At 51.6% G+C, this 140,884-nt stretch overlaps 2 protein-coding genes and 1 long non-coding RNA gene across 11 annotated transcripts; 1 reads left to right on the plus strand and 2 right to left on the minus strand.

Moving 5' to 3' along the window:
• Nucleotides 1-7,209: 7,209 nt before the first annotated feature.
• Nucleotides 7,210-11,342, minus strand: RPS14 (ribosomal protein S14). Of its 2 annotated transcripts, none has more exons than XM_010991165.3 (5): nt 11,190-11,342; nt 10,155-10,305; nt 9,518-9,679; nt 8,252-8,328; nt 7,210-7,327 (listed from the first exon to the last, which is right to left on the minus strand). In XM_010991165.3, exons 2-5 carry the CDS (start codon nt 10,301-10,303, stop codon nt 7,260-7,262), a joined length of 456 nt encoding a protein of 151 aa, XP_010989467.1. In that variant the 5' UTR covers nt 10,304-10,305; nt 11,190-11,342; the 3' UTR covers nt 7,210-7,259. The 2 variants fall into 2 exon arrangements, with proteins under 2 accessions (XP_010989467.1, XP_031305209.1); XM_031449349.2 differs by lacking the exon at nt 11,190-11,342 and adding an exon at nt 10,989-11,125.
• Nucleotides 11,343-30,410: 19,068 nt separating this feature from the next.
• Nucleotides 30,411-41,083, minus strand: LOC105098478 (uncharacterized). 2 transcript variants are annotated; one of them, XR_010380399.1, is made up of 3 exons: nt 40,940-41,083; nt 31,959-32,106; nt 30,411-31,112 (listed from the first exon to the last, which is right to left on the minus strand). It is a non-coding gene; the product is annotated as an uncharacterized LOC105098478 (long non-coding RNA). The 2 variants fall into 2 exon arrangements; XR_838008.3 differs by having other exon boundaries at nt 31,891-32,106.
• NDST1 (N-deacetylase and N-sulfotransferase 1) lies at nt 39,135-100,121 on the plus strand. 7 transcript variants are annotated; one of them, XM_031449352.2, is made up of 15 exons: nt 39,135-39,353; nt 67,155-68,051; nt 73,766-74,260; nt 77,148-77,235; nt 78,418-78,572; nt 79,243-79,428; nt 81,018-81,146; nt 81,952-82,134; nt 83,129-83,225; nt 84,450-84,573; nt 86,516-86,690; nt 89,055-89,225; nt 89,894-90,003; nt 91,579-91,681; nt 95,095-100,121. In XM_031449352.2, exons 2-15 carry the CDS (start codon nt 67,539-67,541, stop codon nt 95,212-95,214), a joined length of 2,649 nt encoding a protein of 882 aa, XP_031305212.1. In that variant the 5' UTR covers nt 39,135-39,353; nt 67,155-67,538; the 3' UTR covers nt 95,215-100,121. The 7 variants fall into 7 exon arrangements, with proteins under 7 accessions (XP_031305212.1, XP_031305210.1, XP_031305211.1 ...); XM_031449350.2 differs by having other exon boundaries at nt 39,135-39,331; XM_031449351.2 differs by lacking the exon at nt 39,135-39,353 and adding an exon at nt 39,639-39,778.
• Nucleotides 100,122-140,884: the final 40,763 nt, after the last annotated feature.

The following is a 140,884-nucleotide window of genomic DNA, read 5'->3' on the forward strand; positions in this document are numbered from 1 at the left end:
GTAGACATCAAGTAGATGGTTGAAGATACCAGACTGAAACTTAAAAAAAGAGTGAACATATACATTTGTAAGTTGTTAACCTGCAGACAATATTTTAAACCATGGAACCAGAACTCAGCTCTGGGGACCCTCAATCTATGGAGATCCGATGCGGAGCAACGCTGAGCAGTACAGAGTAGTCAGGGAGCAGAAGGAAAATGGGGAGAGGGTGTGATCACAGATCCCAATAACAGAGTGAAGGAGTGTCAGCTGTGTCAAATACTAATGAGAGGACAAGGAAGACAACCGCTGAGAAATGCCCGCTGGACCTGGCCACATGGAGGTCATGAGAGATCTTGACAAGAGCAGGTCTGAGAATTGGGTTGTGAGGTGACCAGGAGGGAAGAAGTGAAGCCAGCATGGAAGGGAGAGCAGAGAGGTGGGGGCAGCCCCTGGAGGATGCAGGTCACGGTGTTCCAGTATGTTTGTCCAGGTGGGAAATACTCAGGAGGAAGGGACTGATAACGCTGAGGAGGAGGGGTTCTGCACAGCGAGTCCCTGGTGCTTCCACAGGGCTGCTCCTCTGTAGCTGAGGGGCTCTGCTGCCCAGCCTCCTCCCCAGGCAGGAGTGGTCCTAGACTGCCTCTCCTCTAAGGCAGCCAAACCTGCTCCCTGCCACTTCTTTTCCTGCTCCCCAGCTCTCCGACCTTCCTACTCAGCCTGGCAGCTTATTTCCCAAATGCTGCCACCAACAGCCCTGTCTGTCCAAAGTATTTGAGGAAAAAGTAAGACTTTTTCAAGGCCTTGGCTCCTGACTTTTTCGACTTGGTGGAGCTCTGTCTCAGCTCTTCAATTGAGTGTAAATTATTTCAAGTGTTTTCTCATTGTACTGTCACAATGGCCCCGTGAGTCTCAGGGAGATTAAAAGAGATGTACAAATACTAGCTAAGTGCCAACAAGTGGCAAACCCAGGATTTGAACCCAGGTCCTAGCTATCTGCAGAGGCCATTCTCTTAATTACCATGCCTGACTGCCCCCAACAGACCCCTCACTCACTGTGACCAGTCTTAGTGAAGGCCATGCCTCCTGTAGCCCCTATTTCCAAGGAGATGAATTCCTTCCCAATCTTTGCTTCGTGTGGGCAATTTCTACCTCCATTACTCTCCAGACCAGCTTAGTATCAGTTCACTAGTTCTGTCCTACTCAGGAATGATCCTTTTTGAGCATTTCCTCACATCCCTGGGCATCTGCTTAGATGCCTCCAGAGACAGAGCTCACTACCTCCATGAGCAACTGTTCTAGGCAGTAGAATAGTGTGGCAATCCAGAGTGTGGACTTCAGTTGGTTGAATCTCAACTCTGCTTCCTACTAGCATCCTATGCCTCAGTTTCCTCAGCTGTAAAATGGTATTAATAGTAGTATCTACTTCCTAGTATCATTATCAGGACTAAATAAGATGCTGCCTTAAGTTGCTTGGTAAGTGCTTAAGATTTAGCTACTGACACTATCATCATTGTAATTTTTCTGGAGGTAGAGCTACAACTTGCTCCCTATAACCTCCACCCTTTGGGCCTAGCCCTGCCCCAGGGAATTCCACCCTCTTCTGCACTCCTTGCAGGTCATTCCTTTTGTCCTGCATTTCTCAATTTGCATTTTTCCCTGATGCCAGATTTCTTTTTTTTTTGCAAGCTCAGTTTGTTCATCACACTAACATGATTTTCCTAAGATCATGACTTCCCCCTGGTTGTTTGCCAGGCACCTCAGTGTTGCCAAACATGTAGCTCGGGGGTGGGACAATGGTAGCTTCGATGCCTCTCGCCTCCTGCCCTCACAGGCCCGCTTGTTTGTTCCCAGGCTTTCGCATTTCCTGGATTTGGATTCTCTGTCAGTGGGCCTCACTGAATGCATATCCTAAGCATCTACCATCCGGGAAGGATTATGTCAAGATGAAGAGCCCAGACTCTGGAGCCAGACAGAGCCAAGTTGAAACCCAGACTCTTCTGCTTACTTGCTATGTGATCTGGGCCAAGAAGCTTCCCTGCATCTCAGTTTCTTTATCTGCAAAATTAGACTAATAATAATCTTGCCTATTTCATAAGGTGCTACCAGGACTGACTAAGATAATGTGTATAAAACATTTGGTATAGTGCCTACCTCAATAAATGTTTGCCATTAATATTCTAGTGCCGTGCTGTCTAACAAGGCAGCCACTGGCCACATGTGGCACATGAAACCTTAAAATGTGGCTAGGCTGATTTGAGATGTGCTGTAACTGTAAAATACACGTTAGATTTCAAAAACTTAGTACAAAAAGAAAAATTTTCCCCCCAGTGAGGGAAAGAGAAATGGTATATTTGGTTTGGGGGCATGTGATTTTTCAGTCGCCGCACCCGTCTCCTAGAATGTACTTGAGCTGTCAGGGCTCCTGAGACATTACAGAAATCCAGTCTCCTATCTGTGAAGATGGGGTAACTGAGGCCCGTAAGAAATGGGATATATCTAGGGTCACAGAAGTTAATGGTGGCAGAACCCAGACCCCCCCCCCCCCAGCTTGTGGCTTCCTGTCAGTATATTGCCACCTGATGGCCACCTCTGTATGACTGCTACGAGCTCCAGAGCCAGGGGACTCCCTTCAGGAGCAGCACTCTGCTGCCATCTACTTCCTAAGCCTCTGCAGAGACGCAGACAGGGAGGGTCTTCCTCTTTCTACTCAACCCAATTGCGATGAGCTCCAGCCTGCCAGGGGGAAGGCAGCATAGTGACTGAGGAGGGCACAAAGTGTGGCTGGTTACAGACAAGTGCAGGTTTGAATCTCTGCTCTGCCCCTTTCTAGCTATGTGCCCCTGGACAAGTCACTTAACTTCTCTGGCCCTCAGTTTCCCCATATGTAAAATGTGGATAATAACAGTACTTATTTTAAAGCAACGGAACAAGGTAATACCTGCAATTTAAGTCAACATTTACAGCACCACGACTTAACGCACTGTTCCTGGTGTCAGGATACAGCAGTGACCTAAACAGACAAGTCCAGTGGTTCTCCAAGTGTGGTCTCCAGGCTACCAGCACCAGCACTACCTGGGAACTGGTTAGAAATACAAATCTTCAGGCAGGCCTCCATCCCACATCTCCTGAATCTGACGCACGCTGAAGGCTGACAACTGTTGGACTTGGAGACACAGACCTATACATCAGGTGGGGTTAACTGCTATGAATGTGGCAGGTAAATAGCCTGAGAATGATGGCCAGAGGTGGGGCAGGGGGCAGAAACATTAATTGATCTGTGATGATCAAGGAAGGACTATCTGATAAGGTCAGACAGATCTTCCAGCAAAGATCTGAAAGCAAGCATCTAGAGAAAAGGGAATGTCCCCTTAAGATATTTACTGTATAAAATAAGTCCTAGGGCTATAGTATACAGCATGGTGTCTATACTTAGGAACTGTAATCTTTATTCTAATCAACCAAACATCCAGCTAAAAATTGAGACTGCTATTTACAACAGAAGATGAAGCATGTTGGGGAACAACTGTCTCTGTCACACTAAGCTTCTAATGTAACTAGTCTTTGGGGGTCTGGCTTACACTTGTATGCCCCCGATCATGGGGAGATCACTCTCTCAGAAGCAGTTTTATTCCCTTAGCAGCCCTCTTAGAAAACTCTTCTTTACCTGAGGCTTAGATCTCTCTCTCTACAACTCCTACCCACTGGCACCTTAGGACTACGTGCAACAAGACTGCCTGCTCCCTCTTTCAAGATAGAACTTTACCTACTTGAAGTCCCTTATACATCTTCTCTTTAGACAATCTAAGGTCAACAACGCTCCCCTGAGGCCACGTTTTGGGAAAGGTTTTCCAGATCCTGTATTAAGAGGCTGAGGATGCCCATGAAAGTATTCTCCTGGGCGGAGAGCCATGACACCATCACCTAGGTCAATGAAGCTAACTGGAAGCAGAAACAACAGGCAAGATCTCAAATGTAGACGGTTTTCTCCCAAGACTTGCTTTTGTTTCCACTAAGAGACTAGGGAACATTCCTACCTGGGACATTAAGCCTGATATCTGAACAATATGAAGGTCAAGTTTAGTTCCCTAACCTTGGGGCTGAGAAGCCTTAGCTTAACCTCCTGGCACTGATTCTGTATTTGCCCTGAGGGCCACTCCAGCTTTCTCTGCCTGTAACTCTCTGCTCCCTAGTTCCATTTCATCTTGATTTCCTTTTTCTCATTTCTTTAACGACCCCTGCGGATTTCCTTTACTTCCTTGGATCCCAGGAATACATGTTTGTTTTAATGTATCCAGGAGCTAGAAAAGCCCTTCAACTATTTAATTGACTAAACTACAGAAGGTAGAAGCCCATTCATCTGTTCTCTTCATGATTCATCAAACACATCTTTATTGAGCCCCTCCTTGTGCAGACTGGGCTGGGTGCTGGGCTGGCAGACACTGAACGAGACATTCTGTCTCTCCCAAAGATTAGTGGGGAAACAGGCTGTTAGAATAGAGGGAGACCAGTGGTACCACGGGGAGAATCGGGGTGCTGTGGGAATTGGGTGGAGAAGCACCTTGAGGGGCATCCAGGAAGATAACTTTGAGAGAGTGCTGAAAAACAGATTCCAACAGGTGAGCGGAAAGTGGTGAGGGAATAGGGGAGAGGAGATACTGAAGGAGCCAAGCTGGGATGGGGAAGCATGGGCAAAAGACTGAAGTCACCAAGAACTGGAAAAGTGAAAGGAACTAGGTTTGGCTTGGGCAGTGAGAGGGTGAAGGTTATGGAAGAGTCAGATAAAACACTGGAGAATCAAGATTAGATTTTAGACTTTAGAGGGGTTGGGGTAAATGAGCATGGGAGTGACATAATCCAATTAATTTTAGATCACACAGCTGCAGTGTGGCTTAGGGATAAACAGGGGCCAGAAAAATAGGGAGACTTGTTAGGAGAGAGGCTGCTTCAGGAACTCAGGTCAGAGAAAGGAGCCAGGAGAGGCAGGGACCATCTCTAGGGCACTGGTTGAGGATGCACTTACAGCTTGGCTCGCCTGCCAAGGTTGGGCTTCCATGGTCTGCGGTCTCAGGCGGGCAACAGTTCATCTAGTTCTGCCCTGTCCACCTCAGTGGCCAATAGGTTGCTACACTCCAACCTAAACTGCACAAATTAGCTCTCCTTGCAACTTGCAAACAAAACCTTGAACTGCTTTCAAAGACCTGGCTGATTGCAAACCTGGTTACCAGGAAACAGCAGGACAAGTTGCAAAGTCCCATCACAGGAAATAAAAAGAATGCTCTAGCAAGCGCCAGGATTTTTCTACCAGGATTCCAGCCAGTTGTCATTCATGCTGCTTGGCAGAACTGAACAGGCATAATAATAGCAGCAGCTTCTTCAGTGCCAGGCACTAACTATGCTCAACGCTTTAATCTTATTTAATTCTTGTGATATCCTATGAGGCTGCCATTATTACAGCAATTTTCACCAAATGGCTGAGGTTAACTTGCCTAAGGTTAGAGTCCAAACTCTAGTTAGGTACCACATCCTTAAAAAATAGACAGCAGGAAAGCACCCTCATTTTCACCCCAATAAGTTTATTTTGGAATACTTTGAGATTTACCAAAAAGTTACAAAGGGAGGGCATTTCTGTATACCACCCATCCCATTTCCTCTAATATTAATATCTTACATTTGTCAAAACTAAGGAACACATGTACATTACTAATTGGATTCCAGATTCAGATGTTACGTTTTTGCACTAATGCCCTTTCTGGTCCAGGATGCATTGCACTGTTATCACATCCCTCCTTCAGCTCCTCTGGTCTTAGGTCCTTGCTTTTCATATCTCCTAAATTCAAATGCTGATATGCTGTAGAATATCCTCTAATTGGATGGGTTTTCAGAAATATCAGAGGTTCTTCTCACCTTATGTCAGAGAACTGTCAACATGACCTATCACAAGTGACAGGAACCTTATGGCTAAGGTAGCATGTGACAGTTCTCTCCAGAGCCAAGTTAGCATTTTCCCTCTTCCATATTCTTTTCACATTCTATTTCATTCTTGGGAAAACTGAGTAAGGTTAGCCCTTACTCAAGGGGAGGGAAAATTAAGTTCCACTTTTTGGAAGGGGGAGAGTCTACTTACACTATTTAGAACCTTTTATAAGGATGATTTGTGTATTGTTCATTTATTAAAATCACTTAGATCAGCACAGATTCATTTTATATGTCAGGTGGTAATCACATTTTTAAGATGAAGCAAGAGATTGATAAAAAAGGACCTGTCTATCATCACAGGGTAGTTGGCAGGAGCCATGGTTAGACCCACCTCTTCAGGACTCTTCCAAGTGGGAAGAGTTGTGAAGTACACGGTCTGTGTATCCAGGAAGTGGAATGTCATTCAGTAATAAAAAGGAATGAGGTGTTGAAACATGCTATGTGAAGACCATGAAGCATTATGCTTGCCTCTCAGCACAGCAGTCACCACCACAGGGCCTTAGCTAATTCTTAGCAGAACACTCAGTACCATCTGGTGCCACTGGGTCCTCGGAGCTGGATGCAAGCTTCCGGAAAGCAAAAACTTTTCTTTTCCATCACAGATGAAAATAGGGCTCGGTGTGTGTTTGTGGGGTGACTGAATCTTTATGTACTTTATGTACTCATGTGGAACAACCTCCAAGATCTGCCAAGTGAGAAAAAGCAAGATGCAATAGAGCGCGCTCCCAATTTTGCACAGAAGGTATGGGGGGTGAGTATACACCCACATGTGTTTATATATGGCTCATGTCTGGAAGGCTCTTCTGCTCAGGCTACACTTGGCTCAACAGTTTCCACTCCACTCTGGCTCTTTAAGAATTGGTCCATTTTTGGAACCAACACCTATTCTTTCAAAACAAGGTCTCCAAGGCCTTGGTCTGCTTTAGATGACTGAGGTAACTTAATGCTACCACCACTAGCAGTGTAGGAAAGATCCAACTGCAGCATCAGTTTCTCACCCCTCCTTAGGCTCCTCCTAGGAGACCAGTTCACAGAACATACAGCACTGAATGAGGAGTACCTCTTGCGTTCCTGTTTGACAGGTTACATACATTCTCTGAAGCAATGTAATCTATTAAATGACTGCTGGTTTATCAATGCACTCATGACCTCAAGTCAGTCCCACACCCTGGCTAAATGTAGACAGGAGGAATCAAATGCCCCCAAGGGATGGCCCCTACACAAAAGAGAGAAGACTGGAGTCAAAAGAGCTTACATGAAGGCAATTTATTAACAGAAAACCATAATTTGAGAAGTCCTGTTCACAGACGGCGACCGCGGCGACCCCCCTTCCTGCGGGTGCTGTCGGAGGGAATGGGGGTGACGTCCTCTGTGGGGAGGAAGAGAAAACATCATTGCTTGGAGCTGGATGCAAAAGGGGTCCAGGCTTCCCAAGGTCTATCAGATCAGCAGTGGATCCTGCTGCTTTGCAAGGAATCCTCAGGATATAACAGATGGATGTGGAGCTGCGCCATCTGCTGCTTCCTCAAAATTTCTGATATGGTTTGAACTCACTTTCCTGAAGGGGAAACTGAGGCTGAGCGGGTAGGCAACTTGAATAGGATGTCAGAGGCGGGTGACAAATCCAGGTTTCTGACATCTAGGCCACTAATTTTGGTGGAAAAAAATTCTCCCAGCGTAACTGAAGAATCTCTCCTTTTTAATAGGTAAAGGTTAAAAATGTTCTGAAATGAAAAACTGTTGAGAGGACTGGAGCACTGGACTGAGGAATCAGCATACAATGTCACCAAAACAAAAGCAAGGGCTGTAAGCAGCCAGATCTCAGACAAGAGGGTTCAGATGCTACACAAACATAGGGAATTGCTGTGATTCTCAACCACGGGGGCTGCTGCCCCCTCCACAGATTTTTGTCTGTCACAGTGATTGGCCTCCCTACTGATACTTAGTAGTCAAGGACCACACAGGAGACAGCCCCCACAAAATGCCAACAGTATCCCCCCTTGAGAACACCAGAAAAGGACAACTCATCTCCTGTTAGTTCCACCAGCAACCACTGGGCAGAGGTTCAGAAATGAGAAGGTGTTGTCCCAATGCAGGAAGACATTCACATCAAGGTGACAGGGGTGTTCAGGAAGTTTGTCACACAGCACCTCTTGCAGCCCCCACTAACAAACCTAACTGCCAACAGTCACCAGACCAGGCCTTGTAACCTCTGCGGAGACCACATGCTTTCTGGTCTGACCAGTGAGTGCTTCAAAACAAATCCAAGCATGAGCCAAAGAGGGGAACTCACCAATACGCCCAATCTTCATTCCTGAGCGGGCGAGGGCTCTAAGGGCTGACTGCGCTCCTGGTCCAGGGGTCTTGGTCCTAGGAAACAAATTATCTAAATTATTAAAATCCTTTGGCCAAGTCTTTGGGTATTCTAAGATTCCACAACCCTCTAGTTCAGAGGTCTGCAAATTTTCTGCAAAGGGCCAGGCAGTAAATATTCCAGGCTTAGTGCGTCACTTACAGTTTTCCCTCATGGGTCAGAGCCTGTACCCTGTTGCTGACAGCCTGTTTGCCTCTTCTAGTCACCTGCTGTGATTCTTTGATGAACTGCCCATTTTCATCCTCCCAAGACCAAGACGCTATCATCTCTCCACTGGACCACTTTAACAACTTCCTATGTGGTCTGTTTCCAACACAGCAGTCATCTTAAACCCTAATCTCATCAGGTCATTACTATTAAAAAGTTTTTATGCCCTTCACCACCCACCAAAGACCAAATCCTTACCAGGTTCTTCAAGACCCAGCAAGCCCTCACCCGCATCTCTCTCTGACCACACTTCAAGCCATTCTTTCCCACAAATGTGCCAAGCTCATTCCCACCCCAAGACCTTTTCCTTCCAGTTGTCTCTGCCTGGAATACTCTCCCTTGTCCTTTCTTCTCAGGACCAACTCCTGACACAACATTGAGGCCTCAGTTTAAACTTTATCACCAACCTGTCTGTCACCTCACTTTTGCTTCCCAACACTTGCCACAAACAGAAACCACACGCTCCCCTGTTCTATATTGTTTAGTCTGACTCTCCACCAGCCTAAGAGCCACACAGGAGGATGGAAACTATATCTTCCTTCCCCCATCACTCTCTTCTAGTACCTGGAGCACAGTGCCTAGTGAGTGCTCAAGTAACACGGTAAGTTGAGGCAGGGGAGGGAGCAAGGAAGGGTGCAGGAACCAATTACAGGCAGACGTCATTTTATTGAGCTTCACAAACTGTATTTTCTGTAACAAAATTAAGGTTTCTGGCAACACTCCATTGTCAGATGACAGAACTTTTTAAAGCAATGAAGTATTTCTAAACTAAGGTATGTACATATAGCTTTCCTTTTTTAAGACATAAACCTATTGCACACTCAAAAGGCTACAGTACAGTGTAAAACATAACATTTATATGCACTGAGAAACCAAAAAAATTCATGTAACCCACTTTACTGAGATATCTGCCAAGCCTCAAATTCAGGTACTCTGGTGCCCAAGCCCAGTGATCTCACCACCCAGTCCCAGCCTTACCTATTGCCTCCTGTGGCCCGGAGTTTGATGTGGAGGGCAGTGATGCCCAGCTCTTTGCACCTCTGGGCTACATCCTGGGCGGCCAACATGGCAGCATATGGAGAGGACTCATCTCGGTCAGCCTTCACCTTCATCCCACCAGTTACACGGCAGATGGTTTCCCTGAGGACAAAAGCACAGGGTCCTTTCTTACCCAATGAGGATTCAGAGTATGTACCACATCCTAATGGGTAAGGAGCACCACAGCTCAGGTATGGTAGAGGATGAAGGACAATTTGAACATGCATCTTGGTCTGACAAGACTACCATGAGCTCTGCCCTGACGGGAGTTCAAAGAATTAAACTCTGTACCAACCCTTCATTTAATTCTTCCCATTACTCCAGGGAACAGGCACTACTAACCCTCATTTTACATATGAGGAAACCAAAACTTGGGCACCAAATGTATTTCCTTTCCTCTTGTAACTTCAGTGCCTAGAAACTTAACAGCATCTGTGGACTAAACCACCAAGCACATTTCCTCAACTGAATATTCTTTTAAATTCTTTCAAGAGATCCCCTTAAATTGACACTCAGTTTCAGGATCGTTTCTAACCCGAGCTTTTGCTAGTTGGTTTCTGCCCACCCAGGTACTCACTTGCCAGAAAGATCGGTAACATGGACAAAAGTGTCATTGAAGGATGCAAAGATGTGGCACACACCAAATACATTTTCTCCTTCAGCCACCTGAGGGCCGAGGCTGATGACCTGTTCTTCCTTCTTTTCTTTCCCCTTGCGAGGTGCCATTTCTTAAGGAAAGGAAAAAGAACCCCAGTGTTAAGGACAAGAACCCCTTTTTCCAAGTATTACAAGAAAACCCCAAGCTTTTCTTCTCTAGGAGAACTTACTCTGGGAAAGGTGCGCGGGACACACCTGAGCATTCGCTCTCCTGCCCCAAGCCTCCCAAAGCCATGTACACTTCAGCAACCAGGATTCCTAGGTGTCTCTTAGTGGAAGTTAAGCCTCCTCAGCACCTCCCAACCCACCCTGGCAAGACTTCTGAGTGCCCCCCATCGCTGCCTTCAGGGGGAATAGGCTCACAGCAGGTACTCAACACTGACGTGCAGCCCCTACCCTAATTTCTGGCTTCCAGAGGCCTTCCTTGAGCGCCCAGAATTTGCAACGTGCCTGACTTAGCACTCAGATTTAAGAAGCATCCAACAAACGGCAGTTTTCCTTGCATTTCCTTTCTGAATCCACATTACATCCCTGTGGGACCCATGCGACAGTTATTCCTATTTCCCAGACTCGAGAACAAACTATAGAAATCAGGAGCCCAGCCTGCAACCGCACCGGAAGGAGCTGGCGGAGTAGAGGTGGGAGCCCACATCAGACTAAGACCCCCGCTCTTTCCCAACCACGCTGTGCTGCCGCTTAAATTCGGCTGTGGTCGTAGCGAGGCCTATGCCTTTGAGGTTAGACCCGAACTCACCCCAACTTTATATGCCTCCCTGAAGCAAGACCGCCGGCTCCCCAGACAGGGCGCGAACTAGAGTCTCGGTCGGCCGGCCGTGCTCCTCTCGCCTGGTACCTGACTTGGCTTCCGCAGAAAGACCCCAGCTCCGCGACCACTGCCCCGCTAAGCCCCCGTGCCGCAGGATGCCACTCGATTGTCCTCGCCCAGACCTCCTACCTGATGGTCTTCTCCAGACTCCACCACCGGAAAGAGAGAGTGGAAGAGGGAGGGGTCACGGGTCACGTCCTGCCCCCGGAAGTGTACGTGTGAGGTCACGGGGTGAGGCCGGCTCCCGGAAGACACCGCCTTTAGTGTTTGGAAGGAGATTAGATACCCTGGAGAAGACGATTTACTTAAAGGAGCGCCTAAGGGGCTTGGTGTTGCGGCCAGCGGGTCTGCCTCTAAGAAGGCACTAAGGAGCCACAGCCAGTGGCAAGCCTGTGTTCTAAGATGGCGGCGGCCGCGGCTAGAAGAACTTCCGCCCCCCTGACCCTGGGCCTGCTCAGCCTGGAAGCGACAGCGCATCTCGTGGCGCGGAGGTGAACAACAACAACAAAACTGCGGTGCTGTAGACTTTCACCTATTGTGTATTCGGCAAAATAAGAATAAGTTATTTAATACTTAGCATTATATGCTAGCCTGGACTAAGCGATTTATATGCATTGCCTCATTTAACCCTCACCAAATTATCATATAGATGCTGTTTTGACTTTTTAAAGAAAGGGATTTTTAACTGAGATTGCACATCTGTGCACAATTTGCAATTCTGACTTCAAAGCCTATGTTTAATAGCTAATCCCGTATATCCCTCTAATAACAATATTTAAGGACCTTGACGGACTGGAAGACTGTATAGATAGAGAAGAGCCAAGAAATAGACTATGTATTGTGTATATGTGTGTGTGTGTGTGTGTGTATGTGCATATATACATATACACCTATACATATAAAGCCCACATAATGAACTATATAGTTACATACATATATAATTTTTTAATAAAATGAGCAATTATGCAAAATAGCCTATAACCCTTTGTGCACTGTGATTGATGCCACTGAACAACTGCAGCTCAATTTAGGCAGGATTTTTTTTTAATGTAGTGCTCCCTTTCCCCTTTACAAAAAGTAATTACTTACAGAAAACCCATAAAAGAGAAACAGGCAGAAAGGAGAACAAAAAATAAAAAAGAAATGACAGTCTTACTCACCACTATTAACTCCTTGGTGTATGTTCTTTCCAAACATCATATACATTTAGAAGAGCCACTTACTTTTTTTTTAAATTTATTTAAAGAAAAAAACCTTACAATATTTTTCCTTGATGGTTTAAAAAAATCCATGCTTATTATGAACAATCCTCACAATACGGAAGGGTATGTAGCAAAAAGTAAAAATCATCTCTAAATTCTTTCTTCTGTAGATACCACTATTATCAAATTGGAGCATTATTCCAGAAATGACTTTCTATACTTATATCTGTACCTATATTTTTAGTATATAATATTCAATCTTATGTAAATGAAATTGTATTCTATATGCTATTTGGTAACTTTATTTTTCCACTCAATGTTGTGGACATCCTCCCGTAACAACTAATAGAACTCTACAACATTTTAAAACAGATATCTAAAATTTCATTTATTATTTTGAATATTAAAGCATTCACACAAATAAAAAATTAGTTATCAAAAAGTAGGTAAAAACAAAACACCCTACTCCTCTCACCTCTGTCCCCAGCAACGCAATCCTCTTCCTTGCAAGCAACTTGGAATGCCTATATTGCACTATTTTTTTGTTACTACATGATATTTCTCTGTATATTGGTATCATTGTTTATTTAACCAGTTCTCTGTTGTTGAACATGTAGGGTATTTCTGGAATTTTCAAATATAAAGAGGACACTTTTCAAATTATCAAGAGCATACTTTTTTTTTTACTTGATAAACTTTTTATTTTAGCGTTTATATCCCTCTCCCAGGCTGCCTATTCTCTCTCCCCTGCCCAACTCCAGAGGCAGCCTGACCCCATGTTGTGCTTTGGCTGGGGAAGTGGGGTAGAATTGTACCTTTAGGGCTTTTAAACCTACATCAGAACTGGGGCCAACACTTCACACCACCAGCTGGGTCTGGCCAGGATATGGCACTGGGCACTAACCCTAACACCCCTGAGACCCAGAGCCTATGGACAAGAGCTGCCATCCTCACCCCCCACCACTCAGGACTTGGTGAAGAGAGGGATGGGAAGCGTACCAAGACCCCCAGAGGCACCTGCAGGAGAGCAGGGCTTGCCAGGGAGAAGGCAAAGAGCCAGGTGAGATTCTTGAAGTGACTTTGTCTCCATCCAAGGCTCTATGTCCTCTCATTGTGGGTAGTGCCAACTATCCCCCTCCCCCACTGGCCAAGCCTGGAACCAGGGCACCCTATCCATTCCCACTAGCCAACAAGAAACAAAAGCAGTGAAAACACCAAGACTTACTGCTAGGGAAAAAAAAAACCCTAAGTATTAAAATTAAATTAAAACTGAAGCCCCAGTCAACTGAGCCAGTAGTGAGCTGATGATTGCAGACACACAGACAGCCCCCCATTTTTTCCCAAGTCTGGGGGTCTCCAAAGACAGCAGGAAGGGGCCAAGGGCCCAGTCTGTTACCAAGAGGAAACCTCTGGGGAAATAAAGATTGGGGTGGAGGTGTCCTCAGGGGGTCCCCATTTAGGGGCGCTGAGGACTGTAAACATGACCAACTTGAGGGCCAGGAGTGCCCCAGCCTCCTGAGATTCTCCCTGGATGAAGAATGGCCACTGCGGTGAGTGAAAACAGTGAAGTAGCAGTTGTCTAGAAGCAAAGTGAGACCTGGTCTCCCTGTGGGAACATTGTGGGTAAGAGAAGGACTGAGTTTGTGAGCTCAGAGAAGGGCTGCGATAGGAAGAAAGAGGGTTCTGGAAACCAAACATGGCTTCGCAGCTGCTTTTTTGCCCTTATCAGATTGGCACCTGGGCCCTTTCTGGGCTGAGTCAGCTATGGCCTCTCCTCCCTGGGGGAACCTGCTGGAAAGTCAGCTCAGGCCACAGCTGCCCAGCCCAGGGCTGGACAAGGTCAAGTGAGCTCCTGAGAGGCCCTGCCCCAGGCCAGGGGTCGAAAAGCTGGCTCCAGGAGAAGACAGAAGGATGTGTGGTTAAGGAGTGTTGGGAGAGCGTGAGAGCTGCCAAGAGAACACAGAAGTGGCCCAAGGCCAGAGGGCCACCACTGTCCCAGGAGCACACCTCAAGGCCTGGCTGAGGCCCCGGGGTAAAGTCCTGCGTCAGCCCCACTCCAGAAGCCCTGGGGACCAGGCGATCTCACCGTACTGGTCACGCATGAAGACCCACGCCTGTGCCACCTCCTGCACCTGCAGCCTCTGGAGGCAGGCAGGGGCCCAAGCAAGACAGCTCCCCTGGAGGGCCAAGCATAACGAGATCAGGCCCAGCTGTGTTGTGGCAGAGCCCAGACTCCTCTGTCCACATGAGGACCAGTCTTGAGTCGCCCCAGCTGAGGTCTATTGCCAGTAACAGGCTTATGCTGGTCGATAGGGACCAAGCGACTAAGGCATGCCCAGGGCTGGGTTTGTGGCTACGCTTCCCTGGAAACCAGCCCTCTGGCTGCTTAAGGCTCATCCAGAGCCTGGATTCTCTTGAGAATCAGGCACGATGGCCCCCTCAAGCCTGGGGTTTCTCCGAGTTACAGAGGTCCTAAAAGAGCTTGAGTCCCTGAAAGCAGGCCCAGCAGGGGCCTCAGGGCTGACCCTAAGCAAGATTTCCCTCATGACCAGGTCCCCTAATGTTCCAGGGGTGCGCTTGTCAGCAGGGTCTGGGGCTGAGGTGACGCGAGATCCAGGACCCCTGGTGACTTCAGGTCTGGCCTTGACCGATTTCCCTCAGGAGGGGCCTGCCTCCTGAGCGACTGGCTCCACAGCGCCCTGACCTCCTGTCCGTACCACTCGTGCCGCTGGGCGAAGTTCTGAAGCCCGTTGGGTGCAGAGGCACGGCGGCGGGGCGGCCGCGGCCCGGGCCAGGGCCGGGGGGTGGCGCCCGCGGGGGCGGCGTGGCGGGGCCGAGCGCCGCGCGCACAGCCGCCAGCTGCTGCTCCAGGTCGCGCACCGCGGGCCGCAGTCCAGGCCGTCGAAGCTGGCCCGCGACAGCGCCTTCAGCCCAGCCCTCCATGGCTGCCTGGCTCTCGGCTGCCGGCACGTAGGTGCGGGCCCGGGCCCCGGCGAAGCGCACGGCGAAGGCGAACTCCTCGGCCGCCCCCACCGTGTGCACGGCGCAGCCCTCCAGGATGGTGACGCCCACGGGCTAGCGGCCAGCCGCGTCCTCCAGGCAGGAGAGCATGTCACCGCAGCACGGACCAGCAGCGACGGTAGGCCGCGAGCCCGCCGCGCGTCTTGCCCGGGAGGCCCGCGTGGTCGGCTGGGCCGTCGCGGGCGGGCGGCGTGGAAGGCCGGGCTGCGCTCCTTCAGCTTCCTGGCTGAAGGACGCCGCTCTGGGGCCTGCGGGGGCCGGGGACCTCTCAGGCCGCTGCTCACCTCCCCGCCCTCTGCCCAGCTCCGCTTTTGGCTGCTCTTCTCTGGGTTCGAGTGTCAGCTCTGTAGTGTCCAGGCTGTGTGACCCCGAGCAAGCTTTAAGCGTCTCTGGGCCCCTGTTTCCACAGCTGGGTCATTTTTGCCTGCTCTAGCAGGGCAAGGGTTCTCTGTCTGAATTCCAGTGCCTAGCATGTAGTTGGTGCTCAAATACCTAGAGGCGCGGCCTAGGGTGACGGGCGGCCGCAGGACAGGAGGTGCCCAGCCGGTGGGGGGCAGTCGGGGACCAGATCAGTGGCAGTGGCGGCAATGGGGCTTTGTCTCTGGACGACCAAGCCAGTGCAATGGCAGGAGAGGGCAGATTCCTTGGAAGGTGGCGGCGGCAGTCGGACCTATCAAATACACACTTATACTGTTCTTTCCTCCAGGGTTAATTGCCAGATATCAAAAGGAATATGTATTTTAAGTTTTGATATTTGTTGCTAAACTGCCTCCCAGGAAGGTGGTAATTTCTACTTCTGCTGAACTGAGTAAATAAATATATTTCCTTGCTGTATTGTATTTTTCCCATAATTAGTAAGGTCAGACGACTCTTTATGGATTTTTTTTTTTGAGCATTTGCATCTCTTCTGAGAATGGTCTGTTTATATTCTTTGAAAGAGGAATTTTTTCGTTCCTGAGTAGTGAGTTCCCCAGTAGAGGAGGTATGTTAGCAGAGACTGGAGTATTGTGGAGTGATTTCCTGCTTTGGATAAGAGCTGTATTAAACAGACCTCTAAGCCTCAGTGAGGGAGTGCTTGGTGAAGGGAGCACTGCTTGATCTTATGCCTGAAGGCAGTCCAGACAATCACCTCAGGAGACATTTTCCATAGGGAAGTCCCAGAAACCATCTAGTCTTCATCCCCAAAACCATACAAGTCACTGCTTTCAAATTCCACTGTGATTTTTTTTAAAATCAACATGTTTATTATTTCGACAAAGAGTTATTAGTTGTGGGTCCTTGGGCAAAAATTGTAAGCTCTGTGGGCTTTAGTTTTCTATCTGTTAAATGGGATAATAACAATATTTTAAAGAATCGTATATTGAAACATATCTGTATTGGGCACTTAGTGCCAAGCTCTTACAATAATGATGTCATTTAAGCTAAGACTTGAAAACAGAGTAGGAATTAGCTATACCAAGGCAGGTATAGTGGTCTGGGCAGGGAGTACGTACATGCAAAGGTCCTGGCGTGGGAAGGTACTTGGAGAGTTCAAGGAATTAAAAACACATGGCCAATACAGCTGGGGTGTTGCGTGTGAGGGAAGAGAGAAGGGAGATCAGGCTGGAGAAATGGTGGGAGTTGCTTTCTGCTCTTAACTCCCTGCTGCCTCGTCTGTTTTTCCCATCCCACCCCACCCCACGCATTGTCAATACTGTGAACACAGGGAATATGTCTACCATCACCTCTCACAGTTGATTCAATCATTCAGTAAGTACTTACTGATCGCCTAGTATGTATCTGGCACTTTTCTAGATACTTGGGATACATCAATGACCGAACCAGATAAAGACCCCTAGTATCTTGGAGTTTACCTTCTGGCAAGAAGGGCAGGAACAATACCTAAGAAAATTTTCTATTATGTTAGAAGGTGATCAGTACTATGAAAGATAAACAAGTCCAGCAAGATAAAGGATATCAAGGGTCTGAAGGAAGGGGTGGGGCAGGTGCAGAATTAAATAGAGAGGATAAGAGAGCCTTGTTGAGGAGAGATTTGAGCAGGTGTGAAGGAGGAGATTGAGCAAGCCATGCCAATATCTAAGGGAAGATTATTACTGGCAGTGGGAACAGCATGTGCGAAGGCCCAAAGGTGGAAGCACCATGGCCATATTCTAGGAAGGGCAAGGAGGCCAGTGTGGCTGGAGTGGAATGAGTGAGGGGAGACTGGTGGGCGACAAGATGTAATGATGAGAACTCATGGGTGCTGGGGGCAGATTATATAGGCTTTTAGGTCAGTGTCAGGACTTCGGCTTTTACTCCAAGTGGAGCCACTGGAGGATTTTGGGCAGAGGAGTGAAAGACTCTGACTTACGGTTTAATAAGATCACTGTAGATGGTCTGTGGAGAATAGTCTCTCAGTGGGGGTGGGCGTGAGAGGTGAAGGTGGAAACAGGGGTCACCGTTAAGAGGCAAAAGATATTGGTAGCTGAGACCAAGGTGGCATTAGATGGGGATAGAAAGAAGTGTTCAAAATTTGGTCACATTTTGAAAGTAGATCCAACAGGATTTCCTGGAAGATTAGACATGAGACATGAGAGAAAGGGCTGTCAAAGATGATCCTAGCATTTCAGGCTGGAGCACCTGGAAGGACAGAGCTGCCGTCTGCGTGGGGATGGGGAGGCTAATGGTGCAACAGATTTTGGGGGAAAATTAGGTGTTAGTCTCAGGCCTGAGTTTGAGATGTTTCTTCTATATCTAAGTGGAGATGTGACATCTTGGGGGAGATAGGTGAGTCTGGAATTGAGGAGAGGATCTGGGCTGGAGGCGTCAATTTGGGAGTCTTCAGCACCTAGATGGTATTTAAAATAACGAGGCTGCTTGTGACCACTGAGGGGCTGAGTGTCGCTGGAGCAGAGATCCGAGGACTGAGCTTCAAAGCATGGGGATAAGGGCAGGAGAGAGCCGAGGAAAAAGAAGCAGGGAACAGTAAGACAGGAGGAAAACCAAGAGAGGGGGCATCCAGGAAGCCAGGGAGGAAAGGGAATCAAGGAGAAGGGAGCAGGCAGCTGTGTCCACGCGCTGAGAGGTTGCGTAAGGTGAGGGCTGAGAATGATCACTGATGGAGCAACTTGGAGGCCGCTGGGGACCTTGACAAGGGCAGTTCCATTGTGTGTGTGTGATGGGAGTGGATGGGATGTGCAAAGGCTTGAATGGGATAGATTTAAGGAAGAAAGAAAGAGAGCTATAGACCTCGTTTGAGTTTTGCTGTGAAAGTGTACAAAAGGGCAAAGAATAAGGACATAGGATCAAGTAGTTCTTTTCTTTCTTCTGTTTTAAGCTTGCATCAGAACAGATATTTGTACACCAATGGGAGTGGTCTAGTAGAGAGGGAAAACTTGATAATGGAGCCGTGACCTTGAGTAGAAAGAGGTGACCACCTCAAGTACACAGATGGAGGGACCAGCTTTAGGGAGGAGCGTGGTTAGTACATTGGTGCAGAAGGCGAGAAGGAAGACACTGGAGGGTAAGCGCCCGTGGGAGTGGGAGCTTGAGAATGTTCTCAGCAGGGAGGTAGAAGCAAGCAGCTGTGTGGCTGGGGTGAAGGGATATTGAGGATTGGAGGCAGGAAAAGCTTTGAAATAGTCACTAAAGTCTAGGGGAATAGAGGGTGATTCCTGGGCATCATCCCCTCGAGGTTTTCTCCAGCCATGTTCAGCTGCATGGATGCAGGAATGGAGTAGGTGGAGCGTTGGATTTAACCAGGGTTATGGATTTGCCCAGAGAAGACAACTTGAGAGGGGTGCAGGGGATTTGAGGGTGAAAGCATAGGAATGATTATCACCACTGAGCATGGCAGTGAAGCTGGGATAAGCGGGGTAGTGAAAGCGTCAAGCGGGTGACGGTCAGCATAAAGGTGGCGAAGCAACGGGTTCGAGGTCCCAGTGGAGCAAGGCATGGTTGAAGTCAAGGTGTATGCTGATACTTTGAGCTGGTGGTCAGGGATTTGGGGGTGTTAGACTAAGAGTGGTGTGGGGAGGCGTTTCAGACCATGGGAGTGACTAGCTGAGATGACCTGGGGGACAAGATCATTACGAACAGGTCAGGGGACCAGAGGCCAGGGTGACGGCAGCATTGTCTATGTGAATATTGAAATAACCAAGAACTGCAATTGAGAGTGACATTGAGTCCAGGGTCAAGCCCTCAAAGATGAGAGGGTGTGACCTGGGGGCTGGTAGAAGTCTGCACCAAGGTGGGGTCATGGGTGCTGCAGTGTGGAGACAAAATTCAAAATGAGCATCCTTTAGCAGGGAGGGAATGAAATTGGCCTGAGACAAATGAGCAGGGAGGACAACATGCCTGGGATTTCTCCCTCTCCCTCCCTCTTTTATTCTCATGTCCAGGGGCTGTGGAAGAGGAAGGAGAAGACCCTGGGATGCCTGCAGGGGAATGCAGTCTCCTCAGGCGAGAGCAGGTTTCCCCAGACAAGAGGGGCGCATTGAGAGAAAAGACTGGGATAGAGGAGATTCCGCTCCAGGTGTTCTGGAATTCCCGAGGGCAGCAGCGGAAGTCCTTGAGGTGTTGAGCAGGAGTCTGACAGAGGACTGAGGAGGGGCTGCCAGGACCCACAGAGACCAGAGTGCTGGAGAAGGGAGGCCCTGGGTGTGGGGTGGCAGGGGAGAGGCAGCGTGACATCAGTGACAACACTGTCGTTGCTCTGTGAATAATGGTAGCAACACAGCCCTTACTTTGAATGCTTACCCGACATGCCAGACCCTGTCCCAAGCGAGTTACATGTATCATCTCACTGAATCCTCCCCGTAACCCTAGGAGGCAGAAATTTTTATCCCCTATATTTTACAACTAAGGAAACAAGTAGTCAACAGCCATCAGGGATGGTGCCACGATCTGAGCCCAGACAGTGACTCCAGAGTCCCAATACTTTTAATCTCGAATCCAGGCATTTTCTAAATATCTGTTGAATGGATGAAAGAAAAACAGGGAATTGGCCTTGAGAACCCCAACCCTTCTCCTGGACCCTCAAGCCCAGCCTGGAAGGCCCTGTACTTCCCATTCTTAGCAACAATTCATACTTCAATTTTCCCATGGGCTTTATGCCCTCCTCCCTTTGGAGGGAAGTTTTACAAAAGAGAACAAGGGGAGGGTGGGGAGAAGAAGTTGTGGTCCAGAGAGGGTGAGTCAGTTCACCAGAGAAACACAACCAGGAAACTGCAGCCTAGTGGGTGCTGGGGCTTGGAGATGGGGCCCAGCCAAAAGTCTCACCCTGCATCCTTTCTGGAAACCCTCAGTTTCGTCCTCCACAGGCTGGGACCTACCTGCTTCTGATTTGTTACAGAATCACCTGCAGTCTGACCGTATGGCCCCTGGACCCTCTCAGCACTTAGCATGCATTACAGGGACTGCTGTCAATGTTTTTGTCTAATGGGGAGTAGGAGCCAGAAATATGGAGTGTGTGAAGCGGGCTTAGCAACAGGGGGTTAAGGAGCCTGTGGGGCAACGGAGGGCAGCTCTAGCTTGGTCAGGGTCCTCTGGGCAGGTGCCATTTAGTTAGAGATGCAGAGTGGGAGTAGGGGTCAGTCAGGTCGGGGGAAGAGGGTGGGGAGGATTCTCAGGCAGAGATAACAGCTTGTGGGAAGGTCTTGAGCCAAAGGAAAACTTAGATTACTCAGGATCTCTTGTGGGGATCTTCTGTGTGACTGGAGGGGAGGGAAGGGAGGGAGGGCAGCTCAAAGACTGGGGGTGGGCCCCTGGGGGCTCAGGGTTAGGACTTTATGCCTTTGGGGAGAGGCTGAGGGCCTTGATGGGCAGCCCTTCTGTTTGCTCCCAGGCCCAGCTGTGCGGAGTGGGGACAGTCCGAGTGAGGACGGTCAGGGCAGGGCCCCAGGGAGCTGCCTCACCCACCCTGAGAGGAAAGGAGGGCTGGAATGCCGGATCTCACCCGAGTGTCCGCTAGATGGCGTCTGATCTCCACGCTCCGCAGGAAAGGCCAGGCCTTGGCTGGGGCTGGTACACTGGGGTGCTGAGGGCCGCAGAGTTAGTAAGAGGCTCTGTAGTTTCTGAGCCCAGAAGTGGGTTGAGGAGTGTAAGTGTGAAGGTGTGTGTGTGTAAATCTGCACTTCAGTCAGGCCATCGACCTTGGACGTGGTTGAGAAGTGGCCTTGGTGTACATTCTCCCTTACTATCTCATCACACCCCCAGGAGCCCAGATTACTATCCTCATTTTCCAGACTGGGAAACTGGGGCGGGAGAAGGTTAGGGACATCCCCAAGGTCATTCTGCTGATTCAGAGTGGAGTAAGTGGACAGAGATCGCCACCAAGCCTTCTAGAGCAGATTCGGGCCCCTGAGCACTTTGCCACATGGCAGCATCTGCTTGTGAAGGACTGACCTGCTCTGAGTCACCCCGGAGGGAAGAATAGCACCCAATGGGTTGGTGGTACCAGGATACAGGTCCCGGGCATTTATCCGTTTAGCACGTTTGTTGAGCGCCCACTGTGTGCCTGGCACTGTCCTAGGCACTGGTGAGCAAGAAAGCAGTAGTAGCGTAGACGTGAAGGCACAGTCCAGTTGGGGAGACAGCCAGACATTGTACCCATAAACCGGCCAACGACTGTATCGTTACAGATTGTGATCGGTGCTGAGAAGGAAACAGGCAGGTTGGAGAAGATCGCAGAGTGGGCTTGCTCTCAGAGAGAACAGGGACAGGACTGTGAGGAAGAGACCAGAGGGTGAGGAGGTGCAGCCATGAGGAGGGCAGGAGGCATGGCACTGGGGCAGAGGGGACAGCTAGTGGAAAAGCTGCCAAGGGGGAGAAGAGCTGAGGGACTGCATGGAGGTGGGGACGGGCGAGAAGGGAAAGGGGTGAGATCACGCAGGAGGCCAGGGGCCTGGGGTGCCCTGGCAAGGAGTGTGTTTTACAGTCTACATACTGAGAGAAGGCTGAAGAGCTTTAAGCAGGGTGCACCATGCTGTGATTTGTGTATTTAAAAGTCCACTCTGATCTTTTTTGGAGAATCAGGTGAAGATTGTTGTACAGGTGAGAGATGATGGTGGCTTGGAGCATGGTGGCAGCTGTGAAGGTGGAGGACAACAGCCAGATTTGAGAGATACTTTGGAAGTAGAATCGATAGGCTTTTCAGATGGATTGGTTGCAGGGGTGAGGATGATTCCAGGTTCCAGGCTTGAGCAATGAGTGGGCAGTGGGGCCATTTCCTAAGATGGGAGAGCCTGGGAAGGTCATGACTGGGGTAGAAGATGGGAACCAAGCTCAGGCCCTGTTACTTTTAATTTTTAAAAATTGAAGTACAATTGACTTACGATGTGTTAGCTTCTGATTTAGTTATGCATTTACATATACACACATATATTCTTTTTCATTATAGATTATTACAAGATTTGAATCTAGTTCCCTGTGCTCTACAGTAGGACCTTCCTGTTTACCTATTCTGTATATAGTGGTTTGTATCTGCTCATCCTAATTTATCCTTCCCCCAGCGTTTCCCCTTTGGTAACCATAGTGGTTTTCTGTGTCTGTGAGTCTGTTTCTGTTTTGTAAATAAGTTCATCTGTGTCCCTTTTTTTTAGATTCCACATATAAGTGACATCATATGTTATTTGTCTTTTTTGGTCTGACTTACTTCACTTTATATGATAATCTCTAGGTCCATCTATGTTGCTGCAAGTGGCAGTATTTCATTCTTTTCTGGCTGAGTAGTAGTCCATTGTGTATATTTACTACATCTTCTTTATCCAGTCATCTGTCGATGGACATTTAGGTTGCCTCCTTGTCTTGGCTGTTGTAAGTAGTGCTGCTATGAACATTGGGAGTGCATGTACCTTTCTGAATTGGAGTTTTCTCTGGATATATGCCCAGAGTGGGATTGCTGGACCATACGGTAAATCTATTTTTAGTTTTTTAAGGAATTTCTATACTGTTTCTCACAGTGGCTGCACCAACTTATATTCCCACTAACAGTGTAGGTGGATTCCTTTTTCCCCACACCGTCTCCAGCATTTATTTTATTTTATTTTATTTTTTAATTGAAGTATAGTCAGTTTACAATGTTGTGTCAATTTCTGGTGTGCAGCATAATAGTTTAGTCATACATTTACGTACATATATTCATTTTCATATTCTTTTCCATTATAGTTTACTATAAGATATGAATATAGTTCCCCATGCTATACAGTATAAACTTGTTTGTTTATCTATTTTATATATAGTAGTTAGTATCTGCAGATCCCAAACTCTCAGTTTATCCCTTTCTACCCCTTTCCACCTTGGTAACCATAAGTTTGCCCTCCATGTCTGTGAGTCTGTTTCTGCCCTGTAAACAAGTTCAGCTGTCTTTTTGTTAGAGTCTACATATGAGTGGTATCATATGGTATTTTTCTTTCTCTTTCTGGCTTACTTCACTTTGTATGACAAACTCCAGGTCCCTCTATGTTGCTGCAAATGGCATTATTTTATTCTTTGTTATGGCTGAATAGTATTCCATTGTATAAATATACCACAACTTCCTTATCCAGTCATCTGTTGATGGACATTTAGGTTGCTTCCATGACTTGGCTATTGTAAATAGTGCTTCTATGAGCATTGTGGTGCATGTGTCTTTTTGAATTAGAGTTCCTTCTGGATATATGCTCAGGAGTGGGATTGCTGGATCATATGGTAAGCCTATTTTTAGTTTTTTGAGGAATCTCCATACTGTTTTCCATAACGGCTGCACCAAACTACCTTCCCACCAGCAGTGTAGGAGGGTTCCCTTTTCTCCACAGCCTCTCCAGTATTTATTGTTTGTGGACTTCTCAACGATGGCCATTCTGCCTGGTGTGAGGTAATACCTCATTGTGGTTTTGATTTGCATTTCTCTGATAATTAGCGATCTCGAGCATCTTTTCATGTGCCTATTGGTCAAGCCCTGTTATTTTTGAAGCCACTCATGTGACATCCTAGTAGAGAGATGGGACAGGCAGTTGAGGCACTTTGGAAAGGTCAGGGCTGCTGAGGTAATTTCAGGAGCCTTTCAATAGTACTTATGTCAAGGGATTGGGTAAGCTCACACAGCTCACCATCCAGGCAGCTCAATAACGAGGTAGTGAGGGTCCCATCACTGCAGGTGTGCGGGAATCCTGGCTGACGTTAGTCATGACTGCTGGAGAGGGGAGGCCCCTTTGAAGGAAGTGGAACAAAATGGCCCCTGAGGATATGAGAGACCAGGACTCTGGTGGCCCTGAAGGAGCTGGTCAAGCTGACTCTGCCTCTTTGTCTGCCGAGATCTTCCTTCCCAGTGGCACTTCCCCCACTGCCATCTGGCAGGGCTCAGAGATACAGACCCTGGGGAGGGGTTGGAGGAGGCAGCCTCTGGGATGGGGCTGTAATTTCAGCTGGGGGCAGGGGTCCTGGGTTTCAGTGCCACCTGGTGTGAGGTTCCTTTCTGGCCCCTCCCCCATTAGTCTCTCTGCTGACAGCCCCACCCCCCTCAACTGCTGCTACCGAGCCTCCCTCGAAGGAGGGCCAGGCCCAGGTTGCAGCTAGCTACATGTGGCGTTCCCACCTGGAAAGACATTGAGTCAGGTGGCCCAGCCTCCCGGGGGAGGAGGGGGAGGGGGTAATTGGAAGGGACTGCCAAGTTTAATTAGTGGTTGTGAAGCCCTGGAACCTGCATCTGAGAGGCCCCCAGACTTTCATCTTCAGAACTTCCCCACCAGCCTGGATGAAAGGGCCGGGGAGGGGCCAGGTATTAATAGTAATTATTAGTTTCGCTAATAAAGAGGAGAAACGGGATGATCAGCAAGCCTGGCTTGTTCTTCCCTCTTTGTCTACCTTTTCTCTCCTTCTTCTGGCTCTGTTTCCTTTCTCTTTCCTCTTTTCCTTCTTTGCCCCCTCTCCTCCCTCCCTCCATCTTTTTCTCTTTCTCTCCAGGCCTTACCTCTTCCATCTGTCCTTGTTTCAAGGCCTCAGGATCCGCCTGCCCCTCTGGGTCTCATTAGCTCTCTGTGTTGGGATGTCTGGGGCACAAGGACATTCAGAGAGCATCTCTGTGCTTGTCTGGGGTGCAGAGGGAGGGTGGGAGGCAGTGTAGCAGGGAGAGGGGGGTAAGTGGGTGTCTGTGTCCATTCATTCATTCATTCATTCACTGTTTTACCAATAGTTATTGAACATCTATTGTGTGCAAAGCTCTGGATTGGGCCTCTGTACTGGGGTGAACAGAACAGTGCTGTTCAGGACAGACATGACCCTGCCCTGGGGGGCAGCATTCTACTGGGGAAGATGGATAATAAACAGTAAACTGCCAAGTACACACGAGGTCACAGATTGATGCGCACTAGGAAGGGACAACTGGCAGATATGATGAAGAGCTAAGTGGGTGGCCACTTGAGACTGGGGGTGAGGGAGGCTTCCCCAAGGAGGTGGCATCTGGGCTGAGAGCTGAATAACGAGGAGTTCCGAGAGAATGACTGAAAGAAGGGCTCATAGTGGGGAGAACAGCCTTTGTAAAAGCCCTGAGGTGGAGAAGATTGTGGACCATGTGAGGGTGTGAAAGGAGGATAAGGTGGCAGGAGGGGAGACAGAGGGGGAGAGGCCAAGGTGAGCCAGGGCAGGAGGGCACAGGGGTAGGCCCCCTGTGTGCTCCACCCGGGCCCTGCAGCTGGTTGGATGCTCTGCTGTCACTGTCTTGGGATTCTTAATTTTTTAATAAGGAGGGTTCTGCATTTCCGTTTTGCACTGGGCCCCATCAGTTATGTAGCTGTCCCTGCTTGGGGAGGTCAGCAAAAGGAGCAAATGTCTGTGCATATAAATACAAAGGCCGGTAGGCTGGTGTTTTGTAAATGAATGAAGGGAAAAAGGAATCTGTGTGCATGTGCGCACTCATCTGTGAGGCTGTCACAGGGCCACGTAGGCCTAGACCGGGTGCGCTGTCCACACACAGCTGTGGCCCCAGCACACCCCAGAGTCCCGCAGTGCCTGTGATGTTTCCCAGGGCCCAGTGCTGGAGAGGCTCCCGGGGGCTGTGTGCACCAGGCCAGAAGCAGCACCATAAACAGGGGATGGGGAGGCCAGGCCCGGCGCAGGCCCTATTTTGGGAAGTAAGGTGACTCTTCTACCCCAGGTGGAGGCAGCCCTGTCCTGACTGTAAGACCTGAGACCTGGGGCCAGACAGACTTAAGTTCAAATTGCCTCCACACTCTGACTAGTAGATGCAAATAGCTGGACTCGGGGCAGCTGATTTGCTTTTCTGAGCCTGTTTGCTCATCTGTAAAATGGGGATCACTACTTCTTAGAACTTCTGAGAGGATTAAATGAGGTACACAGAGGAAAGCTCTTGGCAGAGTCAGAACTAGGGAAATATTTGCAATAATAATAATAATAGTTATTATAATCACATAAGTCACTCTCTGGAGACTTGGGTAAACATTTGCTTCTGTCCCTAAATGTCTGCATAGTCATGACCATGTCTCTTAATCCTCCTGGGCCTCAGTTTCCTCTTGTGTTAAATTGGGGTGATAGCAAGGTAACACCTCTAACCAGGTGGTCAGGATGATCCGCGCGATTGCTGTGGAGCTTCCTTGAAAACTGATGTGCCTAGATGAGTTGTAAGCACCTTCCTGACCCTCACCTCCCCCATCATGGGGCAGGGTTTCTCCAGTTCTGCACCCCTACTCGCACCCCCAGAGAGAAAACCACCCTTTAGTTCTTAGCAGCACATAGAACCAGCCCCTGCCTTCCCAGCCCTGAGTTGTTGCCCTCCCACTGGGAAGTCTGCCTGGGAGTGAACCTTAAGGTCAAGGTCTGAGGCTGGGCAAGGAAGAGGAAGGTCCACAAGCTGGGGCAGGGAGGGGAGGATGAGCTGAGGGAAAACAAAGGAGCTGGAGCCTGAGTCCCCAATGGCCTTGCTTCCTGCCTCCCTCTGGGCAGGAAGCAGCCGGAAAGCTGTGAGAATTAGTCTCTGACAAAGGGCCCGGGTGGCAGTTTCGGAGTTGGTAGAGCCTCGACTTCATCTCCCATGTACATCCCCAAAGGCTGATTTGCAGGATCCTCCAAAATTCATGGGAAGCCCTGAGCGGGACCAGCCTGGGAAGGGGAGCCCCCTTACCAACAGGAGTCCTGGCCAGAGGAGCCCGGAAAGGGGAGAGCTCAAGGGTCCTCGGCCATGCGCAAGTGCAGACCATGGGCTCTGCGGGCAGGAAGGCTGGGTCCACATCTAGGTGCTGTGGCTGAATAGCAATGTGACCTCAGGGCTACCTAGCCTCTGTGTGCCTCAGTTTCCTCATCTGGAAGATGGGGATAATAGTCACACGTTCTCAGAGTGTTGCTGGGAGAACTAAGAGCATAAGGTTCTTAGCAAGGCCTGATACATAGTGAGTGCTTTAGAAAGCTTAGTTATTATTACAGACTTAAAAGTGAGGCTACCCAGTGAGCTGTGACGGAGTCTGTCAGATCTCCTGATGGACTGGTTCAAAGCATTCCCTGATATGTTCCTGTATTCTTGGCTGGCAACAATCACTCATTCACTTGTTTATTCAAAAAATATTTAGGGAGCATTTTTATGGCAGCAAAGTGTGGCAGATGAGGGGCCCCCAGAACTCATCGGTTCTTGGAAGGGCATTCAGGGGAGAACTAACTGTGGGCTTAGTTTGTGTGCACTCAGATCCCCACCATCCTGGAGATGACTGTTAGCCAGTTAACAGGGGAGGGAGCGCAGGTGAAGTCACGGACGCAGGATCACACAGCTCCTAAAGTAGCAGTCCTGGAACTCAACCTGGGCCCCCCTCACTCCAAAGCTGATGCCTTTCCAAATCTAGATTCCAGGCCCACCACCATGTGGCACCCCCAACCCCCGCCTCCGCACCTCCACTCTGGCAGAGCCAGGTCTCTAGAGGCCGCAGATCTGGCTGTTTTCGGTGACCCTCTGTAGCAGGATTTTTCTCATTTCCTCCCTGGTTCTCCTGACCATGCAGAACAACCTTGGGGCTTTCCCCAGAGGGGAAACCCAGCCTGGAAGCAACCCAGCCCGGGACACGTGGCTGCGGGTGACTGCTGGTGTTTGTCTCCTTAGCTGCAGAGCGTCTGGGTGCCTGGAAGTGCAGCAAGGTGGGGGAGCTCCCTGGATGGGTGCTGAGCCAGTGATTCCCCAGAGGACTAGACCAGCCTCCCTCTGGCTCTGTAGCCTAAGACAGATCATAGCCCCACTTTGGGCCTCAGTTTCCCCGGTGAAAAGTGGAAGGGTAACAGAGGTCCAGGACCAGGGCTTCTGTGTGGCCTTTGTGTTGGAAGTTTATGTACTGATGGCAAGTTCTCCCTCCCACCTTTCCTCTTGGGCTCTTGTGAGGATAAGTGGGACTGTGGCTACAAAAGGACTTTTTTTAAAGTTTTTTTTTTTTTAATGGAGGTACTGGAGAATGAACCCAGGACACTGCGCATGCTAAGCTTGTACTCTACCACTGAGCTATACCCACTTCCCTCAAGGACATTGAAATGGAGAACAAAAATGAATGACTGGATGCAGAAGCTGATCACTGTCGACTGAGACCCTCTCCACCCAGCTCCAGCTTCTGCCTCCCCCAAACTCCTGCCTGTGCCCCAAGTTCCCATCCTCCAGACCCTCTGAAGGGCCCGTGGGCCTGGGGCAGGAGGAGCCTGGGTAAGAGTCTGGTTAGAACCAGGATGTCTCTGGGCTTGGCATAGGCATCTCAAAGCCAAGAAGTCACCCACTTGGATACAACCCCTTGTATCCAGCAGCCTCCCAGACACCCTGCCATGCCAAATTTGTGCCTTGACTTTCCCCACAGGCAGAGATGGGACAGTGAGTTTGAAAATAGGAAGAGGAGACCTGTGGCTAACCAAGAGACATCCTTCTGGCAGATCACAACACTCGCCTTATGCCTGGGTTGGGAAATCCCTTCTGCTCCTGGGCCTCAGTTTCCCCATCTGCATTGTTCAAGGCATACATTACAGGACATGAGAGAGCCTTCTGAGGTTCAGTGTTGGGTTTCTGACTTCTGCCCTCCTCAGACCTCCAGGCCCTAGCTTAGAGCAGACGGAGACCAGTTCCACCCTCAGGGGCTTCCATCTGGGGTCTGAACCACACTCCCCGGCTCCATCTGCTGCAGCAGCCCCCAGATTCTCTCTGAAGTGGACAGAAACCAAGGGTGGGAGGCAAGGGCACGCCCCCTCCCCAGGAGGACTCAAAGGCTGGAGTCTCACTTCCAGGCTTGTGCGCTTGGATGGAGCGATGAGCTGGAGGGATGGCGGGTGAGGCAGCTCCACATGGAGAGGCAGCACCCTGGGCTCAACGGGTGTACCGACCCCCTCTTCCACCTGCTGGGCTAGATGGTGGGGGCAGCTGAGGGGAGGGCTCCTGGCTCCCCCCTCCCCCCACCCCACCCAGGGGCTCTGCAGGGGCCTGGATCTCTTTCCACACAAAAGACCTGTGGGGGAGAAGCCTTATCCACAGCCAGAGCTGGGGCAACATTCTAATCTGGTGGAATCACAGTTGGAGCATTACAGAACCTTAGTACACTGCAGAATTCTAGAATCTCAGACGCACAGCATCCCAAAATTTTAGAAAAGTGAGTCATAGATTTTAGGTTTCTGAACTGTGCTGTCCAACACTGTAGCTAGCCACTGGCCACGTGTGGTTATTGAGCCCTTGAAATGTGACGAGTCTGAATTGAGAGGAGCTGTGTGTATAAAATACACAGCGGATTTCGAAGACTTTGTACAGAAGAAAGAATTTTAAACATCTCATTAATAATTTATTTACATTAAATACATGTCAGAATGATAACATTTTGGGTATACTGGGTTAAATACAATGTATTGCTAAAATACATTGTTGTTTCTTTTTACTTTTTAAATGTGGCTACTAGAAAATTTGAAATTTCGTGTGCATTGTTTCAGAATTTTAAAGAGACAGAATGTTAGAGCGAGATTTCCAGATCTTTATATCTTTAGTTGACTCTGAGTCTTAGACACTAACTCTCAGAGCTGAGAAGAATCTAAGAATCCTAGTCCTTCTCCCCGCAACGCAGGGATCCTCTAGCCCTTCCTGACCAGCACTGACCAGCCTCCGCCCACCCCTCCCCCCCCCCCCCCCCCCCCCCCGTGCAGAACACACTGCCACCGAGGCTGCTGGGCTTTGGGGATGATTAGAGTCCCTGGGTGTCAGGGTCAGGGGGGAAATCTTCTTCCTGCAGCTACTTCCACCCTCATGGTTGGTACCCAGAGCACCTTCCGGGGCTTCCCAGGACAGGTCTGCATACTTCTCCCCATGACAGATGTGTAGTCTGGATCCTGTCCTGCCCTCCCCTCCTGGTTGCAGGGCCTACCTTGATACCTGTTCCTACAGGGGGGCTTCAGGAACCCTCCCAGCAGGGACCCTCAGCTCCAGATGAACTTCTCTGCTTTCCCGTCCCTCAGCAGAACTGTTGCTGGGACCCCAGTGATGGAGTGAGGGTCCCCCAGCCTCTCCAAATTTGTGTTCTGTTTGCCTATCTGGGTAACTGGCCTGTACCTTATGGGCTCTAGGCCCTGCCCTGCTCTCAGCTCCGGGAAGATATGTGATGGGTGACTACAGGTGCTAGGATGTGGGGTGACACAGGAATCAGGAGGTTGATTTAGGGTGCCTCAAATCTGCCTGGAAAATGCTTCTTTCAGTTTTAAGAGACTGTGGGGAGGAAGAAGGAAGAGGCTTTCCCACTAACAGAGTCAAGAGTCCCAAGGCAGTGAGTCCTAAATGGCAATGACTCACTCAGGGAGCCCTAGCAATTCAGAAGAGGAAGATCAGAGGTCACTCGGGGAAGGCGTCCTGGAGGAGGTCAGACTAGAGCTGGAATTGAAGGAAAGGGAGTGCTGGTTAGAGTCACAAAGAGGTGGAGGTGAGGATATTCTGGGCAGAAGGGATGCTGTGCACACATGGCCTGTACCCAGGCCTGGAGGGTCCCAGGCTTCCTAGAGTAGAGGGATCAGAGGGTGGTAGGGCCTGGAGGGTGGGTCAGCTGGCTAAGGGCAGCCTGGGAGTTAGCCTCCAGGGAGGGAAGTGTATGTACAATAGAGGGGAACCCCAATGAGCTGTAGGGGAGTGTTGGGTAAAGTAGCAGTAACAACTATAGCTATGCCAGGCACGGTGCTAAGTGGCTTCTTAATATTTCATTTAATCTCCTCAATAACCCTATGATGTAACTACTATTATCCCCATTCTACAAGTAAACAGTTGAAGCCAAATTAAGTGACAGTAAGTGAGGGCTGACCTTGGATTTCGACACAGGATAGTCCAACTGCAAAGCTCTTAAGCACGGATGGAGGGTGTATTGGGGAAAGGGAGGTGGGTGGGGTGAGTGGTGTGTGCAGCGTATGAGTGAATGAGTGGGACCATGTTGTGTGTGAATGCAGGGTGGGGGTTATTCCTGCAATTTCCCTCCTGCTTCCCTCCCCCAACCCCAGCTCCATCTCAGGACAGACTCAGCCCAGACGGCTCTGTGTGAAGAGTGGGCCTTGGAATGAAAAGAATTTCCATGCCTGTTGGAGCAAATAACCCTAGACAAGAGTCTGACCACCATGCCAGTTTCAGAGCCAACTTTCCACTGGGGTCAACACTCCCCTCTTACCCCCTACATGCTGGCCTGTCTCCAAGGGCCCAGGAATGGTGTCTAGACTTGACCTTGGGAGTTCTTGCCTTGATGGTGCCACTTCCTTCTCAGCTTCTGATGCGCACACAGCTGGGCAATGGGGAAGGGTCCACGGGCAGGGGCCTTTGCAGGTTTGCTATGTCACTGGTGATGGGGCAGGCCCCTGATCCTCTCTGAGCCTCAGTTTCTCCATTTCTGCAAGGAGGCAGATTGGATTAGTTCAGGAATCATAAACTAAGACAACAAGGTAGCCCTGGAGGAGCATGCAAACAATGAAGGTGGGCCCGGTTTGTGTGTGTGTGTGTGTGTGTGTGTTTGTAAGGAGTGTGGGGACCCAGGAAGACTGGACAGCAACTTCCAGACCGGGTGACCAAGCCCATCCTCCCTGCTTCACTTGGTGGGGGCACTGGGATTCTGAGTCTCAGTTTCTTTAACTAGGAAGTGGGAGTTGTGACACCCACCCAATACCCCATGGGAGTGGTGAGAATAAACTGAAATAATTGATGGAAAGCTTGAGAAGTCCCCTCCCCTCTTTGATGAATGTAATCTTTTGTTCCAAGTGATGTTAAAAGTATTTAGCTCGAAGTTCATACAACTCAATATGGAAAAAACAAACAACCCAATTAAAAAATGAGCAGAAGACCTAAATAGACATTTCTCCAGCGAAGACATACGGGTGGCCAACAGACACATGAAAAGATGCTCAACATCGCCAGTTATTAGAGAAATGCAAATCAAAACCACGATGAGGTATCACCTCACTCCAGTCAGAATGGCCATCATCAAAAAATCTGCAAATATTATAAATGCTAGAGAGGGTGTACAGAAAAGGGAACCTTTGTACACTGTTGGTGGGAATGTAAGTTGGTGCAGTCACTATAGAAAACAGTATTGAGGTTCCTTAAAAAACTAAAAATAGAGCTACCATATGATCCAGCAAACTCACTCCTGGTATGTATCTGGAAAAAATGAAAACTGTAATTCAAAAAGATAATATACACTCCAATGTTCATAGCATCACTATTTACAATAGCCAAGCCGTGGGGAGCAATTTAAGTGTCCTTCAGCAGATGAATGGATAAAGATGTGGTTTATGTGTACAATGGAATATTACTCAGCCATAAAAAAGAATGAAATATTGCCATTTGCAGCAACATGGATGGACCTAGAAAATATTACACTTAGTGACATTAAGTCAGACAAAGAAAGACAAATACTATATGATACCAGTTATATGTGGAATCTAAAAAAAGTAATACAGATGAATCTATATACAAAACAGAAACAGACTCACAGGCATAGAAAACAAACTCATGGTTACCAAAGGAGAGAGGGCTGGAGGGAGGGACACATTCATAATATGGGAATAACAGATACAAACTACTATACATAAAATATATAAACAACAGGTTCACTGTATAGCACAGGGAATTATATTCAATATCTTGTAATAACTTATAGTGGAATATAATCTGAAAATATATAATATATAAAATATATTATATTATATATAAAATATATAATCTGAAAATAAAACTGGGGACTGAATCACTTTGCTGTACACCTGAAACTAACACAATATTGTAAATCAACTATACTTCAGTTTAAAAAAATTAGCTTCTGGTGATCAAATTTAGAGAACTGAAGAATGGGGAGGCCAGATAGTGGGGGAGTGGATGAGAGATGGCCTGGGGGTGAAGGCACAGGCAGCGCAGAGCCCCTCTAGGGAGGTTTGGGAAAGAACCTTTGTGCCTCTGCCCTTGGCTTCTGCCCCAGATTAGCGGGCTGGGACTGGATTCTGGACCCTGTCTTGCCCTCAGAGGACTTTGAGCCTATTGCTGTAATGTCATTTAGAGACCACATGTGCTTGTGAGTGTTTTTCTTTTGCCAGGTTGTAACTGGTGCATCACAATGAACCCAGTAAAAAGGGAAATTAACCGATTTACATTTGTTTGCAGAAGCCATTATCTTCTCTGTGTGAGGATTCTGAAGATCTTTCACCCTCCATCCATGTTCTCTTCGTCAAGTTGAACCCTCCGGGGACTTGGAAGAAGGCGGGCGGGTGGTCTGAAATTTTGTTTAGCTGCAGCCCTGCCCTTGGGCCGGCTGGGGGGATCTCCCACAGGTTGGCCAAACCTCCATTTTCTCATCTTACATGGGGGTGAAAAATCTCCGCTGTGAAAACCTGTCAGGACTGCTGGGGAGTCCCCAGGAATTGGTTTACAGAGTGGGAAAATGCTTTATAAAACACAGGAAGAGTGCTGTGTGCGAAAGGGATTGTGCAGCTGAGTCCTTGGCCCAGACGGCTCCGGGGAGTGAGGGATGGGCTGGGGAAGGCGTGACACACATCCTTGGGATCTGCCTGAAACAGGAAACCTGGCCCCAGAGTTGGGACTGCTTTGGAACACAGCTGCGAGTGCTCTTCAAAGAGCAGCAGTGTAGATGAAGGTGGGGGTATGGCGGGGAAGGGTGGGGAGGGAGCCCTGTGGGTGTGAGGGAACGGGGCGTGGAACTCAGGCGGTCTTACATAGTCTGGGGACTCGTTGCCCCTGGGCACTGGGAGGTGGGGTAAACCGTGGCAAGAACTTAGCCTTTGAGTTGGGTGGACCTGGATTTGAAACCTCCTCTGCCACTCCTGTCTGGGTGACCTTGGGGAAGTTGCTTCACCTCTCTGAGGTGCAGCTGTCTCGGCTGCAGAGTAAATGGAAAGCAGGTAGCATGACCAGAGTAAGAGATTAATTGCTTTTAATTGCTCTTATCCCCCGCCTCAGTCTTTGGTAGCTTTCCAGAACAATCTGTATCCATTGTCCGTCTGAAGCATGGGTTGCCTGCCCATTTCAGACTTTCCCCCTTCATTTGTTGAACATATATCAAGCTCTGCCAGGGAGCAGATAGTCTCTGTCCTTGAAGAACTCTGTGTGTATGTGTGTGTGCGTGAGAAAGGAGAGGAAACTGTTACACCATGTGGTCAATGCTATAATTACGGTGACCATGTTCTCCAAACCACAAATCAGATCACATGGTCTGACAGAGGCTATTTTCTGCCTCCACTGAAGTCCAAACATGAAATCACATGTAGTTACACATTCATCGAATCACCTTTTACTTTTTTAAAGAAGCAAATGACATGGAATTTGGATTCTTTGTGACACATCCCGCTGTAGTCCCAGAAAATCACTCAAGCCATGACCAAGTCCCATACAGAGCCCTGGCAGGAGCAGGAAGGCTTCCCGGGTGAGGTGCTGCTTACCTGGGGCCTTGAAGGCTGAATAGGAGGTCTTCAGGCAGGGAAAGAGCGGGTGGCCTTAGTGCGTTTGGAACAGGACCTACCCTTCCTACTCTATAGACGACCCTGCCGGGAACTGGGGACGCTGGCTAAAGTAGGCAACAGTGTCTGTTTTTAGTTACTTTTCACTTTCATGTTCCAAAGACTTCCTGGGAAACAGAATTGTTACAGGCCAGTATCACAGCATGGTTACATTGCATCATATCTTCTGATGCATTTACTTGTCTGTCTCTGCAGTAGGCTACACATTCCTGGAGGACAGGGGCCACATCTGTCCTGACCATCTCTGTGTCTGTCTACTTCCTCTCCCCCACCAGGATGGTGTGAGGAAGACTATAGGAGAGGTACTAATCAATGTCAAATGAATAAAGGAATGAAGTGCCATGGATGGGCATTTTGTAGGGAGACAGTGTTCTGTGTTTTGTGATGAATCCATTGACTTTCATTTTATATGTTTAGTTAGCAAATATGTACTGGTTGCCTGCCCTGTGCCTGGCACTGTGTGGGGCTCCGGGACTCAGCTGTGTCTGTGACCAATACAGTCCTGTCCACACACAGCATACAGTCTAGAGAGGCAGCTGACAAATAACTATAAGCGTGATGAAGAGAGATTGTGACATGTAGACCAGGAAGTGGTCTGGGTCAGGGGCACAGGGGAAGCTCGAGGAGAAAATGAAATTCAACCTGATGCCCAAAGGATCACAAATAATCATTTTGCTAACACTTTAATAATGCTTATCATATGATAGACACCACTCTGAGGTGGTGTTTAACTCATTTAATTCATTTAACTCATTTAATTCTCACAATGCCCCTATGAAGTACAGGCTATTATTATCCTAGTTTAGAGATGAACACAGAGGTTGAAAAACTGGCCCACGGTCACACAACTTCTCAGCGGCAGAACTGGCATTCAGACCCAGGCAATCCACAATTTTAATGGGGAATTAGGTAAAGGGGAAAGTGGTGCAAACCATTTCAAGACAAGAGATAGGCTGGACAAAAAGGTGGAGAATTTATCCTGAGAGCAATGGGAAGCCATTGGTGGTTTTAAGTAAGAAATGAGCTTTTTGAGGTTGTATGAGAGGAGACAGAGTGGGAGGGAGGGAGAGCAGTTAAGGGGCTGTTAACATGGGCCAAAGCAAAGACAAGATGGTGGCTTGGACTAGGGTGGTAGTGATGAAGAGGAAGGAATGGGATTGGGTTAGAGAAGAAAAAACCGGAGGCAGAACCAATAGAACTGGCCCATGAATGCAATGCGGGGACAAGGAGCTGGTGTCAGATTTCTAGGCTAGGCATATGAATTGAACACACAGGAGGAGGGGGAGAAGCAGGTTTGGGTGGAAGACAATGAGTTCAGCCTTTGACTTACAGAATTGGATAAAGCGAACCTTGGGGCACCCAAGCAGCATGCCAAGTGGGCAGTGGCGGGGGACACAAGCTGAGGGGGAGGTGTGGGCAGGGGGGGTTGCCAGCACAGAGAAGGTCCCCAAAGCTCTGGGAGATGTGGGTGGGTCCTGAGGGGATGGAGGAGCAGGGCATCTTGACAGCCTTCCTCAGAACCTCCCAGGGTATGGTTAGAAATGCAGGTCCTCAGCTTCACCTAGACCCATGGAGGCCGGTTCCCTGCGTAGGGCCTGGGCCTCGCATTTTACAGGCTTTCTGGATGACAGTGAGCTGGAGGGCCTTGGACCCAACATGGTGAACAGCAACTCTGAAGACTTGAAAAAAGCAGAAAGAGCTGTCAGTGACGGGGAGTTACCCCAGCTCACAGCTGCCCCTTAAAGGCTTTGGATCTGCATCTCGATTGGTGAGATGCTGGCTCTCACTCAGCTTGGGAAGGAGGACTGGCCTCTGTTCCCCTCGACCCTCCCACAGCAGGGCTTTTACTACCTCACCTGCTTACAGCCTTCTCACTCCACCTGGCCCTCGGATGTCCCTTCCATTGGGCCCCTCATAGAAGGTCACCCATAATCCGCTCCTAACCCACCTCTCCAGTTTTCTTGCTCATTCTTTCCTTCCTGCTTCCTCCACCCCTTCCCGCCCCACCCCCAGTCCCCCATGCAACACTCAGCTTTTCCTGAATGCTTTCCATGCGGCTGTAACAGGTTGTTCCTTGTACTGGGAATGTCCATTCCCCTCACCGCCCCCCCATCCTGCCCTGTCCCTTGAGATCCTGCCTCCTCCTCCCGAAGTTCCCTTGTTCTGCTCCCCTCTTATTGTGGGCCAGAGCACTTGCCCTGGGTGTCCCCAACAGGCCCACAATTCAGCCTCCAGACACAGGGAGGGACATGCAGATCATCTCCAAACATACCCAGACACTTCTTGAGAGTGCAGACCTAGGTCTGTGGGAGGTCAAAAGGGCATGAAGGAGACCCTGGAGCTCTGATGGGCAGAGGAGACAGAATGGAAAGTGTGGAATGAGGCTGAGCAGAGGCTGCCCTGGACGCTTCTGCACACCCTGGGAAAGAGCAGCCTGTGTGAGCCCATCTCCAGCCTGTCCCAGGCACTGGCATGGGTTGGCTCCTCCCAGGCCTCACCTGTGCGGCAGTCGAGGCTGCCTTCTCATTGTCTGACTCCTCACTGCTCTCTGAGTCCTCCTGTACCTCTTTCAACCCTGTACCTCTGTTACCAAGAGCACAAGGCCTAGCACAGAGAAGATGCTCACAGGATCTCATGTGAATGGAAATGGTCTCCCAAGCAGCAATTAGCATGAGTAAGAGTCTAGGGACTTGTTTAACCTGCCTAAGACCCAGACAATATTCAAGGACTTGGAATGAGTCTGTCCTACCCTCATGTGTCAAGTTTGGCTTCTCTATCCCCCTTGGCTCTGCTCTGGTTACTCTTTGTTTGTTTGTTTTTTAAACTTTGCTCCTACAGTTAGATAATCTTGAGCTTCGGCCCCGGGGTGCTTGCTGCACGCCCCGCTGGCCGCCTGGGCCTTCTGAGCAGGCAAGTCCTTAGGAAACTAACAATCCACTGTTTTCCAAATTTGCTCCAGCCTCACCCCAGGCCCAGAGTCAGGATCTCTAGGGGTGGGGCCTGGTGATCTACATCATTAGCAAGCTCCTTATGGCTCACTAATCAACCAATCAACTAATGACCCAGTGCCTCATTTTACAGGCTGGCTCATGGATGGCAAAACGCTCCACCTGGAACAGTCAGATCTGCGTGCAGGCTGGGGCTCTCAGCCACTTAAGAGACTCCCAGAAATCATTTCTTCTCCCTGGGCCTCGTTTTCCTCATCTGTTTAATGAGGATGACCACTGTACTCTTGCCTAATTTGCGGGGTCCTTGAGATGGTTGAAATAACACTGGGGGTGGGAAACAGGCTCAGCGGGAGGAGAGATTTGCACCTCTTCATCTGCCTGTTATGTGCTAGGCACTGGGGATTCAGCTGGGAACAACTTGTTGGGGGAGATGGCATTCTAGTAAACAATGAAACCAGTAAATGAACCAGATAATCATGGTAAAGGAAATAAAGGGGTTTTCGAGAGTCAGGGCAAAGGGTGAGGGGTGCCAGGAAGGCCTGCCCAGGAGGAGTCACGGCAGCAGACTTGGCTGTTGAGGAGCCCGCTGAAGAGGCCTGGACTGCTGTCATAAGCCCAGTGGCGGTAGAGCCAGGAGGCCCCCTCAGGCCGGCCAGGGTGCTCCCAGAGACCTCAGTGGCGCGGCGGCGCGAGTCTTTGTCTCCCTGGTTCCCTCTGAAGCCTCTTAGACCCCCAGCGCTGTTCCCTCTTTGACCCCGAAGAACTTGTTGGCTTCCCCGGGGCTTTGTTTCCCCGGGGTCACCACCTCCGGGACTCCAGGCAGCCGCCCCGGGCCCTCGTGGGTCCCACATCTGACACCCCCCCTCCGGCCCCCGCCCCCTACCCGCTCCGAGACTGGGGTCAAAGGCAGCCCGCGTCACGTGGTCGCCGAGCAGCACCGAATCGGCCGGGAGAGCCGAGGGAGAATCCGGGTGGAAGCCGAGAAATCCAGCCCCGATAGCAGCGCCCGGTCCCGCCCCGGCCCCCGCCCCGGGGTGCTAGCCGAACGCCCGCCGGCCGCCTGGGCCTCCCGAGCAGATCTACGGCCGGCACCCACGCTCCATCACGAGATCGAACCCCGCTTCCACCGCAGCGATTCGGGGAGGTAGGCGCCGGAGCAGGAGGGGGTAAGGAGAGATGGGCTGGGGGCCCCTCGGCGCGCGGGTTCGCCCTTCTGTGCTCCGCGGGCCCGCGGTGGGCGAGGCGGAGCGCCCCAACTTCCAGCCTTCGGGGAGACCCCCGCCGCCTGCCGCGGGATGGGGGGGGTGGCTGCGCGCTGCCCCAGAGCAGTGCCGGGGGCCGGGACTGGGGGCTGGGCACCGGGAGGGAGGGGGAGGGAGGAGGAGAGCGAGCGAGCGAGCGGGAGGCGGGGCGGGCGGCGGCAGCGGCGGCTGCGGCTTGGAGCGGGGGTGGGAGAGGCGGGAGGCGGCCGCGAAGGGGTTAACCTCGGCCCCGGCCAGTGCCCAGCGGCGCACGCACGCCCGGGGGGACCCAGGCGTCCGGCGGCTCGCCGGGAGCGCCCCCTCCCCGGGTGGCGCTCCAGCCGTGGCAGGTAAGAGGCTGGGAGGGCCGAGGCCGGCCAGTCCCCTGTTGCCGAGCCGGCGGGGCCCGAGCCGGGCGTGCAGGCCGCACGGGGCCCAATCGGCCGCCGGCGCAAGTTTGGTGCGGGCGGGCGCCGGGCGGGCCGGGAGAATCTGCCCGGCCCCGCGCACGGGGGTGGGAGGACAAAGGGGTGGGGGACCGCGCGGGGGCCGGGGGCAGGCCGGGGTGCCGGCGAGGGCAGCGCGGCAGCTGTAGGTCACGGATAATGTCACTCACGAGGAATGCCCCCTCCCCCTCCCCTACTCCCGAACAGGGGAAACTTTTGTCTGGCGAGGGAGGGGGTTAGAGGCCGTGTCCCCGCTTCGGGAAGAGTAAGGCAGCCGGACCGGTTTTCTCTGGGCTGTGATCGGCCCGGTCTCTAACTCCCCTCCTCCCTCAGGTTCTCGGAGCAACGATCCCCGGCTTTGAACGCTGATCTTTAACACTTTGGGAAGGGGTAAGGAGGGGGCGTATGTGGACGCGTGGGCCCTAGGAGAGACTGAGAAACTGGGGACTGACCTCCTGGTTCTTTCCCAGATTCAGGCACCCGGGTCAGCTAGGAGCCATGCTAGACCCAGGAGTTACAGAGCCCCACCATCACGCCCTTGTGCTGTACTCTTGCCCCCAAGGCATTCGGAGTAGCCTGGGGCATTATTGTCCCTGATCTGAGGTTCAGACTGACCTGGGTGTCTGTCAGCTCTGTAACTTTGGGATCGGCCCTTACCTTCCCCTAGCCTCAGTTTCCTTGCCTGTAAAATGGGCAATTTATAGTATCTGCCAGAATATGGATGAAACGAGAACCCGTGGTACCTTAGTTAATTGTGGCAAGTTTATATTCAACAAGTATTTGTTGAATGTTTACTATGTGCCAGGCCCTGGGCTAATTGCTTTACATACATTATCTCATTTAATTCTCCTACATTACTATTAGCAACATTTTACAGAGAGGGATACTGAGGCACAGAATCCTAAAGGTCACACAGGTGTGAAGAAGTAGAACTTGGATTTGACTCCCCTCCCCCAGCCTGAGTCTCAACTACAGGGCTCTATAAGGTCTTGCTGCGACTGAGTTCATGGCATCATTTTCCATAGAAATTATGAGGTCACCAGCCCCTCTTCCCTTGACTCTTACCCCCAAGTGATGCTTCTTCTGCCTGGTACTGGTGCGGACTGAGGTCTTGTGCCCTGGCTCTTGTTACTGCTGGGCCTGGAGCTCCCTGATGGTCCAAGTTCTGTTGCTGTCTAGGTCTGCGACAGGAGCGCTCTCCCAGTGCGAGTGGTGCAGGGAGGAGCTCTCCCTGGCTCCTGCTGGGGACAGCTGGTGACTTTGTCAACAGGCTTCTCTCCAGCACCCAGGGGACCGCAGAGCCTTTCAACTCCATTCAGACCAGGTCACTTTCAGATCAGCAAGGGGCAGAGGTAGGACCAGAAGTGGAGCCCTTGGGGCGATGGGAGACATAAGGCCAAGGGATTCATATTCCTGATGTCCTCTTATCTGACTCATCTGCAGGGTCCTCATTGCTAAAGTAATGGGCTGACCTAGGTGCTGCAGCACCAAGGGTCCTTGAGGACAGTAATGAAGGGTGGACTGTGAGCCGCTGTCCTGATTGCAGAATCCTCATGGAAAATGTATGGGTGTATGGGTTTCTGTGCCTAGGGCACACTGTAGGCCCTCAGTAAGTAGTCCAGGAGTGAATGAGTGGTGGCCCAGACTTTCATTTGCCTTAGTGCCCTGTACTGGCCCAGTCTTTTGGTGGAGGTATTATCTCATGATTGTGAATCAGGCTCTGAGTGGGGATCCTGAGTAATTTCTTAAAAAATGGAGAGCAAATTTCTAGTTAGCAAATGACATCTTAAAACAATGGAATGGGAACAGATAATGAAAGACATTTTCAGGAGAGGAAAGTTTGTGCATTATTACTATTCTGACTGCTCCGAGGACTACTCCGGCACTGCGTCTGGGATTTGCAGTGTCTGTAGGCTTTTCCTGGGCCCTGAGAATAGGGGGCCCTCCTGGGCTGACAGTTTACTGTCAGCTTTTAGAAACAAGAGTGGAAATTCCACTACTTAGCTGGACTTTGAGGGGACTCAGAAATGTGGGGCATTGAGTGGAGGGGCTGAAAGGAGTCCTAAGGGATGGGATGACCCTTGGCATGTGGTCGTATTCTCCTGGTCTTTATGATCAGAGCAAGAGAATCAACAGGTGAAGGGAGGGGGAGCCAGCAAGTATGAAAAGATGGAGAGTGAGTCTCCTATCACAAGGGGGTATGCAAAGAGCAGTATTACAGTCACAAGTTGAGGATGTGGTTAAGAGTATGAAATCATAGACTGGGGGTTGACCTAGGGGCCAACTGAGAAACTCTGCATGTGAAAAACTTAGAAATGGACTCTGGTCTCAGCAGCCCAGAGCTCCCTCTGCCCTGAGCTTTGGACCTGCTTGACCTGTCTTTCATACTTTGGGGTCAAAGCCAGGCCTGCAAGTCCCTAGAGACTGGGCAGACTTCTGCTGGCTTGGAATTTGGTTTTGGGTATGGCTTGAAATATCTGGACTGTTTACAGGACTTGGACATTCTTTACTTGAAATGGAACGTTAGGGTAATTTGTTAAATATGTATGGAAAATCTCTGTGGATGAGGGTGAAGGGGAAATGAAATGGGGTGAAGTGCTGCTGGTTTCTGACTGGAGAGGCTGCTAATCTGATGGGGGAGGGAAGGCGAGGATCAAGTGATGGCGAAGAGGCAGGATGTGATCAGTGATAGATGGGCTTTGGAAGGTCAGTGGAGGGGAAAAGCTCCTCTGGTTGTTAATGTCGGCAGGGCTTCCTGAGGGAGGAAGTGTTTGTGAGGGTGCAGGCAGTGGGAAGGGGGGCAGTGGGAGGCGAGATCGGGTGGTGGGGAGCTTGCAGTACCCTGCTCAGGAGTTTGGATTTTATTCTGTGGCTGGTGGAGAGGACAGAGGGTTGTCAGCAGCTGATTGAGTCGATGCTTGTTACTCTGTCTTGTGCCAGGCTCCTTACAGTCGCTCCATTGAAATCTCACAATACTTCTGTAAACTAGCTGCTGTTGCTGGTCACCCCCTGCCCCACCACACTGTCACATGGGGAAGTGGAAGCTCAGAGGGGTGAGTCACTTGCAGAACTGGGTTCGAACCCAGGCTCGAAGTGTTTCTGCCCTATTGTGCTGCTCCTCTTGGGTCATTTGGCCAGAGATGGTGGTAAGACTGATAGGGTTGAGACCAGCTCAGAGACGATGCTAATTGTGGTCCAGCAGAAATTTGACCAAAGTCTGACTCAGGGCATGGGACTGAGAGGGAAGAAGAGAGAGGCTACCAGACTTTGTAGGTGCCTTGGGGATGGGGTCATCACAGATAATCTAAGGCTTGGGGACGGACCCTTAAGTGGCAGTTTCACTACTTTCAGTTCCCTGCAGGGCTCTCTTTGGGCAGAGGCCATAGTCTTGTCCTGTGTGGCTCTGAAGGGCAGAGGTAGCACCAAGGGTGACAGAGAAGCTAACAGGAGAATAAGCTGCCCAGGGAGGCAGCAAGGTCCCCGTTGCCGAACGTATGCAAAGAGGCGGGAGGGTTGGAGAGGGTGCTGAAGGCAGGTACTGGAGGGCCAGGCCTGGGTGACCTCTTTCAGTTCCCTTTTTGCCTGAGAATCTCAGCTTTTGGGGTAGTGCTTGGCCCACTTCTATTCTGTTTCTCTCAAAGCTTTTCAGAGCTGCCCCCTCCTGTGCATCTCCAGAAGTTCCCCATATGTGCCCTGCCTACAGTGCTCTGCCTGGGAGAACCCTTGCTCCATGGAAAACACTCAGCCCCACTGACCTTTGAGAGACTCTCAGAATGTCTGAATCGGGTTTCACAGAGGACTGGAACCTTCCCGCTTTCCTTTCTGTGAAACGGATTCAGTCTCTCTTTCCTCAAACCTGAGGAAGTAAGGCTGAATCATGAATCAGGCTCAATCATCAGGAGTTGGAGGAAAGGGCTAGTGTGTTTGAAAGTGAGGAGTGGGAGGGTTGGGGTGCATCAGGTCGTGGAGGGGTGAGGGGTAGCCCCCTCCTTCCCCTCATTAGAGGTTAAAAGCAAGGTCTCCTGGCCTTAGGGGGCTCCTGCTGGTGGCATTGTCACAAAGCTCTGCCCATCAGCTTCAGCTTGGAGGTTTGGAGCTTGGTGGAAGGGGTGAATGTGGATGTCTTGGACTGTGTGGCCTCATGGCTAAAGCCAGTCTGTCACCAAAGGAGTCACAGAGGGCTCTGAAGCTCTTATCTAGATGAAGATGCGTTTGTGTCAAGTTGTCTCCTGGAGCTTTTTATTCTTGTCTGTTTTACTTTTTGATACAGATTGGATTGCAAATGAACATTTATTTGTTTGAGGGCAAGATGTGGGAGATGACCTGCGATGTGACCTCAGTGCCCCACCTCCTAATCCCCCTCCACCCTCAAACAGAACCTGCCTCTTTTCCCTCCCTGTGTGTGCCCTATCGCTTCTGGCTTCCACATTTCTGCTGGCAGTGAGGATGCTGCGCCCCAGTCACTTCCCCACACCCACCCCCAAATCCTCCCCTGCCAGTGCCCAGCTCCACTGTGACCTCTTCCTAATTCCGCAGAGCTGGCACTGCCTGATCCCTTCTCTCCATGTGCAGGGCCTGTTATCTGGGTCTCTGCGGGGCCCTTCACACACCTGGCTTTAATTTCTGACTCCTTCAGGACGAGTCTCATCTCCTCTAGGCTCCGTTCTCTGGAGGCAGTGTCTGCAAGTGGGCCATTTCTGCCCCACGGCGGGTGGGCAGCATTGCAGAGTGGAGTCCGAGGTCCTGGGTTCACATTCCAACTCTGCCACCACTAGCTGTGGGATCTAGATCAAATCACCTAAGCTTCTCTGGGCATTGTTTTCCTCCACTGGAAAACGAGGGTGATAGTAATTCTGTTTCGCTAGGGAGGTTGAGCACATCAGTGCCTGACCCCTCATGAGAGCCCCGCAAGTAGGAGCTGTGCGAGGAGAACAATGGTTATCATAATTACTGTTTATGCCTAGGAGATGGTCTGTCTTTTGAGAGATGGAAGGAAGAATCTCCGGAGTTTGAGTTTTTATACTTTCTCTCTAATGACTTGAGGAGGCTCGTATGATAAGGAAACTGAGACCAGGAGAGAGAGGGCAGTTTGTGTGGGGTGTGGGAACTGCCCACCTTAGCCAGGAAGCCTGGCAGAGTGTCCTCTCTCGGTTACACCTGTTTTTCATCTTCTCTTCTTTCATCAGGGTTAAGGTGCTCAAGTTCTGTAGTTGCAGCGTCCTCCCTGGTGGCCACGTTGAGGAGTATCTAAAATTTATGGCAGATAAGTTGACCAGGCCGGCAAGTGCTGTGGCTGCCCTCACGCCCAGGGACCTGTACCCCAGACTGTGTGCACCGTGGGCTGCAGCCTCCAGGGGCCTCCCGCCCAGCCTCCCCATGCTCCGGGAAGGGGGAGAGGATGGGGGCAGAGAGAGGTGACCTGGGCTAGGTCTTGGGGCAGGTGACTAGGACACAGATAGAGGAGAGGCTGGGAGCTAGGCTCTGGAGCAGGATGGTCTGGGTTCAAATCTCTGCTGGACCACCCCTCGCTTGTGTTTTAGTTTCTTCCTCTTTGTGAAGGGGATAATAATTGTCTGCATCTCACGGCATTTAGAAAGGGAAGGTGCTTAACCACAAGCTCAGTCCATGTTAGTTATGGTTGGCGCTGTAGTTGATCACGTAGTTAACGACTCAGGAGCTCGTTTTAATCCTCCCAATAGCAGTGGGAGATGCGCACTGTTGTCACCCCCTTTTAAAATCTAGCGAGGTGGACAGCTTGGCCTGGAGCGGTTCAGACTTGGAGGGGTTACCATCAGGGTGTGGTGGTGTCTGAGGGGCCACTCTAGTCAGACGAAGCTGAATTGTTCTGTGAGGCACTGGAAACGAGGAGACCATCAGAGTTGGCCAAGGTGGAAGTGGTTATGTCTGCAGGTTCCTGTGTGCTTGCGAAGTGGTGGGGACTCGGCCCCATTCAGACCTAAGGTCTGGCTCCGTGAGGCGGGGCGTGGATTCACCTCACCCCTGGGCCGGCCAAGGATCGGCCTGTCTGGGCAGGTCTAGGGTGGCGGTTGGTGGAGGTTTGCTGGAGTTATTACGCAGCCATCACTGATTTATGCTACCTGCCCAGGCAGAGGCCAGGTGAGGAGAAATGAATGTTGTCATGGCAGGGCCTTCACTCAGGCTGCACCCTCTGCCTGGATCCCCTGCTCTCCTTACTCCAGGGCAGTTCCTGCTTGGACATTGACAGGAGTGTTAGCATCACCTATTCACAAAAGCTCTCTTTGATTCACCTGCAGGTTAAGTCAGTGGTTCTGAGGAGAGGAGAGGGGAGGAGAGGAAAGTTGGTCTCTGGACCTGCAGCATCAACATTACCTGGGAACTTACTAGAAATGCTAATTGTCCAGCCCCACCCGAGACCTCCTGAATCAGAAACTGCGGGGTGAGGGGGATCCAGCAATCTGTTTTAAGTTCTTCAGGTGATTCTAATGCATACTACAGTTCCAGAAACACTTGGTTAGGTAATAAAAATAGACACTTCTTTCTTTGGGCTCTTAATGTATTCAGACACCCAGCAAATGTGGGGGACCCAGAGGAAAGCTCAGTTTCTCTTTCCCTTGTCTTCAGGAAACACCATCTTGTAACAACTTCCCCTCCCCAGGAAACAATCTTGTGCCACATTGATGGGGTTCAACATGATTACAGCAGACAGTGCTGGGGCCCCTTGAAGAAGGTGGGGTTGGAGGACTTGAAGGTGGGAGGCCTTGTAGGTGACAAGGATGGGTGCCAGGGACAAGCTGGCTGTGTTTTGGTGCTGGGGTCAGAGAATGGGTCCTTCAGAGAAGGGTGTGCACTGGGGCTGGGGGTCCATGCATGCACGTGTGATCATGCCTCGTGATCAAGTGGGCTAAGGGGCCTCAGCTGTCGCCAGTCCAGTGGTTTTAAGCATCTCAATAATTTTGGTGATGATGATCATATAATTGCTGCTCACGTTTGTGGGGAGTTCATCAGTTCTTGCTGGGCACTTCCGTGTAATTTTTTTTTCACTTCCATGTAATCTTATTTGGAGTAATCACCAGAGTAATCCTGGGGCCCCATTTTATAGATGAAAATACTGAGGGCTCACAGCCGTAATAAGGTGGTAGATCTGGGAATTCTGTAGGGGTGCTTGGACGCATGATCTCATTGGAAGAAGGGCCGTGGGGGATTGTCTTGTTGTATTTGTGTGGCAGGCTTTCTTTATAAAGCTGCAGAAATACATATCCTGTCAAATGAGTAAATCAGGCTCTGCTGAGAGGGCGGTGATGGGGTTGTATTAGGTTGGATAGCGCTCAAGCCTCCCAGCTGGGGCTTCCACTGTAGACAGTGTCATTCTCCCAGTCTTATGGAGGGCCATTTGAGACACAAAGAGGGCACAGTGCTGAATTCAGGGTCCTAGAGAGAGGGCAAAGGATAAAATCAGAGAGAAAAGTGGGTCTTCTTTGGTTCCATCAGAAAGGGTGAGGAGTCAAGATCAGAGCCCGCTGTCCACCTGCTGTTCTTTGCTGTCTCAGTGCCCCCAGGGTACTATCCAGGAGCCCAGGGGCTTTCCTGACACAGTGTAGGAACCCCTTCATATCTCAATGGGGACTGGCGGCCCAGAGAGGAGCAGGGACCCACACAGGCCACATACTGTGTCACGCTTAGGACCAGATGGAGAGGCTCTCTCTGTTCTGACCAGGGAAGGGTTTGTTCGCTGAAAACTGTCCCTGCACCCGCTCCCCTTCTTTGGCAGGCTGGGTAGCGGTAGCCCTCAGGGTGGCCCAGACCAATGCTCCGGGTGGGGATGGGTGTGTCTGGGGGAGAAAGCTGCCAAGGAGGGTGGGGCAGCATCCAAGAGGAAGAACACCAAGAAGCCCAGACCCCAGACGGAAACCAAATGTATTTTCTAGGTCCTGAGAGGATATTTGGAACAATGGAAGTGGTATGGGGGAAGTCGGACTATAACAAGGGCTTCTTGATATCCTTAAAAAAAAAAGAGTTGCGTCTTTAGGTTTGACTTTTGTTTCTCTGAAGGATGTTTATGTAACTTCCTGAACGCAGGATCCCAGGGTTCCGTGAAGTTTGTCAGGTGCTGTTGTTTATAGACTCAGGGCTGTGGAGCTGGGAAGGACTTGATAGGATGGTCTCTCCCCTTCATAGTTGGTGAAACTGAGACTCTGAGAGGTGGCAAGTGGTTGCCTGAGGTCGCATAGTGAGGCGGGGGAGGGAGCCTGTGTCTTGCGGTGCCTCTAAGGGCTGGTTGTCTTGATTTACTATTTCCAGGGCCCCAGCTGGCCTGGAGGCTGGCAGGGACTGTGCAGGGTCCCCACTTGGAGCCACTCAGAGCTGCTAGAGTCGGGACAAGGCCAGTCTAGTCTGCAGCAAGGTGGGCCCTTTGGATGGTGGGGAAGAGACATGGTGTTGCTTGGTGATGCCACCCACTTCCAGATGCTGGGGCCCAGCTGTACACCATCTGCCCAGCAGCTGGGAGCTGTGAGTCACACCCAGTGGGTGCAGGGGCGAGGGCTATTGTGTATCGTGATTCATTCTGTTCTCCCAGCCCTGAAGGAATGACTAGGCCCTGAGCTCTGATTCGTGCCCACGCCTGTGGACTAAAGCGGCCGTTTGGGCTCTGAGTTCAGCTATGCGGGGCCCAGAGAGCCTGGGAGAGTCCCCGTCCTCTGCTGTCTCCTATCTCTGGAGTATTGCACGATCTGGATCCATCCATTCTCGCCAGTGCAGCATTTTGTAGGTGATTTCTGTGGATTCTTTCTCTGCAGAGAGAATCTGTAGATTTCATCAGGTTGTCAGAGGACTCTATCCCCCAGTACTGGCGGGAGGGCAGGGGGCGGCGTATGAGAGAAGGTTGCTGGAGAGGCAGTGTGGTTCTAGTCGAAAGTAGCCTGGTGGCAGTGTAGTATTGTGGTTCACAGTGTGGTCTCCGAGGCCACTGTAGGTTTTTCTAAGCTGACTCCTCCTCTAAGCCAGCTCCTGCGTGACCTTGTGTAAGTTACTGTTTCTGTGCTTCAGTCTCCCCATCTGTAAAATGGGAAGAATAAGAATAGTTATCTCATGGTGTTACAGACTTTTAATAAGATCATGTGTATGTATAAAGGACTTCTCCTGGTGCCTGGTACAAAGTAATCACTTGGTTAAAGTTTGCTGTTGCCTGGTACAAAGTAATCACTTGGTTAAAGTTTGCTGTTATTATCAGTTTCAGCTTTGCTGCTAATTTGCTGTGTGATCCTGTTAAGTGCCTTATCTTGGGGTCTTAGTCTCCACCTCCAGCTCTGCACTCTGTGTAGGGCTTTCCAGGAGCTGCAGGGCAAGGTTGGAGAGCGGGGGTGGGCAAGGAAGGGAGGGAGGATCGTCTGCATCCTGGGACTCCCTCCTCACTAGTGCCTTGAACATGGCTTTGTCCTGAGGCAGGATTATGTAACCAGTGGGGCCCAGCCAGGCAGGACGTTATTCTCAACCTCATTGTGTCCTCCATTGTCTCTTCCTCTCCCTTCCCCCAGTGGAGCTGTTGCATTAGCTGACCTGTTCCTCAAGCTCCAGGGACGAATTGATTTAGTTTGGAGGTTTGCTGGGCAAGCGGCCCTCCAACCCCGACCCCGGTCACCTGCGGACAGAGTTGTTGCTTCTGTGCCTGCTTCGGGGATGGAGACGGGGACTCCTTTTTAGGGGGAGAGGCAGGCTATAGGCTGGGGAGGCCCTTGACCAATGGCCCCATGGTTCCAGCGGACACGCCCACCCCCTCTGCATGAGTCCCTCTGCAGGAGTGGCCTCCCCATCCTTGCAGCCCAGCACCAAGCTTCCTCTCCCAGGAAGCCTTCCCTGGTACCTTGGCTGCAGAGAGGTCTCCTCTGCTGAGCTCTGCATTCTGTTCTCTTTAAGAAAACAGAGGCCACAAACTGGCAGGCCATATCCACCCCACGGGCAGATTTCACTTGGTCCATGCCAAATACTGAGCTAGTTGCCAACAGGAGATTTTTACGTAAGAATCCCAACTTCTGGCTTTCCTTCAAAAATGAGAAGATCAGAAAACGTTGAGTCTACATTCTCCAGTGGCTACTCCTGGAGAAGAGGCACATTCACTCCACTTTGCCCCATCCCCGCCCAGCCACTTCACACACTTACGCACTTTATAGTCTAGGCATCTGAGTTTTCTTCCCTGTCCTGAAGAAGGCACGGCCTGCCTTCTCTCCTGCATTGTGTGGTGCCCCGCCTGTCTGCTTTGTGGGCCCTTTGAGGATGGGGGGCTGACTCATCTCTGTGTCCCTCAAAGCATTGTGCTCAGGTTCAGGACTGTGTACACAGCAGGAGCATAATAAGTGCTTCCTTTATGAATGAAGGCGGGGCAGCAGTGCTCCTCGCCAGCTGTGAAGATTCCATTTAATAGAAGCCTCTGGATCAGCCTGCCCCGTGGCCCGAGAATCCTCCTCCCGGATAAGCTGTGGCTGCTTAGCCACTGACCCAGGCAGCTTCTTAAGCTGCGGATAAACACTCAAAGTGTTGTCCCCACAGTATAGCCGAGGAGAGGGACATTTCCCCTGCAGCTGTCACCACGTTTCACTCTTCTAGGGGGCTTGGAGGAGCTTGGGGCCAGAGGGAGGCTGGCATCAGCAGCCTTCAGAGGGCACCGAGTACAGACCTCTGCATCCTGGGGGGCCAGGGGATAGAGGTGCCGGGGGAGGATCAGTTCAGGAGTTTACTGGACTGGGCTTCCCCTCCTTCAGGCCTTTCTCTGCCTAATTCTTCTCTTAGGGTATGCGCTTCAGTCATCAGCTCTTTTGTCCAGTGCCTGTCTGTCCAAGGCTTATTTCACTCTTTTAAATGAAAACCTAAATTTCCCTTGAGGCCAGCTAAGGTGTCTCCTCCTGGAAGAGGTCTTAGCTGAGAGGTCACAGTTGTTCTGGGTATAAGAAGAACCTGGGAAGCTTATTTTTTTTAAAAAAGCGTGCAGATTTCTGTCCCCCATCTTTGATTCCTTCAGTCTGGGGTACAGCATCCCCGTCCCTAGGAGGTTCAGACACGAGGGTCTGTAGACACATTTTGAGGACCCTGTCTTAGCTCAGGGAGCCCAAGACTGGTAGGGAGGACCCCTGGGTGGCAGTTGTGCTGTGTGACATCATCGTGTTCCTTTCCCACTCTGGGCTTCTTTTTCACCCTCTGTGCACCAACATGCTGGGCTCTTCCTGGTGGTTGTGGCCCCAAGTGTCTGGTGAGCCCTCCTTGGAGAGAGTGATGGGCATATCGGGGCAGGTGCCAGTGTCTGGGTGGGGTCAGGGCCCTCAGTCCTGGGCCTACCTTGGCCAGACACAGAGAGGTTTCACATTCTTCAGGTAACAGCTCAGGAGAGGAGTGCCCTGATGTTGGGGGAGGAGGCATGCTGGAAGCTGGGTCAGAATGGGCAGAGGCAGTGCCTGTGCCCAAGGAAGTTGGAGAACTGGCTTGGGTGGCCCAGTGACCTGGCCACATGCTGAGGGGCGCCCCTCTGTGTGGTCCTGTGGCAGGCATGCTGAGGCTTCAAGTGCAGGCCTATGGAAGCCATTTACAGATGGGTAAACTGAGGCACACGGAGGGAGGGACTCTCCCAGTGTCACACACAAGTGTGTGGAAAGCTGGATGTGGGCTCCAGGTCTTCAGCTTCCATTCAAGGGCACAGTCCTCTGTCTTTACCTCCCTCTGCAGGGTCAGAGCCAGATCACCCAGCTGGGATAATCGTCTGATTGTCTGTGACAACCTCGAGGCTTGGGCCTGGAAAAGTGAAGGCACCATCTCACAGCCACCCTCGAGGCATGAAACCGGTTGGGTGTGCAAATTACCCCCTCAAACATCCTCCATCCCAGTTTTTTCTTTTTCCTTAAACTGTCTCTAATGGACCAGCTGCCTCTGTGCCCGTTTCTGCCTGGCACTGGGCTTCATGCTCTTTATTCTGGGAACAAAGCTTCCTTCTGATGGTCCTCCTGCTGACAACAGGAAAAGAGCAGGCGTGGCACTGGGCCTCCCTCCTCCTCTAGCTGGGAGCAAGGGGCAGCCTTTGTCAGATGCAGGACCCCAGCAGCGCTGGCAGGCTGGGAGGGAACCCAGCTGCAGTCCAGTCCATGTTCCCGCTGGGACTGGAGCTGCCCCGTGGGCCCAGCTGTGGCCAAAAGGGTGGCAGAGGTGTTGGACAGGGACTGGTGTAAGTCCTGCTCTGGTTCAAGCGGTTACTCGTCCCAGGCTTGTTCATGTGACAACCCTCAGGGTTCCAGCTGGCACATGTGGAGTATCATTTCAGCCTCCAGGCCACCCTGGTCTCCTAGGGGCTGCAGAAACCAAAAGGTGCTCAGATGAGGGAATCCATAGTCCCTCAGCCAGTATATTTTTATTAAGCATCTACTTTGTTCCAGGCACTTTTCTGGGCACTGGGACACAGCAGTGAAAAAAATAGACCTGGTGCCCGCTTTGGACTCAGATGACATTCTAATGGTGGAAGAGAGTCAGCAGACCAACAAGTACTAGCTGTTTGTCAGGTGGCCAGAAGTGCCTGCAAGAATTAGGCTGAGTTGGGGTAGACAATGTGGTTGGAGGGAGTGGCTCTGCTATGTTGAGGGGTCATGGCAAGTCTCTGGTAAGGGGGCAGCAGACTCCAGGAGGGACCTGGGGAGCTGCAGGGTATTTGGGGAAGAACATTCCAGGCTGAGGGAGCAGCAGTGCGAGGCCTTGAAGCAGGAGGGCACGGCGCGTGCTTGAGGAGCAACAAGGAGGCTGGTGTGGCGGGGGCAGGAGAACAGGAGCGTCCCGGGAGGAGATGGAGCCCCAGGGAGTGCGGAGGGACTGATCGCCTAGGGCCTCCTGGCCCTTCGAGACAGACAGCTTTGCTCTTTAGTCTAAGTAAAGCCCGAGGGGCTGGGGCTGCCTTGTTTCGACACACATTTGAGAGGGATCCTGCGGGCTGCGGCATGGAGAGGAGACTGGAGGAGGTGAGGTGCCTCAGTCATGCAGACGCCAGAGGAAGGCCCAGCGTGGGATGTGGGGTCGGACTCTGGATTGGTTTTGCAGGATATGCTGATGGATCGGATGTAGGGTGTGAGAGGAATGGCGTCAACGGCAGGGTTTCTGGGCTGAGGGACTGGGAAGGCATTTACTGAGACAGAGAAGGCTGCAGGACAGCAGGTTTGGGGAGAGAAATGGGGATTTCATGTCAGACGTGTTAGGTTGGAGTATACCCGGGGAGAGGGACACATGGGTAGAGGTTGGTCCTGCGCCTGCGCGTGTTCCTGTTGTTGAAGGGGTGATTCCTACAAGGGGCGTGAGGCATGCCCTGAGAAGCTGTTCCACAAGAACAAATATTTCCTGGGCCCTTCCTGTACCTTTCTCTCTGCAAACCTCCTGCTTCTCCCTTCCTTCTGGACAGAGGGAGAGGCAGATTCTGAGGACTCATTGTCTTGGTGGTGGTCCTGGCCTTTCTGCCTGGTGTGCCTCTTGGGTAGGAGTTCCTCCTGGGGTGAGGGGCTGGGGTGGGGAGCCCTGAAAAGGGCGGCCAGAGGCCTCAGGCCCTTCCCTGGCTCAGTTGCCTACAGAGAGAGCTTTCTCTCTGTTCCTTGGTTTCCCCTCCTGCGCATAGAAGTGTTGAGCTGGCCCCAGGGTTCTGCAGGTGACAGGGAGCACTTGAGGAGGCCACGTGCACAATGGTTAAGAACCTGGCTTGAAGTCCAGGTGCGGGTGTGAATCCTTGCTCTGACACTTGACTTTGAGACTCTGGGCCAGTGACCTAAGCTCTCTGAGCCTCAATTTTCTCATCTGTGAAGATGGGCCAACCATAGTATCTGCATCACAGAGTTACCATGATGGTTAAATGAAAAAAGCACTTAGCAAAGGCCAGAGCGTATACACACCGGATTAACAGGGGCTGATAGTAACAGTGACCATGCAGTCAGGTTAAGGGGTTTTCCCGGGTAGGTGGTGGGAGCCATGGAAGGCTGTTGAGTAGGAGCATGGTGCACATGTGGTTTGAGGAGACAGCTGTGAGAGTGGAGACTTGGGCTGAGCCCCTTCCACCGGCCGGAGTGAGCAGTGAGGGCTGACCTTGAGGGACTATCCTGCCTTTCCTCAGCTGAGGGTCTCCACTGACTTGGTGTGGGCAGCCTCTGCCTTGCACAGACCCCTTGGGGAGGGGGTTGTCATTTTCCCTAAGATCTCCTGCGGGACCCCTTGTGTCTACATCCCAGTGGCTGACCATAGGGAACGTGAGTGTGGGGCTTTGAGGGGTGGGTGACGTTAAGGGTCCTTGAGTTATTTGCATGCAGGGCTCTGGACAGGATCGGCGGGGGCAGGGCAGGCCTGGAGTGGCATTCCACTGGGCACTTGGATGTGACCTCGGCTTCTGGTCTGGGTCCAGGCTGGGCGGTGCTTGCTCCAGTGGAGCCATGAAGAGGTTGACAACAGGCAGTATGTGGCCCCCTTAGGACCCACACTTCAGTGGTGCCCAGGCATGCCGGCCGAACTCTGTGCTTTTGCAAGCCTGTTTCCCAGCATTTGAATCGTGCCAGGACGGCCAAGGACATTTCAGATTCCCCCAAGGCTGGCAGCCAGGCTGTCACCAGGCATTGCTTGTTTTCCCAGGGTCCAAGGGTTTTTCGGGATGGAGAGGGCTCTGGAGATATTCCAGGAACTTTTCTTAACAGCTGGGTAAATTGAGATCCAGAGAGAGCAAGGCACTTGACCAAGGTCTCACAAGGCCGCCTCCCTCCTATCTGTCACCTCCCTCTGTTCCCATGTCCCTTGCTCAGACTCCTGGCCTCCTGCCCCGACGTTTGTAACAGCCTTCTTCTTGTGGGCTCTCCAAGAGCTTTGTTTGTCTTCCTATTATCATCATCTTGCTATAACCTGCCAGGCACACACGCCATCTGAGTGTCTGGTCTCCTTTCCCCTCTAGTCCCAGACAGAGCCGTGCAGTGCATAGGTTCTGAGCGCAGGCCTCAGAGCCAGACTGAAGTTTGAATCCCAGCTCTGCCCCTTCCTACCACAGTGAAGTAAGATACTCCACATTTCTGAGCCTCAGTGTCTCTATCTGTGAAATGAAAACAGTAGCAGTGCTTAATTTACAAGGATGTCATGGTGGTTAAATGAGTTACTGTGTGAAGTTCTGGGTAGGATACCTGCACAGAGTGAGCTCTCAAAAATGGTCATTGTTGTAAAGGCCCATCCATGCTGTTTGAACTGAAAAGTCAAGGGCACAGAGGAGTAGGCGAAGCTCTGGACTGGGAGGCAGAAGATGCAGGCTCCAAGTTCACGGCCAAATGCTGACTTGCTGTGTACTTTTTGGGAAATCACTCTTCTGAGAATCCCAATTTCCTCATTTGAGGAAGAAGGAAGAAATCCCTGCTATGGTCTTAGAAGGTTGTCATGTGATGCCAGAGCAAGCAGTGTCTGTGAAAAAGCTTTGCATCTGTGTAATGATTTTAAAATGGCAGCTTGATGGCTGTGGTGTGCAGATGGTGACAGGGACGTTGTAGCCACAGTGGCGGACAGCTGGCTCGGCTGGAGGTTGGTCAGTCTGCAAATGCTCAGCGCCCACATGGGCTTCCCGTCCCTGCCTGCCTAGCCCGCCTCCACCAGCCCGCCTTTCACATTAGCCTCAGCATTGCACACTCGAAGATGTGGGAGGTGCAAAGACCCGATGGCATCTTCCAGGCCCCAGTGGGTTTGGGGTTATCTGTGGCGGATGCTGTGGAATGTAGGATTAACGCCAGACACTGGTTCGAATCTCAGCTCAGCACTTCCCGACTGGTAGCTTGAGCCAGTTGCTTAACTTCCACGAGCCTCACTTCCCACATTTGTAAGATGAGGCCTTGATGAAGCAGAAGCCAAGCATTTTAGCAAAGGCGTAGCATGTGGTTATACAGGGAGGTTGTATCATGTGTCTCCTGCTTGGAGCATGGTGTGTGATGATTTTATGGCTGGTGGGGAGTGGGGGCCATTGTGCCCATTTCTGGGGGTGAGCTGTGGAGGCCAGTTTATGCTCCCTGCAGAATCGCCCACCTAGGAGTTAGGAGGGCCCTTGGAGTCATCTGGCGCCGTTCCACTCTACTGGTGAACAAAGAAAGCCCGAAAGGAGCTGGTGCTGGGCTGGGGTCACTGGCTGGTGAGTGCAAGGCTGGGCCTAGGGTGAGGCGAGGGAGGCACTTAGACCGTGGGGAGGTGCCGCGGCGAGACTCCGCATCGTTGCACGGGTGCACTCCAGCCCCCCGAGAGTGGGCGCCTCCTTCATGTTTGTGCCTGGCGCCTTGACGCCTCACCCTAGCCCAGTCTAGGACTAGAACTCCAGTCTCTTGACTCCAGGAACTCCTGACTCAAGCCTTGGGGGTATGGGGACACCTGTGAGGCACCTTCCAGAGTCACATCGAGGCCCCCTGGCCCCTTTAAAAGAGGCCTGCGATAAGTGCGTCGCCTTCCCCATGCTTGTCTGTGTTTCTGTGCCCCCTCGCTGTCTGTGATCATGCCCCTCCCCTCACCTGCTGCCCCTTCCCCTGCCAGCTGTGCCTCCGTGTAAGCATTTGAGCCCCTCACCCCGAGGGGAGCTGTGTTGGTAGCGGGCTCCTGTCGTGGTAACAAGCTGCAGCGAGTATGGAGAGATGAAGCTGCTTTCATGTGGGCCCTGATGAAGCCTCCCTGGTCTCAGCAGGCCCAGGTTGTGCCCATCAGGCCTCCAGGAGATTAGGGAGCTTCTGCAGCTCCCAGCGCCTCAAGGCTTTCCCTTCCTCTTTGTTGCCCCCAGCGCACCTGGCTTCCCTCCACCCTGGCCACAGGGCCCGGAGCGTTTTCAGTTTCCCCAAGGCTTTTGTGCCTTCTGGGAAGCTTGGTCTTAGGGTGTCCATCTGGGCCAGTCTCCTCATCATCACCTGTGGGCCCTATGGGCTGGGCCTCAGCTGACTTGTTAAGGAGTGGCCAAAGCTGTTAATCCTGTGGGATTCCTGGGGTCTCTCCAAGCTGGCAGGAGCCTCGGCCACCCTTGTGGTATGACATGAGAAGCCTTGGACAGACGGCTCCATCCCCAGGTCATACATATACGAACATGCCACTTTTTTTTCCCACTGCTGCTCTTGGAGCCTGAAACTCCGTCATTTGCAAGTTGCCTTGTGCTCTGCCTGGCGTCCTCTAAAAAGGCAAATACATTTGCAGGTGGACGCTGTTAACATGTTTTCTGCTGAAGAGCAAATGCAGGCTAGCCTAGCCCTCGTCCAGTTGCCTGTGTGACCATGGCCGAGTTGCTTCTCCTCTCTGGGCGTTGTAAGGCCTTTTTCAGCTCTTGTACTTCCACACTCTGGCAGTTACCCTTGTCGCCCCTCTGCAGGATGGGGCACCGGGAGAGGCCTGGCAGCGGAGCTGGGGTTGGGGCAGGGGCCAAAAGCCAACATCACAGACGCTTTGACCACCAGCTGGCCTAATGTGGGGACGTTGGTCCTTCTTCCTCTTCTTCTTGGGACAGGTGGGGAAACTGAGGTCTGGAGTGAGGAAGGGCCTTGCATTGATCACATAGAAAGTCAGTCAGAGCTGCAGTCAGAGCCCAGTTATCCTTGCTGCCAGCGAGGGCTCCTCCACTCCGGGCTGCCGCCTTTCCTGAGAGGAATCCGAGGGCCCATTGGCATCAAGGTCAGGGATGTGCTTTCTCCTCTTCTGTGGAAGGCACCTCTGAGGGGGGTCCCCTGCCTGCTGTGGGGTCCCTGGGCCTGGGGCAGAGCAGGGAAAGACATCCTCTTCCAGAGGGTCAGAAGGTAGGGTCTGGTGGCTTCTGGCAAGGGACATGGTAAGAAGGAGGCCTGGAGGCTTCCCGGAACGTGCTTGGTGGCTCAGGGTGCCCTAGGGCCCCCCTCCCTCCCAGGGAGGGGACTGGGCCGACAGTAATGCCATTTGTCCTGGCTCTGGGATTAGGTGCGGCTGTGTTAAGTGAGGAGTGCGGAGCCATTAAGAGGGCACGGCGAAGGGAAGTGGAGCTGAGCTGAGCGGCTGCTGTCTGGAGCTCTGGTGGGTCCTGTTGTTCTCTCCCCCGCCTACCTGTACCCTCTGACCACAGCCCTGTGTCTCCTCCCTCCTGTCCAGTCCTCGCAGGTCTGTCTACTGTGTGTGTACCCACAGCGTGTGCGTGTTCATACCCATGCAGGAGGGGCCTGGGGGTGCAGGCGGTGGTGCAAGCTGGCCCCCAAGCCTGGCACTGGGTCGTGTCTGCGTTCAGGACCAGAAGCAGGTTCCTCAAGCGCCCCAGCTCCCAGGATTGCCCCAGGGAGATGGCATAGGGCTGACCTGGCAGATTCCTGATGGAGGAGAAGGGGACTGTGGCGGAGGGGTGGGAAGGAAGGGCTCAGCTTCTCTTTCAGCTTCTCCTGACAGCTCAGCAAGTCCATAAATCCACCTGAAGCCAGGAGGTCTGGGAGATAAAGATTTACCGCAGGGCCATGGGGGGAGCTGGAGGGATGAGGTCCCGGGGTGCTCACATGTTACACTCGTGACTTTGGTCCTGTCTAGATGGTAAGGCTACAGCTTGTCAAAGCCAGAGAGGCCGCTACAGAGTTTCCATATTCTTAAGTTGGCTTTTGGGGTGAATTTGTATGGAATGTGGCGTCTGTCTGGGGAGAGTCCACTACCAGCCTTCATGAAATTCTCAAAGGATTCTGTAACCTCAGGAGGTCACCAGCTTCTGATTTGATCCACACTGGTCGTTGTCCAGTCAAGGAAATAGGCTCAGAGAAGGGAAGGGTCTTGCCCAGAGGTACACAAGGAGCCAGTGGAGACACGGGGATGCTGATGTGGACTCCAGGCCCACATGGACTTTTGCTTCTATATCTGGGAGGTGGAGGCCCCTCGAGTATTCCCGCCTCTAGGAATCTCTCAGGGGTCATCTGGCAACCTGGGGTGGGCAAAGGGCAGGGCAGGGGCAGGGGCTGCCCAGCATTTCCTGGCTCTTCTCTAGGGGGTGGCAGACAGGGAGGAGATCAGGGCATGATAAACCTGTTTCTACTTTGTTGGGAGAAAATGACAGATAACTGAGGTCATGATTGGGAGGTGCTTGCTATAGCACCCGGCGTGCAGCAGACCTGTGAGGCGTGCCAGTCACATTGTCCTTCATGTTGGCCCTGTGAGCTGAGATCTCCTGCTTCTGACCCTCACTCTACCTCTCTCTCCCTTTCCTTAGCATGAGTCCTCTCCCTGGGGCAGAGAGGCAGCCTCCCTTTCCCATGTGGGGTCTCTGCTTGTCTGGGAAGACAGAGGCCCCTCGGGGCAGGGGAAGGTGATGACTCTCCGGCTGAGGTCCTGCCTTTCTGGGGACCTGTGGTGCCCCATCTGTCCATGAAGGAAGGCTTTCTTGTTGTCAGAAAAGCCAGTCAGCCTGCCTTTAGGCAGCTGCGGTGGTCATCTGCAGGAGGCTTGTCTCTGGGACTGTTCTGGCAAGAACAGTGAGGAATGCTGGGCAGCTGTACAGAGGTTACGAGCTGTATGGGGGTCCAAGGTAGGCCGGCCTGGGGCTGTCCTAGCTCCACGCCTACCCAGCTGCATGACCTTGAGTAGGCTGCTTCATACCCTGTCTGAGCCTCGGTTTCCTTGTCTGCAAAGTGCACATATCAGTGACACCACCCCTCAGGGTGTGAGGATTGGGCGTGATAAATCGGGGAAAACTGATGAGGGGCTGGCAAGTTACCAGGAGCTCAGTCTGTGCTGTCTGCTGTCAGTGAGGGAGGTTATGGTATTTGTAAAGAAATGTCTTTCCGTTTTTTAGTTTTTTTTCAAGTGCCTGGGATCTGAGCTTAAGAAAAAAAGCTAGGAATGGATTTGACTCTGTGTAGATGGATTTGGGGGTTGGGTGGAGAGGGCTCTATTTTGGGGAGCTCCATGGGCTAACAAAGAGCTTGCCCTGTGAGGAACCTGCCCACCTTGGTCTCTGCATCGGGAGCTTCAGTGGGACCAGAGGGCGGCTGGTCTTGACCTGTTTTGTTCCCTACTCTGCACCCCCATCCCACAAACTGCCTTATTTGTTTGCTTGGTAAACCCTTTTTCTTCAGAGCTGGTGCAAAGGTAAATTCTCATCTCAGGCCCTGTTGGAAGAAAGACAAATTCTCAACAAGTAGGGGTCTAAGTTCCTAAGGTTTTGGTTGGGTATTCCCCGCTGGGAACCCACAACAGATCCCAGGTTGAGAACGAGTGCTTTATGCTTTGTTTGCTTGTTGATTGATGCATGGTTTGTGGGTCTGCTTCCAAGAAGGATCGTTGGAGAGGCTGCTTTTGATGTTAAAACACACATAAAATGCATGAAAATAAAAACAGAAAGAAGTATTCAAAGGGAGCAGAGAATGGGATGTGCAGTCTTCTGGCCCTTATTTGCTGTCCTAGGTGACCACGGAGGGCGTGTGTTGCTGAAGGGCTCATTAGCTCTGTGGCTGGGCAAGTCACAGGCCCACCCTGGGCCTCAGTTTCCTCATCTGTAAAATGAGGGGCATGCCAGTCATGGTGCTGTTGTAAGGGTTGGACAATAGCGTGTAGTGCAGGCATACCGTGTCTAATGAATGGAAGTTCATGTTTTAATACAGTTAGCTTGGCGATTCCTCATAGGAGATTCAAAAAGGGGAAGGTGGTTGGCAAGGGCACATCACTCTTGAGTACATTCCCTGGATGTGAGACGGCTTCTGCCTTGGAAAGCTTTCTGTGAAGTTGGGGACCAGTGTTTAGCTGCAAGAACAGCTGACATCTGGCAGTGTAAATCCAGCACTGTGTGGTGGGGGGCAGAGCCGGAGAGCTCATCTGGGACTTCTGAAATCCACAGCTGGTAGACTCCAACTTCTGGCGGAGGCTGGCCTTAGAGGAGGATGTGCAGGGTGTTAGTGGATAAGAAAATGGGCCAAGGCAGGTGGGGGTGGGGCAGGCCTGGTGGTACAATCCCAGGACATCCTTTTCTCTCTGGGCTTCAGTGTCCCTGTGTGCTTACTACCAGCTGGACTGCACACTGCCAACCCTGAGACTCTGAGCCAGACTGCCGACAGTCCCTTGGTGGTGGCCCTGGACTCCGGGGTGACTGATAGGCAGCATCTTGGCCCCCAGCCAGGCGGCACTGCGGGGCTGTGGGGGAGAGGGTGTGCAGCAAATTCCAGCAGAGGAAGGGATCTGCTTCTGGTCTCAGCCTCCCAAGGGTGTGATTGCGCAGGAGAAACTCCCGCACAGCTGGGAAGCAAATGTGGAGGATTTTCTTTGCTGTACATGGTGGGTGGGGCAGGCTGGGGCAGGGTGGCTGTAGGGTGGGGCTGGGTAATGGGTGGTGGCGTGACTGTGCTGGGGTTGTGACAGGCTGGGAGGGGCTGGGTCAGCTGTGGGGAGTGGCTGTGGGAGTGCATGTGGGGCCTGGGCCTGCAGCCACTTTTCCTCCCCCAAGCCGGGTGCTCATTCACATACTGTTGAGCCTGCTTGCAGGGCTCTTCCTGCACCTCCTCTCAGCTCCCTGCTCCTTACGTGTGCCTGTGGCCCAGATGCCTGTGATGCCAGCATTTGAACATATCAGCACCATGTGAGTTTACCTGTGCTTTCTTGTGCATGTGAGTATGGAGGAAGTAGGGGGCATGGTCCCGAGCAACCCAGGCAGGAAATGAAATCTGGGCTGGGTGAGCATGCGGGGCCCTGCCGTCATTCACCCCGAGGCATCATCACAGCAGACACATCAAACCTTGGAGCCCAGAGGCCTGCATCTTCAGTGCCCAGTGCTATGCTTGGTACCTAGCGGTGTTCAGTAAGTACAGGGAGTGGATCATCTGTTTGTTTCTGACCTCCAGTGTGCTCCCAGATCTGACCTCTCTTCCTCTTTCTGGACCCACTGTTAATTTGATATGTAGCCTTGGGCCAGTACCTTCCTGAGCCTCAGTTTCCAGATTCATTAAACGAATAATCATTTTGTTAGCCTAGATCACTGTGTCCCGGGCACTGAGCAGTTTTACACACAGCATCTCTCAATCTTGGCAGCAGCCCTGCGAAATAGATTAGTTTCGCCCTGTTTTACACTTGGGGAAACTGAGGCTCAGAGGGATTGAGAGATTGGCACAAAGGTCACAAGGCTCGTAAATAATGGAGGCAAGATTTAAGCCCAGGCAGGCTGGCTCCAGTTTGAGCCTTTAACAGAGGTGCTAGCAGCCACTGCTTTGCTGCCCCTCAGGTGGTTGGAGTGAAGCGGCACGATGCGCACAGCCCTTCGCAGGAGGCCTGCTGCACTTTGTAGGCAGCAAGTACCTGGGAGTCAGGTGGTTAGGTGCTCTTCATCACGAAAGGCACAGGGAGCTCTTGGTGTCACTCCTGGAGCCCACCTGTCCACCCACGGCAGAGCTGGACCCCTCTCCAGTCCTGCTTTCTAGACAGTTTGGTCCCTGAGAAGTCCCTTATACCGCTGCCTCCTTCCTCTCTGAAGAGAGGATTGTGGGGGCACCAGAGCATTTTGGAGTGGGGGGTGGGGTAGGGAGTGACTTTCACCTCCAGAACAGTGGCCACAGTTACCGTGGTATTTCCCGGAAGTGCAGCGTTGCCATGGTATCTCCATGACGACCAGAGCATCTCATTCATTATCCCCAGCACCTTGGCAGGGAAAGCTAGGCCTAGGGCTGGGAGAGCATAGTGGGAACCTGGCTGAGGGATGGAGGCCATGATAGCTGAGGCTCCCTGGTGCTCTCCTCCATCCCTGTCAAGATTCCCCTGTAGGCTCTAGAGCCATTGCCATCTCATGGGGTCTGGGTTCAAATTTCAGCTCTGCCATTGACTAGCTGTGTGATTTTAGGCAAGTGACTTAACCTTTCTGAGCCTCATTTTTCTCAACTATATTCGGTTTTTTTTTCCTCCTTAGTGGAGGCACTGGGGATTGAACCCACTGATTTCTACACCACCTCCCCTCATTTTCCTCAACTGTAAATGTGAATAAAACAGTATTAGTTGTAAGAATTAATTGAGATAAAGTATGAAAAAGTGCTTAACACGGTGCCAGGTTCGTGGTAAGTGCAGTAAAAATAACAATGATAATAATTATAATAGTATTGTTATTTTTATTATAGAAACTCATGGAGGAATGAAAGTCACTTCACTTTGCAGCCTCAGTCTCCTTATCTGTGAATTGGGAATAATAACAGCTCATTCATTCATATCCTGAGTTCTCAGTAAGGCCCTATGCTGGGGAAAGTTGTGGGAGCTTCCATGATGACTCAGACTTGTCCCTGCCCTTTGGGGCACCCAGGCATGTGGGGAAGGGGAAGAAAGGAAATTGTACATGTAGAGGGCCTGTGTGTGCCAGGTGTCATGTACCAGGCAGATCCTGCGTATGCACAGGTCAGTAAGTCCTGCCCTGCAATCTGCAGGCTCCAGAGTACGGAGCTGTGTGGAGAAACTCCAAGTCTGCGCTGCATGGATTACTCGGGTGTGTCCAGGGGCTGCTGGGCAGGATGCCAAATGGGAAAGGGAGGTTGGCTGTGACGCCGTATTAGCCTGTCAGAGGCTGGTGCCGTAAGTGCCTCAGCTGGTGGTGGCCAGTCGGGATGCGTGCCTAGTGTTACTAGAATGTGCTCTTTTTAAGGAAGTTGGAAGTTCTGACTTTCAGTTTTGATATCTCCTGATTTTAAAATGTTGCAATTGATTTCAGATTTTTTAAAATGCTGTCAAAGAACCCACATCTGTGTCCTATTTTGGCTTGAGGGTCCTGGTTTTCAGCTTCCATGCTGTGGAGTGGGGATGAGGCGGGAGCCTGAAGAATGGGACATGCAAGCAGTGTAGAGGGTGGTGGGTGGAGATGACTTCAGAGAGGTGATGACATTGGAACTGGGGTCTTGAAGGATGAGTAAGTGTCCCATGGGGTAGGGGGAGGCATTCCAAGCAATGGGAACTTCATTAGCAAAGGCCTAGATGCATGACCAAGATTGGTGACTCGTTGGGCGAGGCTGGGGTTTACGAAAATGTCTGGTGATGTTGGTAAGGCCCAGGGCGGTAGAGAGGTATTGAGGCCTCAGCCCCCAGCTGTCCTTGAGGCCTGGGTGGGGCTCCAAGGGGGTTAGAAGCCCCCCAGTTTGCCATCCCTTGAACCACAGAGGTGCAGGAAGGGCGTCGAGGGTCTTGAATGGCTAGTGCCAGGCCTTTGAGGGGTTGCAGTAGGGCAGTGCTGGAGGCCCCTGTTGCCAGCCCGCCGGTGGCCAGCATTTTGCCAGGTATTCGGCCTTCTCTGGGGACTGCGGCCCTCTCTCCTACTTCACCCTCTCTTGGACCTGGGCTCTGCATGGCCTCTTCTAGTCTCCTGGCCTCTGTCTGGACCCTGCCCATCCATCCAGCTCCCGGGCAAGACATGGCTTCTGAAAATGGGGATTTGGATTCCAACGGCTGTTAGAGACTTGAGAGAGAGCGCACAGAGCTTGGCTGTGCTTTGTGGGCTCAGTTGTTACCCACATTGTAAGTACATCAAATAAGCAACTGGAATGGATGACAGCAGCGGTTGATCCTTACTCAGCACTGCATGCCCAGCGTGCTTCTGAGTACTTCCGAAGTATCCACTCATTTATGGGAAGTATGTCAGATTTTCCTATTTTGCAGATTAGGAAACTCGGGGCCCTGAGAAGTTAGATAACTTGCTCAAGATTACCCAGTTACTGAGTGGTGGAGCTTGGGTTTGAATGAAGCTGCCTGGCTCTAGTCTGCACAGGTAACTGTTAGGCTGTATTAGCCTAGGGCTTTAGGGCCACAGATGGGGTTGAGGGCACAGCATTTTGCAGCATATGTGCATATTTTTAACGGGAAAATGTTGTCAGATTCCCACAGGCGTCTGTGACCCGTAGGTGCCTGAGACTCTGCTGGTTGCATCATTAGCACACAAGCTGAAAGGCCATTAATGCAATAGACTGAAGGCCAGTGACCACAGAGCCCAGGCCTGCAGAGGAAGTGGGATTGGGTGGCCCGAGTGGGCAGGTGCCACCCCATGCATTGACAGCAGGCAGGGCACCTTCAGGGCAGCTCTGCCTTCCCGCCCACTGTGCTCCTGTCCTGGCTCCCGGGCCAAGGGGTGGGGCTCACTGTGCCTGCAGGGCAGAGGGCTGTCCTTATCAGTGGGAAAGGGGACACTGGGTGCACCCTGGGAATAAACAGAACCAGTCACCCCAGCTCTCCTGGCTCCGCCCAGGAAGCTTGCCTCTTCTTGCCCTGCTCTCAGCTGGAATTACAGGGACTCCCTGGAAAGCTCTGCCCTGTCCCTTATCTCCAAGCTGTGGTATGTGCCCCTTTCTCTTCCTACCCCTACTCAACCCTTACTTCGCCTTCTGGTAAGTTCAGGTTCCACTTCCTCCAGGAAGCCTTCCTTGGTCCTCCCCCTTCTTCTTCCAAGGGGGTTAAGTGCCCCACTTCTCTCAAATACCCTCCCTTCCCCCACTGTCACACTGCATCGTAGATGCCAGTTTTCTTGGCTGCCTCGGGTTTCCCGTGGTGCTGGCACATAGTAGGGACTTTTGTGGAATGTTACAGCATGTCAGAGGTTGTACAGCCACCAGACATCATCATGAGGCCCCTCTCTCACAGGCAGGAAGCCCAGAAAGCAGCAGGCATATCCCGGGTCACATGGCATGTCATGGCAAAAGTGGGAGCAGACCTGATGTCTAAGATGTGTCCTCAGTTCACACCCATGTCTTTTGTTTCTGAGCACTTCTTTAAAAAACATTTGTTTTCTTATATTCACAAAAATAATGATTATTGTAGAAAACTTAGGAGACAAAAAGAGGAAAATAAAAATCACTCAGAGATAATTGTTAACTTTTTTTGTTTGTTTGTTTGTTTTTTGGATTTAGTACCGGTTTCTGCCTTATGCAGAACATTTTTAACAAAAATAGGACCATGCGTACTGTTTTATAAATGTTTTCCACTTTAACAATATATGTGGTAATTATACTTCTATGTCAGTCAATGTCCTCCTTCAGCATATTGTAAATGGCTGCCTGGGATTCCATCACATGCTTGCATTATAATTGCTAAAGACAGTCCCCTATTGTTGGGCATTTGCTATTATAAACAACATCCTTTGCTACTATAAACAGCACTGGGATTCGTATTCTTGTGGGGAAATCTTTACACACTTCTGCAATTATTACCTCTAGGATAAGTTCCTAGAAGTATGGTTGTTGGGTCTCTATACTGTGCCCATGCTGAGCACACTGTACAGTGTTGGGTCTGGGAGGGATTTTGAAGATCTTTACCCCCAACCTGGGTCTGAGGCTCACAGTCCATCCCTGGCTGTGCCCTCACACCTTCTGACCTTGTCCCCAACACCCATCCTCCACGGGGAGTGCGCCTGACAGCTTTCAGCAGCTGCTTCCACTCATGTTTAAGTGAGACCGGTACAGGTGGAGTGCCCTGGGCTGGGGAATCCGCCCAAGGGGAGGCGGGAATGCCGAGTTTTGGTTGCCTGGGTGGGCAGAGGCTCACTCAGGGTGGTGCTTCCCCTCACCTCAGGTCCCTCGGCAAGTTCGGGATCCTCAAGGCAGGGGGTTCAGTCACCTGCTGTCCGGGCTGGCGTGTGCAGCTGTGGGCATGTGCTGAGGCTGAGAGATGTGTTGCATTCGGGGCAATTAGAGACAGCTGCCATTTCTTAAGTGTTGCTTGTACCAAGCTCCTGGGACAGGTTTACTCAGGTATCTCTCGCCCTGTGCTGCGGGGGTGGTGATTTCACAGGTGAGATCCCTGATGCTTGAGAGGGGCCTTCCAGCACAGCCACGCCGCTGATGCCTCCCAGCCCAGAGTCGAATACTCGCAGGGCCTCTCTCTTTTCATCAGTCGGATGGGGCTGCTGGGCCCGTTCAGAGAGAGAGACGGGTGAGGAAGCACTGCAGTAAGTGAGGGGAAGACGGTGAGGACGTGGTGTTCGGTCATGATTTAGAATTCTGCTTCTAGCTCCCAAGCCTTGCAAGCGTTTCTTGTCTCACTTTGTCTTTCCTGTTTCTGGAGTTTTCTTGGTTTCGTCTGAGACTGATAATTAAGAGCAACTACCGCTGTTGGCACCCCATGCTAGGTACTGCCCTGCGTGATTTACACACATCACTGGACTTAATCCTCTGGCCTCCTGTGAGGTGGGTACTGTTGTCAACAAATGGGGAGACTGGGGCTCAGAGAGATTAAGGAGCTTGCCCCCAATCGTGTACCCAGGTTGGGCAGCAGTAGTTGAACTTGGGCCCACCTCAGCCAGGCCCTGTGTGTCCACAGTCACCCGACCCCCGGAGCCCACACTGACTTCCTTCTGACTTTCCTCTTCTCTCTGCAGCCTGGGCCCCAGGGGCCCCACCGAGCGAGCGGCATGCGGCACCCCCGGGCCTGCCCAGTGTCCTTCGGCCCACTACCCAGCCCCCCCAGGAGGCCCTGACGCCCTGGGGCACTTCTGCTGTGCACAGGACCACGTGGGGGTTTGCCATGGTGACATAAAGGGGCGCGGAGGAAGGAAGGAGCGCAACCAGCCGCGGACTGCGCCCCTGGCTGGGAGGAAGGGCCGGGCCCGGATCCTCCTCTCCCGCTGCCCACTGCGGACCTTGCTTGCTGAGTCTCTGTGAATTTGTTGGTCAGTGGACGACTCGGGTGTCTCCTCCTGCGTGGGGCCCTGGGGTGGCCAGGGCAGGCAGGGCCTCTGGTGGCCGAGGTCTCCGGGGCCAGGATGCCCGCCCTGGCACGCCTCCGCAGGCTGTGTCGGCACGTGTCCCCGCAGGCTGTCCTTTTCCTGCTGTTCATCTTCTGCCTGTTCAGCGTTTTTGTCTCGGCCTACTACCTATATGGCTGGAAGCGGGGCCTGGAGCCCTCGGCAGATGCCCCCGAGCCTGACTGCGGGGACCCGCTGCCTGTGGCCCCCAGCCGCCTGCTGCCGCTCAAGCCCATACAGGCGGCCACCCCCTCACGTACGGACCCATTGGTGCTGGTGTTCGTGGAGAGCCTGTACTCCCAGCTGGGCCAGGATGTGGTGGCCATCCTAGAGTCCAGCCGCTTCAAGTACCGCACAGAGATCGCACCCGGCAAGGGCGACATGCCGACGCTCACTGACAAAGGCCGCGGCCGCTTCGCCCTCATCATCTATGAGAACGTCCTCAAGTACGTCAACCTGGACGCCTGGAACCGGGAGCTGCTGGACAAGTACTGCGTGGCCTACGGCGTGGGCATCATCGGCTTCTTCAAGGTAACGGGGAGGGGTCTCCCAGCAGCTGAGAGCCCCAGCTGAGTCTGAATCCCATGCTCACAGTGGCTAGCTGAGTGCTTGACTTCTCTCCCCTGTAAAATGGGTACAATAGTGGCACCTCCTCCTAGGGTGTCTGAAGGGTGAGGGAGTGCAGGTGTGAGTAGAGAGAAGGCACTTGGAGCACACAGTGCCTAGTAGGTGCTTTTAATTTTATTTTTTAAATTAAATTTTTGTTTCAAGTAGTAGGTGCTTTTTAAGTATTAGCTTTTATGAGGAGCACAAGACAGGCATTGCTTGCTGTGCATCGGACCTGGCACACAGCAGGCACGTGCCTAAGAGAGGCCCCTGGGATGGGTGCAAAGGAGGAGAGCCTGTGCTCTGCTGGGTGCCTCGAAGCCTGTCATGGCAGTCCTCCCAAGGGATGGGATGTGTCCCCATTTTGCAGATGGGTAAACCAAGGCTCAGGAAGATGAAGTGATGTATCTGAGGCTGTGCAGCCTGTTAAGCAGGAGAGCCAGGATCTGAGCCCAGACTTAGGCATCTGGGGCTCTGTCTCCTACGCTCTTTCCTCTTGGCTGTGGAGGGGTGTGTGGAGTTTATGCACCTCTCAAACCAGAGCCATTTTGCAGTGGAAGAAAGAGGAGAAAGAAATCCCAGTGGGCAGGTGAGCTGCTCTGGGCTCCGTGGGGCACCCAGAGCGACTGCGGGCACATAGTCCTTGCTGAAAGTGTCATGGAGAAGCTGTCCTTGGGGAGGAGGTTGGGAACAGCTGGATGGGGGATCCCGAGGGTCTGGCTAGAGAACTCTGACCTGCAAGGTGGGTGGTTGGGACTCTAGTTGGATGCTCAGGGGTGTTTGTTTCTTCATTCAGCAAATATTTACCGAGCGCTTACTGTGTTCCAGGTCCTCTGCTAGGCACTGGGGACACAGTGGTGATCAAAGTGTGCCAAGTCCCTGCTGTCACGCAGCTGACCTTTCAACGCAGTGGGTGGGGTGGGGGACTAGACAGTGAACAAATAAACATACCATGTGGCAGGTGGTGATTAGTACAAAAAAAAAAGCTGGAAAGGGCACATGGGTGATAGGTATGGGCAGCTGGTGCTGGTTTTGATAAAATGGCCTGGAAAGTCATCTTTGATAAAGTGACCGGAAGGAAGTTAGAGTAGCCTGTGGCTCTGTGTGAAGGGCCTTCCAGGCAGAGGGGACAGTAAATGCACAGGTCCTGAGGCTGGCTCTTGCTTGGCCTGAGTGGAGAGGAGCAGGAGATGGATCAGAAGTGGCCCATGTCCACTGACAGCTGCCCGTTCAGCCCCAGGCATTGTTGGCACTGCTGCTCCCTGGCACTGTGCTCTGTGCTGGGAGGAGCCTGGTCTAGTGGAGGGTTTCTCACAGCGTGTTCTTTCATACACTAATGGAGCAGGATGCTCTGCCATTAATAAAGGTTTTGTGGGCCAAGAAATTGAAGGCCCTTAGAAGTCCTGCAGTAGAGCAACCTGGTGAGATTTGTTCCCCAGCTGGCTTGATGACACAACCCTTTATTTCACGGCTCACCGTCTGGGAAGCGCTGGCCTGGTTTATGGCTGAGCAGTGACAGTGTCAGACAGCTTCATTGTCTGTTTTGCCTTTGCTTCTGGACTCTGTTCCCTTTCCTGCCGTGAACTTCATTAGTTGTGATCCAGAGTCCCAGGCCTGAAGAACATCACAATGGCTGACACTCACTGAGTGGTCACCCAGCGCCGTGCACTCCTACATACTTTATGTGAATTAACACATTTAACACTCACAAACCATCCTCCAAGCCAGGTACATGTCGTCCTGATTTAAGAGAGAAGGAAACTGAGGCAAAGAGGGGTGAAGAAATGTGCCCACACTCACACCTCTGATGAGCACAGATCTAGGATTTGAACCCAGGCAGTTTGGGTCCAGAGGCTTTATTCCTAACCCTGGGGGCAGGGATGTGCTCAGAGTCTCACTGTGGGGTCCGTGGCAACTCCAGGTCTTCATGCTTTTCCTGCCCTAGTGTGTAAGACAAGACCCCTCCTTGGTTCCATCTGGGGCCTCTGACTTTCTTCTCTAACGGGAGCCCTCTGGTGGTCAAGCTGCATCTTTCAGCTCTTCTGCACAGCCTGCTTCATTGCTGTGCCTCGGGCCTGGGACTCCAGGGATCTGGAGATTTACTTTCCAGTGCCCATTGGCACTGGATTCCCAGGTCAGTGCAAGAGCAGGGACTGAAAAGTCCAGAACCTGGTTCAACTCTTTCTGTCAGTTATAGACAGAGTGGCCTTGGGCAGGGTTGTTCAGCCCATCTGTAAAGTGGGTCCAGTCACTGCAGCTGCCCTACCAGGCTGTGTTGAAGATAAAACAGGACAGTGGGTGGGAAGCACTAGTACAGTGCCCGGTACCCAGAGCCACCCAATAATCGGCAGCCGGCATGCCTTGTCATCTTGCTTTAGCAAACTCAGCTGATGGTAGCACTTTATCTGTCTTGTGGCTCTGGCCAGCACGTGCCCCTGAGGTCCTTGAGGGTGGGATCGGGTCTTCATTGGCAGCCCTGTTTCCTGGCTCAGCCTTGCAGCTCCAGGTACCCTGGGGCTGAGCACACCCTGGGAGAGGGCAACACTCACTACATGCCAGACCCTGAACTCATTGCTTTGCAGACTCTATCATATGTAATTCTCACAGCTAGCTCCTCTGTGAAGTGAGCATTTTAATTTCAGGTAAGGAATTGATGCTCAAAAAGTACATGACTGTGTAGACTTGACACAGTCAGAGCCAAGATTCAGCAACCACGGTCATCCCTTCGAACCCAACCGCAAGTGAGCATGTCAGAGCAAAGTGATGGATGGGGGACCTGAGGTCCAGAGACGAAACACCTTGGGAGCCCCAAGGTTTTCAAGATCGTCCAGCTAGTTACTACCTAAATCTGTACTAGGCTCCCCATTCCCAGGCCAGTACCCTTCCTTCCTCTGCCTGATGACCCCACTGGAAGATTCGGTGTCTCCTCAGTGGGTCCCCAGTGCTAAGAGATTCCCCTCCCGTGGGGCGAGGCCTGCAGCAGAGGTCAGTCTCTGCGATGCTCGGGCTTCCTCTCCATTCTCTTCCCCAGCTGGTTCCTTTCACTGCAGACTGGGGTGGACAGTCAGCAACTTGGCTTTCTCCCCTCCTCGACATCTCCCAGCTGGGCAGCTGGCAGAGCTGCCAGTGCCTGGCAGTCAGCTCAGGATCGGGGCTTTGAAATGGGATCCCCCGGTGCCTGTGGTCCAGTGTGGCCTCCCAGGCCACAGCAGGTGACGGACAGGGCCTGAAATGTCACTGGCCCTCACTGCCTTTGTCCCCAGGGCTGGCTTAGGGGTCATGGGGAGCCTGGAGCTGGGGGAGGAGGCCTCTCAGGATGGGGCTCTCAATGCCAGAGGCTGACTCAGGAGAGGGTGGGGAGTTGGCAGTTATTCCTGGTGTGTAGAGAGTCAAATGTAGGCCCCTTATCTCGGTTTACAAGGCCAGGGCCCTGCAGGGCCTTTGTGGGAATTAGAAAAAAGCACTTCTGGGTGGAGGTTACTAGTAAAAGGCACCCTTTGAGCAGATGCATCTCCACTTGGGGCACAGAGCTCAGCCCTCAGTGGAGTGTCCTTGTTCAGCGCTCACCTGGCCAGCTCCCTAGGGTGGCCCTGTGCACCAGCCTGCCTCAGTCTCCAACCTCTTTCCATGCCTTTTGTCTGCTCTTGCTTTGTCCCACTCCGCTCATTCTCCACACAGCAGCCAGATGGATCTTTTTAAAATGCAGATTGGAACCTGTCATCCCTCTGTTCAGAACCTTTTGATGGAGTCTTTGATGGCTTCCCACTACCACTTCAAGCCTCTTGGGTCCTGCAGGTCTGCCCCCAGCTGACCTTTCTGTCTCATCCCCTCTTCTTCCTCTTGATCACTCTGCTGGCCTCTTGCTATTCCTTGACTGTACTGAGCCCTTTCCAACCTCGGGGCCTTTGCACTTGCTCCTACCTTGCAGCTTGGCTCCCACCTCTCCCACAGTTGACGCTTACTCATTGCTTACATCTTTGTTCAAAAGTCCCTTTCTCCAGGAAGCCTCTCGTGAGCCAACTGACTGTGCCCACTTATCTACTCTTCTAGAACTATGAACCTCTTCCATGTAGCATGTGCCGCATTGAAGTTTTTTTGTGTATTTCTGCAGTTTTGATTGCTCTCTCTCTTCCCTGCTCACCTTTAAGGTTCATAAAGGCAGGAGCCATGTCTCTTTTCCTCACTGGAAACTTAACACAGTGCCTGGCACAGTGAGTAGTTGTGGAATGAACAAATAAAACCCACAATGAACAACTGTCACTTGCCAGGAACTAGGGATCTGTCTATTCCTCTTTCTTTTAAAAAATCTAGTTACTCATCAGATATGTGTTTGCTCCCACTGGGTGTCAAGCCTGTGCTGGCACCACAGATCCAAGGTGGAAATGATGTAGCCCCTGCCCTTAAAAGGGCACAGCTTGGTGGGTGGGGAGACCCTAAACAGATAGTGCAGCAGCCAAAATGGGAAGTGCTGCAGCTGAGGCTTTAATTTGATCCCAGGGAGACCAGTGAAGAGACGAGGTTATATGCATTGGGTTTTGAAGGATGAGCAGGCGTTTGTCAGGCTTGGAAGACTGAAAGGAGCTGGCATAGGGAAAAGGCCAAATTATACCATATTCTGAGGCAGGTGGCTGGGAGGCTGAGGGACGGCATGAAGGAGCAGGGGCTGTGAGTCTAGGGAAGAGGCGAAAGGGAGGTTCTTGGTACTATCTGCAGATCCCCAGGGAGCTGGCAGTGGAGGGCCCTGGGAGCAGAGGGATGTGCGGGGAGCTGGACTCCTGTGGGGAGTGCTACGGGCATATGGGAGGTTGGGAGTGCTGTGGGGTGGAGTGTCTGCTCCTGCACCCCTAGTAGACCCTTCCTCTTTGATCTCTTCTCCATGAGCATCTGCCTAAGATTTCTCCAGAGGAAAGGACTGCGTGGCAAAGGCAGCTTGGAAACCCCAGATGGGAAAGCCTGATGGTCAGGTGTGTGGGCTCCGGGGTCAGATTGTCTGGCCGTGAGGTGTGGCTCCTCCTGACCACTGTGCGCCTGAGGGGAGCACTGCCTTCCGAGCCTCGGTTTCCTCGCCTGTGAAGTGGGATGACAGAGGAACCCGCCTCCCGAGGCTGATGCCGCTGGCCCTGTGCTAAGCACTTTGCTACCGTTAATGCTCATCCTCCTCCACCACCCCTTGAGGGATTTACCACTCTTAGCCACGTTTTCTAGCTGGGGAAGCTGAGGCACAGGGCAGTTACAAAACTTGCCCAAAGCCAGGCAGTCTGGTGGCAGAGTCCATGTTCTCCACTGCTAGACCTTCCTCTGTGTGATTTTGGACAAGTTACCTAGCCTTTCTGGGCCTAATCTCCTCATCTGTAAAATGGGAATGGCAGTGACACACACCTTCGTCACGGGGCCACCGTGAGGATTACCACACTCCTTCAGGTAAAGTGCACAAGCTGGTTCCTGGTTTTGGTAAGCACGTCAGATGTGTTAGCTGGTGTAGCATCATGACGGGCGGATCTGGGTGAGCACAGGGCCAGGAGTGTGATGAGCCCTCCGTGAGTATGTTAGAACTGTAGACGATCCCATGGTCCCTTGGGGTTCTAGACCTGATGGCTCTCTTCCCCCTCCCTGCCCTGCCCCACCCGACCCGGCTGCAGGCCAATGAGAACAGCCTGCTGAGTGCGCAGCTCAAAGGTTTCCCCTTGTTCCTGCACTCGAACCTGGGCCTGAAGGACTGCAGCATCAACCCCAAGTCCCCGCTGCTCTACGTGACCCGGCCCAGTGAGGTGGAGAAGGGAGTGCTGCCCGGCGAGGACTGGACCGTTTTCCAGTCGAACCATTCCACCTACGAGCCAGTGCTGCTGGCCAAGACGCGGACGTCCGAGTCCATCCCGCACCTGGGTGCGGACGCCGGCCTGCACGCCGCGCTGCACGCCACCGTGGTCCAGGACCTGGGCCTCCACGACGGCATCCAGCGCGTGCTGTTTGGCAACAACCTCAACTTCTGGCTGCACAAGCTCGTCTTCGTCGACGCCGTGGCCTTCCTCACGGGCAAGCGCCTCTCGCTGCCTTTGGACCGCTACATCCTGGTGGACATCGATGACATCTTCGTGGGCAAGGAGGGCACACGCATGAAGGTGGAGGACGTGAAGGTATGGCCGGGGGCACCAGGCCAAGTCGGGTGGGCCTCGCCGCCTTCAAACCTCGCTGTTCCTGTCGTGACGTTGCTGTCCGCACCTCCCCTGTGCTGCTAGTCCCCCTCCGTTGGCTGCTTGGTTTTACTGTCTTGTTAGAAACAAGTGCCACTTAAAATTATATTGAATATAGAGGAATTTTGCATCTGGAGTGCATAACTATGGAGAGATAGGAGCTGGGCAGAGTCATTTACCTGCCTTTTAATCTAGCTGGGAATTTTAACTCTCAAAAATGTCTATGTCAGTACCAGAGCTCCTGCAAAACTCGTAAGACAAGAATTGGAGCTTGAATCATACACAAGGCACAGTTTAACTGAGGTCTGTGTAGATAGTGGAACATGTGTTTAATTCAAAAAATGTTTACCACACTAAACTGTATTAAAAGCATTTTGCAAACCACAGAATTTTATACATCTATCCCTATTAAAAAGAAGGCTGCAAATTAAGACCATTAAGCAGTCTTTAAAATACGATTTTCATCTACTCACTCTTTTACTCCAAGTTATTTTGCAAAGGAAACGACATCACTCCTGTAAATGGGGAAATCGGTATCAGTTGCCATAAACAGAGGGCAACCATAACAGTAGACCCAGTGAAAACAAAACAGGGGATTAAAGTCTAGAGGGGCACCGCTGCCTGCTGACCCCCTATCCTCTCTTCCACGAGATTAGCAAGAGTTAGAAACACATCAGCATCAAACCAAGACTTCTTTTTGATGTTAGGAGGAGGATTGAAAAATAGGCTTGTGAGAGGAATGCTTGGCCCTCGAGTGACTCAGGTTGTGGGTGCTGTGTGCTCTGCCGCCCTGAGATCGCTGTTGGGATTGGCCGTGGGGCCTGGAAGGAAGCCCTGGTCTTGGGGCTGGGGGCTGTCCTCCTGCCTCAGTCAGGAGAGAAGTCTCTGCTTCCCTTGACACCTCCAGAGGAGAGGAGCAGAGCAGATGCTGTTGGGGAGCAGGCGCTGTGCTGGGAGTCAAGACCTGGGCTCAAGTCCCAGTCTGACCCTAACTGACTGGGTGACTTGGGCAAGTTGCTTCCCCTGTCTGAGCCTCAGCAGTGAAATGACAAGATGGGGTGAATGGGAGGGGCCTGGATGGCTAGGGTGAGGGGCATGTGCAGACGCCAGGCTCTGCGCCCCCGCCCCCGGGCTCTGCCTCTGAGTCGGGACAGTGCTTCTCTGACCTGCGTTACCCCGTGTGATTGCTCCTGAGATTTCACTTCCTCAAGGGCTCCCCTGTTGAAAAAAAGTTTTGAGATGACTCCTGTTGAGCTTTCTAGCTCTGAGGCTTCCTGTGATGCCATGACCTACTTCTAGCAAAGGAGAGTCCTCTGTTTTCTACTTAGGACTTTCTTCTGGTGGCCCAATCTTACTCTCTCCTGCTGTAACCTAGGTCCTTGCTGCCTGACCAGGGTGAGTCCTTGAGACTGGTCCAGGGTTGACCCTATGAGGGAATCAGGCTGCCAGGTCCACTGTGTCTCCTGTGAACCCAGAGTTAGCCCTTCTTGGTCCTCATTTCCCCCACTTTTAGAACGAGAGGAGTTTTGAGCCATTTCTGTGGGAGAATACCAACAGAAACATCCTCCTCCGTGCGCTCAGCTCAGTGCAGACTGCAAAGTGTTTTGCCAGCCAGGTCCCATTTGCCTTAAGCATCCTTGTGAGTCAGGGCAGAGTTGGGGTTTTTTTCTTTGTTTTTTTCTTCTTTAATCCCAGGCACTGGCTACAGCGGAGCCTTTCTTTCAGAGACATGAATGTCGCCTCCCGAACTTGTACAGTACAGGCCATACGGTGCCATTTACATAATATCAACAGCAGTGCTTATTCAGGGCTTGGCGAGTGTTCAGCCCCTCTGTGTGTGGCCTCATCTGATCCTCACAGCAGCTCTGTGAGGTGGGTATTGTTTTAAGTCCCACTTTACAGAGGAGGGCACTACAGCTCAGAGAGGTGAAGTACCTTGCCCAAGGTCACACAGCTCCAGCATCGATATCTATCAGGTAGTGCATGGCCTTGATAAGATGCCGCTGGTGGTCCCAGGAGGGCCAGGACTTTTCGTTTGCAGAGTGTTCTGAGAGCGAGCTCTGCTTGCAGGATTCCTAGCAGTCTGGTGCATCATGCTGGGTAGGGATTTTTTTTCAGTCCTGACTCCAGAGTACAACTGTACATTTGTTTCACAAGTGTCAACATCCCTTCATTGACTAGCAAAGCGCTGGGTGTGCCCTGCACGGGAACACTGCATTGCTGGGCACACAGTACGTCTTTGGAAAAGTCATGTCCTTTGACATCAGCCTTGGAGTCACCAGTGAGGAGAAGTCTCCCACGTCGGACAGATGAAGGCATGAGGCTCACAGGGGCAGTGACCACAGAAACCATTTTTTCATCACTTAACCAAGATACCAGGCTGTTTTACATGCGGTATCTCATGTAATCCTCCCAAGAGCCCCATGAGGGAGCTCTTATTATCTCCGTTTCACACCTGGGGAAACTGAGGCCTGGAGACATTGCAGAGCTTTCTCAAGGACATGGCAGAACCAGGCTAGAGTCTAAGTCTTGTCTTGCCAGAGACCTGGTGGAGGTGGCGGCACAGGGCTGGCTTCGTGGGTCTGGGACCTGTACAGTCACACAGGGCCCCACGTGTGGAAAGGGGCTGTACAAGGTTTAATGCTCTGCTATTGCCTTCTTGGCACTTTTGACAGTTTTTGAGCAAGGGTGCCGCATTTTCGTTTTTTGCTGGGCCCTGCGAACTTTGTAGCTGGTTCTGCAGTAGCAGGACCCTTCTGGGCCCTCAGTGGAAGGTGTCGGGGGCTCCTGGCTTCCCTTCACCCCTCTCTCTTCCCTCTGCTCATCCTAGGCCCTGTTTGATACGCAGAATGAACTACGCACACACATCCCAAACTTCACTTTCAACCTGGGCTACTCAGGGAAATTCTTCCACACAGGTAAGTGGGCCTGGATCTGCCCTAACTAGCAACTTCCAGGAGCCCTGAACACGCAGACCCTTGGAGCGTTGTTCCAAGGGGTCATCAGCAGGTGGGCTGATGGGCCCCGTTAGGGCCACATTTGACCCTTGTGGTCCCCCTGAGCCAAACAGCCCTCAGAGCAGTCATAGCCCCAGGCAGAGGGCGTTTGGGACAGAGAGTCTTTGGGGACAGCGATGACACGGCCATGGCTCCCGTTCGTCTGTGCCCAGCCTTCAGGCTCTGCTGTCGTGGGTGTGGACATCTCCCTCTTGTCTGCCTCTCACCTCCCCTTTTTAATATGATTTATACTATTTCTGCTTTAAAAAGGAATTTGTTGACTTTTAAGAACACTGTAGAAATATACAGCAGAGAAAGTGAAAATGCTCTATAATTGTAGCTGCTCCGGTGATGAGCACTGTCATGAGTTTATTTTCTAGTCTTAAGGGTTTAGGTTGAAGGCTGAGGGTTGCCTGGTTCATGCCTTCCTTCCTCTTGGGGCTTTCCCAAGTTCCTCACATGCTGCCCTTTGGGACTAGGCAGGAGGGAACAACCCCTGAGCCATCATCTGCGGTGAGCGTTCCCTCCAGCTGCCTTCTGCATGGGCCACAGTGTGGATAGCCTCTCTTGAATTCTAGGCAAAACCCTACTAGTCTGCAATTTTGGGGGGGAAAGTCTGCAGCATAGCCCTAAAGCCATATAAGAGTGATACTGGGTTGTCTCTGTGTTTTTTAAATATTCTTAACCCTTAGCATGTCAGAGGTAGTTGTAGTGAAACACACAGAAAAGGGTTAAACATCTTGTATCTATACAAAGAGCTCTGTAAGTGACTAAGTAAAAGGCAAATGACCCAGTAGAAAAACAGGAGTAGGATCAGAGTAGGCAAGTCAGAGTTGGAAGAAAGCCTTGGGATCTTTGCCTCCGAACCGTGCATTGCACAGACAGGCCCCGAGGGCCCAGGGCCTGGGAGGACTTGGCCAAAATCACCGGCTGAGTCAAGGTCACACTCGAGACTGGAGTCCAGAGCTGTGGACTGGGGCTCTGCTCTGCACTGTAGCTCAGGGAACCGCTCTGAGCAGCTCTTGGGTGGGCTGCGGCTGTGCACGCCATCCCCAGACCGTGTGGCGGGTGGGCTGGGCTGAACTGCCTGTGCTCGGGCTGCAGGTACCGACGCTGAGGACGCAGGGGACGACCTGCTGCTGTCGTACGTGAAGGAGTTCTGGTGGTTCCCCCACATGTGGAGCCACATGCAGCCCCACCTCTTCCACAACCAGTCCGTGCTGGCCGAGCAGATGGCCCTGAACAAGAAGTTCGCTGTCGTGAGTAAGATTCCCTACAGGGCAGAACTGGGGGGCTCGTGTTGGGCTGGGGTCAGGACTGTTGGCCTCCTGCTGCTTTAGCACTTCCCTCTGACAGCTTTTTATTAACATCTTTATAGCCACTGTGTCACTGAAGCCTCACAGAGACCCCAAGAGGCCGGTGTCTCAATAGCCTCATTTTAGAAAAGAAACCGAAGCTCAGGGAGGCCACACCAGCTACTAAGAGGTCCGACTGGGACTTAAACCCAGGCCTGTTTGTTTCCTGAGCCCAAGCTCTCATCCTCAGGCTGGAGTGGGGGCCCCTGGAAAGCTGGAGGAGGTGCCCAGCAAGGAGGGAATGAGGCCTGGGAGCTGGCTCAACCTGGGCCCACCAGCCAATTAGAGGCCCAGAGAGGCAGGAATGGCGCCGCCCTTGTGGCTCACTCCTGGGCTGGAGGAAGTGAGCACAGGGCTGAGAGAGAGGTGGAGTCCCGGCTCGGCCCAGTCCCTCTCTCTGGACGTGTCCCTTTCCTGCCCGAGCCTCAGCTTCCCCATCAGTCCCCACATGGACTTAGCCCCACTGCCCTGCCGTTCTAGCCTCTGATTTCTCTCTCCTGTTGTACAAAGGGGAAATAAGGCCCAGAGGGAAGGGAGCCCCGTGCTCACCCTGCCCTGGCCCTCCTCTCCCCAGGAGCACGGCATTCCCACAGACATGGGGTACGCGGTGGCACCCCACCACTCGGGCGTGTACCCTGTGCACGTGCAGCTGTACGAGGCCTGGAAGCAGGTGTGGAGCATCCGCGTGACCAGCACGGAGGAGTACCCCCACCTGAAGCCCGCCCGCTACCGCCGTGGCTTCATCCACAACGGCATCATGGTGAGTGCGGCCCGGAGTGGGAAGCATGACTCTGGGGAGCTGGTTCAGGGGTTCAGGCAAGTTTCTGCTGCCTGCTCTGGCATCTGAGCCTCTCAATCCCAGGGAAGGAGGGCTGCCAGTTGGCCCCTTTCGCGAACTATGCTTTTGTGATAGGTGAGCTGCTTTAAAGGGGCTTCTGCTGAGGCCCTGAGATAGACCTCTGTCTCATTTATTGGTTTGCTGGTGTAGAAGATGTGTCTGTCCCTTTTCAGGGCACTGGGAATACTGAAATGCACAAAAGCAACGAAAGTCCCTGCCATTGTAGACTCGATGTTCTAGTGGCAGGAGACAGTGCGTTCATAAATGTGTAAAGTATGTAATAGTCAGATGGTGATAAGTGCTATGGAGAAAAACCAAGCAGGGAATGGAGAAAGGGAGTGTAGGGGAGAGGAGACGCTTACACAAGATGGTTCTGGAGCACCTTCCTGGGAATGAGCCATGCTGCTGTATGAGGACGAGCATTCGTGGAGGAGAAAACAGGTACAAAGGCCCTGAGGCAGGCTTGTGCTGAATGCGTTTGAGGACCAGCTAAGAGGCCAGTATGGCTGCACGGAGGGGAGTGAGATGGGAGGAGGTGGTAGGACTTGAGACGGAGGAGTGATTGATGGACCAGATTGTGTACGGCCACATAAGGCCACTGGGTGGACTTTAGGTTTTATTCTGTGATGGGAAGGTTGTGAGTGGAGCGCTGTAATGATCTGAGTCATATTTTAAAAGGATTTCCATCATTCTGGCTGCTGTGAGTTGCAGAGCCTGTAGGTGACAAATTGGGGAGCAGGAAGGCCAGTTAGGAGGTTGCTGCCGTCTTCTAGATGAGGGATGGTGGCTTGGACCCGGGAGCAATGCTGGGATGTGATCAGATTCTGGACTTAGAAGTTAGAGGCTGATGAATTGAATACTGAACATGGGAGAGAGAGGTAAGTCAAGGATGACTCAGGTGTTTGCCCTGAGCCACTGGAAGAATGAGTTGTCATTGGTCCAGATGGGCAGCCGTGGGAAGGCCAGATTCATGGTCTGTCCGTCTGTCCACTGACCTCCTTGATACCAGGTGTCCATACTGACCGTGGGGAGGAGGTGGTGATGAGACAGGTGAGTGCGCTGCCTTCCTGGAGCCCATAACGAACAGCTAAACCAGTGCACGACCAAGGGTGCTGCAAGGCTGGTTCTGAAGCCACGGGAGGAGTTACAGAGTGTGCCTGGGGGAGTCGCTCTGGAGAGGGGCGGGGACCCCTCGCTAGGCAAACAGTCCAGGTTTCCAGAAACATTCTCGCTCGCCTGTCTCTGTTACTTTGGAGTCTACTCATTTTATACAGAGTAATATGTGAAGTTTTTACATGTGTAAAGCATGTAGAGAAATATGTGAAGTATTTCCGCATTTGAAAAGGCAAGGGCCCGTGGGCTCACTTGGGAGAATGTCAGAGGCTGCAGGTCTTTGGGGAAGAGAGGCTGCTCTTCTGAGGAGACACTCTGGCTATTCTCCTGAGGAAGGGCCCTCCTGCCACTGTCCAGGCCTGAAGAAGCCAGAGCTCCTCTCTCCTGCCCACCCCCAGGTCCTCCCGAGGCAAACCTGTGGCCTCTTCACACACACCATCTTCTACAACGAGTACCCTGGTGGCTCCAGCGAGCTGGACAAGATCATCAACGGGGGCGAGCTCTTCCTCACCGTGCTTCTCAATCCCGTGAGTGCTCCGTAGCCCTTGGCTGCGGCGAGGAAGAGGCTGCCTGGCAGGCAGCCGGTCTGTGGCTGAGGCCAGCCTTCTGGGACCCAGACCTGGGAGGAGGGGCCGGAGCAGGTGTGCCGCCGGGAGTTGGGAAACCCTCACTCCAGCCCTGGCTCTGTCCACGCTCTGCTGCTTGATCTTGGTGGGGAATCTGAGCGGTCTTTTTTCTCCTTTCTATAATCTTGCACTTCAGTACAGTTTTGTTGACATTTTTGTCTGCGTTCTCTTTCCAGTCTTTGTGTGTGCATGTAAATATTATATATTAATATATGTAGTAAACTATGAATACATTAAACTATATAACATATATATAACACATGTATTATGTATTTTAAACTACCCAGCTGAGCTTTCTGGGCCTCTCTTTCCTTATCTGTGAAGTGGGAATAATCATCCATGCTATAATGGTATTAGACAGATCTCAAGTGGTGGCGGTATTCAGCTTTATGGAATAACCAAGTACTGCTTACCTTCCGAGCCACCCCCTCACCTTCCTGCCAGAAAAAGGGCCAAAGAGCACCCACGTGACTGTGCAGGTCAGCTTCCCTCTAGAAGGCTGCCATAGTCAGCGTCAGTCCCACTGGATTCACCTAGCCCAGGGCACACGGCAGTTTTATTGACCGCCCCAGCGAACCTAGGACCGGCTCTCGCGCAGCCCCGCAAGCTGAAGCAAGACCAGAGAGGGTCAGAAGTGGGGATGAAGGTATGAAGGGGGCTCAGAGGTTGGCCGGCCCCACCTCACCCCTCCCCTCCCCTGGAGCAGATCAGCATCTTCATGACGCACCTGTCCAACTACGGGAACGACCGTCTGGGCCTGTACACCTTCAAGCACCTGGTGCGCTTCCTGCGCTCCTGGACCAACCTCCGGCTGCAGACGCTGCCCCCGGTGCAGCTGGCCCAGAAGTACTTCCAGATCTTCTCCGAGGAGAAGGACCCGCTCTGGCAGGTGGGTGGGGCGGGTGGCCTGGGTGCCTCATTGCAGGGATGGAAGGCCCACCACTCAGAGGCATGTGCTCCAGGCACGGGACCGAGGTCTCGGCCCTCATGCCCTCTTGCTCTCTCTTGAGTGTAAACTCAGGTGCACACTTGCTCACCAGTGTGGGCACAGTGGGCACACTTGCCTGTTCTCATGCACGTGTGTGTATACACCTCCCTCACAGACCTGTGTGCATGCACACACACGCAGCCTCTGAAAAACCAGCATTACAAAACTGGAGGTGAACATGGTGTAAATGAAGTGTGGGAGGCACCTGCCCGGCCTGGTTAGACTCAGGCTCTTAGGTCCCCTTCTCACTCCACCAGGCTCTGAGTCGTGGGAAAAGGGGACTGATTGGAGAGTTTGGAGGACAGTTCTTGGGGAAGTTTGCCCCTGGGGCTGTCAGAAACTAGAAGCAGAAGCTGTAATTGATGTTCTCATAATTCAGACCAGGGGTCCACTGGTCCACTTGTGAGCCAGTCTGGCCTGTGGTCTGTTTTTGTAAATAAAGTTTTATTGGAACACAGCCAGGCTTATTCTTGTATATACTGTCTGTGAGTGCTTTCAAGCTGCAACAGTAGAGTTGAGTGGCTTGTGACAGACTGGATGGTCCTCAAGCCTAAAATATTTACTAAACATTTCAGAAGATTTTCTAAACTTTATAGAAAAGTTTGCTGTCCCTTTGCTGAACTTTTAAATTCAATAGTAGGAGCTTATGAGCTCCTATTACATGCCAGGCACTTGGCCGAGCATTTTGCTAGGCTGTCTGGGAGCATGAGACTGACCAGAAATGGTCCCTGCCTACCAGCAGCTCAGTGCCCAAAGGTGGGGCTGTGATAAGGACATGTGTAGTTAGGCCTGTGATTCAGGGCTGTAAGAGCCACAAGTCCATGTGCAGTGAGAGTCCAGAGTCCATCCACTGAGTTCTTGGGCCCGCCTGACATCCCTTCCACTGTTGTTTTAGGATCCCTGCGAAGACAAACGCCATAAAGACATCTGGTCCAAGGAGAAGACGTGTGACCGCTTCCCAAAGCTCCTCATCATTGGCCCCCAGAAAACAGGCAGGTCTCTCTACTCTTGACCAGCCTCCCCAGTCTGATGGCTCTCTCAGCCACAGAATTCTGGGGACCACCTTGCCCTGGTCCCACACCCCAGGAATCTGCCCCCTCTTTTCCAGGAAGTGGGAGTAAAGGTGGAGTGAACATGCATTGTCCATCAGTGTGGAGGTGGGAAGTGGGTAGAGGTTGGGCAAAGAATTCTCCTATCTGTCCTGAACCACAGCCTCAGGGAGCTCTCCCTGTGTCCTCGTGGGCTTCTCTGAATCAAAGCAGAGAAGCCCAGATCAGCTGCTCTGCAGGCTTGCGCAGTGCCAGGCAAAACTGGGTCAGGGCAAAGAGCACTGTGATCAGTTAGTCATGTCTGCCAGAGGGACAGGAGCGGGAGGTGGTGATGTGGTTGCTAAGTATTTGTCAGGCACACTATACGGCATGGATGGGTGCTCCCACTTTACAGACAAGACACTCAAGGCTCAGAGAAGCTAAGTGACTTTCCCTAACACATTTAGTTAGGAAATGGCAGGTCCAGGTGTTGAACCCTGGTCTCTGTGGCCCCAAGACTTGCACTCTTAATCACCAAACTCTCTAGTCTCCTTCTCTTCTGGAACCTATGACTGTAGTATATTAACTGTAGACTCACACATAGGAAAGGAAGGAACTCTCTAAAGGAGAGGGTAGGTCCTGTACTTTCAAACAGGGGAAGGAGTACGAGTGAAGGAAGGGCACCAAGAGAGGAGGCATCTGAGCCAGATTTCTTAGCTCTTCAAGAATTTACATCAGCAGACTGGAGAGTCTGGAACTCCCTTTTCCTTGAGTTCTTCCCAAGCACCAGAGAGGACAGAGGGCCAGAGCCAGAAGGGACCAGCAGAAACCATGTAGTTCTGGGATTATGAGGAGACAGTAATCAGCTGGACATGGCTGCTGGAGTACAGTGGTGAGAAGGATTCTGAAACCAAGTCCTTGTTTAGCGGTAAAGAATGCTGTGATGGACTAGTGATGTCTGCAGTGGATGCAGGAGTCGGGGGTACCCAAATGCAAGCCGTGTATTGGCCCATCCCAAGTTATAATTCCTTCACGGTAGAGATGAGGAGACTAAACCTAGAGAAGGGAAGGGACTTTTCCAGTATCTCCTAGTGAGTAATGGAGTGTGAGCACCAGAACCCAAGGTTTCAGACTCCATCTCTGTGTTAGGGGCTGAGCCCGGGTCTCAGCTGTCTTCCCTCCCTGCAGGCACCACGGCCCTCTACCTGTTCTTGGGCATGCACCCCGACCTCAGTAGCAACTACCCCAGCTCAGAGACCTTTGAGGAGATCCAGTTTTTTAATGGCCACAACTATCACAAAGGCATCGACTGGTAAGTTGGCCTTTCTGTCCACAGCGGGACGGCATGGAGTCTGCCCAGGAGGAGGCCTGCTGTGGCCACGGCAGGAAGCAGCTCGCACTTGCTCACGTGCAGCTGAAGTTCCTGTAAACATGGACAAAGCTCAGTGACCCTTGAGTCATGGTATTGGAGCCTTGTCTCAGATGGGACACTTGACGAGGAAGCCTTTGGCCCCTTTACATTATTGCCTGGATTCAGACGCTGCTAGAAGTCGGAGTCCGGCCCCTCCCTTGTGTGCACAGAAACATCCCGAGTCCCAGAGAAGGAGAGGGACACGCCCAATGCCCTGGGAGCTGGGGACAGAGCCGGGGAAAATCCAAGTGTTCTGATCTGAAGGCTGCATGTGAAGCTGGAGGTGGTCTTGTGAGCCCTTCAGAGGTGGCTCGCTAGCCTTCAGGGCGTCTCCTGGGGTGGTGGGAACTGTAGCTTCCCACCAGAACCTATCACTAGAGGTTATTACCACAGGGTGTGGGCGCTGCAAGGCATTGTGGTTTTACACTCTGATTTTTCAATTTGGATCTCTCTCTACTATTTGTCTTAGAATTCTAACCTTATACTTGTATTCCTCTTGTTTATTTTTATGTCATTGGTTTACTGAGTGGGGACATCATAGGTATTTTTCTGTGTGTATTTCTGTCAGTCTCTTTCTTCTATCAATCATTTGTCCACCTGCCCACCTACTTGTCTGTTTCTCTCCCTGGTATCACCACAGTCTCTTATGTCAAACGCACTGTAGCCAGATGCATTATTGGGAGTCACCTCTTTCTGGATTTAGGGAGGTAATATGGTGAGTCACAGTACATTTAGCAGCACCTTCAGCAAGGTCTGGGGCATCACCCATTAGCAGATACATTAGTATGTCTGTAGCAAAGTATGTGTATATTTATGCCAGGTAAGATTCATAAGTCAAGTTTTGCTGCCTGATGACTTTGCTGCAAACTAAGGGGAAACGCTGCTTTCTCAGTTCAGGTGTCACACAATGAATTGTGGACATCCAGATGCTAGTCTGTGAAGGGAATTTGGAAGAGTGAAAGAGCCAGTAATTCCTCGGCTCCATTCCCAAGATTTTGATTTTGTAGGTCGGGGTTTGAAACTCTCACAAGCCCCTACATGACTCTGATAAGGGCTCCCTGAGACCACCCTGGAGAAACCCTGTCTCACGGGACAGAGTAGGGATCCTACGCCTTTAACTAGGATGAGCCTTGTGGGCTTGGTTCCCATGAATCCCCAGAGTTATACCTTGGTTTTGCATGAGTAGGTGCCCTTAGGAGGATCTAGAGTGTTGATTTAGTTTTATGAGGGGCCCGCAACCTAGAGGTGGTCCCAAAGGACAAGTGAGAGCAGTCACTCTGGGTGGGATGTGGGAAGTGCATCTGGAAAGCTGTCAGCTTCGCCCATATGAAGCTGGGAAGAGGGGATGGGTGGCAGGAGGTGAACTCCCTCCCCACTCGTCTCCTGGTCCACAGGGACAGCTTTTAGAAAAGTGCGATCACAGATCAGGAAAGAAACCCTGCCCTCTGGAGGCAGCGGAGGGCGTCCCTTCCCTCAGTGCTGGCTGGTGTTCCAGCGTCAGAGGGATCCCCACTCGCCGCCTAGTGGCAGCGAGAGTTAGGGCCCTGTCAGTTTCACTCTGGGAGCATCCCATTTAGGGTGGAAAGACACAACCCCCTTCCCACGCCCTGCAGCCCACACCGCACTCACAAGTCTTCAGAGCCTCCTGACCATGAGGGCTCCCCCAGAAAGGAGCGAATTTAGAAAAGGGAGACTGCCAAGTGGCCGTTCCATCTAGGACCCCTGCCAGAAGGGGGTCCTTGTTTGGCTGGGACGGTGTGCCTGCTTGCTTTCTGAAGTTCCACCCCCAGGTGCCTTCCTCATGAGTCTTGCCTACGAGCCCCCCTCTCTGGGATTCCTGCAGGTACATGGAGTTCTTCCCTATTCCTTCCAACACCACCTCCGACTTCTACTTTGAGAAAAGCGCCAACTACTTTGATTCGGAAGTGGCCCCCCGGCGGGCAGCTGCTCTGTTACCCAAGGCCAAGGTCCTGACCATCCTCATCAACCCGGCAGACCGAGCCTATTCCTGGTACCAGGTGAGCTGGGGCAGCGGCGGGGCCCTGAGTTGGGCACGGGCTCTATCTACCACTCAGCCACTCATTCATTCAGCAAATATATATTGTGCACCTACTGCGTGCCCGCCCTCAACTAGGCTCCTGGGAGGCGGTGGTAGGTAACAACAGGGTCCCACCCCCACTGTGCTTGTAGCCTGGCAGAAGTCCATGCTGAATCCCAGCCAAGTTACCTGCCCCAGCCTAGCTTCATCTGGGGTCTTGCCTCTGATTCTGACACCAGCAAGAGGTGGAGGCTGTCTCCACTTTGACGAAGCCTAGATTTGGTCAACAGTGATCTGGGATCATACTAACAGTGGCCTCTTCGCTGGGCACTAGGTGGGGTTGGGGTGGGAATGCAGAGAAGGACGAGACACAGGACCTGCCATTCTTAGTGGAGGATGCAAACGCCTGATCAGGTAAGGCGTTACCTAGGGTGTGGTTCATGCTAGAGAGTGTGCCGTCTACCTCCTACTTGGCTAAGAGCTAGAATTTTCTTTAATCTTGATGACCTGACTTAATTCCTTCTGAGCACCATTCCACTGTGCTTACAGGCTTTGGGCCTTTTGGAGGTTTCTTCCCCTGCCTGCCAGTCTTCCTGGGATTATGCCACAGGGCCAGGGCTGGGGGCTTCCTGGTCTAGAGCAGGGCCAGGAAAGGCCCCTGTAGGGCTGGCCCGGCTCTGAGCCTGCTTCCCTGCGTTCTCCCAGTGGCCGCCTCCTCTCCGGGGCCTCGTGCCCACAGCGCCAGCAGGAGGCAGGGTGCAGACCCTCCTGTTCCCCCTCCTCTCACTCCCTGAGCCAGGAGCCCCTCCTCATCTGGTGGGCAGTCCCCCTCTTCCTCCTGCTTTTCGGGGTCTTTCTGTCTATACCCGGATATTCTCCTTTCTTCTGGGCTTTGTCTTTGGGGGAACAAAGCCACTTCTCTGTTCCGCTCTGCTGAGTGCCCCCCACCTCCTGGCGATGAGCAGAGACTGGTTGTCTGCTTTTGTAGGAGGCAGGAAGGAGGAGGGAGAGGGTGATGGAGGGAATGCGGCCCTAGGTGGAGTCCGTCCCGTGGTCTGCACTAACACGCCTGTGCCGCGTCTCCCACCTCACTGGCGCATCACTCCCACCTCACTGGCGCATCACTGCAGGTTCTGAGAGGGTAGAGGGCTTTGTGTGTCCCCTTGTCACAGGTGAGGAAACCAAGCTTCAGCAAGCCAGGAGACCAGCTCAAGTTCATGTGCTGGCATTTTGAACCCAGCTCCTCCAGGTCTAAGACCCTCTTCTTTCTTTGTCCATGGTCGAGGCGGGATAAGGAGAAGGGGGATGAATTCCCACCAGGAGGATCCAGGAAGATGCTGGAGGAGTGGGGCCGGGGCCTGCCTCAGAGAGGAGGCCGCTGTGATGCGTCATTGTCATGCCCTTCACCCCATGCCTGGGCTGTGTGATCCTCAGTGAGGGTGGGGGGACCCGTGGGGGTCACTGACTGGTGAACAGGTGCCCGATCTCTGGACTTGGGAATTCGGCTGCTGCCGACTGCCTGTGGCGTTGTTTTAGGTGGTTCAAACCTGGTGTTTTCCCCTTTCCAGTCGTTTCCCAGTCCTTCCAGCTCAGTCTGCTTGAGCAGCCATAACTGTTATGGATTGGGTGGCTTAAACCACAGAAATTTATTTCTCATAGTTCTGGAGCCTAGAATTCTAAGTCCAAGATCAAGGTGCCAGTCAGTTTGGTTCCTGGTGAGAGCTCTCTCCCTGGCTTTTAGACGACCACCTGCTCACTGTGTCCTCACATGGCAGAGAGAGCTAACTCTCCGGTGTCCCTTCTCACAAGGGTACCAGCTCCATCACGAGCGCCCCGCCCTCCTGATCTCACCAGGGCCTGTAGCAGACAGTCCTAGCTGCCTGGTGTCTGAGAACATCGGCTCATTTGTATTGTATCTATAAAGGATTACCTCTTATATGTGATAGCTGGCTCTAGTTTTCCATCGATGGAGGCAGTGTTGAGTTTACTTTTGAGATACATGTATGTCAGAAAGATGAGTCAACGTAAGGGAAATTATGCTGACGTGGCACATGCCTGTGGTTTGTGGCTACGGCAGAAATCGTAGAGGTGGTGTGCTAATGACCAGCATTTGGAAGTTCTGATCTCATCCAGCTCCTGTCTTGGAAAGATGGGGAAACTAGGGCTCCGAGGGGCTGTGACTTCCCTGAGGTCAAAGGACAAACAAGGAGAGGCAGAACTTGAAGCCAGGGCTTCTGGGTCCAGCCCAGGGTCTTCTGGCCGCCTCCTGGTTGCTGTCCCACAAAGGCCTCTTCCTTGGGCCCTCCGCATGACGTGCTGACCCCCTCTCCCGCTTTGTCTGCAGCACCAGCGAGCCCACGATGATCCAGTAGCCCTAAAGTATACCTTCCATGAGGTGATCACGGCTGGGCCCGATGCATCCTTGAAGCTGCGTGCCCTCCAGAACCGCTGTCTGGTTCCCGGCTGGTACGCCACCCACATGGAGCGCTGGCTCAGCGCCTTTCACGCCAACCAGGTAGTGGCCTGTCCCCCCGACCCTCGGGAGGGCAATCACAGTACTGGCTTGGGGGTAGTTAGCAGAGAGTCTCAAGATCTCTTTTACCAGTTCCAGAGCCACAAATGCTGTCTTTGGCAAGTTAGACCTTTAGGGTCTTCAAAGGTTTCAGTCTTGTTTATCCCAAGCCCTTGTCTCATCACAACAGACTATTCCTCAGAGGACCCAGAAGACCCTGGGATAGGCCCCCAAGGGAGGGGGAAGACGTGCGTGTGTGATGGAGGGAAAGCCTGGGTGGAGATGTAGGCAGGGCCAAATCACTGAGGCATTTTAGGGGAAACCCTTGGAGAATTTAGGCAGGAGAGTGACTAGTGACTTGTGGCCCAGAAGCTTGGAGAGAGGCAGAGAGGGGTGTCATAGGGATATGAGGGGCAGGCAGGGTGTTGGTGACAGCTTAAACTCTAGGAGAGAATGGCATTGGTCAGAGGAAGCTGGCAGAGAGCAGGGAGTTAGACTGCCCGGGACTGAGGCCTGGGGCTACCTCCCGTCCAAAGGTGGAGAAGGAAGCAGGGTCTACAGAGTCCAGGGTCCCCGGTGTGTAACCATGGCTGCTGACCGAGAAGACTGGGGGCCTGGTTGCCAGTGGAGTGGAAACAGGTTGAGATCACCTCCTCTTTCTCTTTTGCCAGATTCTGGTCTTGGATGGTAAACTGCTGCGAACAGAACCTGCCAAAGTGATGGACACAGTGCAAAAGTTCCTTGGGGTGACGAACACCATTGACTACCATAAAACCTTGGCGTGAGTGTTCCCTTGGGCTTTGAGCAGGGGGATGTCCTAAGACTTGATTGATTTTGAGAGAGAGACAGGTTAGAGTCAGCAAGTGTAAGAAAGTACACGCATCCCTGATGGCAGTTTAGGAGAAAAGTTAATATGCCTTCAGTCATGTTAATAAAGGTATGGTCTCAAGAAAAAGGGAGGTGATGGCTTTGTTCTACTCTAGTCATTCCTACCCCTGGGGTGTTCTTTTCAGCCTGGAGGCAGCGTTAAGTTTAAGTGTTTTCAGTGTTTTGTCTAAGTACGTTAGACCAACAATGAACAGCAAGGGTTTCTTAGCACTAAATTATGATTTAAATACAAGTTTCATGAAAAAGACAGTACAGATGTTAGTGGCTATAATCCTCATCACTCAAAACCCAGCTCAAGTGCCCTGAGAATGCCCTCCCAAGGTGAGTAAGTGCCCGCCTGTGTTGAGGGGCTCGGGGCTGTCTCTTAGTGTGCATCAGACAGGTGACACACTCAGCTGGATGAGGGGTTCTCAAGAGAAGGAGAAATAGTCAGCTTCCCAGCTACCTTCTTAGAAAAGATTTGCAGCCAGAATGTTCCCTTCTCCCTGCTTTGGAGGTTGAAGGTAGAGAAAGGAAGTCAGGCCTTTGCGTTGAGGTAGAACGGAGCAGCAGAGAGGCCTGGGTTAGGACCCCAGATCCATTAGTTCTTTAGCTGGGTGACCTTGGACATGTCTCAGGTCCTGCAAGCCTCAGTTTCCTCATCCGTAAGTTGGGGATAAAGGTAATAGTTCCTACCTCCCGAGGGTCACTGACTTGCATGAGAGCATGCATGTGGAGCCCGTGGCTCAGTGCCTGAGGTGTACTGATCTCAGTCAATGACAGTGCTGTCGTCCTCATCTCCTCCACCACCACCACCTACCCCTATCCTGTGACCTCTTCAGAAATCCCTGTCTCCCTCTCGTGCCAAACGTGAGTTCTATGTTCCTGCTGTCCTCGTGCCCAAGAATTTCCTAGTGGTTCCCAGTCTGGAACTGAATTCTGATGCCAGTAGTTCTCCCCCAACCCCATGATATAGCATCAGATCTTCTCTCCCAAAAATACCCGTGAAGCTCCAGCGTGACTTCAAATTCTGAAGGTAGTCTTGGTCTGTCATTTCTGAAATTTATTAAAAAAATTTTTTTCAGTGATGGACACGCTTAAGTGCAACTGCAGATACAGCATTTCTTGATAGAGACTGAATGTATTAAAAAGCAAAAGAGCCCCCACTAAACTTTCCCACCCTACGTTAAAAACAAAAACAAACATGAAAAAAGCCACTGTTTACCTCTGAGTTGGAGACTGCTAAGAGGACTCCCAGAATAAGGAAGGCTGGGAAGTGTTCATGTTATGGATTTGCTGCAGGAACTGAACCTGCCTATAGCTGGGGAAAGAGGAGGCAGGTGTGATTAGTGGGGCCCAGAGGCAAAACTTGGGCCAAAAGTCTGGTCTCCTAGGCTCTGCCATTCCTGAGGTCTGTGAATGTTGCCTTAAGGTGGGAAGGGGCTGGGCTGGACCAGCTCCCACCCACAGGCTTTCCCCACTTCCACAGGTTTGATCCAAAGAAAGGATTTTGGTGCCAACTGCTCGAAGGAGGAAAAACTAAGTGTCTGGGCAAAAGCAAGGGCCGGAAGTACCCAGAGATGGACTTGGATGTAAGTGACAGACATGCTGCCTGTGGCCGGGGGATCAGTGACAGGGGTCCCTGTCCTGGAGGGAGTCTTCTCTTTACCTGACACCCAGCACCCGGCGGCCTTGGCATTTCCTGGACGGTGTCCTTGAGAGGAGAAAATATGGGCTAGGGTATGTGGGTCAGAGTCAAATGAGTGTATTTCCTTCTACAAAGGCTGAATGCTATGGGCCTTTGAGGATGAATCAGACCTGTTCTTTGCCTTCAAGGAGCTCCTAGTCTAGGAGGGAGATGAGTCCCACGGTCACGTAAGCAGAATATGAGTCAGGCAGTGCTTTGTGTGGTATGAGAGGTTTTCACAAGTGCTGTGGGGGGTGGTCTCTGGAGTTGGGCCTGGAAGGAAAGACCTATGGCACTGAAGGGTACGGCATTCTGGGAGAGAGTGGCACCTACAAAGGATATAGGGTAAGGGCACGCGCTGTGACTCTGCTTATGTTTCCCTTTTAATCCGTGACCCCTTTCTCATTTATAGTTGATTTACAATCGTGTTAGTCTCAGGTGTACACAGCACAGTGATTCAGTTATATATATATATCTGTAAATGTTTCTGTATTTTCCAATATAGGTTATTATAAGATACTGAATATTGTTCCCTGTGTTATACAGTCCATTCTTGTTGCTTATCTACTTTGTACATAGAAGTACGTAGCTGTTAATCCCATGTTTGTAATTTATTCTTTCACCCACCCCTTTGGTTACTGTAAATTTGTTTTCTGTGTCTGTTTGTATTTTGTAAATGCGCAGTTGATGGGGAGTATGTTTTAGATTCCGTGCACATGCGAGTGAGCGAGTGACCGGGTGCGTCAGCGAGTGACCGGTCGGGTGGGTGGGTTGCTTGGTGGGGAGGACTGTACTGGACTCCTCTTTTGTTTTCCTCGCTCAGCGTGCACACGCGAGTCAGCGAGTGACCGGTCGGGTGGGTGGGTTGCTTGGTGGGGAGGACTGTACTGGACTCCTCTTTTGTTTTCCTCGCTCAGCGTGCACACGCGAGTCAGCGAGTGACCGGTCGGGTGGGTGGGTTGCTTGGTGGGGAGGACTGTACTGGACTCCTCTTTTGTTTTCCTCGCTCAGCGTGCACACGCGAGTCAGCGAGTGACCGGTCGGGTGGGTGGGTTGCTTGGTGGGGAGGACTGTACTGGACTCCTCTTTTGTTTTCCTCGCTCAGCGTGCACACGCGAGTCAGCGAGTGACCGGTCGGGTGGGTGGGTTGCTTGGTGGGGAGGACTGTACTGGACTCCTCTTTTGTTTTCCTCGCTCAGCGTGCACACGCGAGTCAGCGAGTGACCGGTCGGGTGGGTGGGTTGCTTGGTGGGGAGGACTGTACTGGACTCCTCTTTTGTTTTCCTCGCTCAGCGTGCACACGCGAGTCAGCGAGTGACCATTACACAAGCCTTCTCCCTTCTCCCTTCTCCCTTCTCCCTTCTCCCTTCTCCCTTCTCCCTTCTCCCTTCTCCCTTCTCCCTTCTCCCTTCTCCCTTCTCCCTTCTCCCTTCTCCCTTCTCCCTTCTCCCTTCTCCCTTCTCCCTTCTCCCTTCTCCCTTCTCCCTTCTCCCTTCTCCCTTCTCCCTTCTCCCTTCTCCCTTCTCCCTTCTCCCTTCTCCCTTCTCCCTTCTCCCTTCTCCCTTCTCCCTTCTCCCTTCTCCCTTCTCCCTTCTCCCTTCTCCCTTCTCCCTTCTCCCTTCTCCCTTCTCCCTTCTCCCTTCTCCCTTCTCCCTTCTCCCTTCTCCCTTCTCCCTTCTCCCTTCTCCCTTCTCCCTTCTCCCTTCTCCCTTCTCCCTTCTCCCTTCTCCCTTCTCCCTTCTCCCTTCTCCCTTCTCCCTTCTCCCTTCTCCCTTCTCCCTTCTCCCTTCTCCCTTCTCCCTTCTCCCTTCTCCCTTCTCCCTTCTCCCTTCTCCCTTCTCCCTTCTCCCTTCTCCCTTCTCCCTTCTCCCTTCTCCCTTCTCCCTTCTCCCTTCTCCCTTCTCCCTTCTCCCTTCTCCCTTCTCCCTTCTCCCTTCTCCCTTCTCCCTTCTCCCTTCTCCCTTCTCCCTTCTCCCTTCTCCCTTCTCCCTTCTCCCTTCTCCCTTCTCCCTTCTCCCTTCTCCCTTCTCCCTTCTCCCTTCTCCCTTCTCCCTTCTCCCTTCTCCCTTCTCCCTTCTCCCTTCTCCCTTCTCCCTTCTCCCTTCTCCCTTCTCCCTTCTCCCTTCTCCCTTCTCCCTTCTCCCTTCTCCCTTCTCCCTTCTCCCTTCTCCCTTCTCCCTTCTCCCTTCTCCCTTCTCCCTTCTCCCTTCTCCCTTCTCCCTTCTCCCTTCTCCCTTCTCCCTTCTCCCTTCTCCCTTCTCCCTTCTCCCTTCTCCCTTCTCCCTTCTCCCTTCTCCCTTCTCCCTTCTCCCTTCTCCCTTCTCCCTTCTCCCTTCTCCCTTCTCCCTTCTCCCTTCTCCCTTCTCCCTTCTCCCTTCTCCCTTCTCCCTTCTCCCTTCTCCCTTCTCCCTTCTCCCTTCTCCCTTCTCCCTTCTCCCTTCTCCCTTCTCCCTTCTCCCTTCTCCCTTCTCCCTTCTCCCTTCTCCCTTCTCCCTTCTCCCTTCTCCCTTCTCCCTTCTCCCTTCTCCCTTCTCCCTTCTCCCTTCTCCCTTCTCCCTTCTCCCTTCTCCCTTCTCCCTTCTCCCTTCTCCCTTCTCCCTTCTCCCTTCTCCCTTCTCCCTTCTCCCTTCTCCCTTCTCCCTTCTCCCTTCTCCCTTCTCCCTTCTCCCTTCTCCCTTCTCCCTTCTCCCTTCTCCCTTCTCCCTTCTCCCTTCTCCCTTCTCCCTTCTCCCTTCTCCCTTCTCCCTTCTCCCTTCTCCCTTCTCCCTTCTCCCTTCTCCCTTCTCCCTTCTCCCTTCTCCCTTCTCCCTTCTCCCTTCTCCCTTCTCCCTTCTCCCTTCTCCCTTCTCCCTTCTCCCTTCTCCCTTCTCCCTTCTCCCTTCTCCCTTCTCCCTTCTCCCTTCTCCCTTCTCCCTTCTCCCTTCTCCCTTCTCCCTTCTCCCTTCTCCCTTCTCCCTTCTCCCTTCTCCCTTCTCCCTTCTCCCTTCTCCCTTCTCCCTTCTCCCTTCTCCCTTCTCCCTTCTCCCTTCTCCCTTCTCCCTTCTCCCTTCTCCCTTCTCCCTTCTCCCTTCTCCCTTCTCCCTTCTCCCTTCTCCCTTCTCCCTTCTCCCTTCTCCCTTCTCCCTTCTCCCTTCTCCCTTCTCCCTTCTCCCTTCTCCCTTCTCCCTTCTCCCTTCTCCCTTCTCCCTTCTCCCTTCTCCCTTCTCCCTTCTCCCTTCTCCCTTCTCCCTTCTCCCTTCTCCCTTCTCCCTTCTCCCTTCTCCCTTCTCCCTTCTCCCTTCTCCCTTCTCCCCTGACATCTGCCTTTTTCTGTTACAGTCCCGTGCCTTCCTGAAAGAGTATTACCGGGACCACAACATCGAGCTTTCCAAGCTGCTATACAAGATGGGCCAGACACTGCCCACCTGGCTGCGGGAGGAGCTCCAGAACACCAGGTAGCCTCAGCCCCCACAGTGACATTGAATGTGACAGCAGGGATGTCCCACCACACGCTGAGCCAGACTGATCTACAGAGTGGGGAACCAGGCCTGGGCTGGCCAAGCACTTCTGAGCAATACTCTGCTGTGTCCCGGAAAGGGCCGGGAGGAGAGCCCGGGCAGTCCACAGGCACCTCAGAGCATCCAGTGCTGGGTCTGTGGCCGGTAGGACCTCTACAGCCACCAGAGGTCCCTTCCACTCCCAGCGTTTCGTGGGGAGGCCACTGCCTGCTGGTGGAAGGCCACTCGCTGGTAGGAGGGAGCCCTCAAGACTCTTCTCCCCTCAGTGTGTTCTACCACCCATACCCAGTCCTTCAGCCCATCACTTCCTGCTCCAGCAGGGTGTCCCCTGGGTATTAGGTGCCATATCTTACCTGTCGTCCAGAGGATAAGAGAAAAACAGCCCAGCAGGGCCTTTTGCCAAGCCGGGGAGAGACTGGACATTTCCCTGACTGTTTTGAGCCAGGCCCTTCCGCAGCATCAGCTGGGCACCGAGTCGGTCACTAGGCTGGATGTAAGGGCGGTCACCTCAAGAGAACTCTGGACCTCCACCCACATTCTGGTTCCTACCTTCGCATCTCCCCTTCCCTCCGTGGGGAGAGAATCGCTGGTTCCTACAGTATCCAGCAGTCCTCCAGGCCTCCTTCAGGGCCCTGGGGCACTGTCATGCCATTTGGACCCAGAGACCCAGGTCTCAACTCTTTCCCCCATTCCTCCCCCTGGGATATGACATGTGTGGTGTTTCCTGTGGTAAAAGACGGAGGCGGTCGTGGAGTCTGCCGTGTCCATGTCGCAGTGTTCATCCGCTGTCCCGCAGCCCACCCAGCCTTGGCCCTGGCCGATACGGGGCAGAGTGGGTGAGACCGCCCTCCCTGCCCTGCCCCAGCTGCCTGTGGCCGAGGGTTCCTAGAGACCCCCTTAACTTCCCCAGTAATAAGAAGCTAAAGTTTAATATTTTTTTCTTGGTGCCAGAGTTTATACCCTGGGTTCTGGGGTCACACTGTGTTACATATATATAGTGTATATATATATTATATTTTTTTTTTGGTTAGGTTTGTTTTTAATTCAGTCATACAAAATGGTGGCAAGCCCCAGTCCCAAAGGGTATCTTATCTCAGTGCTGGAGTTTGAGGTGGAAGCGGGGAGGGCGTGCCCGCATGCGGTGGGACCTCGAGGAGACAGTATGGGAGGGCCCTGAGACATCTCGGTTCCTCTCCCAAGTGCCATGGCCGTCCCGGGGCTACCCTAGGCGAACAGAGCCCGTGAGATGCAGAGGGGAAGACTTACTCTCTCTAGGAAAGCTGGCTGCGTGAAGCGCAGTGACCCTGGGTGACTTTTGGCCAAAGGAAATAACCGGGCTGGAGTGGGAGATCCCAGGGCCAAAAGCTAGCCTGTTCCCCTCCCCCCGACATGGTGCTAGGTTGGGAGCTACCCTCGGAGCTGGGAGGCCCCTGGGACCCAGAGACTGTCTCGAGGCCCCCCTGCAGACAAGGGGAACTCCAGGCTATTTTCTGGTTGGGGCTTGCTCCTACCCCTCCCCTCATCTTTTAACAATGTCAAGTGACTGAGGCTGGGGTGCCTGTCCCCAGCCCCTCCCACTTCCAGTTCAGCTTGGAACTGACACCCACGAAGTGGTTTCTAGAGAGCCTTGTCTTATTCAGAAGACTCTAGTGTGTTGGGGCTGGAGGGTCCTTCAACGAACGGGTATAGACATAGGTCTGGAAAGGGGAGGTGGTCCTGGGCTGAGATTGGGAGCAGGGCCAAGAATTGAACTGGAGTCTCCCGATTCTGAGTCTAGTACTCTTCTGCCAATGCCACACTGCCTCAGAGCCCATCCTTGGGACCCTACTCTGTGCCAGGTTTCCTGTCCCTCCCTCTGTCACACCCTCGGTCATTCCAGGATATGGGGACAAACCACTCCTTCCCCTCCAGGGTGCCTTTGAACCTTCTCAGTTCCAGATCTGAGTTTGTGTCCCTGTCACGCTCTCCCTCGTCACAAGGTCCTTCCCCAGCCTGGGAGCCTGGCTCAGTCTTAGTTCCCAGCTTCTGCACTGGGATGAAGCAGTGGGTCAGATGCTCCACAGGGCCAGCTGGGGAGGGTTCCATCGTCCCACCAGAGAAGTGTCTCCATCGTGCTTCTCATTGGGGCCTTAGAGCCCGGGAACCCTGGGCGCTGCCGACACGGCAGGGGAGGAGGAGCCAGTGTCAGAGGACAGGGCGCCATGCCTGCATGTACGTCCACCAAGGCTTACCTGCACCAGGACCAGACTCCCAGCGTGGGCAGCAGCGCCCACGGTGCACATCCCAGGCCTCACTTAATCTTCTGTCACCGCGGGGCTCGGGCTCCGTGACCTGCAAGAACCTTACACCTCCCACCTTCTGAAATCTTCGCTCCGGGCCTGGACACCTGCCCCCGTCTCTGTGGGCTCAGAATGCCACGTCGGCAGGCAGGCCCACCTCCCTAGGCCTCTGGTCTGAAGGAGGAACACGCAGGTTTGAGGCCCCTGGGGAGCAGAGGAAACACTGGGGATTTTTGTCCAGGCCCTTCTGGGAGGCTGGGGACTTGACCTGTCACATATTCTAAGTCTGTCTTGTCACTGCTACTTCTTCCCTGCCCGCTATCGAATCTGTCGAGGACCCACCGCCAGGACCTGTAGGTGCTGGGGAGGGAGAGAGACACAAGTCCTTCTAGGAGCTCTCAGCTGCTGAGCACACAGATCCCCTCACGGGAGGAGAAAGCCAGAGGTCAGTGGGGGCGGCGGCATCAGCACGGTCAGTGGTCACCAAGTCACTGTCTGGTCCAGAAAAAATTATAGGAGAGAAGGAGCTTCAACAGCGTAGATGACTCTCCCATCCCTTCTGCCATCTCCTCCACACACCTTTGCCCTGGGGAGGCCCAGGGGGGCTGTGTCTCCTGTGCTGCCTCGGTCACTCGGGGCTCTAGAGCTGCCCACGCCGTGGGCGTCCTGCCCTCGGAGGAGAAGTCTGAGGCTTAAAGCTGCGTCTCTTCTGAGCCCCTAAGTGGGAGTGGCCGGTGCCCCCGGGGCCCAGCAGAGGAACCCGGGGTCTGTTCCCAGTAGCAGAAAAACTGCTGCACGGACCCACAGAGATGGGTGGTCCCCACATCAAGTGGTCCCCACAGGTTGGTTAGTGGCAAAAACAAGTAAATGTTGTACCAGATACTTTATAATGAACTTCCACTACCCACTGTTTAGCCGTAACGTATTGCCGCCTTCATCTTTCTCTCTCCGTACATTTTTTCTGAACTAGTTTAAAAGTTGCAAGTACCATGAGACTTCACCCCAAATGCTTCAATGTGCATCTCCTTAGATTTGGGACTTTCTCCTACAATTGGCCCATTTATCACCCCAGACAACAGTGATTTCCCCACAACATCTGCTCTTCAGTCCACATTTAAATTCCACCCCCGCCCCAAACTTACACCTGCTTTTGGAATCAGGAGCTAGTTGAGGTACACACGTTGCATCTTGTAATTTTGTTTTCTAAAATCTCTTGAGAGGCTGAAAAGTTTCCCTTCTGCTCACTTTGATTTTTAAAATGACATTATTTCTGAGGTGAGCGGGCTGCTGTCCTGTGGAAATCCCACCTTCTGGATGTGTCTGTTTCTTCACGGTGTCATAAAGCACGTTCCTCTGACCCTTGTACTGGCGAGGGTAATTCAGGCTGTGTGACTTTTTACCATTTGTACTGACTTGAGAACGCCAGCCTAAGATGCCCCCCTGCTGTCACCTGCGCCGAGTGCCAAAGCAGCAGAGGGGCGGGCCGGAGCTCCCGGAGAGGGCGGGGGAGCCAGCATCTCAGCTGGGCCTGGGAGGAAGGGCCACGGAGAGTCAGGAAAGAGGAGGCTACACACGTGGAGTGGAGGGCGGGCCATGCAGCGTTGGGCCTATTGAGAAGGAGACGCCTCTGGCTCAGAAGGTTGGTGCTGCCCTCTTTGATCCTGGTGATGGACCACAGGAAGCCAAACAGCACTGCTCTGTTCTGTGGTCTCTGGGTTTCCATTTCCTGGAGGCCCATGGTCTGTGTGCACTGGAGCAGAGCCAGCCCCTGGGATGTACCAGGGAAGAGCCCAGTGGGGGAGCTGCCTCGCCCAAGCTGTGACGTGAGAAGAGCCCTGGGGTGGACGGAGGAGATGTGAAAGTTTGTCCCAATTGAATCCATTTGGTAGCTGAGTGACACTTTTCCCCATCTACAGACTGAGCAGGTGGGGCTACAGCACGGATTTTCAGGTGTCAGGGAAGGAAGCAGGTCTGCTCTAGCTGAAGTGAGGATGGGGGTCCCCAGTCCCCTCACCCCTGCCTGCGAGGCAGTGCTGGATTCCCAGGTGGCTTACCCTGGGCTGCCTGCAACCAGAGGCTTGCCCTCGCCAGCTCTTTGGCCAGAGACTTTTTTCTTTTAAGCTCCCACAAGGGACAGGCGTGGGCCCTGTGCAGGGTCAATGTCAAGGGCCTAGAGGATACTCTGGCTGTTTTATCCTAATCAGTTCATCTCTCCCTCTCTGCTTCCTCGCTGTGGCCCTTGAGAATGAGGGAGGAGAGGGTTTTCTATGACTGTGCTAGCTTTTATTATCAGCAAGAGGGCTCCTTTTGTAATTTGTGCATGAAATTCATGTCATTTCCTGGGGAGAGGAGAGGGCTGACTGGAGAGGGTGGGGGGCACACTCAGTGTGGGGGAAGGCAGACGTTTCCTTCCTTTGTAGGGGTGGGAGAGGAATGGAGAGAGGGCACCCCCTACTCACCTCATCAGGGCTCTCAAACCAGCCGTTTTGGGTTGTGTTAAAAGTGGGAACCTTCCTCCATTAATGTACAATCTCGAACTAACTGCTAATAAAGTGGGGTTCTGTTTGTACGCATTGGTCACATCTGTCTGACCTTTTTGCAAGGCCTGCAGGGGAGGGTGGACAGAAGGATGTTTGGATGCACAGCCAATCAATATGCGCGCGCACACACACACACACACGCACACACACGCACGTGCGCGCAGTCACTGTCAAATCAAAGACCAGTCCCATGAACAGTAAACTGAAGCTTGTCCAGATAGCTCAGGCCTGTTTCAGGACAGCCAGGTGAGGTGTCTCGAATGACAACCCTTCAGCCATGCCCACTTGCTGAGAAATGCTAGGGATTGACCACAGCACTGAGAGGAGACTCAGTCTAGAGCTAGTCCTGCTCTGAATGTGTGTTATGACTGGGGACAAGTCCCTCCTTTTTGAGCCTCAGTTTCCCTCACCTCTTGGGGGTGTGGAAGGAGCTGGGCTCAGCGGCCACTCTGGAGAACTTGCTTAAACTGCAGACTCCCTGCCTGAGATTTCTGTCCAGCAGGTGCAGGGTGAGGCCCAAGCACCTGCATTTTTAACAACCTCTCCAGCACACAGAGACCCCCACCCTGGGAAACCCTGGCTCAGATAGATGGTTCCTATGGCTTCTAATTCATTCAGAGTCCCAGTGTCTGAGGAACGAACACTTCGGGGGAAACGAGTGCCTTTCTAGCCCTCCCAGCCGGACTGAGCACCAGATGTGCAGTGGAGGGGCAGAGGCGGGGAGCAGAGAGGCCCTGGCAGCGGTCTGCAGTGCGGGGTCTGCCCCGCCCCCTCAGAGCTCCCTGCGGAGCTTTACAAAAGGGGACAGGGACCCTGAAGTGTGGCTTTTAAAAGCCTGCTGCACAGGGAAGTGTGGGAACACCGAATCAGGTCACTGAGGTGCCCAGGCTTGTGGACGGCTGCCGTTGGGGTGGGCTGGGACACGGCTGGGAGCTTGCTGCGGGTTCTGCAGCGACAAGGAGAACTTGGGTGGAGGCTGCATCAGTGGGAGCAGTGGATCTGCCCGATACACAAGGGATTCCTGCACCAGGTAAGCAGTCAGGCTACATCAGAGATGTCTGAATTTTTTAACAGCTGACTTTTTTTTTTTTTTTTTGAGAAAAGAAACTGCATTGAAAACCAGATAAAGGCAGGGTGTTCTGGTTGGAGTTGGGGTGAGGGTCTGGACTAACCAACTCAGCTCCTCCCCTCTGTCCTGGGAACCTTAAGATGCCTTGAGACACGTGAACGCCCAGCATAGCTGCTCTCAGAGGCCCCAAGAGTCCTGCAGTTCTAACAGGTTGAGTGGATGAAGGCACACTGGACCTTCCTCACCCCCTAAATAAGTCCCCTCAGGGAATCTGGTGCCCGAGGGGCAGTCCCAGATCCTGGCGAAGCCCTGGATTGGATTCCCTGGAAACAACCTAGATGTCCATTCACAGAGGATCAGCGGGAACACGAGGATGTTGAGTCATCAGCCCCAACTTCCCCCAGGGAAATTTCTTTAAGACTAGCCTACAGTGTGACCATTTGTGGGAAGAGAATGCTACATCGTGTGTGTTCTTCCTGACAATACAGCTTTCCCTCTCTCATGCCAAACTGATAACGGGTTACTTCTGGAAGAGGGGGAGGGAACAGGGTGGGGGGAGAGGAAGATTTCAAAGGGGACTTCAGCTTTGGCTGAAATATTTTAATAAAAACAATGTATTCATGTGTCATTTATGGGGTGAAAAATGCCTCAAAAATAACCAGAATTGAGTGAAGCAGAAAGGGGGGGCCCAGGCAGCTGGACTGTTGTGCGATGCCACCCTAAAGACAAGCCTGCTGTCCACCCAGCCCACAGGCACTGGCAGTGCAGGCCCTGAGGAGACCCTAGCCACGGGCGGCGGGGCCGGGGGGGGGGACGTTCCTGCCTTGCTGCAGGTACCCTGAGCACCTGTCAATAGCCTGCGCTGAGGGTCCAGACTTGCTGTGTGATTATACGAGAGTCTCAGCTCACAGGTTGGGGAGTTAGAGTGAACATCAGCATTGGGACAAACCACCATCCATCACATGAGCAGAACACAGCCTAACGCCTGTGAAAATCTGCACAAAAAACATGAAAGAATGCTGCCAGGAGGAACCAGCAGGTGCATCCATGTTGAGGGACATTCTGCCAGGTAACTGGCCTGAACCCTCAAGTGCCAAGGTCACGAAAGATAAACAAAGGTATATCTGAGAAATGGTTCCAGATTAAGGAATACTAAAGGGACTGGGCAATCAAACATCCCTTGTGATCCTGGAAGGGTCCTAGACCAAGAAGCAATTACCTATACAGAACATCATATGGAAAACAGGCAAAAAGTGAATAGGGCCTGTGTGGATTGGGTAATAGTATTGTATCAGTGTTGAATTACCTGATTTTGATTACTGTACTGTTATGTAAGAGTATGTCATTGCTCTTAGGCAGTATATGCTGAAATATTCATGGGTAAAAGGGAAGCAATAAAGCTGGTTTTTGGACTGGTGAGCTTTCTCTAATGGGTTGCCTGATGCAGTTCAGACCATGTCCACCAGGGGGCACTGTCACCCCAGCCTCTCACTGGCTAGGTCTGTGTGATCACCACCACAGACTGGGCTGGTGGTTATGGTGGTGAGGTCATGGTATTAAAAATAATAACATGAATAAGATAACTAATTTCTTGCTCTGGCAGGAAGGCTCTCTGCTTGTCAAGTATCATCTCTTAATCCTTGCCACAAACCCCAGGTAGCTATTACCATCATTCCCATTATATAGATGAGGAGTCTGAGGTTCAGAGAGATTAAGTAACTCTGCCAGAATCACAGAGCTCAGAGCTTTTGGTCTCTCAGACTCTACAGCCTGAAGCCCACGGGGTCGTCCTGCCTCCTGTCATGAGGCAGAGTGGGGAGAGCTCACCGAGCCTGCACCTGCCCCTCTGCAGGCTGGGCACCGGGCAGTCCTGGGGTGCCCCTGAAAGCACTTTATGTATATCCATCAGGAGAAAATGTAACAAACAACAGTGCCTGCAGTGACATCTAAGGCACCCTTTAACCCCCGACCCTCACCTCTTCCAGGGTAACCACCACTACCAGTTTCTGTGGATCTTTCCATAAATTATTTGACACAGAGGAGTAGGTAAGCACACATCCTCTGCTGGCCTGTACCCCTCATGCTATTCTGCACTTTGCTTTCTCACTGGTACCTCTGGGCACTGGGTGGAGGGGTATGTGCTGCTTTGTGTGGTAGCAGATGGAGGTTCTCCTCTGCTTGAGGTATCTGAGGAGACTCCACTGTATTGTCCCTTTAGGGAGGGAGGGAGGGATATGCTGAAGCTTAAATCCTCTAGCCTTTGCCCCATCCTGGGGTGCTGTCCCTTGGGAAGGGAGAAAACTATATAGCACAGTGATTGAAAAATGCAGATAGGCAGACCTGAGTTCAGACAAGTTCCTATTGGCTGTGTGACCTTGGGCAAGCACCTCATATCTCTGAGGTGGTCTTCTCTTTTGTGAAATGGGAATTGTAAGGGGTGCCAGGTGCCAGGGCTGTTGCAACAAGTAAGGAGATAGTGCCTAGAAAACCCTTGCAACGAGTCCGCTTCACAAGTGCTCCGTAAAGCCCGATCCAGGTCTTGGCATCAGACTCACGCAGATCCCATGCCTGGGCCTGGGGGTGGCACTGCCACCTTTGTCCCAAGGCTGATGAGGATGAGGTTGAGGGGCCAAGAGGCACACCCACAGGGGAAACTCAGCCTTTATGATTCTTCTTTCTGGAACCCTTGAAATTATAGTGGTTTGGTGATATGGGACACTGAGAATGACCCCTCCAAATATATGTACAACTACCAACTTCACAGAAATAAAAAGGATACAAGACCACTATGAACTGCCTGTCAACAAATTGGACAAAATGGGCAAACTCCTAGAAATACACAAGCTGCTAAAACTGATCCAAGAAATAGAAAATCTGAATAGACAAGTCAGGAGATTTAATCACTTATCAAAAAACTCCCAGCATGGAAAAGCCTGGGATCAGAGGGCTTACCACCACTCCTCAAGTTCTTTCAAAATAGTGGTGGGAACACTTCTTACCTCATTCTGTAAGTCTAGCATCACCCTGATGTTGAAGCTAGTCAAAGACTCCACAAAAAGACTATGAACCAGTATCCCTTATGAATATAGATGCAAAAAAATCCTTGAAACATTAGTAAAAATTCAGCAGTTTACTAAAAGGATTATAGGCCATTATCAAGTGGATTTATCCTAGGAATCCAAGGGTGGTTCAACGTAAGAATCAAGATAATATACCACATTTATAGAATACATGATCATCTCAACTGCTGCAGGGAAAACATTTGGCAAAATCCAACACCCTTTTGTGGTAAAAAAAAAAAAAAAAAACATTAGATGAACTAGGAGTGGAAGGGAACTGTCTCATCCTAAGAATGGCCACATGCAAAAAACACAGCTATCATCATTCTCAGTGTTAAACTGAAAACTTTCCCCCTGGAATTACGGAAGGACAAGAATGTCTGCTTTCATCACTTCTATTTAAGATCAAGAACTTCTGTTCAACATAGTACTGGAATTTCTAGCCGGAGCAATTAGCCAAGAAAGAGAAATAAAAGACACCACAACTGGAAAGGAAGTAAAACCATCTACTTGCACGCGACATAATCTTATGTCCGCCCACATATATGTCCACACACACACCATGAGAGCTAATGCGGTCAGCTAAGTTGCAGGTCACAACATCAACACAAAAACCAATTTCACTTCTACATTCCAGCAATGAATAATCCAAATAGGAAATTAAGAAAACAATTCCATTTATCATACCATCCAAAAGAATATATTTTCAGAATAAATATAATCAAGGAGGTGAAAGGCTTGTGCCCTGAAAACTGCAAAACACTGCTTAAATTAAAGATGACCTAAATAGGAAAAAAAAATTTCATGTTAATTGATTAGAAGACTTAATATTGTTCCAGTAACAGTACTACCCAAAGCAATATACAGATTCAATTCAATTCCTATTAAACCTCAGAGTCCTCTTTTAGAAATGGAGAAAAAAAAAATATTCATATGGAGTTCCGAGGGACCCAGAATGGCCAGAACAATCTTGGCCAAGAACACAGTTTACTTTAGAGCTAGAGACACACACAGGCCGAAAGCGAAGAGTTGGAAAAAGATATTCCATGCAGATGGAAACCAAAAGAAAGCCAGAGGAGAAACACTTACATCAGATAAAATCGATTTTAAGATAAAGACTGTACAAGAGACAAAGAAGGACACTACATGATGCTCAATGGATCAACCCAAGAAGAGGATGTAACTATGTAAGTATATATGCACCCAACATAGGAGCACCTCATTATGTAAGGCAACTGTTAACGTGAAAGGAGAAATTGACAGTAACACAGTAACAGTGGGGGACCTTAGCACGCCCCTTACATCAATGGACAGATCATTCAGACAGAAAATCAATAAGGAAATACAGGCCCTAAATGACACATTAGACCAGATGCACTTAATTGAAACTTACAGAGCATTCCATCTGAAAGCAGAATACACATTCTTCAAGTACACATGAAACATTCTCCATCAATCACATGCTGGCCCACAAAGCTAGCCTCAGTAAATTTAAGAAAATTGAAATCATACCAAGCATCTTTTCTGACCACAATGCTATGAGGTTAGAAATCAACTAAAAAAAAAAAAATCTGCAAACACACGAAGGCTAAACAATAGCTACTAAACAACCAATGGATCACTGAAGAAAACAAAGAGGAAATAAAAAAATGCCTAGAGACAACTGAAAATGAAAACACAATGATCCCAAAACCTCTGGATCGTTCACAGCAAAAGCAGTTCTAAGAGGAAGTCTAGCAGTACAAGCTTACTCAGGAAACAAGAAAAATCTCAAATAAACAACCTAACCTCATACCTAAAGCAACTAGAGAAAGAGGAGCCAACAAAACCCAGAGTTAGTAGAAGGAAAGAAATCAAAGATTAGAGCAAAAATGAAATAGAGACTAAAAAAATTTAGAAAAGATCAATGAAACTGAAAGCTAGTTCTTTGAAAAGACAAACAAAATTGATAAACCTTTAGTCAGACTCAAAGAAAAAAGGGAGGGGGCCCAAATCAATAAAATCAGAAATGAAAGAGAAGTTACAACCAACCTCACAGAAACACGAAAGGGATCATAAGAGGCTACTTACTACAACTAAACACCAACAAAAAGGACAACCTAGAAGAAATGGACAATTTCTTAGAAAGGTACAATCTGCCAAGGCTGGATCAGGAAGAAGCAGACAATACGAACAGACCAGTTGCCAGCACTGAAATTGAACCAGTAATTTTACAACTTCCAACAAACAAGAGTCCAGGACCAGATGGCTTCAACCAGGTGAATTCTACCAAACATTTAGGGAAGAGTTAACACCTATGCTTCTAACATTATTCCAAAACATTGCAGAAGAACACTTCTGAACTCATTCCATGAGGCCACCATCACACTGATACCAAAACCAGACAAGGATATCACAAAAAAAGAAAATTACAGGCCAATATCACTTATGAATATAGATGCAAAAATCCTCAACAAAATACTAGCAAATTGACTTCAACAACGCATTAAAAGGATCACACACCATGATCAAGTGGGATTTATCCCAGGCATGCGAGGGTTTTTCAGTATCTGCAAATCAATGTGATACATCACATTAATCCATTGAAGAATAAAAACCATATGATCATCTCAATAGATGCAGAAAGAGCTTTTGATAAAATTCAACATCCATTTGTGATAAAAATTCTCCAGAAAGTGGGCACAGAAGGAACATATCTCAACATAATAAAGGCCGTATATGGAAACCCACAGTGAACATCATACTTAATGGTGAAAAGCTGAAAGCATTTCATCTAAGATCAGGAACAAGACAAGGATGCCCACTCTTGCCACTTCTATTCAACATAATAATTTTGGAAGTCATAGACATAGTCATCAGAGAAGAAAAAGAAAGAAAAGGAATTCAAATTGGAAAAGTAAAACTGTCATTTGCAGATGACATGATACTACACATAGAAAACCCTAAAGCAGCGACCAGAGGACAGCTAGGGCTCATCAAGGAATCTGGTGAAGTTGCAGGTAAGTAATTAATACACAGAAATCAGTTGCATTTCTATACACTAACAACGAAATAGAAATTAACAATCCCATTTACCATCACACCAAAAAGAACAAAACACCTGTGAATAAGCCTACCCAAGGAAACAAAAGGGACCTGTACTCCAAAAACCGTAAGACACTGATGAAAAAAAATTAAAGACACAAACAGATGGAAAGATATACCGTGTTCTTGGATCGGAAGAATCAATATTGTTAAAATGGCCATACTACCCAAGCAATACACAGATTCAGAGCAATCCCTATCAAGTTACCAATGACATTTTTCACAGAGCTGTAACAAAAAAAGTTAAAATTTGTATGGAAACACCAAAGACCCTGAATAGCCAAAATAAGCTTGAAAAAGGAGAACGGAACTGGGTGAATCACACTCCCTGACTTCAGACTATAATACAAAGCTACAGCAATCAAAGTGCTAGCATAAAAACAGACACAGATCAATGGGACAGGACAGAAGTCCAGAAATAAACCTATGTGCTTGGGGTCAATTAATCTGACAAAGGAGACAAGAATACACAATGGAGAAAAGACAGTCTCTTCAATAAGTGGTGCTGGGAAAAGTGGACAGCTGCCTGTAAAAGACTGAAATGAGAACATTCTCTAATATTATATATAAAAATAAACTCCAAATGGATTAAAGACCTAAATGTAAGGCCAGATACTCTAAAACTCCTAGAGGAAGACATAGGCAGAACACTCTGACATAAATCCAGCAATATTTTTCTTCGAACCAGCTCCTAGAGTAATGGAAATAAAAACAAAAATAAACAAATGGGACCTAATTAAACTTAAGAGCTTTTGCACAGCTAAGGATACCTTCAACAAAATGAAAAGACAACCTACAGAATGGGAGAAAATAGTTGCAAATGATGCGACCAACAAGGGACTAATTTCCGAAATATATAAACAGCTCATACAGCTTAATATCCAAAAGCAAGCAACCCCATTAAAAAATGGGCAGAAGACCTACATAGACATCTCTCAAAGTAAGACATCCAGATGGCCAACAAGCACGTGAAAAGATGCTCAGCATCAGTAATTGTTAGAGAAATGCAAATCAAATCTACAATGAGATATCACCTCACACCCATCTGAACGACCGTCATTAAAAAGTCCACAAACGGTTGGCTTTATTCCTTTGATAACTAAGTAAGTTTAAAAGCTAAAGCTCGAGTAGACCACAGCGAAAAAAAGTGTGACAATGTATGTTCCTGTATAACTGAAAAATTGTGCTCTACACTGGAATTTGACACAACGTTGTAAAATGACTATAACTCAATAAAAGAAAATGTAAAAAATAGTAAAAAAAAAAAAAGGTAAACCTCAAAACGTTCTTAGAAACAATGAACAGTACATATATGTAAATTTTGAAATGTACATGCAGTTTAAAAAAATGATCTATCAAGCCATGAAAGACATGGAAGAACCTTAAAAGACGTATTACTAGATGAAAGAAGCCAGTCTGAAAAGGCTACAAACTGTATGATTCCAACCAAAAGACGTTCTGGAAATGGCACAGCTGCAGACACAATAAAAAGATTGTGGCTTCCAGGGGTTTGGGTAGAGGGAGGGAGGAATGAACAGAAAGAGCACAGGGGACTTTTAGGGCAATGAACTTATTCTGTATGGTACCATAATGGTGGCTGCATGTCATTACATCATTATGCATTTGTCAAAACCCATAGAATGTACAACATGAAGAGTGAATCCTAATGTAAACTATGGACTTTGGTTGATCATTAATGTGCCCATGCTGCTTCATCAGTTGTACTAAATATGCCACACTGATGAGAGATGTTGAGGGTAGGGGAGTATATATGTGTGGGTGGGGAAGGCTATGTGCAAACTCTGTATTTTCTGTTCAATTTTGCTGTAAACCTGAAACTGCTCTAGAAGAACAAAGTATTAGAATAAAGAACAATATAATATTTTTTTTAAAAAGTCCACAAACGATAAATACTGGTGAAGATGTGGAGGAAAAGGAACACTCCTACACTGTTGGTGGGAATGTAAATTGGTGCAGCCACTATGGAGGACAGTATGGAGGCTCCTTAAAAAAAACAAAAAATAAACTTACCATGTGATCTAGCAATCCCGCGCCTGGGCATATATCCAGAAAAATATAATTCGAAAAGACACATGCACTTAAATATTCACAGCAGTAGTATTTGCAATAGCCAAGACATGGAGACAACCCAAATGTCCATCGACAGATGACTGGATAAAGAAGTTGTGGTATATGTATACAATGGACTACTACTCAGTTATTAAAAAGAAAAGAATAAAATAATGCCATTTGCAACAACATGGATGGACCTGGAGACTGTCATTCTAAGTGAAGAAAGAGAAAGAAAAATACCATATGATTTTGCTTATATGTGGAATCTAAAACACACACACACACACACACACACACACACACAAATGAACTTATTTACGAAACAGATTCACAGACATAGGCAACAGACTGAATGATTTCCAGAGGGGAAAGGGGGTAGGAAGGGATAAATTGGGAGTTGAGAATTTGCACCTCTTGGGGACTGATGGAAATGTTAGCTATCTTGATCGTGGTGGCAGTTTCATAGGTGCATACATCTATCAAAATTCGTCAAACTGTGCATCTGAAATATGTGTAGTTTGCTGTACAGAAATTATACCACAATAAAGGTGTTAATTTAAAAAATAAAATAGGAAATTAAAAAAAGAGAAGAGCATAGTTGAAGTAATCTTATCTCCTGATTTCAAAATTTACTACAAAGCTACAAACAGTAACCAAAATAGCGTAGTACAGCATTAAAATAGACATGAAGACCATGGAATAGAATTGAGAACCCAGAAACACACCCTCACATCTACTGTCACTTGTTGTTGTTTTTTGGTAAGAGGGCTACAACTGTTCACTGGGGAAAGAAGAGTCTTCAGCAAATGGCACCGTATCACACACAGAAGCTTGAAGTGAGACCTTACCTTACACCATATACAAAAATTAACTCAGAATGAATCAAAGACCTGAATCTTAGAGCTAAGCTATAGAACTGAAAAAAAAAACAAACATAGGTGCAGATCTCCATGACTTTGGATTTGGTAACAATTTCTTCAACACGACACCAAAAGCACAGGCAACAAAAGAAAATAGATAAATGGGTCTTCATTAAAGTTAAAATCTTTTGTGCATCAAAGGACACATCAAGAGAGTGAACAGACAAACCACAGAATGGGAGAAAATGTTTGCAAACCACATGTCAGCTAAGGATTTAATATCCAGAATATACAAAGAACAACTCGGCTCAAAAATGGACTAAGAACTTGAACAGACATTTCTCCAAAAAAGATACACAAATGGCCAATAGCACATTTAAAAAAAAAATGCCATTAGTCATCAGAAAAATGCAAATCAAAACCATTTGACACCTATTAGAATGGCTATAATTTTTTTTAAAAGGAAAGTTTTGGTGAGGATTTGGAGAAATTGCAACCCTCATACATTGCTAGTGGGCCTGTAAAATGGTCCAGCTGCTATGGAGAATAATTCCTCAAAAATGAAACATTTGTCACAATAGCCAAAGTTGGAAACAGCCTAAGTGTCCATCAACAGATGAATGAAAAAACAAAATGGGGTATATACACATAAAGGGAAATGCTAGTCAAAAAAAGCAATGAAGTTCTGGGCTATGTTACAACATGAATTAACCTTGATACATTATGTAAGTGAAATGAGGCAGCGTGGGGCTGCACCCCACAGGCCTGCGAGCCTTGTAGCTGCTCACCCTCGAGACTGAAGAAACGGCCTGGAGGCAGTGACAGAGACATCAATGATTTTTTTGGGTAGCGGATCTTACACGTCCAAAACAAAGGGTCAGAGAATAACTCCCCAGTGTACGGCAGACGCCAGGCAAGACCTGGCAGCAATCTTTGCTACATGGGGGAGAAAAAGGTTGGCTCATGGGTTACCAAGGAAACCAGCAGCTGGGCACATCCTCACAGCCCCTCAGTTTAATGACCATCACGAGGGCATGTTTCCCTTTAATAAGCTCACAGGTGGAGCTGTTCTGGCCTAAGGATTAGAACCATCGGTAGCTGGGGCAGAGGGCAGGCTCATTCATGTGACTAGGGTGGAGGTGAAGCAGGACTGGCTGAGCAGGGGTTGTTCAAAGAGCAAGACAATAGCCACCTGGAGCAGCCTGACCATACACTCCAGCCCTACATACCCTGCTCGGCCCTTAGCATCTTGGTCCCCCTCTTCCGCTGGATCTCTGAGGTCAGGTCTGTACAGGTGCACCGCAACCGAGCACCACATATGCAGCGGAGACAGCAGCAGCCACGGAGTATCAGGAGTCCAAGTGGTGGGTGAACTTTGGAGCCAGGAGCTTATCGGGTCAGTTTTGTCATGGAATTCGAGGAGGAGGAGAACACCAGCATCTCGCTGTAGACTCAGAGTCAGACTCATTTCACAGTGAGGCCGCTGTGGCCGCCCAGTTCTCGAACAGATTTTCTCCACTCGCACTAGGAACTGTAACCAGCAGGACCCTAGGGGGCCTCCCTGGGACCGACCCCTGTCCACATCCTCTGCCTGCCTCCTCTTTGTACAAGAACGTTAGCCTACTCGGCCGTCCCTGAGTTCTAACAAATAAATTTAATCAGAGTAGTGAGAAAATGCAGAAACTAAGGAAAAACAGTCAAAGCAAAATAGTTTGGCCATTAAATAAAGTCAAGGACCTTTAGCTCCCCCTCAAGGGCTATAGATACTATTTTGAGCCAAATCCTTTGAGCTGTTTCACAGGCGCTGAAACCCCTACCCAGGTGGAGGAAATTAACTGTATGCCGACCACAAGCACACAGACCTCAGACCAGCTGGAGGGGTGATGATGCTGACTCCCCATTTCCTCACCACCAACCGATCAGAAGAATGTCCACGAACTCATCACCCCCCCCCCACCCCTCTCCCTCACCCTGTCTTCAAAATTTTTTCCCTGAAAGCCACTGGGGAGTTTGGGTCTTCTGAGAACCAGCTTTCTGGACTCCTGGTCCGGCATCCTGCAATAAACACTGCACTGTCCTTCACCACAACCCTGTGTCGGTGCATTGGCTTGACTGCACACAGGTGAACAGACCGAAGTTTCGTTCGGTAACAGGACAAAATACAAGGTGTTTCAAAGGCACAATACAGACAAGATCATGACAGTGAAGGAAGATGCCAGCTGTGACCGCATCCTCACACAGTCCCACCCCTGCCTGTGGTTTCTGTCCTGGCCTGCAGCACCACACCTCCTGTTTACCCTCAGTGCCCCCAGCTGGTGCCAAAAACCGGGCAGGCACCATAACAGCAGTCCACAGGGGACAGGGTTAATATAACGGAGTCTTTCTTCAGCAGGGAGCCCAGGTTAATTATTTGAATAGTCTTAGGTGGGAGTAGGTAGCGGACGGACGAAATCTCAAAGTCCCTTTCTATCCTGTTCCCCACAGGGTGGCAAACCCTGACCCCCGGGGAATTACCTGCCAGTCCCGCAGCCGCTTTGTAACGTGTTGCCCTGGGAGTAGATCCCGTGGCCCCGGCAAGAGGAAGTTCCTGTCCTGACCGAAAGTTGTCAATGGTCCTTCCGCAGTCAGTCGTTGAACTGGGAATGTGTTGATTAGTTGTCTCTGGGTTAACAGGGCGGAGGCGCTGGGATGATTGCTCCTGGGTTGTGCCACGTGTGCAGAGCGCCGGCTTCCCGGCTCAATGGCTGTCTGAGTGGTCCATTCACAGCCCGGCAGCAGGGGGTGGTAAGGCAGGTGAAGCGCCAGTATATGTCGGTTTTATCGGCCCATTCTTGAAGCTCATGGCCCCATAAAGTGGGCTCCTTGGTTGCTGCTGATGGCCACGCAGGTGCCGTGTGTTGCGCACAGCTGTTCTAGTCTCGAATGGCAGTTTGCTCGACAGCCCTCGCAATGTCTCCCAGCTGTCGGAAGGCCTTGTGGGCGGCATATAGTTGCTGGCCCATCACACTATACCATTGCTCTGCCTCCTTCCAAAGCTGGGACCAGAAGTCCAAGAGTACTTTTATTATTTTGCCACTGCCATGGGCCCCAACAAAACCCTTTCGGGTAACTGGCCACGTCCAAGTCACAGGATTGTCTCTGAGTTAACACCCCTAAGGCCTGGGTCCGTTACTGTTTAGGGGTGGACGGCCGGGGGTGTGCCTGTCTTACCCAATGAGGTAGCACCCAAGTATCTGATGGGTAAACCAGGTCCTTGCATTTTGTCTGTGTTCACCAGCCATCCCGGTGCAGTCAGATGAGCCACGAGCACAGGGCTGCTACTTGTAAACTGGCAAGACGCAGAGGTTAACAGGATATCAGCAATTCAACAAAAGAGGAAGACATCTCATGGTCATCGGCTGCCACAGGGCGCCAATGGTGCTGGACGGCCACCCCCGGGGAGCGCTCCTGCAACTCTCTGTCCACCGTCCTTGTTGCCGACCATCCCGGTGCTCAGAGGAGTTTCCTCGGTTGGCTTGCCAAGTGCTGGGCTGCACCCCGCAGGCCTTCAAGCCTTGTAGCTGCCCATCCTTGAGACAGAAGAAACAGCCTGGAGACAGCGACAAATTCATCAATGGCTTACTGGACGGGGAACCTTACACGTCCAAAAGCAAGGGTCGGGGAGCAACACCCCACCATGTAGGACTAGACGCCAAGTACTCTTTGCTACTTAGGGGAAGAGGTTGCCATTTATAAAGGGAACTGACGTCAGATTGGCTCATCGGTTACCAGGGAAACCAGCAGCTGGGGCACATCCTCACAGCCCCGCAGGTTAACGACGACCTGGAGGGCAGATGTTTCCCTTTAATTAACTAGCAGGTGGAGCTGTTCTGGCCTAAGGATTAGAACCATCACTAGCTGGGCCAGGGGGCAAGCACGTTCATGTGACTAGGGTGCAGGTGAGGCAGGGGCTGGTCGAGCAGGAGATGTACAGGGAGCAAGAGGACAGCCATCTTGAGGGACCAGACCATACACGCAGACACACAAAAGGACAAGAACTGTGTGATTCCTCTTGTATGGAACATCTAGAATGGGAAGATCCATAGTGACAGAAAGTGAATTAGCGGTTACCAGGGGCTGAGGGGAGCGGGAATGGGGAGTTGATGCTTAAGGGGCCCAGGGTTTCTGCTTGAGGGGATGGAAAATGTTAGAATTAGATACTAGTAATGGTCGCACAACATTGTGAATGTAATGAATGCTTAACAGTGGTTAAAATGGCAAATTTTATGTTATATATATTTTATCACAATAAAAATACATACAGGGGGAGGGTATAGCTCAGTGGTACAGTGCGTGCCTAGCATGCACGAGGTTCTGGGTTCAATTGCCGAGTACTGACATTAAAAATAAATAAATAAACCTAATTACCCCCCCCACCAAAAAAATACATACAGAGCATCAAAGGCAGCTTTGAGTTTTAAAAATTCGCGTACCATGAAATGATGCTTTCAAGTGCACGGCTCAGTGGGTTTTAGTACATCCACAAAGTTGTGCAGCCATCACTACTGTCTGATTTTAGAACATTTAATCATCTCAAAAAGAAAGTTCATATCCATCAGCAGTCCTTTCCCGTTCCTCCTTCTTCCCAGCCCCTGGCAAACACTAAATTACCGTGTTTCTATGGGCTGTTTATTCTGGACATTCACATAAATGGAATCCTACAATATATGGCCTTTTGGTGTCTGGTTTCTTTCACTGAAACATAATGTTTTCAAAGTTCATCCATGTTGCAGCATAAATCAGTACTTCAAACTGTTTTTTCACAACGGCCAAACCAGTCTGCATTCCTGCCAGCAATGTCCGAGGGCTCCAATTTCTCCACAGCCTTGCCAAAACTTATGACTTTCCATTTTTTAAAATTATATCTATCCTAGTGAGCGTGAAGTGGTTTTTGACTTGCATTTCCCTAGTAACTAATGATGTTGAGCATCTTTTCACGCGTTTGTTGGCCATTTGTACATCTTTGGAGAAATGTCTAAGACCTTTACCCGTTTTTGAATCGGGTTTTGTCTTTTTTTTCCCTTGAGTTGTGAGAGTTCTTTATACATTTTGGATACTGGACCCTTATCGGATAGATCATTTGGGTCTGTGATCCATTTTGAGTTGATTTCTGTGTGTCACGTGCAGTTGGGGTACAATTCCATCCTTTTGCATGTGGCTAGCCAGGCTCAGGGGAGGATGTGAGACCCATGAGTGACTCGCCCACCCCACATTCTATCCACAGACACTGGGAACTCTGGGCCAAAGGTTCCCAAACACCCACGTGGGCCGGACACAGACACTGCTGGCCTCAGAATCAACAGAGCAATCTCCAAAATTCAAACACCTGGCCCTACTGCTCTCGATTGTGCTTCGGGAACTCCAGGAAGGGCCCAGGGATCTGTGTTTTACTAAGTTCCCCAGGGGTTCTGTTGTGTAGCTAAGTTGGGAGCCGCTGGGACTGGCAAATCTCGACCATTTTAATCCAGTGTGCTTCCTTCCTGCCCTTCGCTGTACCAGGCTGTGCTTCTGGGGTAGAAGATGGACATGGGGCCCTGTCCCTCATGACTCCCCGCGACCAACAGCCCCATAAATCTCCTCTCTGTCAAGTTTCTCTCTTCCCTTTCCTCTTTCCTTTCTTCTGCCTGTCAAATTTGTAGCCCTTAAATCTCTCCTCCTACGGGAAGTCTTCCTAGCTTGTCTCTACATACTTGCTGATCACAGATATCCATTGAGAGGCACTTTAAAAATATAGAAATAAAATATTAGAGTATGATACAATGACATGTAATATAATGTATGGATTATATCACAGATAATTGTGCTACAGCATATTTTACATTATCACGTGGTATATATTTTTATCATATTACAGACAGGTAATTATAAGCATTTAGTCCCAGGGCACAGATTTATGAGATAAGAATGATGTAATAGGGCTGAGAAGGCCCATCTAGTCTCTCAGTTCCTCACTTCTCCATTTTACAGACAGTTAAATTGAGGCCAAGGGGCATAGATAACAGGGCTCACGTGGCTCTGAGGATCCTTGGCCCCCACACCTCCTGCTCACTTGTGTAAGCTCATGCAGGATTGACCTGCCCAGTTCATAGCAGCTTGTGATCTAAGGAGGGGAGGCAGAGGCAAGTCCTCAGGGGCCGGCCCAGCCCCGCTGCAGCCCCCAGCCTGCACAAGGGCCAGGGCCCTCTACACAGCTGGAGTCAGTTACCCAGATGTTTATGGGTCTTTGCCTCTGGTGTTTATAGTTCCGCCTTTGAGTCTGCTCTGCATCCCCGCTCTAATGAGAACAATACTCCAGGAGGCGGTGTGGGGTGGGGGGGGGGGGCGCTGGACCTGCGCCCTGCCTTCTGCCTAGGCCTCGGCTTAACAAGGATTTCAGGCCTTTTTCAAGGACGCAGGAAGGACAGCAAGATGGCGCCAATTAAAAACGGGTGAGAAAACAGGCGCATGGGGAAGAGGGAGAAAGCAGAGGCCAAGAAAAAGGTTAAAAATACAGACAGCTGTGACTTCGACACAATACAGGCAAAGTCTGGGGCCAAATCTTTCCTTTTAAGAAAATGCATTTTTCTAATCATGTAAGTTATAGATATCCCTTGTGGAAAATTGAGAACACACAGACAAATGAGAAGAAAATGAAAATGTCTGTGTCCCGCCGCTCCAGGAGCACCACTGTTCATATTTTAGGGCTTTTCCTTGCTGTCTGGTGTATAAAGCCATTTGTGTAGAAATGAGGGTATAGCAACATTCTATTTTGCAAACCTTTCCATCGTGATCATCGTAAACTATCAACATCTTTACATGCTATTAAGTGTTTTCTTCTACTACATCAAAATATGTCCTTTCCCTTATGATCGTGATCCAGGATTACTGTGAAAGAATTGCAGTCATCAATGAAATATGCAACATCTAAGCATAAGTGTCCCTCTTGCTCCGTCCCCTGGGGTAACACGTCAAATCTTGGGTGGGACTCATCTACACGTTTTCCTGTGCACATTGGAGGGCTGTGTCGTAGTCTATTAAAATGATCCCCTCACATTGGACACCAAGGTTAGATACACGGCTGTGACTTGAAGCCCACGGGCAGCCAGTGTGATTAGGGAAACCTGGTACCAAGAGCAATCAATTTCTCCCAGAATAATCTCATCAGTGTGTTGTAATGAGCAACATCGTCAGCAAGGTGTGGGCAGGAGAGGCAGGAATGAATTCCACCGGTCAGTTTCCTTGGGAAGTCACGTTTGCTTTTATTTTTCAAATTAATCCAAGTAATTCACACTCGTTGCAGAAAAACAATTTCAAGTACAAATAAACAAATCTAAGAAAATTAAAATTACTCATAACACAGCAATAAGGTGGCCCACACTTTGGTATTGATAATCATAAATGCTAGTGTCTACTGGGTGCTTCATCTCAGCCAGTCACACTGTGCTAGGTGCCTGGTACCCTTCATCGAGGCCGTGTCATCCCCATTACAAATGGCGCAACCCGGCTTTGGAGCTTGGTGCCTTGTCCATCTTCTCCTGGCTGCAGGGTGACAGAGTCCGCCTACGGACCAGGCGCTGCGGCTTCTGAGTCCACACTTACCCCACACCTCCTGCATCGTTTACATGTCTGCCTGGAGAGTTCCCTCTTGTGTTTTTATCTCCGACCACCTCCTGGTGTCATTAAATATTCTTAGGACTCGGTTTTGTGAATGTCCCACACTTAATTGTTGAATGTGTGGGTTAGAGTTTTAGTATCATAAACAAAGCCACCTGCATATTTTTGCAGCCTCACCCTTGAGCACCTCCATAGTTACTTCCACGGGAACTCTTTCTCCCACCCACAGCAGTCACACCAAGGGCACGGGGGTCAGGGTGAAGCGGGGGCTCCCAGGGAGAAGTGGGAATAAGGTTTGTGCCTCCCCGGACACTTTCTCCCACCCCTCTGCTCTCAAACACCCAGGACCCTCTTCTCTGTGCCAGGCTATGCTGGTGCCGGGGGGGGGGGGGGAGGCGCGGGGGGAGGACCTGGGTCCTCAGGCCTTCTAGATGGGGCCTTCGGAAGCTCTGTGAGTGGGAAAGGAGCCTGAGCAGGGCTGCCAGGGAGCACTGGCCCCCAACAGACCCGTGCACTGGAGACCATTGGAGAAGGAGCTCTCAAGTCCCTCGGGCAGGCCGCCTTGTGCCAGCCACCGGGTAGCAGGTGGTGGGGAGGCAGGAGCCGCAGGAGCTGCGTCCTGTGCCCTCACACTCAGTTCTGCCTCTCCCCAGCTGTGTGGCTGCGGCCTGGTTGCTTACCCTTTCTGACTCAATTTTGCGATGTGTGAAATGGAAACATTACTAGGAGGAAGAGGAGAATTAAATGAGATGATGTGCAGTGCCCAGCAAGTGTTCAATAAACTTGAATGATTCCTGTCCTATCTGCCCCGAAGCTCTCTTGCTGCAAGAGAGGTGGGGCCGCTGGCCAGGCCCTCCTGGTCTACCCCCTGCATGGAACTGAGGTCTGCTTCCACAGCTCCCTTGGTAAGGCCCCTCCGAAGTGTGGAGGCAGCTGAAGGAAACACAGAGTTGATCGCCACCTTCCCCCCTTCACAAAGGAAGTCACAGTGGAGGACAGCCCCCTTGCTCCAAGCTGGGATCCTCTCCCTTCCCCATTAAATGGAGTTTGCGAGGCCCCTGGTCCTCGCCCCCTGCCAGGTTGTGCTGGACTCTAGGTAAAGAGTGTCTACCACGTGCCAGGCCCTTTCTCTGTGCTAAGCCTCAACTCACTGATTCCGCCCAGCCCCCAGATGGTCTCCCCTTTTCACAGAGGTGGAGCCAAGCCCAGAGGGATTCTGTGAGTGGCCCAGACTGAACTGTGGGCGGCAGGGCCAGGACCCCTCCCTCCTCTGTGTGACCACAGGTCCTGGCTCTTAACTGTGGTGCTGTCCTGTCCCCCAGCGCACCCCCCACCCGAGGTGCCCTCGCACTCCTCCCTCCCCGAGGCTGCCCACCTGGCCGGTCATTTGCAACCTGTGAGGAGGTGAGCCCTGCCGCGCTCTCACAAGGCACCATTCATCCAGGCAGGCGGCTGATTGAAACCATGTGTGGTGCAGCCGGCCAAGGTGGCGGCAGCTCCGGAAGCCGGGCCTGGCCCATGGCCTGTGGGCCCTGGGAGGACGGGAGGAGGAGGTCCAGCTGACCCACAGGCCTGTCGGGCTGGGGGGAGCTCCAGGGCAGGACTGACCTCCCCTCTCTTATGCACATGACAAGGGGACCCTGGGCTGGGCCCCTGACTCCTGCTCCCAGGCTGGGAATAAGGGAAGCAGAGAGGCCCTCTCCAGATGAGGCTGGGGAACTGGGCCTGGAGCACCTCAGGGCCCTTCCCAAGGCTGTGCTCGGCAGGATTAGGTTACTGGGGACAGCGTGCTCGCGTGTGCCTGTGTGTGTGTGTGTGTGTGTGTGTGTGTGTTGACATCTATGCACTCATGACAAATTAGGGTTTCCAAAGGGCGGTCTGGTGCAGTGGTTAAGACTATGGGCTCTGGAGGCTCACAGACCTGGGTTTGAGTCCCATCTCTGCTGCTTCCCGCTGTGCAACCAGAGGCAACTTGCCCAGCCCCTCTGAGCTCCTCTCCTCATTCACCAAGTGAGGCCTAGTCAAATGGCCTGAGCAAAGAGGGAGCCACACTGACTGGGGTGGGGTTTTGTGTCCTATCCCCCAGCCCCAGGGCCCCTGAAGTCACTCTGGCCCTGACGCCTGACCTCTGAGTTGTTGCTTGTCTAGAAGTTGGGAGGGTGCTAAGTGCGGGGCGTCTGGGTTTCCTCTGAGGCCCGAGGTGCCAGTAAGTGAGGGTGAGCTGGGGAGCACTGGGTCCCCAGCCAGAGTGAGGTGGGGCTGAATTAGCCACCCCCTCCTGGGCCAAGAACAGAGCGGGGCATTGTTCACAAGTCCTCCTCCCTGGCACTGAGGCCCCCACAGGAAAGGGTGGGCGGGCCAGGCCACGGCCAGCACTGACCACAGGCTTGGCTAAGCTGGACCCTTCAGGGGCCTGATGTCTCGGGAGGCGCCCCGATTTTGCAAGGAATGTTCTACTGGGCAACTCGGGCCTTGCCCAGTCTGAGGCTGGGGAGGCAGACACTTTGAGGGCATTTGGTCCTGGCTGGGTATCTCCCACAGGATGCCCTTGGGACATCCCCAAGGATGGGACTAACCCCATCACCTATGGATTTCAGACTTGCCTAGCCAGGCCCTACAGTTGTGTAAGCTAATTCCTTGCAATACATTTCTTAATATGTCCCTCCTACTGGTTCTGTTTCTCTGGCTGAACCCTGACTGATACACATAGCAAGCTAAAATAAGAATCATCATCATCATTATTACAATCTTCTCTAAGTCCCCAGGAGCGGGCTGGCACACAGTAGACTCTTGGCAAATGACATGGAACCCTATCTTATACGGGATCAGAAGTCACGTCAGTTCCTTCCAGGACCAAAGGGCTCCAAGCAGCAAGGACAAGTCCTTTTCCAAGGCCCCAGCAATAGGTAGCTTCTCGGCCCCGAACCATAACCAGGCTGGCATCTGAGGGTGCCACACACACACACACACACACACAGCTCCTCCGTGCACCAGGACCTCTACTAAACACGTCATATATTAACTCATTTAACCCCCGAAACAGCCTTCTGCAGTGGCTACTGTAATTCTCCCCACTTCACAGAAGGGGAAACTAAGCCACAGGGAGGCTCATCGTGTGCCCAAGATCCCACAGCCGGGAAGTGAAGGAGCAGAGGCCCCACCGGAATCAGACTTTTCACCCTGCTGCCCTCATGACAGCTCTGGGCCTGCCACTGCTAGAAACTACAAGAGGTTTTGGAGAAATAGTGTTAGTTTCCTTTAATGTTGTCCCTCTTTACAAGATGACAGTGTGAGTCTCCTTGAGCTTTGATCTCAGTTTGAATTCCAACTTTAACCCTTCAGTGTCTGATGCATCTTTGTATCCTGAGTACTTGGAACATAAAAGATGTTCAACAAATATTAATTGAGCAGGAAGGAGGGTACAGCTCAGTGGTAGAGCGCATGCTTAGCATGCATGAGGTCCTGGGTTCAATCCCCAGCACCTCCATTAAAAATTAACTAATTAATGAAAACCCCCAAATATTGTTACACCTTTTTTTCTGGGCCTCGGTTTTCTCAGTTACACTGTGAGGATCCTGTCCAACTGATTTCCTTCTTTCTCACTTTACACCTGTCGCCCACCCGGACATATGTTCTCTCTTGATACCCCTGCCCTCACTCCTGTTTGTGGCGGGAGGAGGGGAAAAGGGAGCCCGAGAAAGGAAGTGGAGAAGCAGGACATAAAGAAGAGAAGGGCCAAGGCAGGATGCCGGCTCTTGCCTCTTCCCTCCTCGTTGTGCTGGAGATTCTGGTCAGGACAACTAGGCAGGAAGAGAGATACTAGGGGTCCAGATTGGAAATGAAGAGGTAAAACGAATGTCTTTTTTTGCAAACGACATGCTCTTGTATATAGACTATCACAAGGAATCCACTAAAAAAAGATTAGAACTAATAAATGAGTTCAAGTTTACAGGTGACAGGATGAATATACGAACATCAATTGTGTTCCTATACATTTGCGATGAACAATCCGAAAATGTCACAAAGAAAACAATTCCATCCGCAACCGCTTCCAACAGAGTGAAATACATGAGAATAAATTTAACGATAAAGGGCAAAGTTTACCTCTGAAAACTATAAACTACTGTTGAAACAAACTAAAGATGATCTCAATAAATGGAAAAACCTCATGTGGTTATGGGTTGGAAGATTCCATCAACATGATTAAGATGGTAACACTTCCCAAACTGGTCTACAGAGTCAACATGATGCCTAACAAAATTCCAGCTGATTTCTTTGTACAAATTGACAAGCTGATTCTAAAGTTCATATGGAATTTCAAGGGGTCCAGAATAGCCAGAACAACCCTCTGTAAGAAGAATAAAGTCGGAGGAGTCACACTTTCCAATTTCAAAACTTACTACAGAGCAGTGGGATCAAGACAGTGTGGTACCAGCCCAGGGCAAGGTATTTAGATCAATGGAATAGACATGAGTGTCCAGAAATAAACCCCTACATCTGTGCTCAACTGATTTGTGACGTGGGCTCATAGACACTCAACGAGGAAAGAATAGTGTATTCAGCAAGTAGAGAAGAGCAAGGAAAGAGCTTGGGTTTCAGATTAGGCAGATTTTGCCATCATCTTGCTGTGTGACTGAGCAAGTGAGTTAACCTCTCTGAGCCTGAGTTTTCTCCTCTATTAACATGAAGATAATGAGAGAGTGCCCATCTCACAGGTATGGACATGCGAGATAACCTTAAGTGAAGTGCTTGGCTTAGATCTGGTCCCTTGAGCAAACCCACAGACAAGGCAGAGAAGCAGTGTAGGACATGCTACTGAGGGTTAGGGTCTGGCGCTCCTCCTAGGCCCCCCTGGGGAACCCCTTTCTCCAGGAAAAGGCAGGGCTGGTGGGGTTTGAATGTGCAGACTACGCTTGGCAGAGCTCTGCGGGTTGGTAATAAATGGACAGGAAAGGAGATTCCATTACGCAGGAATGTCTGGGGAGGGGGTGGGGAAGGAGCTGGCCCCCTCCCAGCACCAGCCAGCCCTGCAGCCTTGATTGATGTGCCTCACATCACAGCCGCCTCGGGGCCTGGCGGAAGGAGGCCCCTCCACTGCTCACCCCTCCTGGAGCAAGGCCAGCAGCCAGATGTTCCTGGCCACTGGGGAGCTGGGATGGGGGTGGGGAAGGCCGGCAGTGGGCTTGGGGCAGCCACCCAGACGTCGAGCCTCTGCCCCCTTCTCCTCGGCAGTTGGACTCAGGTGGCGTTGGTCCTGCTGTTGACCTCTGGCCAGTGGCCATGTCTCCATGGGACTTGACTGTGTTCAGAATTGGGGGTGGTGGTCCTCCCCGACCTTCTCCTGCTGGGAGAGGCACATACCTGCCCAGGAAAGAGCTTTAAGCTCCAAAGAGGAAAATGTCCCAAGGCCCTGCCCACGGCTCTTGTGTTATCCTGGCCCGATCCACAGGGAAAGGTGTGACCAAGGACTGAGCCCTCTGTGATGTGTGGAGATCCCGGGGAGGCCTCTGGATTTGTGATTTGGGAAGTGGGTCTGATGATAAGATAGACCCAAGGTTACTGCCTTGTGCTCCTCTCAAGCCCCATGATTGAAGCAAAGAGTTGCACGGCATCTTCCCTGGGCCTCCCAGTGATTTTCAGTATTAAACATATAATACTTGGAGGAGAACAGGAAAATATATACACATAGGGAACAACAGAAAAAGAGAACATCACCCCAAGATTCACCACGTGGAATGATTAACGGTAACATGTTCGTGTCACTTCTTCTGTTATTTACATTCTGGATCTATGAATATAAATATTTACACAGGCACATTTTTCCAAAAAGTGAGCTCACCATATGCGTCCAGCTTTGTAACCTGCCTTCCTCCACTCAGCGGCACCCCGTGATCACCCGCCCGAGTCCAGGCCTGGCAGATCCACGTCAGCCTCGCTGGTTGCCCTCCCATCCTACCGCGGCCCCACGTTGTTGGTTTCTGGGTGATTTCCAAAATCTTCACAGCTATGGACAAGGCGGTCCTGACTCTCTTTGTACCTACACCTTTCTACACATGTGGATTATTTCCTTAGGATAAATTCCAAGAAGTCAAATCTGTCGGACAAGTGATCAAACGGTCTTCCTAAAAACCAGAACCAATTTCACTCACATGTGGAGGCTCTTGTTCCTCCAACTTGGATCCTATGCTTCGCCCTGGACCCGCCCTCCATGTCCACTGGGCGCCTCTTTGGAGGAAGGTGCCTGCCATGGCCAGCCAGGGTCTGCCCCTGGGCCCAGAAACACGTCCTTCCCCATTGTTCTCGAGAAAGCACCTAAGGGAGTCCCGCATGGGAGCTGAGGGGACCTGGGGAAAGTCCTGTCTGGTACTCACTTTGCCCATCTGCAAACTGGGGGAGCTGGTACCATTCTCTTCCAGCTCAGAGGCTCATTGAACGACAGCATCTGCTCTATATTCACATCCGCTGGCAGGGACTTCTGTGACTCGGGTGGGGACTGTGGCAGCCACAAGGGCAGGACATCATCTCCTGAGCACCGACCCCAGGCCCAGGCCCGTGCAGTGATGCACCCGCTTACCCCCGACGGACGCGGAAGACCCGGCTAGGTGAGCCGCACGGCCTCGGGTGGGCTGTTAAGGAAGACTCAGCCGTGTCCTGCAGTCCTTGGGGCGAGGGCTGTGGGACGATGCCATAGGAACTGGGACCTCTCAGAGAAGCACTGGACAAGGGGAATGGCCTTGAGGTGACCTCTCTCTCAAGGGTTCCTGGAACCCCAAATCCTGTGAGCTGCATGGAACTCACACGTTTCACTACATTCACATGCACATTCTCATTCAACGTCAACCACTCCTGACAGCATTCCAGCCTCTTTCCTCCACAAGTGTGCACGCACACGCACACGCACAGACACACACACACTGAGCCTATATTTTCACTGCTGCGCACATACCTGACTGTATTATAATAATAATAATAATAATTAATAATAAACAACACTAATTTTACTACGACATTGATTGAGCATTTAAAACACGCCAGGCACTCCCCAGGCACTGTCTGATCCTCCCCGTATCAGGCACCTTCACTGGCTCCATTGTACAGATGAGGTGAATTCCTTGCCTGAGGTCACAGAGGTGGTAAGCAGAGGAATCCCGCCCTCGGCACACAGGGGCCCCTCCGCCCACCGGCCACACCCGGCCCACTCCCGCTCCCTGCCTGCTGCCTTCCTGCCCAGGCTGCCGGTGGCTGGGTGCTGGCCATACACATCCCTGCACGCCTCACCCAACCCTTGGTACACAGAGAACAGACTCGGCTTGTCCAGATTCAGGCAGCTGGAGGCACAGTAAATCCAGGCTATAAACCACCTCCTTGGCACCTTGTGTAGACCCAGACTTTTCCCCAGACCGCGCCTCTGGACTGGAAGGAGTGCCACCCCCCCACCCCAGCCCTGAGTCCTTTACCTGCTCAGCTCCCCCCCTCCCCTTCCTTCCTTGTCCCTTCCCCTCCCTCCCTCTGCTCCCCTTTCTCTCCTCCTTTGTCCTGTGGAGCCAACCTGAGGACCTGCTTCCTGTGTGCCTGGCACTGAGGTCGAGGCTGGGCTAGAGTGGGGAGGGGAGCCCAGGTCCCCATCCTCGAGGGACCAACAGCTCCACCAGGCATATGAGACCCAGAGGACAGGCTGGCACAAGGCCACACAAGGAGTGAGCGACAGAGCCAGGCCAAATAGCTAAGTTTCCCCACACCCAAGCGAGGGCTTTTATTTGGGGAGACACAGGAGAACTAAATTCAGAACTGCTTTCTGAACACGGGGCTCAGACACGGAACGCTGCGGGAGTTCAGAGCAGGCTCACTCGATCGTAGGTCTGGTGTATTGGGCGCAGGTACCTTTTATGCCTTCTCTTACTGGTTCCTCCTACGAACTCACTAAGGTAGATATTATTATTACCGTCTTTCCCCGATTTTACAGACAAGGAAACCAAGGCTTAGGCTAGTCAGGACTCAAACCCAAGACTGTTTCTCCAAAACCCCAGCTCACTCACCAGGCTGCGCTCACTGCCTTGGATGAGGAAGGGACTGGGGTGCCCAACAGGTGAAGGCTTTGGCAAACTGGGATTTGAGCAGTCTTTGAAAAGGATGGGGGCAAGGATGGGAGGAGAGAGGGGAGCATTCTACGAAGTGGCCATGGCTTGAGCCGAGGGACGGAGGCGAAATGAATCTGTGAGTCCCAGTACAAGAGAGGGGCCGTATCAATCTGAGGGGAGGTTCGTGGCTAAGGAGCCACGCAGGCTCTGGGCAACCCTCCTTTCTGGAAGAAGGGGCTGACAGTTAAGCCTGGCCCTGGTCCCCTGGTCTGGGGTGCTCTTAGGGACTCTGCCAAGGCCGGCCTTGGAGGAGCCACAGGAGGCCCCGAGCCGGGCAAAGGTCTCCCTGGCGTCACTAGCCAGGACCCATAGAGGGAGGAGCCAAGAGGCCCTTGGTGGCCATGCCACCCCTAGAGACAGACGCTGCTGGGTGGTGCAGGCACCAGGCTCTGAAGGTCCTCGGGACACATCAGCACGAGCTCCCTGGCACAGGGCTGACTGCAGGCCGGGGTGCCAGGCAACAGAGGTAAGTGCCAGGCAGAGGCTGGAGATGGAGGAGGGAGAAGGGGAAACCACCTCATCTCTGTCTAAGGCAGGGCAGCTGAGACCAGCACTGTGATGTGTTAAGGCCAGATCCCCAAATCACAGAGGCTTGAATCAGTCACACTGCAGAAGCAGTGAGTGACTCAGGCAGGAAACTCTCAAACCACAACCTGTGGGGCCACTTTCCTCCCAGATTTCCCATCTTCTAGTTAATGCTTCTTCCTCTTTCAGGTCTTAGCTCAAGTGACACCTCCTCAGGGAAGCCCACCCTGATATCTGTGCCCAACCCCCACCACACACTGGAGGTGCAGCCAGATTCCTCTGGAATAGCACTCAGAGATCTGGGGCTCCTCCTAGCACGGTGTGTAGCTGCACTCTCATTTGTGCGATCATTTGATCATATTGTGCACCTTCTTGCTGCAAGTTCTGAGAGGGCAGGAGATGCAGCCGTCATGTTCACTGGCGTATCCACAGGCCCCAACATATAGAAAAACCCAATAGATATTTGTTAAACAAGTGGGTAGGTGGATGGGTAGATGTATGTATGGGTGTATATATGGATGGACGGATGGATGGATGGATGGGGGTGGGTGGATGGATGGGTGGGTGGGTGGATGTGTAGTTGGGTAGATAGATGAGCAGAGGATGACTGTGTGGGAGGCTGGGTGGATGGCTGAGGGAAAGGACATGTGGATAAATAGTGCTGGATGGGTACGGAGATGAATGGGTGGATGGACAGAAGCCTGAGTGGAAGGATGGTTGGGTGAAACTGGGAAATGTTAGATTATTAGAATGTTAATAATCATGAAACTCTAGAGTGCTAAAGTCAGATACTTAAAATATTTTTTATCGTTAAACAGCTCAGCATCGTAATTAGATGGGGAAATTACAGAGCTCGTATCCCTTTTATAAGAGATGAACAGACAGGCTTAAAAAGGTGGGGCAGATTTTTCCAAGATCACACAGCAAACCTGATGACCCCAAATCCCTGTTTTCTAAACTTTGTACAAAACAACCTCTAGAAAAGGGGGTCAAAATCCCTTGTTCCAATGCTCTCTCTTCTGTGGCTTAGGCATGATCTGGGACAAGTCACTGGGCCTCCGTTTCCTCTTTAAAAGTCTAATCTAGGGGTGCATTCTTGGGAAGGTCCGCCTCACTGGGTTTTGTCAGGCCTGGTACAGACCCGCCCCCCCCATGCCTTCCCCAAAGCCCAGTGGAGCCCCTGAGGGTAGGGCGTGAGGCCCCAGGTCTGGAGCCGGGAGACCAGCCTCCATCTCCCCCTCGTGCCAGCCTGGCCGCCATCCAGCTGATTTTCCGCTTTCAGGGGCACGGCAGGTGGGCTGCAGGTTGGAGGGCCTCTCAGGGAGTTTCTGGCTCCACACATCCTGCCTGGGACTTCCTCACCTACTCGGACACCCTGTACCCTCTGCCCCTGAAGCTGGGGGGGGGGATGTGTTTCATGGAGGGGAGCTCCCCTAGGGTCGGCCTGGGGCTGCCTGGTCCAGCCCCAGGGGAAGGGGGTCCACGTGTCAGCGAGGAAGGGGACTTAGCAGCAGCTCCAGAACAAAGTGGGTCTTAAGTGGACTCAGATGCCCCAGACATAAGACTGTGGGGGTCAGAAGAGGAGGGGATCTCATCTCGTGTGCGTGCGTGTGTGTGTGTGTGTGTGGTGTGACTGAAAGAGAGAGAGAAGAGGCATCCCACGGCCCTGGGCAGAGGTGTGGGGTGGGGTGTGGTTGCAGGAAGGGGCAGAGGAGAGAAGAGGAGGCTGGGGCGACAGCCATAGGGTTTCCTGGGGCCATTACATCAGGTTGAGGCCTTTGGACTTTATCCTCTAGAGTAAGGAATCTTTTTTTTTTTTTTTAAGGCTTTCACATTTTTTTCAACACTAAAATAATTCATGTTATACACTCATTGTAAAAAAAAAAAATAGCAAACAATACAACTCATTGCTCAGTGAAAAATAAATTTCTCTCTCCCCAACGAGTTCCCTCCCCAGAAGTCGCCCTTATAGCCAGGTTTTTGCATCCTAGAACAGATATCCTAGGCTGTATTTGTTCACTGTGTCTCCCTCTCCTTTTTACACAGTGGAAGCCTATCCTCCACACCATTCTGTTGGGTTGTATGCTCTGCAGATCATTTGTTAGCATGGATCTTGCTGCCAGGTGCCATCTGGCCACGTGGACACTCTGCACTTCATTACCTAGTCCCTCCGGATGAACATTTTTTTCTAGCCTTTTGCTTCCACAAACTGTCCGGCATGGGCTGGTACATGTCAGATAAATTCCTAGCCGTAGTGCCACTGGGTCAAAGGAATACATGCATGCGACATTCAGCAGACACTCCCAGTCTGTCCCCTTGGCAGGTTTTGAGCAGGGGAATGATGGGCTCCTCGGTCTGGCCAGTTGCTCCTGATGCGTTTGGCAGGGGTGGAAAGAGCAAGGTATTGGATTATGAGCCACACAGTCTTGAGGTCTGAGATGGGCGAGAGGATCTTCAAGTTTGGGTTCACTTGGAGCGCCTGTGGGCTCCCAGCTCTGTGCTCTCCATAGTGCCTCCCGGAGCCTGAGAAAGAGGGGCCCCGGATGACTCGTTCCTTTGCTGTGGGGAGAGGCCTCCAGCCCCGAGGCAGTGCACAGAACTCGTATCCCCCGGGGGTGGCTGCAAATAGCCTAGTGGGGAGAGAACAGGCTGCCGGCAGCTGTGAGGGGCGTGAGTTCAGCCAAAGCCCGTGCAGAGGGCTGCCAAGAGTTTTTTCTTCTCATTTTTCCAAGTCCTGCGCTTTGGGCTGGGCACAGGGTCATCCTCATGTTTCCTATTACTTTACAAGGCTCTGCATCAAAGCGCCAGCGGTGTAGGCCCTTTGATGTCTGGGCCGAGCCTGCCTCTGCCTTTGGGAGAAGCATCTTTGCTGAGGATCAAGAGGGGAGTCAAGCCGAGATGGTCCCCAGGCCTTTCCTGGCCAATGTGCTCCCCTGGCTCCACTCCCGCTGGGACTGAAGGCTCCTGAAGGAGGGTGGAGGGACTAGCACAGCCTGACCAAGGCCCCTGTGATCAAGCCCAGAGGGGACAGAGAGGCCCAGAGAGGGCAGGGGGCTACCCCAGGCCACACAGCAATTTGGTGAAGCGCTCCCTCACAGGAAGTAAACAGATGCTGGTAGAGCCGGTGGACAGGATTTCGACTGGATCAGTGGAGCCTGGTGGCCCGTGGTTATTGGTCTCTGCTTCCCACTTGCTTCCTAGAAACTTTCTGGGACTAACATCCTGCAGCTGAAGGAGGTGGTTCAGTGAAGGTGTCTGCGGTCATCCTGCCTGGGTTCAAATTCTGGGCTCATCCCTTTTAGCTGTGTGACCTTGGTCAAGTTACTTAACACCTCTGAGCCTCAACTTTCTCCTCCTCATTAAAAGGATAATGACAGTTCCTTCCTCAGAGGGTCTTGGCGAGGGTGAAATGAGAAGATTCATGAAAGTACTTAGCACAGGGCCTGATAGAGTCTCAAAAAGAATAGTTTTTATCACTTGCTGCTGATGATAAAAAGATTGGGGGAGGGCTTCCTAAGGAGAGGGGTAGACCAGCATGAAGTGGACTTGCTAGTACGGTCCCCCACTGCTGCAATCCAGGGAGTTAGGTCCTTCTCTGCTCCTCTCCCAGCTCCCCACCTCCAATTCCAAGGCTCTTTTCTAGCCTCAACTGGGGATGTAGGGGACAGATGGGGAGGGGGCGCCAGGCTTCGGACAGGGGCACTGATGGGGTCCGGGCTGGAAGGCCAGTGAGATGGGGGAGGGGTGTCTGGGAGGACATGGCCCAGCAGCCCTGGCTCCTGGAGGCAGCCAGAGTGGGAAAGGAGGGGTGGTTTCCTGGCAAAGCTGAAAAGGTTTGGATTTGACTTGGAAACACATTGAGAAGTCCCTGGCGGCTGCCCCCTCAGAAACAGCCCCTCTGAAGTTAGGCCGGGGCTGGGGAGGCTGTTTTGTATAAAGGGGCTCAGGGGCCCTCAGGGATGGAGGATGGGCTGCAACCTCTCCCCCAGAGTTGCAACACACACACAGCGGGGGAGCCTCTGTGCTTCCCAAGGGCCTGCCTGGGAGAATTCCGCCATCAAGAAGGTACCCTGTGCCAACAGGGGACCCAGGACCAAGACTGGGAGGGAGGGACCTTGCCCCTCAGAACTCACGATGGGGAAGACTCACCCCTTGACTTATCCCTTGGGTGCTGGTTTTTGGTCATATCTGTGTTTAGCCTGTGATTTTGCTTTAAATTGACTCACTTTTTAAAACTTGAATATATTTCTTTAAAAAAGAACTTTATATTTGCTGCTGTAAATAGAAGACTTGTATCACTCACCATACAGAGTCACCATATAAATAAAGTACAATAAACAATGTTGTTAAATTCTAGCTAGAGCCCGATACTTGGCTCTCTCTTTGATTTTTTAAAAGAGATTAGCAAGTATGAGAGCTGTTGTTAAAGTCAGGCTAACACCCAGCAAAGACTTTCTCCTTGATTAGAGCTGCCAGACAGAATGCAAGATGCCCAGTTAAATTTAAATTTCAGATAAACAATGACTAATATTTTAGTATAAGTATGTCCTATATTGCATAGGTCATACTTAGACTAAAAAATAATTAATTTGTTGTTTAACTGAAATTCAGATTTAACTGGGCATCCTATATTTTTATTTACTAAATCTGGCAATCCTATCCTTGATAAACGAAAGACAGTTTTTAAGAGAATAACTTTCTCACTGCTAAGAGATTATATGTTTGCATGCGCTGTCCCTGTGCCACCACAAATAATCTTGAGAAGAGCTGTTCTGATTCAAGGTGGAATCAGAGCAACAAAACCCACCAGTGTGGGAATTTAGAAGAGCATTGTGGTCGGGGGAAATTCTGAAAGGCTCCCCGGAGGAGAGGGAGGCACTGGGGCTGGAGTCTGCTGGCCAGGCCTGCAAGTGCAGGGGAGCAGTCCTGGAATTCTGAGCACCCTTCCCACCCCCCACCCCCTCCGTCAGCCCCGGGCTTGACAGACAGAGGACACTCCTCATGGCTGAAGTCTCGACTCTGCTCTCAGAGGACAGAGGGGCTTGTGTTGGCGTGACTGTGGCTTGCGAGTCTGAGTGATTATGTGTGTTTGCCCAAATCACACCCTCTCAGGACACAAAGGGGCCTTTGAGTGCCTGCCCTCTAGCACCACCACCAGCCCCTGCCCGCCGTATGTGGGAATCTAAAACCTGCTTGCATTCTCCAGTGATGGGGTGCTCACTACCTCCTAAGAAATCTTTCATTGGTGGGTAGCATTGATTCTGAGCAAGCCCTTCCTGAGCCTGAACAGAAGTCTGCCTTCCTGTAGCATGTCTGTAGACTCACTCTGGCCTTCTGAATGAAGTGTTCCCCTCTGCCCCACAACAGGGCTTCAGAGATGCGTCTTCTATGATGGTGGCCCACTGGAGTCTAAATAGACCCATTTCTTTGAACTGTTCCCCTTGCTTGGTTTCTGGCTTCCTCATTTGCAGGCAAATGGGCTTAGGGCCTGGGACTGGGGACATTGCCTGGGTAGCTCTGACTTGTGCACAGGCAGGGAACAGAGAAGAGGCTGTCTGCAGGGAAAGCTGGGAGCCGGGGCGAGGACACATGGGGTAGGGAGGGAAGCTCCTTTCTTGCAGATGCTCAGCCTGCGGGAGCCCTGGGCGCTGCTCCCTGTTCAGTCTCTAATTTGCTGTGTGGCTTCAGACAAGTCCCCTCTCCTTTCGGGGCTTAGCTCTCTGCTTTACACACTGTGAACAGCTTGGCTTGTTCTTATAGGCGAAAACATCTGTGCCTGTTCTGACTGATTGGTTTTGTGCTGGCCTGGAGTTCTGCGATGAGAAGGATTCTGAGGCGGTGTCTGGGTTTGGTGAAAAAACAGGCCACATATGGGCAAGGGGATAGACGTCCTGGAGTTGCTTGTGGCTAGTTGTGGTCTTGAGGGGGCTGCCGGCTCTGGCAGTGCCTGGCTCTGGAATGACAAAGCCTGACAAAATGAGGTGATCCGTGAACCCAGATATGGGACAGGGGCTGTCCCTGCTGGGAAGAGGGAGGTAACATGCATGGTTATGCTGGCCTTGGCCTGTCTTTCTCCAGCCTGCAGACTATCACACGTGTGTTAGCCCACGCCCTGCCACCCAGAGGGCCAGAGGACAGAGGTGTTCTGTGGAATCCTGTGAGCCGGCCAAGACTCACGGCTTGAGGGCGATGTGGAAGGCGGCAGGGGAGGCTGGCTGGTTGGGACGGGGGCTGAGGGAGTGCAGATGGGGCTTCTCTGCCAGGGGGCAGGTCTTTAGGAAACAAAACACACGAGTCAGAGCTGGGGCTTGGTTTCTACACAAAGGGGCTTTCTCCCCATCCCTGCCCTGCAGGGCCAGAAGGCTGGAAGAGGGTAAGTCCAGACTGTGAGGATCTCAGAGAGACTCCCATTGGATATGCGAGCTGGTAGAACCTCCACGAATCAACAAGTCCTCCCTGCAGCCTACGGACAGGGCTTCCTGACAGCTGGCATCTCTTACTTTTGAAGATGGTCAAAGAAGGGGGTCCAGCCATCTCCCTGGCTCTCTCCTTTTGCCCCTGGTTCTGTTGCCATCTCACTGTGTGCCCATCATCAAATTCCTTCCCATCTCTCTGGGCCTCAGTTTCCCCACCTGTATGAGAAAGGACTAGGATAGATGGCCTCTAAAAGCCCTGCCAGTTCTCACATTTACAGACTCCAAGTTCTCAGTGGTGGTGATGAGCTCCTACAGTTTAGAGATCATTAACCTATTTCTTACTTAGTCTATCTCTCAACAACCTGCTGGTTAGTGAGGTGGGCATGGTGAGTGCTACCCCCCAGTTTTTTTAGGTGACAAAACTGAAGCTCAGAGAGGGGAAGAGGGTCCTCCAAGTTCACACAGCTGAGCAGGGCTCCCACAGCTGTGTCCAGACCTCCGTCCACTGTACCGCTGGTCTGTACCCTCCCAGAGTGTGGGGGATGCAGGGCATGGATCAGAATGGGCACAATTCCTTCACTTGCCTATTTTCCATGTGGACTTCTCTGTAGCAAGTATTTTGAGGAAAAAGATAATTGTGCTGAGAAAAAATTGAAAGCCTGTATTCTTCCAGGGCTGCTCAGGAGGGAGTGAGAAAGGAGCCGCTTCTCAGCTGTGCAAGCTCTGGGGTGGGTAGCTTTACCTGGGGTTTACACAAGAGCTTCATGCGTCTAATGGAAATGAAGGGGATTTGCACGGTTTTTAGTGCACGATGGCCTTTGGGTGGGTGTCGAAAATCTTTACAACACAGAGAACCACAAGGTAAGAAAATGGCAGTATTGCCAAATGTTAATGCTGGAAGGATCTTTAGAAACCATCTGGCTCATGCATCCCTCACTGCCCTTTACTGAGGGGAAACTGAGGCCCAGAGAGGGCAAGGGGTTTGGCCCAGGTCACACAGCAGCAGCCACAGGGACAGGACCAGGTGCTTGGGTATCCTAGCTTCCCAGATATTTTCAGCACGTACCACCTTCTGGGGGAGGCAACAGAGTAGAGGGACAGGGGATGGGGAAGAAACAGAGGGGGCTGCAGGCCTGAGGACAGTCAGACAGGAGGTATGTGGGGCCCCACCGCCTGCTGATAAGAGCCCCACAACGCCATTCCAAAGGGATATTTTATCAAGATGTAATTCTTCTCACCGCAGACACTGTTTTCTTTCTCGTGCAGACCATGCTGGCCTTCGAGATAAGGTGCCCAGACATGTTCACACTAAGGCAGCCAAAACATAAGGCAGAAGGAAAAAAATTCCCTTCTCAATCTACCCCCACCTAGCCCGCTCCCCCCTCATTTCCTCTCATTCTCTCCAAGTTCTCATGCCCCCCCCATCCCCACCCCCACGGCTGGCCGGCCTCTTCCTGCCTTCCAGTAAGTCAGCCCCAAGGAGCCAGGAAGGTATGTGGCCCAGAGGAGGTCAAAGGAGAGGACTGTGGAGAGGCCTCCCCTGGGAAAAGAGGCCCAGGCCACAGACTCCCCCAACAACGTGCAGGGGTGGGTGGTGAGGGGGGGCTTCCCCTGGAGGCTTCTCCCCCTAGTCCTTGCAGATGGAACACAGAGCTCTCTCTGGTTTGGGGGTTTAAGCTGGAGGTGATTAGAGCTTCTCCCATCTGCAGATTCCCTACCCACTGACCCCTACTTCTGACCTCCCAATTCAAGAGCTGATGGGAACTTCTGGGGAAGGGGCTACCCTGCCTCTTTCCATTAAAACCCCCCATACTTAGCTCTGGCCAGATAGGAGATCTGGGACCCACCAGTCACTGCTGGACCAATCCCTTCTTCTCTCTAAGCTCTCCAGGCCTCAGTTTCCCCATCTGCCCCTAAAGGGGGTTGGACTCAGAGGTTCTGGTCCTGAAATTCTACTTCTGGCGTTTTCAGAAGACGATGTTCTATCCCAGACCTCCTGGGCACCTGGCAGGTTGGCTTCATGGCCCACATGTATCAGTACCCCGCCACTGCTCTGCTCAGGAAGTCCACCCCGCCCTCCACATCTGGATGGAATTTACCCCCCAAAGCAACTCAATTACCGGTGATCTGATCAGGACGGCTCATGTGTCAGAGGGGGCCCTGGTGAATGTTGCTCTGCCAGAAATGAGGGGTCCTGGGCCTGTGGTCCACCCCTCTCACAGCCCCGGGGCGGGGAGGGGGCATCCTTTGGCCCCTGAGGAGACAGGATCTGGTGAACAGTGTCCTGCTGACCAGGGGACTGAGAATGGGTTGCCACCTCCTGCTCTGTCCCAGGCTCCCTGTTTATTCAAGACTTGAATCAGTGCATAGAGGCTGGAGGGTAAAGGAAGATGATGTATGACTTTTATACCCATTGGTCCTGCCAAGGACCCACTTACTGAGGGTGGTGACCCTCATGACTTCTCTTTACAAATCTGATCCCAAGCAGAGGAGCCTGGAAGGTAAAGGCTGGTGCTCACCTGCAAGGCTGTGATAGGACTTGGGAACCGAGTGCTGTGTCTTGGTGTGAGTGCCTTGGGAAACGAAGATAATCCCTGCTTGCTGTCTTTCTGTGGCTTCTGCTAAATTGGTGAGTTGGGGGCCGTGGGCTTTAGGGTTTCCTATTGTTTCAAGCCTGCATTTAACACCCCTTATTCTGAGCTCACTGCTCAAAAACTGTTTTCCTAGACATGGAGCCTCCCCATTCCTTACCGTCCACATACATAGGCGGGTCACTGAGCCCTCCTGTGCTCTGGGCTCTAGTGCACTGTGGCCATCAATATAGTGACCTCATGGGAGTGGGGACCACCAGATTGCCAAAGGAGGGTGACCAGGCCGGGGCTGAAAATACACTGGGTCAAAACCCTCACCCTCCTCAGCAGCAGGATCATATGTGAGTGCCCACCGCCCTCCGACACCACTGTCACGGCTGGGCAGAGCTCAGCGAAGGGACCCCATACAGCTGCTCGTGGCAGCTGGAGTCCAAGAAGCAGTGGACGGACGCGCACACTGACATGCCAGCCCCTTCCAGCAGAGACCCTCACCAGGACCACGGCTGCGCTCATGCAGCCCATATCCACTAACGCCAGTTCAGAACAGAGCACTGAGCTCAGCTCTGCTGTGGGGTGAATGAAGAGTCTGAGGCTGAATCTCACTCTTCCAGGGGCTCACACTGTCAATGGGATGGAAAACACTGACCGAAAAGCCAGTTAGGAGCAGGGTCTGGCGCCCGGCAGGCCACGCATGGGTACCACGTGCGGGCGGGGTCTGCAGGCAAACACGTTAGCCTCCCTGCCTGCCTCTGGTGGGTGTCAGGTTGTCAAGAACGAGCAGACAATGCATTGGAAACCCTAGCACAGTGTGGGGCACAGAGGAAGTGCTCCAGGAATAGCTGTTTATTATTATCTTATGAAATAATTAGTACCAAGACAACAACTTCTCACTTGCCTGGTAAACTTCCTCCCTTGCAGAACCCAGCCAAGAACTTAACCAAAGCCCCCCTTTCTTAAAAAAAGGCCTCTGAGCTGTCACCTGTAAAGACTAGCAAGTTTGTGCCCTGAAACTCACGGACCTTCCTCGTCGATGAGCTGAGGATAGACGCGGGAGTGACTGGGCAGGTGATGGTGGTGCTGGTTCAGATCACTGGGAGGCAGGAGGGCTTCCTGGGGGCCTGAAGATGCCAGGCCGACACAGGTAGAGGTCTGGGCTGGGAAGGAGTGGGGAGGCCCAGGGGTCTTGACTGCCCCTCTAATTCATTGGCTGCCGCGGGGCACTGGGAGCTGCTATGGGGTCACTGGCGGCGGGAGGGTGACAATATGCAGGGGCTTCTTCAGAAACCTGACTCTGGCGGCTGATGCAGCTTCCAGCAAGGGACACCCTCTGGCAAGGAGGCAAGTCAGGGCCTGTCGGAACCTAGACAGGATTTAATGCCAGGATCCATGCACAACATGAAATTCCAGACGGGGAAATCACCATGTATGTGGCGAAGCTCCCCTCACAACCTTTATATCACATGACCTTCATAATTCAGTGGAACGGTTATCTCCACTTTACAGAGGAGAAAAACTCTGTCCTTAGCGAAGGAACAGCATACAGCTGCTCATGGCAGCTCGAGTCCAGGAAGTAAGGTCTCTAGTTCCTGCATCAATGCCCCTCTTTCACGGAGGATTTGGCGGGTGTACCTGCCTTCTCTTAAGACATTCAATGACAACATGGCACTGGGCAGTCTTGGAACCAGGGTGGACAGGGGCCATGTGATGAGTGAGTCCCCAGAGGGTTCCAGGCACTGACTCTGGAGTCAGGAAATCCTGGTTGGAGGCCCAGCCCCATAACCTACCACCGGTGTAGCCTGGGGAAGCATCTGAACCTCTCTGAGCCTCAGTTTCCCCCCAGATGGAGAGAAGATGTCTACAAAGGAGGTTCTTTCTCTTCCACCAGCCCTGGGAGGGTGTGAGCTTGTCTCACATGCCTGGCATGGGGCTCAGTGCAGGGCAGGAACTCAGTCAATACCATCATAAGAAACTGTTCTCATTTATTATGGGCGCTTACTCCGTGTTAAGCACTGTGCTGATTACTCAGCTAAATAGATGGGCAGGCAGCTGGTGAGAAGGGACTGGACTTTAATAGGAGTTGAGGAAGGAGAATAAACATCAGAGGGGAAACTGCAGACTAGGGGAAGGGGCCCTGTCTGGAGGGGCTGGGGAAGAGCTCACCAGTGAAGCGTGCCAGCTAGCACAGGGTCTGAAGACTCGGGTTCAATTTTCCACTGCCATCACCTTGCTGTGTGGCTTTGGCTAAGGTCTGGCCCTCTCTGGGCCTCTGTTTTCCTTTATGGAGGACAGATGGAAGGCACAAGGGAACTGGAAGCGGAGCTGTCAGGGAGGGAGGCTCCTCACCTGAGGCCTCCAGGCCTGTTGGGATCTGCCAGCCTGAAGGGGATTTCCTGGGGCCGGCCCAGTCTCCAGCCCTGCTGACGTCTCCCCTGGATGGGTGCCCAGAGCAGCACTCTAGTGGAAAAGGCAGACGGGCACTGTCCCAGCCCACACCTCAGCCCTCCCTCTGGGGCCCTGGGGTCTCCCCCCCCTAACCCAAGGTGAGGAAGTGGGGGATCCCTCCTGTTGAAAGAAGAAGGCACTGCCCCTTGGCTCAAGCTCCTGATTTGCTGTGTGACCTCAGGCAAGTCCCTGCCCCTTTCTGAGCCTTGGACCCCTGTCTTTGAAATGAGGAGGGCAAAGATTTCTAAGCTCTGTGGGAACTCTGACACTCTGGGACCCTGCTAGGGACTGGGGGGCCTGGGAAAGAGGACTGGGGTGGGAGCTGGATTCCAAGGCCTTGCTTTTCCTGCTGCAGAGTGGAAGGTGGATGGGGTGGAGGGACGGTAATGGGAGAAAAAGAGCCCCAAGGCCTCCAGGTGGCTGTAAGAGGGGGCAAGGCGAGCCTGAGGTTTTGGAAACATATTTATTCTTGAGTGTCCGGTGTCACCGGGGGCTTTTTCTTTGGGTTTTGAAATGCTCCAGAAGTCAGCACTCTGCATGTGCGTGTTTGCAGAGCAGAGTATGGGCTGTATTTATTCATCCTTTAGCCCGAGCCTTTAAAAATATAGACGGCTAATGTCTTCAGTATGTATGAAATATCCCATATGCTCGGAAACAAAAGGGGCTCTGTTATTAAAGTTTCATTTCCACACGCCCCCTCCCCTCCCTCCCGCCCGCCCCCCTGACACCCTGCCCTCCTCCCATCCCGCTCAGCCTGCTTGAGACAGAGCGGGAGTGAAGAGGCAGGCGGGCAGCCGTGGCTGGAGGCCCGGGCATAGCCGGTCCCTGCGAGACGGGGTGCGGATTCTGGCTCCAGGTGAGCGAGAGACCTCGGAGGATAAGACCAGGGTCTTCCAGGGGCGAGGGGTCCCCCGGGTCCCTGGGATGGCCGGTGGAGGAGTGAGGACCAAGGTGGCCCTTCTTGCGGGCGCCTGTGGGGCCGGGGCCCTGGCAGGGCCCCGCTGTCTGGGACGGAAATGCCCGCTCTGCTGCTAACTGAAACCACATGTGTCTCCCAGGCAGCGGGACAGAGACTCCGCCAAGCCTGGGGCTTGGGACTGGGGGGAGGAAAGATGCAGGCTGAACCCCACTGTGTGCTGCGGGATGGTGGGGTAGGGAGGGTTGGGGTCATTTGCATTTGTACAGGAGACAGCGTGTCAGAGGGTGGGTGAATGTGTGAGTTCTCTGTGTGCATGTTGCATGATGTGTGTGTGTGTGTGTGTGTGTAAGCATGTCTTCAGGTCAGTGGGGTGTCCCTGCTCACAGGGCCAAATGGGCCTCCCCCTTGGCCTCCTGTGGCCTGAGTCCTGGGCAGACCCCTACCTAACACCCAGAGCCCGGGAGCCTGCTGGCTGCCTCCTGGGAGGGTCTTCTGGGGTGAGGAGACACCCAAGCGGAGTTGGTGGCTTTCCTTCTATGCTGGGACTACCCAGTGGCCACCATCCTCCTTTATTTTTCCTCTAGCCCAGTTCAGTTTTCTCACACCCATACAACCTCTACCCATTTCCCGGAGAGAAAGACTGAGGTGTAGAGAAAGGGGCTGATAACAATCTCTTCTCCTGCATCTGCTGTCATCTTTTTCAGAGTGCTTGCCTCCGGCAGCTTGGCATCTTCACTATAGCCCTAGAAGATGAGGAAACCAAGCCCAAGACAGGGGCCAGCTTGCCTGCAGCATCAGGGAGACATCATGGGGGCTGATCAAACCCAGAGGGGTCAAGGATGACTGGGACAAGGGCTCCTTGGACAAAGGCTGCACACAGATTCTGTGGCAAATAGGGGCACCCCCTGGGGGGCCCTGTGACCTGAGTCCTGAGTCTTCTTTCCCTAAAGAGCAAGCCTTGCGGGGATCTGGGCTCTGGGTTCTATTGGTGGCCCTGCCACTGCCTTGCTCTGGATGTTGGACGGGTCTCCTCCCGACTCTGGGCCTCAGTCTCCCCATCCCCACAATGACAAGGTTGGACTAAGATATTATTTCCCAAAATGCAATGTGCACAGTGCCAGCAGCTCAGGAGAGGATGCCACAAAAACTGCCAGTTTTTGTTTTAACAAGGGTTGTGTGTTATTTTTACCTACATTAGGGGAAAATATATAAAAGCACATCAAACCCAGGGGTGGATTTAAACAAAAATATAAACCACCTAAATGAATGAAGACTAGGGACTGCTAGGAGACCCCTGGGCTCCTGTCCATTTTGGCAACAGGATCTCTTTATGCTTCTATCATTTTAAATGCTTGTGAGAATGTTGGTTCTGGCTCTCTATGACCCAGAGATATGCTTTGCTGTGTGGATCATCTTTTGGCCTCCACAAATTAGCAGCCCTAAAATTCTGTGATTGGAGTAAAAGTCTGTGTGTGTGTGTGTGTGTGTGTGTGTGTGTGTGTGTGTGTGTGTGTGTGTGTCTGCGTGTGCGTGCTGTGTATGCTGCGGGGGAAAGGACCAGGGATGGAATGAGCAGAGCTGGGAAAAAGATCAGCCCATCCCAGGTTGAGGCTGGGTGCCCAAGGTCAGAGGCAGGGAGTTGGAGAAAGGGGTTGTTCCCTGACTGACATTTTCAAGTGCTTTGTCTGGCCTCAGGCTTGCACTGAATCGCTGGGATGGGTGGGGAGGCGAGGGGCCGCCCTAGCTTCAGCCTTTCCTGCCATTCAGCCCCAGCTCCCTGACCATTTGGCTACATTGTATGTGCCAGCCTAGGACTGATCCAGGAAAGGTGCACTGGGAGGATACAGCGGTGTGGGAGCACCTTGGTAAAGCTCTCCGCCTGGGGCTTCTCTGGGCTGGGGTGGGCGGAGCTGGTACCATGGAGGACGCACTCCCTCATGCCCACCACCCCACTCCTTTACTGAGTGGCCCACTGTTGTTACTC

The sequence above is a fragment of the Camelus dromedarius genome, chromosome 3, assembly GCF_036321535.1.
Source record: "Camelus dromedarius isolate mCamDro1 chromosome 3, mCamDro1.pat, whole genome shotgun sequence".
Lineage (NCBI taxonomy): Eukaryota > Metazoa > Chordata > Mammalia > Artiodactyla > Camelidae > Camelus > Camelus dromedarius.

Coding starts and splice junctions, on each gene's coding strand:
- NDST1 (XM_031449352.2), top strand. CDS start 67,539: ATGCCCGCCCTGGCACGCCTCCGCAGGCTGTGTCGGCACGTGTCCCCG. Junction 68,052..73,765: donor GCATCATCGGCTTCTTCAAG/GTAACGGGGAGG, acceptor ACCCGGCTGCAG/GCCAATGAGAACAGCCTGCT. Junction 91,682..95,094: donor ACCCAGAGATGGACTTGGAT/GTAAGTGACAGA, acceptor TTTCTGTTACAG/TCCCGTGCCTTCCTGAAAGA.
- RPS14 (XM_010991165.3), bottom strand. CDS start 10,303: ATGGCACCTCGCAAGGGGAAAGAAAAGAAGGAAGAACAGGTCATCAGC. Junction 9,680..10,154: donor GTTACCGATCTTTCTGGCAA/GTGAGTACCTGG, acceptor TTTTGTCCTCAG/GGAAACCATCTGCCGTGTAA. Junction 8,329..9,517: donor CGGGCCACAGGAGGCAATAG/GTAAGGCTGGGA, acceptor TTTGTTTCCTAG/GACCAAGACCCCTGGACCAG.